This window comes from Bubalus bubalis, chromosome 5 (genome assembly GCF_019923935.1).
Source record: "Bubalus bubalis isolate 160015118507 breed Murrah chromosome 5, NDDB_SH_1, whole genome shotgun sequence".
Taxonomy (NCBI): domain Eukaryota; kingdom Metazoa; phylum Chordata; class Mammalia; order Artiodactyla; family Bovidae; genus Bubalus; species Bubalus bubalis.
In genome coordinates, this window is record NC_059161.1 from 79,305,175 (window position 1) to 79,413,992 (window position 108,818).

Here is a 108,818-nt window from a genome sequence, read left to right on the forward strand (position 1 = left end):
AACCCGGGGTCCTGCGCTTTCCCAGCCCTGTCCTGGTTCCCTAGCGGTGCTGTTTCTCATCGGCTTCGGTCTTCCCTGAGGGTCACAGGGCCAGGCCGAGACAGGGCTACTGGCGTCACTGGGCGCAGCCTTGCTTTCCCACAGCCATCCTTCTTCTAGCCCCCCTGCTCCATGTCAGAAACCTGGTCACCCTTCACCCACTTAGCTCAGTCCCATTGAGGGATTTATTACCGGCTGCCCCGCCATCTGCCCCGCGGTAATAAATCAGGGCAGAGCAGAATCGCAGCCATCCGAGTGTGCATGTATAAAAGGAGAGGGTGCTTCAGGGGACCCCAGAGCGAGCTGGGCACCCAGGCGAAGTGTGGACCAGTGCAGCAAGATGCCTCTCTGGGGACTTGTGCTGGTGCTCTGGGGCTCCTGCACCTTCAGTCTCCCTGCAGACACTGCCGCCTTCAGACGGTAACTGGGAGAAAGGGTGGGGGGAGGAGGGATCCTCACTTTCCTGACACAGGTTGGGGGGGTGGTTCAAACAAGTGATGTCACCCCGTCCTCACAAGCAACCGGGCAGGGAGAGTTTTGCCCTATTCAGAGAGGTCAGGTGACTTGCCCGATGTCACACAGCCAGCAGAGGCACTAGCTGGGCCTTTTTGATCCTAGCCCAGAGTTTTCAGTTCCTGCACAGATCACCATGCTAGGCGCTTTGAGAGGACTTGGAGATGACTGAGACATGTTCTCTGCCCCTCGGGAGCTCACAGACTAATTACTAAGAAGGGTGTGGTATTGTTAACTCTACCAGGGAAGCAGGGCAACGCAGTGGTTAAATGCTTCCAGAGCTGAATGGTCCTGGTTTAAATTCTGTTCCACTAGCAGTGCCAACTAACTCTGGAACCATGGGCAAGACCCTGAACCTGGCCAGGTCCAAGTTTGCCACTTTTATTTTTCAATATTCATTTATTTGGCTACACTGCCCGCTTGGATCTTCATGGCAGCAGGCAGGATCTTTTAGTTGTGGCGTGAGAACACTTAGTTGCAGCTTGTGGGATCTAGTTCCCTGACCGGGGATTGAACACAGGCCCCCCGGCACTGGGAGCATGGCGTCTTGGCCACTGGACCACCAGGGAAGTTCCAGTTTACCATTTTTAAAACAGGGATAATATTTTACAGAGACGAACCTATTTTACAGAGCTGCTTTGAAGAGTGAATGAGATATTGCCTGTAAATGCCTCAGCCTGGTGCAGGCATGCTGTAAAAACCCAGCTGTTACCATCTCCAGGGGGATTATCACGAACATTAAAAGAAAGGTTTAAGGCAGCCCAAAGGAGGAGGATAAAGACCCAACATCCATGTTTGGCGACAGGCCCTGAGGGAACCCTGACGGCTCAGCTCATAAAGAATCTGCCTGCAATGTGAGAGACCTGGGTTCGATCCCTGGGTTGGGAAGATCCCCTGGAGAAGGGAAAGGCCTGGAGAATTCCATGGACTGTATAGTCCGTGCACGCACAGAGAGTCGGACACGACTGAATGGCTTTCAGTTTCACTTTCTTCCCTGAGGGAACAAGCAGTTCTTCAAAGCTGCAGGAGCGGGGAGGCAGGTAGGAGAGGGCCTCCTAGAGAAAGGGTTTCACGCTGGGGAAGCAGATGGGGCCAGAAGACCTGAAGTTAAGGGGCAGGCTTTCATAACAGTGGGAGTTGCTAGGCCTGTAAAATGCTGAGGACTTCATAGGATTGTTTCCTGTGTCTCCACTCAAATCATCCTCCCAACAGTCCCATTTTATAGCTGGGGACACTGAGGTTCAGGGAGGTCAGCCTGGGCACACGCTGTGACGTGTGTTTCCAAAGCCTCTTTCCTCTGCTCCAGGGAGAGTAGCTGCTGGGCTGGGGGCGTGGTGTGCCCTCAGCCAGGGAGAGGCGCTTCCCAGTGGCAGCGTGTGCTTGAGGTTGGCCCCCTCCCCCAGGATAAGGGGAGGGAAAGGAAAAAAACATTCTCCCTCCTCTCTTCAGCATGAGAAGAAGAATGAAATTGGACCAGGGTGAGGAGGGAGTCAGGCTTTCCAAATGTACTTAGAGGAGTTTTGCTAACTGACATGAGCCTCAGTGTCCCCATGCAAGCTCTTTGGCGCCTGAACGGCAGATCCCATTCTCAAGGTGCTTTACACACAGACGCCTTTTACAACATGTACTGAGCGCTGGGCAGCTCAATCTGCAAAGTGCTTACTCTCGGTGGTAGGTACTACCATTAAGTCCATTGTTACAGAGACCCAGAGGAGGTCAGGTAAGTTGCTCAGACTCAGGCAGGTAGGAGGGGATTCAAGCACATCCCCACGACCACTACAGCCTCATCACAGATGGCATGAGGCTGTGCCGCGCTGGTTACGGACACCCGGGGAAAACAGGGCAGGTGCCCAGGCAAAGGGGAGGCCAGCATGGGGGCATGGGGCTTCCAGGAGGCGGGGTGCACGCTGGCCTTCGAGGGCTGGGAAGTGCTGGAAAGTGCTGGCGTGGGGGAGAGGGGGAAGGAAAGGGGAGAAGGAAGGGATTCTCTAAAAGGACAGGGTAAAAGGAGAGGTCCAGAGTAAACAGTGGGAAAGGAGCCCTCTCTGGGGTCCAGCCTCCTCTGTTCCTCATTTTCCCATCTGTAAAATGAGAATAGTAAAGTTACTCACCTCAGGGGATGGCTGCGAATCAAACAGATCATAGTCGTGAAAATACTTTGTGGAAGAACAGACCACGTTATGAATACGGCAAGTCATTTCTGTTAAAATATTAACACCAACAAGCATAAAAGTTGCATTCACGTTTGTGGGCAAAATGTATGGGGCCTGACAAGGAAAGGCTAGTGCAAGTACAGAAGAAGAAACAGGGACCCTCCAGACTTTGGGCTGCAAGCCTGGGACCCCCAACAACGGCTCAGGCGCCTTCACGTCGGAGTTCCGGGGACCCGTGTGGGAGACGGGCCAGTCAGGGCAGCTCGAACCTCATCCCTCACCCCAGAGTGAGGACCCCAGCCTGCAGGATGGGAACGAGGTCACGTGGTGGGGGTGGCCTGCACAGCGCTGGGCGCCCGCACGATGGCAGCTCAGGGTGACCTGAGTTTCCCAGATCTCTTTAACTCTGCCTCCTGAAGGTGAGAGGAAAGCGTCAGGACAAGAAGCGGAGGGCCTGGGACCTAGGCTCAGGAAGGCGCTTCTTCCCAAGGGCAGGCTGCACAGGCACTCTGGAGACGCCTGCCTTCCCCCACCCCACCAGTCAGCCCCAGGGCCCGGGCTGGGTGCTGCCTGGGGCTTCCTGGAGCCCCCGCCCCGGCCGTGTGGGCATGTGCTGCCACCTGCAGGCCCCGCCTGGCACTGCCTCACCCATCCGGCTGTGAGCGGCACGCCCAGCCTTCACCTCCTTAGGGGGGTCAGGGCTGTTTCCTCCTCCATCTTCCCACCCGCTGGAGCCCCTCAAAGGTGGTGATGATCTTTGCATCTCTAGCATCCAGCATGGTGCAGGCACAGAGTAGGTGTCCAACCTGTGATTGTGGAGTGAATGATCTTAAAATGATGAGCAAAATCAAACAACAGGAGCAAGTTAGTTGAGGATCATTTAATACCAGCACAGGTAACCATGGAGTCTCCTTCAGAGACTTAAGAGGTCAAGAGTGATCCCTAGGTGCCTGGGCTAAGGTTGGGGTAGTTTTATTAGAAGCTTCTAGAACTCTACCATTACTGTGGGAGGGGACAGAGCTCTTCTACTTTTTCTTACTCCATCATGGGCTAGGATCTTCCTCAAGAAGATGCCCTCAGTCCGGGAAAGCCTGAAGGAGCGAGGTGTGGACATGGCCCGGCTGGGTACTGAGTGGAGCCAGCTCACCAAGACTCTCTCCTTTGGCAACCGCACCTCCCCTGTGGTCCTCACCAACTACCTGGACGTGAGTGCCCAGCTCGGTCCCTTGTCTGCTTCACTCTCTCCTTCTTCTCTTGGGCCTAAGGCGTTTTTGCCCTGTCTGAGCACCTCACGAAATTCCCATTTCACAGCTGGAAAGACTGAGGCACAGAGGACCGGAAGGAGCCCAGAGGCGGGGTCAGGTTTGGAACTCAGGAATCCAGGCCCTGGGCCCCCACATACAGGTGTTGCAGGGGCAGGGGCTCAGCGAAGCATCAGGGTTTCTGTGGGGCATGGGGGCACCTCCCTGCTTCACTGGCAGTACGTTTAATTTGCCCTCTGGTCTTACTGAGCCTCCCACTTCCTGTCATGAGACACTGCTAAGCCTCCGACTCCATCCCTGCTGAAAATGGAAGCCCAGAGAGGCTACGTGGTCTGCCTCATCTCACCCCAAGTTCCAAAGAGCATATCAGGCAAGACCCCAAGACTCCCCAAGCCCCTCAGGCCACCTCTCTCCTTTGCCCTGCAGACCCAATACTACGGTGAGATCGGCATCGGCACCCCACCGCAGACCTTCAAAGTCGTCTTTGACACAGGCTCCGCCAACCTCTGGGTGCCGTCCACCAAGTGCAGCCCCCTCTACACGGCCTGTGGTGAGACCAGGGGCCTGGGTGCCTCCCCACGCCGCTCCCCTGTCGGGCCTCAGCCCCAGCTCAGTACCTCCTGATGCCCCCTGAGCTTCCTCCTGTCTGCCTCTGTGCCCCCTGCCCCTGAGAGGAGAGGAGAGAATGTCTCCCATTGTTCTACATGACCATCAAGTAAAAAGCAGGCTCCAGAAGGACTGAATTCTCAGACCCATTCAGAGCATGGGTTCTGTCCTCCTCAACCTCAGGGAACCACTGAGTGCTTCCAGGGACCAGAGTCCTCTCGCCATTCTAGGATCAGCAATTACTTTAAGACACTTCATCTGAGACAAAATTCTCAGAGACATGAGCACATTACAGGGGCCCAAGACATACAGACCTTGATTGATTAACCACATTTTTCAAGCCTCCCAGCTCAGGGCCGCCCCGTCTTTGCACTCAGGCCTCAACACACGGGCCCCACCCAGCACCTTCCTCCAACCCCTTCCCTGGGTTCCTCGGCCCTGAGCCTTTGTCTCCCTGCCAGAGATTCACAGCCTCTACGACTCCCTGGAATCCTCCAGCTATGTGGAGAATGGGACGGAGTTCACCATCCACTATGGATCCGGGAAGGTCAAAGGTTTCCTGAGCCAGGACCTGGTGACTGTAAGTGAGGCTGTCTCAGGTCATCTGCCCTCCTTGTCCCCAGACCTCCTCTGCCACCCGCGGTTGGGGATGGTGCAGCCCAGCCCACCTTGGAGGAGCACCCTCCTCTGCAACTGCTCCCTGGAGCTGCAAGCACCTGGGGCAGAGCAGAGCTGAATTCTGGGCACTGCCTGAGTGATCTGTGAGGGCCTCTGCAGCTACGGCATTCGTGGAGCTTGTCCTGAGCCCAGTCTCCAATCGAGGAACCTGCTTGGGGTCATCCGGCTCTGACTGAGCTCTTAACCAGACCCTAGACTGAAATCCAGAGTCAGGGTCAGGGTCAAGGGTACCATCAGCCTTATGGTCAGGATCATTTTGGAGTTAGGCACAGGTTCTAAGGTCACAGCTGAATTCAGAGTTTGGAATTAGGGTCAGTCCTGGTTCTCACTGTCACTTGGTCTGTGTCTGACCCGCCTCCATCTCTAGGCTTCTCCATTCCCTGCTCTGGCAGAGTTAGGGTAGGGGTACCCATGGAACTGGGAGGAAATCAGTGTGAGCCCATGAAATAGGGGAAAGGGGGCATGAAGGGCAGGTCCGACTGTGGTGCCCCTCCTAGTCCCTCTGGACCCCCAGCCCAGACGTGTGTTAGGAGGGCTGCTGTGCACGTGGGGTTGATGAAGTGGTCACACCCTGGCGCGGTGTGTCCCTGGGGCCCTTCGTGCGGAGGCCTGGACCGGACTCTGGCCAGGGGATGGGCCGCGGGCTTGGTCTCCCCTGGTGCTTCGTCCTTCCACAGGTGGGTGGGATCACAGTCACACAGACCTTTGGCGAGGTCACGGAGCTGCCCCTGCTGCCCTTCATGCTGGCCAAATTTGACGGCGTCCTGGGCATGGGCTTCCCCGCCCAGGCGGTTGGCGGTGTCACGCCGGTCTTTGACCACATCCTCGCCCAGCGGGTGCTGACTGAGGACGTCTTCTCTGTCTACTACAGCAGGTGGGCCGGCCGGGGCGGGGCCGGGGAAGAGGAGGCGGGTCTGAGCAGGACTGTGCTGTGTTCAGGATCAGGTGGTGTTCACTCCATATCCAGAGGGATACGATCCAACATGGAAGCCAGCGCTTAAATGAAAAGGAAATAAAGTCAGGCACTCAAATCCTCAGTCATACTGTACCTTTCAAGTACTCAGTGGCCACAGTGACTACCGGCTACCACATTGGACTATACAAGTACAACACATTTCCATCTTGGCAGACGAGTCTTTTACTTACAGTTTAGTTCAGCACTGCTCTAGAGCAAGAGAAGAATGCAGAGTGGGGTTGATGGGAAGTGAGGCATTGCCATGACCGCTGGGCCTCCCTGTGAGGGCCTGGCTCCTCTCATGTGGACTGCTGACTTCATTCATTAGTCCCTTCACTTATCTGCTCAGTCCCTGGCTCCACAAACACTGGGCACGGACATGACAAGCACTGTGCAAGGCTCTAGGGGTACAACCAGGAACGCAGTGTACAAGACAGAGCGCCAGCCCTCACAGAGCTTACAGTCCAGCAGGGAAGACAAACATTACAATATGATGAGCAAAACAGGGGACATGAGGTTGAAACCCTGTGCTTTCAACTCCAGGCCAAACTTGCGTGCAGCACAGCCAGGCCTGGGGAAGCTGCCACCAGCTGTGGCGTGGAGCTGCCATCTGCCCTGAGCTGCTGGGCACGAGCTGGAGACAGGGGGTCACAGGCGTGAGAACTGCAGGCCAGAAGCGATGAGGACAGAGGGGAAGGTCAGCGCCCAGAAACATCGCACAGATAAACGGAAAGGAGTGTCTGGTTTGGCGAGAGAAAGAGAGTGGCTGAGAAAAGGCCACCAACTGGCGGGCAGGGCAGTCTTGGGAGGAGCTGCTTCAGAAGCCAGGCAAGGGCTTACGTAGGCAGTGCAGAGGCAGGTGTGGGTGTCAGGGAGGGAAAGGCCCACCCTGAGAAGTCTGCCCGGGGAGGGACGCAGACACAGCTGCGCAGAGAAGCAGGGAGAGACGTGCAGGTGTCTGTAAATGCTGGAGGGTGCCCGAGTACGGGCAGGTGGGAGAAGCAGCCAGCAGAAGGTGAGCAACGGAGAAGGCGGGAAAAGAGGAGACAATTGAGGGCAGGAGCCGAGAGGCCATGGGATGGAGGGGAATCCCAGCAAAGAGGCCTTGTTGAGGAGAGACCTGCCTCTTCCTTTACTCTGGGATGAGAAGGAGGAAACGTCCAGAGAGATCGTGAAGTGTTGGGAGAGAGGTAAGGGGAACTTGTCTAGCATAGGTGCACATGTGCTGGATTTATAATGATGCAATTAATGCACTTGCACCAATAACATGTGTGGCCTACATGCTTCAACGTGCACACACACACACGCCTCCTACTAAGAGTGCTGGAAAACCCCATCTCTCTCTCTTAAACATACACACACATATCCACACACATAGGAAACCATCCCTAAGGTAGACCCTCACTTGTGGGAGGCATCATGCCATCTGGAGGAGAGGAAAGCAAGGGGCATCAGCTTCGTATGGGGCACCAGAGGTCCTGGCTCCAGTCCCCTACTCACTGCCAGGGTGACTTCACCGACTTACCTCCTGGTGATTCCACTGCCTGTAGGGTAAAAAGAGTGTGTAATACCACCCTGCCAAACAACGGGCTGGTGGGGCTCATCTGAAACAAAAGCTTCCTTTCTGCTGTCTCTTTCTCTGCAGAGATTCCAAGTAAGGAGATGGAAAGCCCCCACTTGGCCCTGACCCTCCAGAATGCCTGGCCCAGAATCACACATGCCATCTGCCCCAAACTCAATGCAGCGGGCGAGGCACCACTGATGCCCAAGCTCCCCACCCACCCCCGCCTTCCTCACGCCCCTGCCCACCACCCCAGCAGCTCCCCCAGGTCCATCCCAGGTCCCCCACTGCTCAGGCCCCAGTGAGGTGGGGGAAATCTGCATCTTGCACGCATTCTGCCCTGTCCTGCGTCTGCTCCTCTGTGACCTCTCTGGGGAGGCTTTACTGGGTGCTGCTGGGCCACCCTAGAACCCTCAGACTGAGCTTTGGGGATGGGCAGAGGTGGAGAATCAGCCTCCACGTCGTGCCCCAGCCTTGCCGCTGTCCCTGAGCCTGGGCCCAGCCTCCCTGGTGGCTGGGGTTACTGAGTCCTGGAGGCCGTGGGTGTCCACGCTACTCTAATCTTCCCTTTAGGAATTCCCACTTGCTAGGGGGCGAGATCGTGCTGGGAGGCAGTGACCCCCAGTATTACCAAGAGAATTTCCACTACGTGAGCATCAGCAAGCCTGGCTCCTGGCAGATCAGAATGAAAGGGTCAGGACCTTCAACCCTCTTCCCTCTGAAAGTGCTGCTGCTGCTGGGGGTGGGCCTGCAAGGGGGCCAGGCTGCCGTCCCGCCCTCTCTCCAAGTGCAGCCCTTGCTCTCTGCTTGCTTGGTCCGGGGAAGGGACACGGAGATGATGGGTCAGGGGGAGGGGGCAACAAGAAGAGGCAGAGGGTCACTAAGCCATGTGCTGGGGTAGGCAGCATTCTCTTCCAGCTCACGTGTCACGCATCCCTCACCTCATCACCGGACCTCCGGCATGGCCTCTTATCACCTGCCCGCACTCAGGAAAGCTGTGCAGCTTGGTGGTGCCCCTCAGCCTCTGTCCAGCTGTCTGTCTGACGCTGTGGCCTCCCCAGGGTGTCTGTGAGGTCGACTACCTTGCTCTGTGAGGAGGGCTGCATGGTCATAGTGGATACTGGTGCATCTTACATCTCGGGCCCCACCAGCTCCCTGAGACTGCTCATGGAGGCCTTGGGGGCCAAGGAGCTGAGCATAGATAAAGTAAGGAGCTGGGGGGCGGGCACCAGGGAGGAGGGCGCACCACCCGGCCCAGGCTCCCAGATCACCCCAGGATGCTTTGGTTCTGAAGGGGACCGTTTCTGGCCTTCCTCTCCTGCCTCTCACACTCTTCCACATGTGGCCTGGGCCCTGGGAGGGGGGGCTTGGGAAGCTGGGGGCTGTGCCCACCCCTCTCCGGCAGAGGGGCCAGGCCACAAGCACAGGGCTGCGTCTCCTGGGGTACCTCCCACACTCAAAGGGGCTCCTGTGACCCTACCCACTGCCAGTATGTCGTGAACTGTAACCAGATGCCCACACTCCCCGACATCTCCTTCCACCTTGGAGGCAAAGCCTACACACTCACCAGTGCGGACTATGTGTTACAGGTGAGGCTCCAGTCTGCTCCTCGGTGGCAGGGAGGAAGAGGGGGCAGGGGCCCTCAAAAGCAGACATGTCATTATGCACAGATTACCTGCTAGACCAGCGGTTCTCAAACTTGGCTGCACATTAGGGTTACCTGGGAGCTTTTAAAAATCCCAGTAACAAGCCACATCCCATACCAACTGATACCTCTGGGGGTAACTGGGCAACAGTGTTTACAAAATTCCCCAGGTAATTGCAGCGTGCAGCCAGATTTGGAAATCACTGTGCTCATCTCCTGATCTCCATTCTGATCAAATGTCCCCAGTAATGCTATCTGCTTTTTATACTCAGTATGTTTAGAGGTGTTAATAGTTTGTCTAGGACCAGAAGCTCTGCCAGACTGTGAGCTCCTGAAGGCAGAGCTGTGCCCGATGCATTGTTAGCAGCATCCGGCTTAGTGCCTGCCTCTGGGAGGGGTGTGACCCATGATGGCTGAAAGGGCCAAGATGTGATGGAGGCCCAGTGCGGATGGGGCACGGATGGGTAGATGCTGCTGAGTCTGGCAAGGTGGTTATGTGCCAGGCAGTGGAGGAACCCTTCTGCTTCCTGCCAGGACCCCTACAATAATGATGATCTGTGCACACTGGCCCTCCATGGTATGGACATCCCACCACCCACTGGACCAGTCTGGGTCCTGGGTGCCACCTTCATCCGAAAGTTCTACACGGAGTTTGATCGGCGTAACAATCGCATCGGCTTTGCCCTGGCCCGCTGAGGCCCTCTGCTGCCCTGCCCTGGCCCGGAACTAGAGCACTCTCTGGGACCACCCCCCAACCCCTGCCTGCGCCCTCACGCAGCGGGGTGGAAGTCCCCCCGGATGTGTGCCCTGCCCCCAGCACTGGCTCTTCCCTTCTTTGAGGACCACAGAATAAAGACTTCATGTTCCCAACCCCACTGCACCTGGGTTCTCAAGGATTTGAAACAGGGAAGTACAGTGTGTGATCTCGTGCAGACAGAACATGACACAATGACAAGCTCACAAGCACAGGTTCCTGCATGCAGGGCTGATACCACCCGTGCAACGTCGGCAGGGTTCAGATGGAGTTGTTCACACTACCCTGGGCGGGAAGTTTGCAGAGAGCCAGCCCCTGGAGAACCAAAGCTAACGTCGTGGCAGTGGACTGTAGACAGAAAGACGCTGCAAGCTCATGGAGGTCAGCCGCCAGCTCAGGCTCCGTGCTTCCCCACGGAGCCATTTAACATGCCATCGAAGGCACTAACATCTAAAAACATAGAACCACAGAGGTCTGCCTAATATTCCCTTTGTACATGAGGAGAAACTGAGCCTCAGAGAGTGAACGCATTTGGCCAGGGTTGCTCAGTGACGTGTGAAAAACCACAACTAGAAGGCTGCCCATCTGACTCAGACCTTGGGCGCTTCCCACCTTCCCACATACAGGTGAACTCCACAGGTTCAGAGCTTCAGCCACCCCCGTACGGGCCCAGGTGCACAAGCACTCAGATCTTCCATATCACGAGGCCTGGGGCTCAGGTCGAGGTCTGCTCCCACTCTGACGCCTTGGACTGTCTGTGGGAGACGTGTAGCTCGGGGAATAAGAGACCGTATCCGCCCGAATGAAGCCACCGACACTGTCCCTCTTCCTGACAGCTGCTCGCCCCTCTTTTGACTGAAAGCAGTGAGGCACGGAGGGCTCACCCAGGCCCCAGCAAACCTCATACCTCGAGAATTACCACCTGTTGGGATTGTACTGGAACCCCAGGACCTCTCCCTGGCAGCATTCCCACATCTGTGACATCCCTGTGCAGAGCCAGGAGCATGACTCTCTGAGTCTTCTTGCCTGCTTAGCTGTATTTCCTCGCTGCAGGAAGGCTTGGAGTCAGGGTCCTTTCCCAACATCCTGGGTTCCGTGACCTTAAGTAGCACACCCCCGCCCCCCCAACATCTTCTATTCCTATTCTATAAGACAGCCATATACGGCTGTTTACATTAGACATAAAATTAAATTAAATGTCACACTAGCCCCATTTCAGTCGCTGGACAATTACATGTGGCTGCTGGCCACAGCCCTGGACAAGACAGAAACAGAACACTCATCCGCCCAGAAGTTCTGCGGGGCAGAGCGGGATTCTGGGCAGCGATGAGGACAGGGGCCTTGCGGTTGGGAGGTTCCTGAAGAGGTGAAAGGGGCCACGTGGGGAAACAGGCACTTTCCTGGGTGGCGCCGCGAGCGCTCTCCCAAGCCGGCTGGTGACTGAGGTCCCCACGGGCACGGCCGCCCACAAAATGCATCTCCCCAGTCCCCTCGCCATCCCAAAAGGCCTACTCCAGCGGAGCCTCTTGCAGGAGTCCAGGGACTGGGGGCTCAGGTGGTGCCGCCCAAGCTGACCACCTGGGGGCGGCGGAACCTCCACACCTCCGGGCGGACTCGGGCGCGGGGGGCGCTTTCCCCGAGCCCCGTCCCGGTTATCCGGGGGCGCGGCCTCCGGCGGGGCTGGAGGGAGGAGGCCTCTCGCGGCCTCGGAGGTCGGGGAGCGAACCGGGGCTGCCCCATCGGCGGCCCGGTACCCGCCGCTCCCCGGCCCCGCATCCCGGCTCCCGGGGGCAGCCCCGCGCGCGGGCAGCCTCGGCTGCAGGAGGCGGTGCCGCCCCGGCCGGCGGCACGTGACGTCGCGGCCGCAGGCGCCCGGCCCCGCCCCCGCCGCGCCCGCGCCCCGGCCCGCGCCACGCTCCGGCCCCGCCCCCGCCGCACCCCGGCACCCCGGCCCCGCCCCCGCCGCGCCCCCGTCCGCGCGGCGCTCCGGGGGCGGGGCTGCAGGGGCCGGCCGTGGCCCGGCTGCCCGGCCCGCCCTCCTACCTGAGGGCCGGGGCCACCCCCGCGGCGCGCATGGGGCATGGAGGCGGCGGCCGGCGCCGGCCGCGGGGCGCCCCCGGGACCCCCGAGAGCCGCCGCCGTCCCATATTTCGGCATTTCGGTGGACCAGGACGACATCCTCCCGGGCGCCCTGCGCCTCATCCGGGAGCTGCGGCCGCGCTGGAAGCCCGAACGAGTCCGGACCAAGGTAAGCCGAGCAGGCGGGCCGCCGGGGACGCGGCCCCGCGGGGCTGCAGCTGGGCTGCCCGCGCGTCTGGCCGGGCATCCCTTCGGGTGTGGGTCTCAGGGGTGCGCGCCGCTGCTGCACGCGAGGGGGTGCGCCGGCGGCGTGCCTGGGTCCTTCTTTCTCTGTCTCGGTCCCTGAGCACAGCCAGGCTCCCCGCTCTCTCGGCCCTGCACACGCACCCCTCCTCTCGGGGCCCGGGCGCGCCGGAGGGCCACCTGCCCACTGTCAGAGCGCCGCGCGTGCGGGCCTCACCCCCGGGCGCTGTACGCGCGTGTCCCCCGCTGCCCAGAAGCCGGTGCCCACCCGGCTCTGAAAGCTGCGGAGGCAGGAACTTTTAAGGGCGCCCCCCACACTCTCACGTCTCACATCAGTGCCCCCGCTGCAGCCCAGAGTGGGAGCGAAGTCTGCGGGCTCTGAGCTGCTCCTGCTGGTCCCGGGAGCCACCCTGTGGAACTCGAGCTAGCCCCCAGCCCCGCGCCCGGTGGAAAGCCTCTCTACTGCCTTGAGCTCTGGCTCAGCACCCCCTACACAGGGCACATCCCTGCTCCGCTGGGCACAGGCGTAGGGACACAGACGCGGGCAGTCTGAGGGTCCTCAGCTGCCCCAGCCTCTCCGGGAGCTGCCTGTGGGGGCTGCTGCCTTGAGTGGGCACCTGCGGCTTGTACTAGAGCAGCAGGGGCTCCGCGCTGCTGGGGCTGCCGGTGGGGAGAGGGAGGTTCAGGACCTGGGGGGAGGGGTAACCTTTTCACAGTAAAAGACCACCTTGGTGTAAAATTGTCAGGCCATCAAGCAGGCCTGAGGTTAATTCCAGCACTGGCCTAACATGTTGCCTTCCAGTCCCTCCATTCTCTGCGCCTCAGCTTCCCCACCTTTTCTTGCTTCAGATGTCCCCTAAGGCCCCTTCCACCCCTCTCACTCTGTACCCCATAAACTCCGTGGTTCACTCCCCCTTGTCACCCTGCTCAGAGAACCTGCTCTCCCAGCCCAGGATCTTCTGTCTGTCTCTCCTGGCCATAAGGAGCTGTGACCACCTGGCCCTGGGGCGGGTGCCAATCTCAGTACCCTCCTGTACTGCTGCCGCTGGGTGGGGCAAGAGGGATGGCAAGGGGCCCTCGGTCTGGCAGGCAGAGAGATGAGAGGCGAGTCAGGTCAGGCTGCCCCCATCCTAGGCAACTCCTTGCCCCCTCTGTGGCACTCTGGCCCATGGAGGTTTCTTTTAGGGCCTGATGGGACCTGGGGGTAGGGAGTGGGGGGGGCAGGCTTCTACCCACTAAGTGGTGTGAAAATTCTTCAGCAGCCAAATCCCATTCACCAGAGGCAGACCCAGGAGAAGTGTGTCTGGGGTGAGCCCAAGCTCCTGTTTCTTTCTTGAACTCTCTGGTCTGTCTCAAACGTTGGGAAAGGGTGGAGGGTTAAGAGCAGTGCTGAGCTCTTCACTAAATGAGAGGGCTAAAGGATGTGGGTGCTGTGTGATTGCGCTCAGCATTCAAACCAGCAGCACGTGCTGGAGCTGGGGCAGCATGGGGCGCCTCACCTGCCCCACACGCCCCTGCACTGCCCTCTCCCCTGTGCCAGCGCTTCACTGACGGCATCACCAACAAGCTGGTGGCCTGCTACGTGGAGGAGGACATGCGGGACTGTGTGCTGGTCCGAGTCTACGGGGAGCGGACGGAGCTGCTGGTGGACCGCGAGAGCGAGGTCCGGAACTTCCAGCTGCTGCGGGCTCACGGCTGTGCCCCGAAACTCTACTGCACCTTCCAGAATGGTCTGTGCTATGAGTACATGAGGGGCGTGGCCCTGGGGCCAGAGCACATCCGTGAGCCCCGACTCTTCAGGTAAGGAGGGCACCCGGGGTACTGTTCATCTCCAGGATTCCACAGGCCTTGGGCCTTGAAGTCGTTGGCCAGCTTCCCTGGTGGAGCGGAGTCCGTGAAAGAGTCTTAAGATCCATGAACTCCTTGAAATCGCATGAAATGTGTGTGTGTGCTTATATGCCTTGCTCTGTGGAGAGCAGCGGTCGTCTTGTCTCAGTATTCAGTGAGGTCTGCTAAAAGGATGTGTTCTTGGGGAGGCAAGTGAGAATTTTGCTGAACGTGAAGCCAAAGGGGATCTGCTTCCTGGCCCATGCCTCAGTCCTCTGCCCACCCCACATCTGACCTGGAAACATTGCGTAGCCTTGGAAGTGAAACCTGAGCCAAATCCCCAGAGCACTCAAGGTTTCCTGCTTCCCCCCTCCTGCCAAGAGCCCAGGGACTCCTGGAGAACAGGCCTTACCCGGGCTGAGTGTGGCTGTCCCCGCCCAGAAGGTGCCAGCCCTCTCCCCATACGAGCTCTGTCCTTCCTGACAGGGTGGGAGCCCAGGTTCGGAGACTGCTGAGGCTTCCTTCCAGAGACTCCTAAGCACCTATACCCCTTAGGGATCACCTCCTATTCAATGCCTGGATGTGTAGGACCCAGGAACTAGACTTAACCTGTGGATGCCTCTGTTGGGGGTCTGGAAGGGGGAGAACAAAAGAAGAGCCCTCTGATGCTCTCCTCTTACCATGTTGGGCAGGGAGGTTGGGCAGGATTCTCTTTCTTGCCACGCCCACGGGCAGGGTGCTCAGACCACAGGGAGGCTTGAGGCAGGCTGAAATTCACCCCAGACACCCCCGATAGCAGCACAGGGGTCTGCTTGAGATCCGTGGGATCTGTCCTGTCTCACCTAAGGGGAAGAAGCTTTTCAGCTCTCGAGGGGAAACAGGAAAGCCCACTTAGGGAGTAGACCAAGAAGCATCTTTGCTCCATCATCTTGAGGCTACCCAGCTAACCCCAAGTTAGTTAGTGCCTCTGCCCCATTTGCAGCGAAGCCCTAGCAGGCCCTCTGGGGACTTGGAAGAAGGGACTCTGAGAGCACTGCCTTTCGGGCTGGTTGGGTCCCAGGATATTCACGTGCAGTTGTGTGTGTGGTGTGGGTAAGGATGGAATGTGCACCCCGTGAGAGGGTTTTCTCAGGCTGCAGGTGACAGGTCCATATGCACCCAGCTGGAGACATGAGGTCAGAGTGGGCTGCAGCAGGGCGGACCCCATCCTGACTCCTCCCATAGTCCCCCCAGCTCCCCCTCAGCCTTGTGCCAAGAAGCTCACAGATCCTCCCCACCCCCGTTCTCCCACGGATACTGCCCGGCATCCTCCCGTGGAAACAGTTACCCCTGTCAGTAATATTGCAGATGGATTTAGGTTTGATAAGAAGAAGAACTTTACACTTAGGGGAGAGTCAGAACTTGGGATAGAGGCAGGAAGCAGACGCTTCCTCCATGATTCCCAGGACGGACCATTGCCCTTTTGGTGAAGGTGGATCTCTGGGGGAAAGGCAGGAGGGAGGCGCAGGAGCTACTTCCCCGGGTGTCCCTGAACCTCACCTCCCAACCTCCGCGTGATGCTTTCATGCTCTGCAGCATAAAAATGCTGTGTTGAGGTTACTTTCTTTGCTATTCCAGACAACAACCCTGTTGATATTCAAGAAAACGCTCTGTTTAGGCTCTTTGCTTCAGAATCTTCCCTGGAGTAGGGGAGCCCCGGGTTTCAGGTCTACGTCCCCGCCTTGCCCAAGCTCTGGCGGGCTCACTCCTGCCCTAGGGCCTCTCTCTCACCCCTGAGAGGACAGGCTTCCTCTCTCACCCACTTGGCTGCTACCACGCCTCCTGCCCCTCCACCCTTTAAAGGTGAGAGCCTTGGGGGCTTCTCGGGGAGCCCCTAGTCTGTCCGGCTCTCCTGGTGGGTGATGGCTGTTCCTTGCCAGGACCTGGCAAGTGGAGGGGTTGTCCCTAGAACAACTTAGTAACAAGGTTTCAAACAGCCAATGCCCTTGTTGTCTTTCCCAGCGATTATTATTTGAGCAGCAGGCAGGGGCGAAGGAAGCTTGAATGTTGGAGGCTCGCAGCTGGGTGGGGGTGGGGCTGCAGGAGGGGGAGCTGGCAGGGGGCGGGGGAGCCCGCGGGGGCGAGGGCCTCAGACGCTGGGCTCCATATCAGGGCCTTCCCTCTCTGAGCGCCCCGTCCTCTGTCCACTCCTGCCCTCTCTCAGCAACCTCCCCAGCTCTGCTTTCTCCTCTCCCACCACCCCCTGCTTCCCTCCTGGGACCTTGGATAATGTCCACGGGAGAACTTGAAAATAGAACGCTGGTTTGTTTTGCGTCCTTGGCACCCAGCCGCCAGCATCGCCTCCTTGCTGCAAAGGAAGGGGCTGCCCAGGGCCAGCCTGCCTCCCTCCCCACCTTGGCCAGGCTGATAAGAGATGCGCATTGCTCCTCTGCCTGGCATCACCACCCTGATTCCTTGGGGCTGGGCATCTACCTCACTCTGACGGCATGGGTCTGAGTCTAGATGGGCGGGGTGGGGCGGTGGGAGGGGTTCTGCCCCCACGCCCAGGTGACCCCTCTGTCCTCGGGGTTTGCCGTGGTTACTCAACCTTGTGGTGGGGCAAGGTCCTTGACCTGTGGCAACAGCCCACTGCTTTGCCCTTTCGCTTCCTGATGCTGTCCCAGCTGCTGGGCTGAAGGCCTTATCTTTTTCACGTCCTGAAGGTCCCGAGACCTTCCTTCTGTAGGACCGAGAGCTCCTGACTTGTGATAGTCCCACACTGGCCCCACTCTCAGACTCTGCTCTCCCTCTTTTCTGCTGCAGGCTAATCGCTTTAGAAATGGCCAAGATCCACACCATCCATGCCAACGGCAGCCTGCCTAAGCCCACCCTCTGGCACAAGATACACAATTACTTCGCCCTCGTGAAGAACGAGATCAGCCCCAGGTAGGAGTATCTCAGAGAGCCCGAGGCTTCTGCTGTCGCTGCAGCCTTAGCACGGCCCCCGGCCCAGCCTGCCCGACAGAAGGTTTAGCTTCAGTCCCGATTCCTGGGCCTCTCTCTCCACGCAGAGTGCGGCCAGTCCGTGAAAGCTCAGGAACTTGTTCCCACAGTTTTGTCCTTATGAGCTTATTTCTCCTTCAGTTTTTGGTTATGGCAGGTACTAGGGTTGAGGACAACATTTCCCCATTTCACTTGAAGGATACCGAGCTCAGAGACGAGGCTTTTCCTGGGGTCCCAGGGCTAGTCCGAGGCAGGGCTCTTGTTTCTGCAGGACCCTTTCTCCCTGAGCTGGCTCCGAGCCCTGGGAAGGGATGGCCTGGCCCTCTTGAGAGAACAGTATGGGGCTCAGCTCACCAGCTGACAAGCCCTTGGGACGTCAAGATTCCTGCTACTTGCCCGGACACCTCTTGCCCCCACACGGCTCCAGGACCCCAGTCCCCCACCGTGTTCAAACCGACAGCTGCTGCTACCTCACTGCTCTTCCCAGGAAGGGTGTGCTCTGCCCCTCCTGACATTGCCTTTTCCCGGGTGAGATGCAGTTCCCTGGACCTTTCCTTATGCTCTCTGGCCAGCAACCTGAGATCCTTCTAGCCTTCAGATCCCTGATTCCCCAGCCTACCCTTGAATAGGTAGACTGAAGTCATCCCTGCCCCTGGAAAAGGCAATGGCACCCCACTCCAGTACTCTTGCCTGGAAAATCCCATGGATGGAGGAGCCTGGTGGGCTGCAGTCCATGGGGTCACTAGGAGTCGGACACGACTGAGCGACTTCACTTTCACTTTTCACTTTCCTGCATTGGAGAAGGAAATGGCAACCCACTCCAGTGTTCTTGCCTGGAGAATCCCAGGGACGGGGAAGCCTGGTGGGCTGCCGTCTATGGGGTTGCACAGGGTTGGACACGACTGAAGCGACTTAGCAGCAGCAGCATCCCTGCCCCCACAAAAGGCCATAGTGCATCTCTGATCTCTCCATGTTCCCCACTGAGGTTGAGCATCACTCTTTTCCAAATGTTCATAGGGGCAGGGTACAGAAGAGGTCTGATGGAAGGGTGTCTTGTCCCCTCTAAGATAAGATAGTAATTAACCATCCCGAGGATGCATCTCTGTCACACGCATGCACTCATGACTTTATCGGGATCTTCCCTCTCACTGATTATTAAGCACCACTTGGGGACTGTTTGTCTCGGATGGGCCGTGTTCACACCTTCCACGTCAGTGTCTCTGGGACAAGGACACCTTCCCTCTAGGAAGGGACTAGGACTTGTTCTAGGACTTGAGCAGCACACAGAGAGCAAGACCCTCTGATCGGCCAGCTTCCCACTTTCACTTGGCAGATGGAAAAACTGAGGCCCAGAGGAGAGATGGGCTTGCCCACCTGATCAATGGCCGTTCAAGGACTGGAGCCCAGGCTCGATGCTCAGGCACGACTCTTGTTCCTGCAGCTTCTTTTGACTGTACTGTCACTGTGTAATCTTAAGAGGGTGACCTTGTTGAAAGGGGCGTGCTTTTTGAAGAAGAGCTGGCCGAATTCCTTTTCTCTCATCACACCTTTGACCTTGGGCAAATCAAGCTGCTTAAATTGAGCCTCTTTAGGGGATGGATCCTGCCCTAAGCTGTCTAACCTGCCAGAAGCAGGACAGCGACGAACAATCACTTGGATGAGACTTGGAAGCACTTGAGTTCCCGTCGTTGCCTAATAACCCTGACTTAGGGTTCATCTCACAAACACTGATTGGACTTTAAAACAATAAAAATACTTGAGGGAGAAGTGGCCCTGCCCTCAAGGAGCTTAGAAATCATCCATGTAAATAGGACCCGCCTGTGCAGGGTATGTGAGCATGAGAGGGAGCACCAGGGAACGTCTACTCGGCAGAGGTAGATGGCAGCGATGAGAAGGGAGGCCTCCGGCTGGAGGAGAGGCTTGTTTATGGATGATGAGTGGATGAGGTGGCTGGAGCCAGTCTTAGGAGGGACTGGGGGCAGGTCGTGGGAGATGGGACTGCAGAGGGGAGTTGGAGCTAGATTGTGAGGGGCCTTCATGGCGGGTAAAGGAGCCCAGATTAATTTAGCAGGCAGTGGAGAGTCACTGTGAAGGTGTTAGACAGCTTCACCTTGTAAGGAGCTCATTGTAAAGGGCAGACTTGGGTGGGAGTTGGGGGCTTTGAGGCAGGGAGGCCAGTGGGGGGAGTGTTATAATCTGACGGGCAACATCTAAGCCTAGGGTCCCTAAGCTGGAGCATGACGTCCCCCTGGGTTCTTGCACGTGTAGATCCTAAGCCTAACCCTGGAGGTCGATTGGGAGGTCTTACATGAGACCCTGGGAATCTGCATGTTGACAGGCTCCCTGGGTGATCTGGGCGGGGGATCAGGGAGCTGCCTTCCAAGGAACATTGCCGTGGCAGCTTCCTGGGGAGACGGAGGACAGGGGGACGAGGCAGGCCCGGCGGGATGGGCATGGTGGTCTGGTGCTGGGTCGGGGCCTGGAGGGGCCCAGCGTGGCGGGGACAGGGGCTGATCACTGCTCAGGGGGCATCAGGAGGCAGTGTGCACGGCTTGATTGGTACATACGTGTGAACACTTAGAAAGTCCTTTCTCCAGAGAGACAGTACCCTGCTCCCCACACCAGTGCACCTGGATCTGAGAGCTAGGTGGACATCCCCAGGTTTCCCTGAGGGGGCCCCCAGCCCTGTCACCCCCTCCCACTGCCTCTGAGGGACAGAGGAGTTGGAGGAGCTATCTGCTTGGGGGGTGGGAGTTTCTGTGACGCGGCAGTGGTTACTGCTCTGCCATCCGCTCAGCCTTGAGAGACGTCAGGGCTGAAGGCAGCAAAGCTGGCGATGTTTCCGGAGCTCAGTGGAGGGAAGCAGGGCAGCTCATGGAGGAGGCAGAAGGTCTGGGTTGCTCCCACAGTATAACGAGCAGCATGGCCTTGGGGTGGCTAGTGGAGGGGTCAGACAGGGGCCAGGGCCTGGGCGGCAGGCATCTTGGATGGCAGAGACAGGTTTCTCAGGCTAAGACCTGGGCAAACCAAAGGAAGCCTCCTAATTCTTATCTTGGGATGGTCAGTTCAAGGGGGGAGGTGGGAAGGAATCTGGAAAGAAAGGGAGCTTCTAAGAGAAGCCAAGATTGAAATGCACTTTGTGCAGACCTGTCGACACAGAGACATTGCTGTGAGAGTGAGGGGCGGCCTCCCCAGCCCGGCCCCTAACGGACCTGCAGACTCAGAGTGGGCGGTGCAGAGCCTGAGGGGTGCTGACACCTTCTCAGGGCAGAGGCTCGGCTTGGGTTTGGATTCTTGCACACGCCAAGGACTGCTCTCCTTAGGTGAGGGAGTAGAGTGTCCAGGTGTGTAAGACTCTGGAGGTGGGAGGAAGCCTCTGCCCTGAGCCTCCGTTTCCCCCTGGTGTTGGACTGGAGGCCTCAGATGCTCTTTAGCTCTGACCATCTCAAAGCCTGGGGGGAGCCTCCTGCTCAGCCTTTTACAGGGCTGTGTGAAGGTGCCTCAGCCGCGGAATACTCTACCCTGCGTTCTGGCTTCTGGGCTAGGTGAGGGCCAGTGGGGCATCCTGTGGGAGAGTCAACGAGGACACGTCTCATTCTCAGCCTCCTGCACGTATCCCCGCTGCCCTGGACGAGAAAGCAAATAGGAGTCACATGAATGGAGATAAAACCCCAGAACCACCAGTGGGTGGAGGGGAGGAGGCTAGGTGTTTAAGGGCTCCGCTAACTATTTGGTTTTGCAGTGTACACAGACCTGAGTGCTTTGCAGGACCAAAGTTCAGGACACTGGTGCCAGAGCACCCACATCAGCCTCCCCATGGCCTCTGAGAGACTTGTTGACTGACCCGTTCATTCATTCATCAACGTGTGCCTTTAGAGAAGTGCTTCCCGTGGGCTGCAGGGTCGGGTGGGCTGAGGGACAGGTGGGCCGTGCATCCACAGGTACACATCTTCACTCCTGCTCTGGACTTCCCCTCACACACGCAGGGGGCCGGGGCAGGGTCACACACCGAGTTCAAGCGGGAGGAGGTGAGTTACTGAGGCGCAAGAGAAGTGTTTTTCTGTCGAGAGGCCCTCGTCTTCCCTTGGCCTTGTAGACGTGGGGCTAAGAAGCATTTTTTTTTTTTGGCTTTCTTGTGTGGACCCGAGTGGTCTCTCTGTGCAGTGGGAAGCTAGTCAAAATGGTCTCGGGTCCTTTCCAACCATGTCAGCAGCTGCCAGGGCAGGAGGGAGACACACCCGGATGTCCCTCTGCCTGCTCAAGAGGGCCCCAGTGCTCCAGCCACTTCCAGGGCTCCGTCCCTCGCCCACGGGAGGAGCTCTGGGCTCTTTTTTAAGAGAACTACATCTCCCCCTCGGAACTGTTCTGAGGAGGTCTATTGTATCTCTCCCCTGCCGCCCTTCTCCTTTCTGGGATAACTGAGTTTGGATGTCTGTTCTGTCCTCCCTGACGCCTCCTGAGCCTCTCGTATCTCCTGCTGCCTTTGAAGAAGCAGGACGCCGTTCACTCAGGGACTTGCATGCTTCGCAAAGTGCTTCCGTGCCCATGTGTTAAACAGCTTCTCAGAGTAACCACAGGAAGTCAGAAGGACAGGAAAGCCTTAGTGCCCTTTTACACGCGACTAAAGTGAGGGCTTGAAAGGCCGACCGCTTGTCCAGGGTCCCTGTGCAGTGAGAGGCGGGGCGGGGGCCGGCCCGGGGCGTCTGAGGCCGAGCCCTCCCGCTCTCAGCCCCTCACGGGCCGCCTTTCTTGCCGCTGCGCAGCCTGTCCGCGGACGTCCCTGAGGTCGGCGTGCTGGAGCGGGAGCTGGCCTGGCTGAAGGAGCACCTGCCTCAGCTGGACTCCCCGGTGGTGTTCTGTCACAACGACCTGCTCTGCAAAAACATCATCTACGACAGCAGCAAAGGTACTGTGTCCCGACCCGGGGCGGCAGGGCTCCGGCGGCCCCATCAGCAGCTTCGGGGCGTCCCTCCTCAGGCTGGCGCTGGGCAAGCAAAGGGAGACCGTCTGCTGTAGGTCTCAAGTCGATTAGTAGGAGAGAAGTGAAAAAGAAACAAATTCATGGTTAGAAAACTTTACCGCAAAAGAACTCAAAATTACAGTTTGTGGAGCCGTCCTCCCCGACAGTGAGGACGTCCCGGCTGCCCTGAGCCTCCACGGAGAGCGACCTCCCTGAGTTCCTGACCACAGCTTTGCCCCCACAGAGGCCTTAGCCTTATTTTCTGGTTCTCAGCTGAGGGCCCAGCTGGGTGAGAGGGGGAGCTGGAGCTGGGCAAATGGACAGATGGAAGGAAGCAGCTTAGAAGGTGGCCACTGAGACGCTGGGTTAGGCTGGGTTGCTGCAGAGCCCGTGAGCATCGGCGGGGGCACTCCTGAGGCTGTAAGAGCCTGACTAAGCCCTGTGTCCAGCTCTGGGGCCAACCCTCCCTGCCTCTCCTCTACCTCACAGGTCATGTACGGTTCATCGACTATGAATATGCTGCCTACAACTACCAAGCTTTTGACATTGGCAACCATTTCAATGAGTTTGCAGGTGAGAAGGGCGTTGCTTTTCGGCCTATGTCCAAGACAGCCTCCTTGAGATGGGGGGCCAGGTCTGGGGGAACTGGGGGAGGGGGTTCGGTTTATGGGGAAGGGAGGCTGGACACGCCTGTCCTCACGGTATCACAGCTCAGCGGAGGGGCGGGCACAGCCTGCTTGAGGAGGCCCCAGGTTTCAAGGTAGGGTGGGGAGTGGGCGGGTCTGTATAGACAGAGCAAGCCCCTGGTACACATTCAGAAAACATGCCCTCTGTGGGATCCCTGAGGACACGCAGCTTGACAGGTAAGATAGAAAGAGATCCCTTCTTTTGGGCAGACACAGCCCACCCGCTGCTCCAGTGAAGCTTGATGTCAGCTGCCACTCACCCCCGTGTGGGCTGCTTTGGGCTCAGTGCAGCCCATGTAAATGGGGGCCCTGCAGGCAGAGAGGGCAGAGGCAGCAAAGAGCTATTGGCCTGGTGGCCTGATGAGATTAATTGTGGTGGAACTGGTTCAAAGTGTGTACCCCAACATGACTCCCCCAGTTCACTTTTTGGCTTTGTTGCTGATTAGCTGTATGACCCTTGGGGCAAGTTCCTTACATTCTCTGTGCCTCTGTAAGATGGAGAAGATAGCGCCTGCTTCATGGTTTTGATGCGTGACACACACACCAGCGTGGCACACACTAAGCCCCAAGCCTGCTGGCATCAGTCAGGGGAGCGCTCAAGGGAGGCTGGAGCACCTTGGAAGGGGTTGGATGAGGGGTATGTCCTGGTGTAGGCTGTCCTTCCATAAAGGCAGGTGTGTACAATGGAATCGTTTGTGTAGAGGAAGCAGGGCAGGTTTTTCCAGCTTGAGGGCTTAATTGTTAAACAATTTGATGGGGCTAAAGAGGCGACTGGTGGTTGAAGGTGGGCACTGGGGTGGGAGGGACATCCCCAGGCTGGCAGTGTGGGGTGCTGGGGTGATGTGACCAGTCCCCGTGGCTTCGGAGAGGGAAGGCACCCGCTCCAGCCAACCGGGCCAATTCTTCCCCTTCTGGAATCCCAGGTGACCAGGGCTGTCAAGCTCTGTACCTGAGGGTGTGACTCCCCGGGGTGCCACCAGCAGCACCCAGAAACCCACGGGGTGGTGGGGCCTCAGCTGAGCAGAGCAGCTGAGCTGCGGGGTGTGCCCTGGAGCAGAGGCTGGCACCGCTGAGCACTGGGCCTGTGATTGCTCGGTTGCCAGACCCACCAGCCTTTCCAAAGCGGGTAACTGTCAAGCATCTTAAGTCCTTCTCACCCACCACACAGAGCAGAGTCCAGCTGGACTTTCTCCAAAGGGCCAAGATCGTATCCTGCTTCCAAGTTGAGAATGAAGGCCAGGAACCTAGGATGGGGGGATGGGGAAGGCAGTGGAGGAGAGGCACCTCCTGGGTTCTCAGGAGCAGGGAGACCCTGATAGGAAGGGGAGCTAAGAACCAGACTCTAACTGGCTTTGTGACCTTGAACAACTGTCTTCTCTCTGGGCCTTCGAGTGTAGCTCTGTGCCAGCAGCTTCTTTTCCAGCCGTACTCTTGGGGGCCCAGAAGACTGTGTGTTTCTCCAGGAACACAGGGAAGCTTGGGAAAGATAAGGAGAAAGGAGAGGGAGGAGGAGACAAGGGAAAGTAGCCCAGTCCTGGTCCCGTCTTTAACAAGCCACCTCTTCCTGTGCCGGCTCTGCGGCCAGGCCTCTGCCCCCGTGCCTGGGATGTGGCTGCTGTGTATTGGGTTGGCAGCTTGAGGACTCAAGAAAGGGCAGGACTAGAAGGCATTGAGGCCGCTTAGCTCAGGGCTCCCAAGCATGGCTGTGTGTCCAAATCATCTGGAGAGCGGGACAGGGTGGGGTGCCCGGCAGTCTGTATCTTTGCCAAGCACTCCAGGTGATGTTTTTAGGCAACCAGTTCAACTGGTTGCCTAAAAAGGAGGCAGGGCTTCAGATATTGATACATTGCATCCAGTTCCTTTGCTTTATAAATGAGATTCAGGCTGCTGAAAAGAAAGGGCTTGTTCAAAGTTAACTGGAGGTTAGCGTCAGATCTGGGAGAAGGCAATGGCACCCCACTCCAGTACTCTTGCCTGGAAAATCCCATGGACGGAGGAGCCTGGTAGGCTGCAGTCCATGGAGTCACGAAGAGTTGGACAGGACTGAGCGACTTCACTTTCACTTTTCCCTTTCATGCATTGGAGAAGGAAATGGCAACCCACTCCAGTGTTCTTGCCTGGAGAATCCCAGGGACGGGGGAGCCTGGTGGGCTGCCGTCTATGGGGTCTCACAGAGTCGGACACGACTGAAGCGACTTAGCAGCAGCAGCAGCAGCGTCGGATCTAAGACAAGGAGGCTCCTGACTGGGGGCTTTGGCCCAGCGCCTCCCGTGTGCTGTGGTTTTGTGTAGGGTTCAGGGGTGCAGTGGTGCTGTCTTAGGGGGACCCCCATTCACTTGCAGGAGAGTGCCTTGCCCCTCAACAAATCTGCCTCCCTCTGTCCTTTCCTCCGGCTCAGCTGAGAGCAGTGCCCTCAGCTGGGATGGGGGTCGGCTCTCCATACATTAGAGTTTTTTGGTGGTCAAAGAAGCAGGTTTCTTTGGCACAGCCCCCCAGGGCAAAGGAGATGGAGGTTTTGAGGGCATCGGGGAACACCTCCTGAGCTGGAGGAGACCCCCAGTGGGCCCGTCTCCCAGCAGCTTCTGAGCGGCCGCGTCCCCCTCAGGTGTGAACGAGGTCGATTACTCTCGGTACCCGGCGCGGGAGACCCAGCTTCAGTGGCTGCGGTACTACCTGCAGGCCCAGAAGGGGACGGCTGTGACCCCCAGAGAGGTGGAGAGGCTCTACGTGCAAGTCAACAAGTTTGCTCTGGTGAGTGCGGGGGCAGGGAGGGAGGAGCCGGGAGGAGGGCTCGCCTCAGCTCCTGTGCCCTAGCAGCCCTGTGATCGAGGAAGCAGAGCCCAGGGTCAGGGCTGAGGTCCAGGGCGTCCCAGCCTTGAGGCGGAGTCTGGGAAGAGCCATCTTGGACTTCTTAATACTAAGATGCCCTGTTCTCCGCTTTCCTCCCATTCCATCAAGTTCTCTCTCCTTCCTGGAGAACTATTTCCAAGGAAGATCCCCACTTCCTGTTTTAGCAGTTCTCTCATTTGGACAAGTTCTTTCTAGTGTCTAACCTTAGCCTTTCATGCTACAATTAAATGCATCCCATTTTTTTTTTTAGCCTTTGGAAAAAGTAGAGAATGTCAGTTCTAAAAAATCCTCCTTGTTGACTGTCCCCGCTGACTTACTCAGAACTCGGTCAGCCTTTCCCATCAGGCTTTTTCTTCTGAAATTACTTTGCTGTCAGCCCTGTTTTGAGCGCTGCTCACCCGAGGTACATGCTTCATCCGGTCTCCACGGATAGTGCCAAGGGGATTGCTAGCTAGCCTTTCTAATGTCAGTCATGCATAAGCAAGAAGACACATCAGCTGACCCGAGCTTCACAATGCATTATAGAGCTTAAATAAAATCTTTAATCTCATGTAATTTTGAATTGCCTATTCTATTTTCCTTATTGGTATAAAAGTGATTCTTGTCAGGTTCTTCCTCCTCTTTAAAAATATTTATTTTATTGAAGCATAGTTGATTTACAACGTTATGTTAATTTCTGCTGTACAACCAAGTGATTCTTTTTAAGGTTCTTCACCCATGCCTTCCTTTGGCTAAATTTTTAGTAACCATTCCTACTTGCTAATTGATCTAAGTCACGACAAGGGAGGTACTGCAGAGCCGACAGCAGAGTGGGCAGGACTCGGGGTGGAGAGGGAGATCCGTGGGAGTGGGTCCTGGCCTGGGTCACCCGGCAGCAGGGACCCCAGCGCTCTGGCTTCTGGTGCCTGGGGTGGCCTGGGTGGCAGATGGACCCCTGGTCGGTGGCCTGGCTCCTGTCTGTGTTTATTTTCTGAGCCCACCCACCTCATGATAGGAGAGAGGGCAGTGTAGAGGCCTTCCTGTGACTTGATCTCTGATGCCCTTGTGGCCAGGGCACTGTGGACGGGGTGCCAGCCCCCCACTAGTGAGCAGGCCTGAGCTCTGCCTTTGGGATTTCTCTTCCTAGGGGTTTTCCTGGGTAGGGGGGAGGCCAGGGCTGGAGTTCAGGTCCAGCTGAAGCTGGGGAACAAGCTGAAGGTCTGCGTAAGCCTGAGGGCAGGGAGAACCTACCCTGCTTGCCTTCTGCTAGCACGAGTGGAGGCCCCGAGTGCCATACAGTGACCCCGGACTCCCCCACCCGTGTGTCTCTGCCAGCATCCTGGCTCTGTGTGTCTTCCACCGTGACCATGTCCTTCCAGCTGTCAGGGTCCACAACAGGTTTGGGGGGCTCACCACACTGATCTTCTCCGACCTGTTTTCAGGCGTCTCACTTCCTCTGGGCACTCTGGGCCCTCATCCAGAACCAGTTCTCCACCATCGACTTTGATTTCCTCAGGTGAGTGCAGGGAGCAAGCTGGGAGTCATTGGGGGAGGCGGGTAGAGGGGAGGAAGAGCCTTGAGCCCAGGGTGTGGGGGTGAAGGACACCCCAAACAGACCGCCCAGGATGCATGCTTCTGCTCTGCTCACTGCCCCTGTTCCCGCCAGCACCCCCCCCTCCCCGCCCCGAGGAGGGCCTCTGCTGCCCGGACACCTGCGGAGTATGCGTGCCCAGGACCCCTCTCTAAGGGGTCAGAAGTCTCTCACCCCGCCTCCTGCCAAGCTGCTTCCTCCTCCTCTGTTGTAGCCTGCTGTCTGCTCCACTGGCTGGCTCTTCCCCACAAAGCCTGGCGCTGATGGAAATTGCTGGAAACTAGTCTAAGATCATGAGTGCAACCCTTGTTTGATAGCAGAAGGGACAGAGGTCCAGAGGGTGGATGGCTGGTGAGGTCGCTCAGTGGCTGGTGCTCCGTGCATGGGGTCCCGGACCCAAGTACTCCTTTAAGGGCCCTAGTGACCCATCGGGGGCTGTACCGAGAGTGTAGTGAGTACTGACCACTCAGGTGGCCCTGACGTGTGAGACGTGGCCCCGAAGGACCAGGAATCATTTTGCCTTCCATTCTGGTCCAGTCTCTGTCTTTATCGTCCCTACCCACCCTCAGCTGAAAAGGAATCACAATGCTGGCTTCAAAGTGTTCACAAAAATTAGAAAAATGCAAGTCGAACCCCCAGTCACCCCCGCCTCACACCCACTAGGATGGCTGCTTTTAAAATACACAGAAAATAACACGTGTTGGTGAGGATGCGGAGGCATGGGAACCCTGGGCTCTGCTGTTGGGAATGTGAAATGGTGTAACTTCTGTGCAGAAGAATACGGTCCTTCCTCCAAGAGTGAACGTAGAATTACTGTATGATCCAGCAGCCTTAACTGCTGGGTCTGTATACTCGAAGTGAAAGCGGGGTCTCAAACAGATATTTGCAGAACCGTGTTCATAGTAGCATTATTCACAATAACCAAGAGGTGAAAGCAACCCCAAGGGTCCATTGATGGGTGAAGGGATAAGCAAAATGTGGTCTATACACACAGAGAATGGTATTCAGCCTCTGAAGAGGAAGGAAATTATGTCACATAATACAATACAGATGAACCTTAGGAGCATTGTGCTAAGTGAAATAAGCCAGTCACAAGAAGACGAATGCTGTATGATCCCACTTAGATGAGCTAACTAAAGTAGTCACATCCGTAGGGACGGAAGTAGAATGGTGGGTGCTGGGGGCCGGGCACTTGCTATGTCGGGGAGAGTCCAGGTTTACGGAATGGAAAGTCCTGGAGCTCTGTTGCTCAACAAGGTGAACATACTGACCACACTGAGCTGTAAAGAATCAACAAACAAACATGTTTGGGGAGAAGTTGCTCCAGTCTGATCTAAGAAAAAAAAAAAAATTATAGTTGAAGTCAAAACAAAATGAACAAAAAACCCCAGCCTGGGCTGGGGTCCATTTGTCCAGACCTAGATGGGCTGAGCTGGTGAGAAATTGTCCCCATGGTGTGAGTGCCCCCAACAGGGCTCACCTGGCCTCCCTTCTCACGCCAGTTCCCTTTCCTGTGTTCTGGCAGGTATGCAGTGATCCGATTCAACCAGTATTTCAAGGTGAAGCCTCAAGTGTCGGCCCTGGAGATGCCAAAGTGACCACCCTTCCCAGTCCTCCCCCGTCTGCCTGGCCAGACCTGCTCTCCAGGGCCCGGCTCTGCTCTGGGGTCTACACCTTGGACAAGGTGGGCAAGGGGCCGGGGGGTGTCCCTGCCAAGAGCACTCTGCCCCTGTCCCCAGCCCTGAGAGATGCTTCTGGTGACCGATTTTGTTTGGATGGGCTGGTAGAACCCAGCCCTGAGGGTCCTCTCCACCTCGCCAGACTTGGTGACGGGGAGTGCCTGAAGCCAGGCAGGGCTGGGACTCAACCACCCTGGGAGGCCCAGCCTTCCCACCCCGGCTATTCTGAGTCTGGGCTCAGACCTCAACCACCCTGGGAAGCCCAGCCTTCCCATCCCGGCCATCCTGAGTCTGGGCTGGAACTCAACCACCCTGGGAAGCCCAGCCTTCCCATCCCAGCCATCCTGAGTCTGGGCTGCCCTGGGAAGCCCAACCTTCCCCTCCCCGCCATCCTGAGTCTGGGCTGGGACTCAACCACCCTGGGAAGCCCAGCCTTCCCATCCCGGCCATCCCGAGTCTGGGCTGCCTTCGTGTCTTTGACCTTCCTGGCCTGGGGAAGGGGGATGGTGGAAGGGCTCCTTTCTACCTCCAGGGCCCCGAGCCTCCAGCCTGTCTACCCCTGCGTGCCCCATGTGGGAGGTGCTGGGTCCAGACGAGTATCCTGCCAACTCTGACCGATGGATGTATAGATGCTGGGGGAGGCGTCTAGAGTCAGGTTTGATGGCTCCCCCAGCAGCCGCCTCCTCTGAGATCCCTCCCTTTCTCCAAAGCAGATCCAGCCAGATAAACCCTTCCCATCCTGAGGACATGTGCTTTTCCCCCAGTGCCCCTTCTGCCCCAGGCCTATGCTCGGTCCCTCTGCCACCTGCCGGGAGGAAAGGGAGGGGATGAGCCGAAGGCTGGCTAGGCTTCACGCTGCCTCAGCTGGAGGGGCCGCAGCCCAGAGCAGGCGGCTGCACGGCGGCCAGCATCCTGTCCCCTCCCTCCTTGCCCTCCAGACCCTCACATCCCAGGAACAGTCTTCTGTCCTGAGGTTGACCCATGGTCTTCCCCCTGGGGATTGCCTAGTGGGAGTCGGAGGGCGGGGGCCATGGATGGCCAGGGCTTGCCCGGCGTGCAGGGGCCTGGGTGGGATCATCTGTGAAGGTGCTTGGGAGCTGCTTCCCCAGCTCCCAGTGGCCTCCACCTCCTCCTTCACTGCCTTTTGGGTCCTCCTGGCTCTGGCCGATAAAATGGTTCATTTGTAAATGATCATCATTTCCTGCATTAAAAATGGTCACGTATGGACCAACCTGAGAGCCATTAGTGAGGATTTGACCTGGATCCCGTGATGCGCTCTGCGGTGGCGTGGAGGGGGTGTGGCCCCTCCTCTCTGGGGTCCTTCGGGGTGCACTCCTGGCACCACGTGCCTGGTTCACGAGGCTGGGGTCCCGGCTTGGGGCAGAATTGGTGGTCTCACAGCTCCGCTGCTTTTGAAGTTGACCCTGAGGGGGCGGAGCCTAGAGGGAACTAGGCTGTGGATGCCTGCCCGGGTGATGGGCCAGGAAGACCCCACACGCAAGTGCTCAGGACTTCCTTGGTGCTCGCTCGCTGCTAGCTGTTAGAGTTGAGCGGGGACTTGCTGAGAGCAGGCCAGGGTGATTTCTGGACCCACACTGTCGCCTCAGTAGGCCAGAGGGAGAGAGAACAGAAGCTCAGAGCTGGGTGGGCACCTCTGAGCAGCCCAGGCTGCACTCTGAGGGCCAGCCTTGAGGCCCCCAGAAGTGCCCGGTGCCCTTAGGAGTAGCACATGCAGAGGCAGCGGCTGCCTGCCAGGGGAACTCTCTTTGGCTTGTGCTTGCAGAGGTACCCGTGAGCCGTGGCAACCTCTGGAGTCAAGCTGGCGCTGGAAGCTGGGGTCTTGTTCAAGGTCCTGGTGACCCAGCGTGGCCAGGCCCCTGGTGGGCAGCAGTATCATGCCTAGGAGGGATGTTAGTGGAGGACGTGGGCGAAGCTCTGCCCCAGCAGAGGGCGGGTGCCAGGGCTGGGCACCTTGGACCCCTGGGGATCATCTCTGGGGGCAGGGGTCATGGGCACTGCCTTCCTGGGCACTGCATGGCAGTGCCCACCCTCTCTGTTCCCCTTAGATCATCCACCTCTGGAGCTGAGGGATCCACTATGAAGGCAGCTTTGTTCCCAGACTCCTGGGGCCTTGATGTCCACTTCCCAGGTGGCTCAGTGGTAAAGAATCCACCTGCCAATGCAGGAGATGCGGGAAATGTGGGTTTGATCCCTGGGTGGGGAAGATCTTCAGCAGGAAATGGCAACCCACTCCAGTGTTCTTGCCTGGGAAATCCCTTGGACAGAGGAGCCTGCAGTCCACCGGGTCACAAAGAGTTGGGCACAACTGAGTGACTGAGCACAGTGCACCCTGATGGACTGGAGTGGTGTGGTACAGTGGTGAGCAGGCAGTGGCTGGCACAGAGCCCCCGGTATCCTGTATCCCCCTGGCCTGGCCACCACCTGCACCAGAGTTCATCTGAGTCTCTATTCCACTACAGCCTTGAGAAATGATTCTCATCCCTCCAGTTCCCTAGGGGGTGGGCTGGGTGATGGGAGGTTTGGGCACACCGCTCCCAAACAAAACCTGGAGTCTCACCGTGTCTCCTTGCACTGCCTCTGGCACCGAGCAGCTCCCCTGTCCACAGGACTTAGCACCAGGCCTCTCAGACTCTGGGGTGGCCTGGGATGCTCCCTCAGGGCCCTTCCTGACACTGAGCAGGTGTTCTGGGCAAAGCACTCCTGGGCACACGTTCATCTCTGCCCTGCCCCTTACCCTCCAGAGAGGCACCCAGGGCGCAGAGAACAAGGCGTGCCCCAGCTTCCTAGGAGTGTCCAGGCACTTCCCATCCGTCTGACCCTGTGCCGCCTCTCCTGGGGCCAGCAGGCGGGGCTCCAGGGCCCCAACCACAGGTTCCCGGGCATGGTTTTCCTGCCCTTAGAGGATGCGGGCGTGCGACTGTCCGGAGTTGGGAGCCGGACAGGACAAGGGTTGCTGGCGTGGGAACTGGGTAGTATTGGCCTCAGGCTCCGGAGACCACTGGGGCCCTGGGAGTAGGGAAGTGAGGGGAGCTCAGGATTGGCTGCGGGTAAGTGTGAGCCTTGCTGGGCGTGTGCTGACCAGACTGTCCAGTTTGGGTTGGAACAGTGAGGGGCAGTTGGTGGGGGACGGACAGTGAGGTGGGAATGAGCGCCTCTCCCGTGTGGCCACTAGGGGGCGGGCGCCACAGTCGGCCTTCCCGAGGCCTGCCTGTCAGTGCCCTGCTGGTGACCTGGGGCGGGAGGGCAGGAGGAGGCACCAAGCTCTGGGAGGCTGGGCTGGGCAAAACCAGCGAAGGCTGGCAGCCAGGATGCTCCCTAGATCAAAAGCCCGGGGCCCTAATTCTTGGCTTTGTGGCCCTGGAATCAACCATACCTACCTTCTCTCACCACTAGCCATCTCTAACTTAGAAATCCGTTTTCCAGCATTCAAGAACTCTCCTGTTTGGGGAAGCTCACTACCACTTTTGGCCATCTTTGTCAACAAGTTTTTTATGTTAAGCCAAAAACGCTGGCCCTTGAACTTTCATCAAAAGGCCAGGCTAGTGCTCCCTTGGGAGCTGTGTCAAATACCTGTGTTGCCCAGCTGACAGCCTTAAAGAGAGCAATCTTGTTCTTTCCACCCTACCCTAACCTACTCTTTTCTGGACCAAACATCCCTGGCCCTCCCAACCATTCCTTGAAAGTCACGTCCATCCACCGGGCTCCCTCCAACCCTCTGAATAGGATGCCTGCCTCTGGGCCCCTCCAGTGTGAGAATGGCCTTTTCTGTTGAAGGGCCTCGGGCTGCCATGACGCACCTGAGATCAGGAATGCATGGTGCACACTGGCTCCTCACCTCCCTGGTCAGCACACACTTCTGTTAATCCAACCCAAGTCTAATTGACGTAGCACTGTTCCGCTTTGCTGCCCCAATTTCATATTAATGGGATTAATATTTCAGCTACAGGAGTTGGTCTTTTCATCAGCTCTTCTTGCACTTGGAGCATTTCAGTCATCCAGCTCTTTTAGGGACTATTACTTTCCTTACTGTGATACATAGATATTTGGAATCCTCATTTCAAAGTGTAAGGTCACAGAGCCCTAAAGTACATAAATAGAGACCCTGCTTCGTTAATCAGTATCCTGGGGGGCTCATGGTGTCTACGTGAGCCCTTTTGTGGAATGAGAGTCCATACTTTCATTAGGTTTTCAAAGGGCTCCTTCTCCAAGAGAGGAAAAGAGCCCTGGCTAAGGCACAGCATCCTTGTTTCTCAGATGAGGGTAACGAGGCATGCAGGGGAGACGACGTCCCCCCAGCACACGCACAGGACCACATGGCCAGTTCTGGGGAGAGCTTCCTGAGTTCCTGCCTCTTAGGGTGCTCCTAACACTGCGTTCTCTTCTTCGGACGTGAGGGGGCGCTGTGGTGAGGCTGGGCTCCCCTCCTTGAAGCAGAGGTGGCCGTCGCGTGTGGGCTCTGGGGGGTGTCTAGCCTGGCCTCCTTGGCCTGGGATGTCTCCTCATCGGCTCCACGGGGCTGCCACCAGGGGCAGTGGTGCCGGGCTGGGGCTAACCCTAACCCTAACCCATCCAGGCAAGGGCCAGATTCTGAGACGGTCTGTCTTTATTATATCAACAAAACACAAAAAATCCCCCCAAGTGTAAACAGGAGAAATGTGCTGGTTAAGTTACTAATCATTATCTTATTATTAACAAAATAAAGCACTATCTATGTTTACAGTCATAAAAAAAGAAACAGCGGGAGAAAAGCTGGGCGTGGGGCAGGAGAAGGGGGAAGATGGGGGAACAGACAGAAACTCCACATCTGTCCCTGTGGGGTATGGGTTCCCTTCCCACCCTGCCCAGGGCTGTTGCAGATCTTTGGAGTCAGGTGCCATCAGGATTTGATTTTCTTGGGGAAAGCCTCTGTGAAAGGGACCAGGACCCGGGCAAGCTCTTGGTGTGGCGTGGGGCAGGGGAGGGGAGCGGCAGGCAGGGGGCAGGGGAAGAGGACGAAGCCCCCCAGAACACGGAGCCCACCCACCTCCAGCTTCAGAGGGGCATGGAGCCCCGCGGCCTCGAGAGCCCTCCCAGGTTCCTGCCGCTTACAGAAGGGGCACCGCCAGGGCTCTGCCCCACTCCTGGCACTCAGGTTGGGACAGGGCTGAGGCAGCAAGACAGGGCCCTCTGGAGGCTAGTACATCCCCAGCCACGGGAGCTGGAAGTGGCTCCAGGGGAGTCAGGGAGGCAGTGACGGAGTGGGCAGGAGCAGGGGGGTGCCCGGGGACCCGGGGCAGACTGGGGACTGCAGAGACCCAGTGGGTGCCAGAGGGGCAAGGGTGGGCACTGGGGAAGGGCGAGACCCAAACAGGCCCTGCAAAGAGGCAAGGACAGAAATGCACTAAGGACGCACAGAGCCTGAGACGCCCAGACTGACGTGGAGAGGTAGCAATTTGGGGACAAAGAGAAGCACAGAGCCCCCCAGAGAAGCAAGAGCAGCACCAGGAGACACGCCCGCGGGAGCTCAGCGGCGGCCCCTGGCACTCAATAAATACCTCATGCGATGCAAGAACAGACGAAAACACACGCGCACACGCACACATGCGCACACACACGTGCACACGCAGCAGCCAGAGACACGAAAGGCTTGGCAGAAGGTAAAGACAGCAAGGACAGCCAGACCTTTGTGCACAAAGTGATCCTGGTGGTCCCAGGAGCCATCTGGGGTACTGTGGTGGTGATGCTGGGGTGTAGATTGGTCCCACGGTGGCTGCTCCAGCCAGAACAAGAATGGAAATGAAAGACTGGCCCTAGAGGAACAGGTCTGTAGCTGCCATACCCCTAGGACGGGCAGACCTGCAGGAGGGGAGGTCACACAGTGCCCCCTGGCCATGAGCCCCAAGCACCCCAGCAGAGCTCGGCGAGCCCAGCCCATCACCACCGAGGCCACCAGCACCTCAGTGTGCCCACAGGGGGTGTGCGGAGGGGTCATCACCCATCGCGCAAGCATCTGCACTTGCACAGCTGTGCCCATCTTCCGGCAGGCCCGAGTCCAAGTACCAGTGGGTGGGGTGGCTGTGCCCAGGTCTCCGCAGGGAGGAGGGCCAGGCCCGGGCCGCCGGGATCAGTCCGTGAGCACCACCAGCTCTCCGTCGCTCTTCTCCTCGCCCTCCGAGTCCTCGTCCTCGCTGTACCGGTACATCTCGCCGTCAGCCGCTGAGTGCCTGTCCTCTGTGCCCTCGCCCTCCTCCCTGAGGCTGCAGGTGTTGACGATGACCGGCATGTTCGGGTCCAGGCTGCGGGGCACACAGTGCTCCACCAGGGGCTGTGCCAGGGGCACGCCTGCCACTCGCGGGTACAGGACTTCTGAGGGGCTCATCTGCACCTGGCTGGTCTGCTGGCTGCGGGCGGAGGACAGGCGCGGTTACAGGTGTCCCTGACTTCGACCCCAGGCCCACTCTCCTCTGGGCCTCCTCAGGGCACGTCCTCCCACCCCCACCCTTCTGGCTCCAAGACACACACACCTGCTCCCTGGTGCTTTTCTGATGGCAAATTTACAGACCTGCCCCCGCCCACCCCGGCCCATGCAGCCCCAGGGCCACACGTTCAGATATTCCTAGAGGATCGTGTGTAAATTCAGTTTGGGAAAGCTATATATTTCGTGTGCCCCAGTGAGTTTCCTATTTAAAGGAATCCACTGGGATGCCTGCTTTGGTCAAGTCACGAATCCTCTGTATGATCTTTAGTACCCCTGAATTTTTCGAGTTTGTCAAAAATGGGATCCACAGGCACATTTCTCTAGACACCTGCTAGTCCCCAGTCACATATCTATATCCTGAGCCACCAGGGACTCACCAGTCACAGTCATCCCTGCAGCCACACGCACACACACAGCCAAAAGACAGCCCACACTAACCCCTGTCGCTCACACACACGTACACACACGCACAGCTCCCCTGGAAGCCCACACTAACCCCTGTCGCTCACACACACACACACACACACACACACACACGCACACAGATCCCCTGGAAGCCCACACTAACCCCTGTCGCTCACACACACACACACATGCACACAGATCCCCTGGAAGCCCACACTAACCCCTGTCGCTCACACACACACACACACACACGCACACAGATCCCCTGGAAGCCCACACTAACCCCTGTCGCTCACACACACACACACGCACACAGATCCCCTGGAAGCCCACACTAACCCCTGTCGCTCACACACACACACACACACACACACACGCACACAGATCCCCTGGAAGCCCACACTAACCCCTGTCGCTCACACACACACACACAAACGCACACAGATCCCCTGGAAGCCCACACTAACCCCTGTCGCTCACACTAACCCCTGTCACTCACACACACACACACAAACGCACACAGATCCCCTGGAAGCCCACACTAACCCCTGTCGCTCACACACACACACACACACACACACACACGCACACAGATCCCCTGGAAGCCCACACTAACTCCTGTCGCTCACACACACACACACACACACACACATGCACACAGATCCCCTGGAAGCCCACACTAACCCCTGTCGCTCACACACACACACACACACACGCACACAGATCCCCTGGAAGCCCACACTAACCCCTGTCGCTCACTCTCACACACACACACACGCACAGCTCCACTGGAAGCCCACACTAGGCACAGCTCCCCTGGAAGCCCACACTAACCCCTGTCGCTCACTCTCTCTCTCTCTCTCTCACACACACACACACACACACACACACACACACACACACACACACACACACGCATGCGCGCGCAGCCGCGGGCAGGCCACTCACGGGGTCGCGTAGCTCTGGCGGGCATCCTGGCGCCGCGTCCTCATCAGAGCCTTGTACTCGCCCACCCGCAGCCGCTTGCCCTCCACGATGCAGGTGCGCTTGGGCCGCGGCTTGTACTTGTAGTCGGGGTACTTCTCCAGGTGCTGCCTGCTCAGTCTGGCCTGCTCCTCGTAGTAAGGCTGTTTCTCCTGGTTGCTCATGGACTTCCAGCGGGAGCCTGGCCCAGACCCAGGGCAGGCGGTCAGCGCTGGGCTCTGCTGACACGGCCCGCCCCCTGCGGGCGCTGGAGGCCCCACAAAGGTTTCGAGTCCCAGATACATGTGCAATCATATATACACAGCAAGGGCCTGGCCCAGTGTGGGAGCTCCACGGATACTGAGCAAATGAATGAGGTTGGCAGGTGGAAGGATACCCAATTGCTAGCTTAAGACACAGCCCCCACCCACATATCAAACTACCCGGCACTCTGGGAAGCCTCTGGTCTGCATGATTTGCATAAGTAAAAGAGTAGCCCCCCAGGCCCTCAACAATAACCATAGGCCTAAACTGGAGGAGCTGAGGCTTGAAAACAGCTGCTTTTTTGAGCCCCACCTGCCCTGCCCTCCATTTCTCCTTGGCCCCCAAAAAGGATGTATACTTTCAAAACCCTTTCTACTGACAACCCAAGAATACGTCTCTCTTGCTTCCTGCCAGAGCCAGCTCCAAGGGTCTGGGCAAAGAGGAGGACAATGTTAGGGAGAGATAGGAGAGGGGGAGCTAGAGAATGTGCACACGTACACTCTCTCCCTCAAGTTCACGGGTGCAGAAGAGCCCCACCGTGGTACAAGACTCTAGGACCCCCCGGGCCCGCTTCCTGCCTGGTTCCCAAACACCAGCAGACTCCGGTGGAGTTCACCATGGCTTGGGCCCTCACCCAGTGAGGCCCGGTTAGACCCAGCTGACTCCTGCAGCCATCCTGCTGGACTACGGCTCTGAGAGGGCCCATACCCTGTCCCCCAACCCTCAGCTCTGAGACCCCACTGGCCCTCACCGAGAATCTTGCTGATGCTGGAGTTGTGCATGTCTGGGAAGGCTTGGAGGATCTTCCTTCTCTCGTCCTTGGCCCACACCATGAAGGCGTTCATGGGCCGCTTGATGTGACTGCTGTTCCGGGACTCAGGGAAGTGGCGGGAGCCTGGGGAGCAGGGGAGGAATCAGCCTGGATGGGGAGCCCGCCTGTGGTAAGGAGAGTCCTCCAGGGCAGCTAGTGTGGGTAAGGAGTGTCCTCCAGGGCAGTTAGTGTGGGGTAAGGAGTGTCCTCCAGGGCAGCCAGCGTGGGGGAAGGAGAGTCCCCCAGGGCAGCCAGCGTGGGGGAAGGAGAGTCCCCCAGGGCAGCCAGCGTGGGGTAAGGAGAGTCCTCCAGGGCAGCCAGCGTGGGGTAAGGAGAGTCCTCCAGGGCAGCTAGTGTGGGTAAGGAGTGTCCTCCAGGGCAGCCAGCGTGGGGTAAGGAGAGTCCTCCAGGGCAGCTAGTGTGGGTAAGGAGTGTCCTCCAGGGCAGCCAGCGTGGGGTAAGGAGAGTCCCCCAGGGCAGCTAGCGTGGGGTAAGGAGAGTCCCCCAGGGCAGCCAGCGTGGGGTAAGGAGAGTCCTCCAGGGCAGCTAGTGTGGGTAAGGAGTGTCCTCCAGGGCAGTTAGCGTGGGGTAAGGAGAGTCCTCCAGGGCTGGCAGAAGGACTTCCCTTCTGTCACCACCAGGGGTCACTAAAGCCTCCTGCAGCAGCCAGGGAAGACCGGCAGGGGCCTAGGGACAGGGGCCTAGGGACGAGACAGACAAGGGAGGGACCCGTAGGGGGACTCCACAGACCACCTAGGGGAGAAGCGGTTGCAGACAGACACCCCAGGTCTGCCCTGGCCCTGGCGGGGAGCAGGAATGGCTGCAGATCCTCACCGTCCATGTCACAGCCCAGCATGGCTTCTTCCAGTGGGTGCACACAGCTGTCCTCCAGCCGCTCCTTGGCTGGAGATGTGTCCACGCTAATGAGGTCCTGGGGAGACAGGGAACTCGTACATCAGCCCCCTCTGCACACCCCACTCCCTGCCCTGCTTTCCCTTCAGTAGCCTCAGCCTCTGTGTCCCCCCGGCCCCCCGGGTGCAGGGGAGGGGGCCCCTACCTTACGGAAGGGGGCACTGGGGGAAGTGTCTAAGGCTCCGCTGTGGCCGTGCAGCAGCTGTCGGGCATCCTGGATGGCTTTGGTGACAGCGTCCCCTTCACCGAGGAAGCCTGGGGAGAGGGCGGGGAGAGGAGCAGAGGGGTGACTGGGCGAGGTCATGTCTTACGACCCCTGGGGTGATGCACCGTCCTCCCCTCTGCTGCCCTGCACACCCTCAAGGGCACCATTGACGTGGAGTCCTGGTGCCCACAGACGGACGGGAGAAAGGCCTAGATCCCTGATGGTGGGGGGTGCTGCCCAGTCAGATCCGGTGGGGAGAGCAGGAAGGGTCTCTGGGATGCCGAGTGCTGAAACTCAAGGGGGCTGAGAGGAGCGAGTCTAACCCCTGGTCATAGAAACTGTCACGGACCTGTTCAGATCCCACCCTCTTCACTCTCCCTTAGCACGGAAAGGCGTGGGGGGCTTACCCAAAGGCAGGCTAGGGGGGTTGGCCTGCAGGTCCAGCGTGGGGGCCCCATGGCTTGGGGGACGCGGTCCGCAGTTGCTCAGCTTCAGGTTGGGGGAACTGGAGGAATTAGGCAGCTCCGAAGCCTTGGGCTTGGCCGTGAGGTTCAGCGGTTGGGAGGGTTCCTGAGGGAGGCGCCGAAGGTCAGCAACTCAAGAGGGGCCAGGGGCACGTGGGCCAGAGCGGGGCGGAGGACACAAGGAGGCGGGAAACAAGGGTAGAAGTAGGGGAACACGAAGGAGCCCCCATCCCCGAGGGAGCCGGGCCGGTGGGGGGCCGGTACCTGCAGGGGGTGGTGGGCTGGCAAGGCCCCGGGCCTCTTCACCACTGGGGTGGGGGGGCTGTGCAGCAGCTGCAGCGGATACTCCACTATGGAAAAGGCGGCAAGGAGAAAAGCCCTGTGTGAGCACAGACAGCAGACACCCTGCTTGACGAGGTCCCAGCAGCTCAAAGCGGGCGGAGGCTCGGAGAAGGCCCAGCTTGCTTCCAACCACTGCCTCCCAGCCCCCGAGTGCTGCCGAGGCCTCCTGTGCCCACTCCCAACCCCGTTTCTTCACCCTGTTCCTGCCCTTCCCAACTCACTGACTATGGAGTTCCCACCCAACAGCAAGATGAGCTCTACTCCTACGGATTTTGTACCTACTACAGGCTGGGGGGCTTTCCCAGGTGGTGCTAGTGGTAAAGAGCCTGCCTGCCAGTGCAGGAGACTTAAGAGACGCAGGTTTGATCTGTGGGTTGGGAAGATCCCCTGGAGGAGGGCATAGCAACCCACTCCAGTGTTCTTGCCTGGAATTCCATGGAGAGAGGAGCCTGGCGGGCAACGGTCCATAGGGTCGCAAGAGCTGGACATGACTGAAGTGATTTAGCACACATGCATGCACATGCAGGGTACAAAAGCAGCTACCTGGTTTGTAGTCTGTCTTATGTGCATTAGCAAGAGAATCCCTAGTGTGTGGCAAATTAATAGGTACTCAGTTTACATCATCCCATTTTACAGATAATGAAACTGAGACCAGGAGAAATGACACAGGTGCTCATACAGCTAATGAGTGGAGCACTGAGATCTGAACCCAGATCTTACCCCTCTACAGGCACTAGCTCTTTTCTACCTAGCTGGGCTCATTCTCCCTCAAGGAGGCCCAGCCTCACTGACATGACAATTGAGATGGAGAGATGAGCCATGGAGATAAGCCTCTGCCGACGTGATTGGTGGTGATACGGGCTGTGTGCATGGCGTGCCAGACAACTCTGTTCAGCTGGAGGGACCGGAGCAGGCCTCCCAGGGGGAGGGGAGGTGTCAGTGGGTGGGCAGGTGCAGCGGAGGCAGGCGGGTGCCAAAGCAGAAGATAGGAAGTGAGGGTGGCACGCGTGGACCAGCGGGGCTCGTGGCCTGTGAAGGCCGAGCCTGGGAATTTGGACCCTGTTCTATGGGCCATAGAACTAATGCTCACAAGCTGGCAGCGCAGCTGGTGGCCACAGGGCTCCCTGCCCACTAGGATCTGGGAGCAGATAAAGCAGGTGGTAGCCTGGCCAGTGCAGGTCTCCCAAAATGTATTTCCTCTCTCCCTTTTCCACGAGGCTGTGGTCCCATCCCGGCACAGGCTCTGCCCTCCCCAGCCCTGCAGCTCAGCCCGTGAACACCTGGAGGTGCTGTGGTTTTGTGCAACCCACCCTCCCCTTCACCCCGCTTCACCCCCAGTTCCCATGCCTTCACCCCAGGAAGCTGCCCTCAAAGCAGGGCCTGACTTTCCAGGCCTTTATGTTTTGCCTGCCTCCACCCTGAATCGGGGGGCTGACCCAGGAATTGTGCCCGCAGCCCAAAGGTCTTGGTGCTGGACCCATGCTGGATTTCCTCTGCTGTCTCTCAGGCGGAACAGGAACATCACCCAAAGGGAGCTGACTTAAAACCTGCTCCCCTCCTGGACCAGTGACAGGCATCACCTCCGCCTGCCCCCAGGGCTGCTCATAAGGACTCCGTGCTCACAGCTCCCTCGCCGCCTCCATCCCACGCTGCCTTCATTCGGGCTGTCACCCCCATCTCAAGAATCCCCCCAACAGCCCCTGACCTGGTCTCAACTCCACCTGGTACCCACCCTGTTCCCCACCACCCATAGCCAGTGACAACGCAGCCTCTACTGAAATGTCCGGGCGCATCCCACATCCTATAGATAAATTCCAGAGTTTATGCTCAGCCCTGCCGCCCTCCCCAGGCGTGTCCCACTCGCTGCCGTCCCACTCCGACACCCCACTGGGCTTCCGGCCCCAGGATCCAGGCCCTGGCCCTCCACCCTCCGTTCCCAGCTTCATGCTCATAAGTCTGCGCCCCCAGGACCCAAGTGAGCACTGCAAGAAGCCCTCCCAGGTACTCTGCTGTCTCCCTCCTGGGACCATAAATTCCTTGAGCTCAGAGTCCACATTTTATCACCTCATGGCTGCCCAGCAACTCGTCAGCGCCGGACGCATGGTTGGTGCTCTGTTCTGCGGTCACCGAGTCCCGTGACGGGGCAGAGCAGAGCAGGAGTGTGAATTCGGGAGATGTATAAGTGAGTTAATGTTCAAGTATTAATATTCTGGTACAGGAAGTGTCCCAGAACTGGGAGACTAGACCTAGACTGGCAACATCCTCAGTCTGGAAAGCACTTCGTGGTTATGTGCTATTTCTTTTCATTCTCCCAGTGACATTCAGAAAGAAGGGATTCTTTTTCGACCAGACAGATCCCAAACTGAGACCCAGAAAGGTGACATGGCAAACCGATGGACGACTGCGATCCCTGGGCTCCTTCCCTGACCTCAGGCCGGCCCTCCCCGCCCACACTCACCTGGCTTGCAGGGGATGGGCTGAATAGGCAGAGCCAGCTGGGAGTCGGGGGTAACGGGCAGAGGTTGGTGGCTTGGGGGGAAGGCTGGAATCATGACGTAAGGCATGTTGACCTGCTGAGGGCAAAGAAACACGGGTAAGTCCCTGGGGGTCCCAACCAGTTACCCAGGTGTGGTCAGGCCTGGAAACAGAGGGTGGACCAGGGGAAGAGAGACATGGGCTGAGGGCAGTTTTCAAAAGGATCCATCTGACCCCACACCCACTCCATGGGCCCCTGTCTGCTCCCTCAGATCCCTGCTGGGAGGAAGATATTCTGGGCCCTGCCCTTGAAACGGGGGACAAAAACAAGGGAAGGGGCTAGAGGAAACATGAGTCGCCATGCTTAGGGTCATGCTTGAGTGGTTCTGCTCAATCCACAGCCACTGTCTTTCCCTGTTCACAAAACCTGTGCACTCTGGTGTCAGCCCCTCAACCTCCAGCCCTCCCAGAGCCCAGCCCTCCCCACTTTACCTGGATCTGCTGCTGAAGGAGGTTGATTTTGTGCTGCTGCTGAATCAGCTGTTGCTGCTGCTTAGCGATCTAGCAGAAGGAAAGAGGAGGCAACAGGAGTGTGGACATTAGGCTCCAGGATCCCACTTCCCATAAGCCTTTGCAGCCCCATCCATAGCCTGCCTTCCACACCAGTGGACAGACAGGCAGGATAGCTGGACAGGATAAGAAGCCAGCCAGCCAGCCCTCAGGATTTACTCTCCCTTTGCAGGGCTCGCCCTTAGAGACCAGACAGGGAGGGTGGGCAGGAAGCAGCTGGTTGCTTTCGCTCAGAGCTCCCCCAGCACCCTCCACCCTGGTCCTCTTGCAAGGACTGATGCACCCCAGAGGCGGGAATCCCAGCCCCTTCCTGTGGCCCGCAGCCTCAGCCTGCACCAGCCAGGCCTGCCCCACGCTCCCTGCTGTGCCCTGAAGGTGCCCGCCCTGGGGAGCAGGGCCCACCATGCTCCCTGGTGTGCTCTGAGGGTGCCCGACCTGGGGAGCAGGGCCCACCTGCTCCTGCTGCTGCCGGGCCAGCTCCATCTGCTGCTGTTGCTTCTCCAGGAGCATCGCGGCCATGTTCTTCTGCTCCGAGTGCGCTGTCAGGAGCTGGTCCCGAAGGGCGGACAGCTGGTGGATCATGACCAGAAGCTGCAGCTCCTTCTCCGCCAGGCTCTCCTTGGTCCCTGCTCCACAGGGAAAGAGCCACTGTTGACAATTTTTGTCTGTTCATCTGTCCACCGGTTAATCTGTAGGACACTGAGCAATTGCTATCCCCCAGGGCCCTGCCAGGGAATGGACCACAGAGAAGACCAGAACATGATCTTGCCCTGGAGCAGGCTCCTCATCTAGTCAGCCGACCACTGGTCACTCTGGAAGTTCCCCACCATCAGCTGCTCTTCCAGGCCCTGGAAATGCTGATGGTGGGACGTCTCAGGCCTGGCCCACCCCTGGGGTGTCCTCAAGAGCCCAGTGCCACAGGGCCAGGTGGATAACTGTCCCGCAGGAGAGTCCAGAGGGACATGGGCAGGCTTTGGAGCCAGAGAAATCTGGGTTCAAATTCTCCTATTCTCCCCATTCCCCCTGGGAGCTGTTGGGCAAGCTACCAACTTCTCTGCACTTTATGGTTTTTTGAATCTATAAATAAGCACCGTGATCGTCACCTCACAGGGCTGCTGTGAGGGTAATGGGAACTGAATGTAAAGCTCAGTCGTGGACGCGGTACACGGCCCTCAACTAGCGATGTCTAACTTGTCTCCAGCGCGGCTCATATCAGATACAGCAGTTACTCCTAAGTGCCAGGATGCAGACCATTTGCATCAGAATTACTCAGGGAACCTTTGAAATATACAGATGCCTAGGTCCCTATCCTTTGTGAGTCTTGAATCTGGGCATCTGCATTATTTTAAAGTTTCCTCTTGGAAAATTAAACCACCACACTGGGAGTGAACCTAAGCAAACACACTTTATTGTACTGAGGGAGGTCCTGATGGCCTAGAATTAATTTCCAGCAGTGAGAGGGAACATTCCATTTCATAGCGAGATATGGGGACTGGCAATGGCATGCCCAAGGTCACAAGGTCCCAGGGGACTTGATTCCCGCCAGGCCTCTGCTGCACGGAAATAGGTCCAGCGCTTGGGTGGAGAATGGTGCTGACCCCTAGGGCCAGGCAGCAGCCAGAGGGGCACAGGTCATGTGTGAGGGAGCCAAGAACCCCAGAAATTGCCCTGCAGGCCTAGAGAAGGGAAGGGGGTTCAGATATCTCCCGCTTGCCCACCCACACGGGCCTTCACCTTTGACATCTTTGGTTTCCACAGAGCTCCTTCCCAGGAACTTCTCCTTCCAGTCACTGGACAGCAACTTCTCGATGGCCGGCACAACTGGAAGATACCAGAAGGCTGAGAAGCGCCATCCTAATACCGCCCCACCAGGCCCCCATCTCTAACTAGGGCAGACGTCTCACCTTCTTTTAAATTTCTGTTGAAGTCCAGCTTCTCCTGGCTTCCAGAAGCAGCCTCGGAACCTCCTGGTCTCCTGGGTTCTGGGGACTCACTGTTCTCCAGGGAGCTGCTGTCCTGCAAGACACACTGAATGTCCCTGTCACCCTAAGACAAGAGGGACAGGAGGGGGGTGGCGCTGAGCACTCCAGGGATGTGTGCCCTGGGGAACCCCAGAATCTACCCAGCTCCCAGCCTTCAGTAGGGCCCTCTCTCCCCACCTCCCGACCTTTGCTCTGACTCGGCTTAATCGATTTCGTGAAAAGAACAAAAGGTTTTAAGACAAGAGATCTGGGCTCACTGACTCACAATGTGCTTAATCCCATATGAGTTCCTGAACTTCTGTGAACCTGACCTCCCTCTTCTGAAAATGGAAATACGTATACCTCCTTTTGCCATAGGATTGTAGCTGGGATCAAAGGAGTTAAGGCATGTGAATGAGGTTTGCCATTGCAGAGGCAAAGGCCAAAAGTCAGCTATTAATTATTCCTCCCTTGCATGCACTACACTCCAGCCTGGCTGGTTACTTTCAGGGTCCCCATTCCCACCCTCTTTCAGACATTGCCCACTTTCTCCTCTTCTCATCTGAGTCTTCTCCATTCTTTAAGGCTCAGCTTAAAGTCTTATTCCTCCAGGAAGTCCTCCTTGATTCACTACCCCTCCTTTCAGCCCCCTTTCGCCTACTCCTGGCTGGATCCCTCCTCAGAGCCCTAAAACTCTCCTCATTTTCACTCATTTGCCTTTTTTTTTTAAATTTAAATTTATTTATTTTCTCATTTGCCTCTGATTACATATTTCCTTTTACATCTCTTAAATGGAATCATGGAATTTTTAAGAGCTAAAAGAATCATCACCACTCATATAGTTCAGCTCCTTCACTTTAAGGATAAGGAATCATATTGTCTTTAATAGTGATTTAAACTCTGGTTTGGGTAATAGGACTGATTTGCTCGAATCAGCAGTAGATTCGAAAGTAGTAGATGTTTACTACTAGACAAAGCTAGTAGATTATCTTTAAGCCAGACTGTAAATGCATGTATCTTATTTCTCAACTCGTCCTCAAGGGTAAGGACCGGTCACACAGAGGCAAGCAGTTAGTATCAGGTGACTGAGGACAGGAGTGAGTCCATGTCCTGCTTAGACAGGTAGCCTGACCCACCCACCCACCCGTCTGCCTGCCCCTTGCTAGGCTGGTGGTGCCTGGCCCATCCGCCGGGGGGATGGGTACACACACAGGAGCTGCAGGGGCAGACTGGGGACCCTGACCCAGGAGCCCCTGGTGGGTGCCTGTCCCATCCACCGGGGGGATGGGCACATGTACAGCAGCCGCAGAGGCAGGCTGGGAACCCTGACCTAGGGGACCCAAGAGAGTGCTGGGCACCTGGGCTGGAGCTTGCGGGTCAGCACCATTCTGGGGGATGCGGGCTGGGTCTCCAGGCTGCGATTCAGCCGCAGCGGCTGAGCCTTGGGGGTCCTCGTAACAGGGCTCCTTCTTCCCCTCTGCCTTGACAGTACAGTTCACCATGGTGCCAACTTCATCCAGGACCAGCTGGGCAGAGCCGGGGCTCCTCATAGACATCCTGAGGGAGGAGGGGCAGAGTCAGGGAGGAGGACCTGAGCCCCCGGGCAGTGATTGCTGTTCCAGCCCCAAACAGGTACACTCATACAAAAGACAAGCTCCACTTGGAACTCACTGTGACTGGAAAAGATTCTGGTCCGCCCCCAACCCCCGCCTCTTTTTTTTAATAGAAAGGCCTAGAGGAGACTGGGCCACCTTCTGTCGTACCCTGCTTGTTGCAGCGTTGGGACTAGCGGGCTGATGGGTTCCACCAAGAAGCCTAGAAACTTAACTGGCTGTTTCCAAGCCCAGTAAAACCAAGATCATATATACAGTATGTGTCTGTGTATGTTTAAGTACATATTTGTAATTAGTTATCAAAATTTAAAAATCAAGAGATAGCACATAAAAATCTGGGCTTGAACACTCTTGAATTTAGCCTTGGGCAATAACTGGGATTGAGTAGCAGTTACTCTTTATGAAGAGGCCAGATTGTTTCCCTCTCCACCACTCACCAGGGGCTTCCCTGGTGGCTCACACGGTAAAGAATCCATCTGCAATACGGGAGACATGGATTCAATCCCTGGGTTGGGAAGTTCCCCTGCAGAAGGGAATGGCAACCCACTCCAGTATTCTTGCCTGGAGAATCCCATGGACAGAGGAGCCTGGAGGGCTACGGTCCACCGAGTCACAGACAGTCGGACACGACTGAGCGACTTTCACTTTCACACTCCCTCCTACTCCGCTAAAGCGAAACCAAGTATTGACTAGCCTATACACTTGTTCTTTGTTTTCTTTATAGTAGAGGCAAGATAAAAGTGAACTATTTGCAACTATTCCTTGAACCCATCTATCTATTTACCAAAAGTGAGGTGAGTTGAAGTGACCTAAGAGATGAGTAGCTTTCCGAGAAATATTTTCTTGTATCGGGTTAGTCTCTCAATTAGAGTCTGGCCCCCTCTGGGCCTCTGCAATCCCCAGTGTAATGAAAGCAGAGACTGAATCTCCTACTTCTGTTGCTGACACCATGCCATGTGGGATCACCAAGTAGTTGAGCAGGATCCTGGGAGTCGTTTTCGGTGGTCACGCCAGGCTCAAGGCCAGAGCAGCAGATGCCCAGAGCTCACCTGCTCCCCCTCCAAAGTCACAGAGACAAGACCAGCTGAGACACACAGCAGGTTCCAAGAAGGCATGGGTCTTGCCTCAGCTACTCCAGGAGCTGCTGAGTAATCTTGGGCAAGTTACTTAACCTTTCCATACCTGTTTTCTCATCTGTAAAGTGGACAGTGTGAAGTGATGAATTGATATTTACAAGGTGTTCAGAAGAGTGCTTGGTGCCTTTGTTAAAGCACAGCCGGTTGGAATGCAGCAAAGGGAGGCAGGCGGCATAGCCTGAGGGCTAGTTTGAAAGGTGAAGTCATGGGTCAGGCACAAATCAGGATTTCTGTGGGTGAGGCCATGAATCTGTTTTAACAAGCCCTCCTGGTGATTCTGATACATAGTAGTTTGAAAAGCTGTGTTAAATAAAACTTAAAAAAAAAAAAAAAAACTGTTTACACGGGCATTACATTTTTAGGAGGGGAATGTAAGGCAAGAATTATATATAGTAAAACATCCCTCAAATTAAATTGCAGGTGCAGTATAATATTTGTATATTACATCACCATTATACAAAATGCTTCTTATAAGGAATGACGCGATGTGCTACATACGACAGATGTACACATGCACAGTATTTCACTTCAAATAACTGAAAGCATTCCAGTCGAATAAGATGTATCTGCTCGATTTGATGCCATCCTGCAGACCAGACCAGACTCTCTTGCCACTTTCAAAGGGCAAGGTGCCCTGGGGGCTTGGTGTGGGGTCCAGGAGGGGCAGGGTGAGGAGAGAGGAGAAGAGACCCCCGCGCGGCCCAGCAGGGCTCTGGGGTGCGCCTGGGTCCCGCCCCGCGCGGGCCCGGCCAGCAGCCAGGAAGCCGGCGCGCGGCCCACCCGGGCGGGGAGGGGTGCGGGGGAGGGGCGCGATCCTGAAGCCGAGGGCCGCAATTACATAACAAACAACCCGGGGCTCAAGCTGTGAATTAATCAAACCGCTGAAAATAAAACCTTCCTCTCAGGAACTTCAGACAAAAGAAATGAAAACAACCAGGCTGGCTGGAAAATAAAAGACAGCAGCGCTGAAAGGGGGACAAAAGGAAATCAGACAATAGGGTGTTGGACAAAGGCAATAAAGCCAAAGGAAGTGTGACAGGCGAACAATGCGGGGCCGCGGGCTTCTGATCCCCGGCCGGCTCCGCGCCCCCTGCGCCCCGCCCGGGCCGGGGTCCTGGGGGGTTCTCCTCCGGGCACCCTCAGGGTGCTGCCCCACGCGGCCCAGCTTCCCGGCGGCACCCGGGGGGCCCCCAGCGCCCGCCGCCCCCCAGAGCTCGGTCCCGCTGTGGACCACCCTCCCCCCGCCCCCGCCGCTGAAGGCCGAGGCAGAGGAGGTGATGCTCGGTCCTAAGGAACCCCAGGGCCGCGCGGGCCGGTACCCCGGCCACCCCCCTGCTGAGCACCTGAACCGCGGCCGGTCCCGGTGGAAACATGCAGAGTACAAACTACACCCTCGTTTTGGAAGGGCTAGGACGAAAACATAATGTAAAACAGCTCATTGGTTATTGATTACTCGTTCAAATATAACAGTTTGGACACTTTGGGGTTAAATGAAACACATCGTTAAAATTCGTTTCACCTGTTTCTTTTTGCACTTCTTATTGTAGCTAGGAAAAAACGTGTATAAGTGTGGCTCACATTATATTTCTGTTGGACCGTGCTGCACTAAGACAGCTCTTCCCTTTGACCTTGATGGCCTTTTCTACCCACTCTTAACTCCCAAGAGTACACCCAACTGGGTACTGGGATTATTTTTGTTTTGGGGGGGGGGGCTCCCAACAGTCCGTCCCAGCTTCTGACACAGAGCCTGGTAACAAAGAAAATGGCTCTTGGCGACCAGTCAAGCTAGCTTGGAGGTGTCAGTCTGTTCACCAGGGCATGGTACTCCCCCACCCCAACCCCCTATTACCTGCCAGATCCTGCTAGCAGCCCAGAAAAGGGCCCTTCATTCCCACAGGCGTCTGTCTCCACTGCAGGCACTGGCCCTGGCTCTCCATTGGTCCCCTCCATGGATTCATTGGTTTATGGAGAAGCAACAGCCCAGGGTTGATGCAGAGTGCAGCCTTTGGGGTTTAACAATCTGGATTCAAATCTCTGCCCTGCCACCAACTGACTTGTGTTACCTTTGGAAACTAACGAACTCTGAGCCTCCGCCTCCTAATCCATATAATGGGTATAATAATCCATCTCTCACAGGTGTCCATGGACATTAAATAATACAGGCTGAGCATCCATTAGGTGCCATATAGCCCAGGATGCTCCTAGAGCCAGGTGGTTGAGAGAGAAGGCTCTGGGTCAGACACACCTGAGTCCATTTGAATCCTAAATTTGCTTAATTGATTGCTGTGTAACCATGGGCAACCGACGTAACCTCTCTAAATCTCAATTTCCTCCTCAGTGAAATGGGAATAAAACTCCCAACATGAAGAGATTGAAGTGAAAGCCGCTCAGTTGTGTCCGACTTTGCAACCCTGGAAGGGAAGGCAGAGCAGGAATGCTTTTCCGTGTTGAAACCCCATGGACTGTAGTCCATGGAATTCTCCAGGCCAGAACTCTGGAGTGGGTAGCCTTTCCCTTTTTCAGGGGATCTTCCCAACTCGGAGATCGAACCCAGGTCTCCTGCATTGCAGGCAGATCCTTCACCAGCTGAGCCACAAGGAAAGACCAAAGATGAAGAGATTAGCCTTCCATTAACACTCCAGACCCTATAAGATATGCCTGTTTTACATTCTCTTGGCACCTTGAACTTGCGACTTCAAAGTACTTTTCACAATTGGGAATGATACCTTCACATGTTTTATTTCTGACTGGCCCAGTAGCCTGAGAACCCATCCAACCCCACACTGTGAAAATAAGCTCAGTTTTGCTCATCAGTATAGCCGCAGTCTAGCACAGTGCCTGGTACGTATAGGTGCTCAACAAACATTTGCACAACACTCAGAGTATAATACAGCTCAGCAGCATAAGACAAGGCAGATCTGAATGCCTAAGTGGCAACTACTATATCATCACCATCAGATGGATGCTGCTGTCTGTGGCTAATTTCCCACACCCCCACCTCCCACAGCCAGTTATCCTCAGCTGCATCTTTCTTACATCTAAGCTCTTCCTGTGAATGACCCCAATCCCCCAGTAGCAAGGCAACTCCACTTCCTTTTGTTCCTACCTTGGGACAGTAAGAAACATTTTCCAAACGTTATGAATTTAAAGACCCTGTGGAGTCTTCCCTTAAGTCTTTTCCAGAGACTTAAAAAAAAAAAATTCCCTTATTACCCCTTCCCTACAAAGCATGCTCCATGCTTCAATCATATATACATGATTTTTCAGGAGGTTTTAAGGTCAGCTGTCACAGCCTCCCCTCTCCCCAGACGCCCAGAAGTCAGACTCTTCTGGTGCTCAGGAGATGTGGATTACTGGCCTCCCCCAGTTCCCATCCAGGTCCTGGTCAGAGGCCACCCGGTGAGGTGGGGCTCTCACTCGGGTAGAAGCGCTTCTGTGTTCCCAATCTCTTCCCTCTCGCCCAGTCTTACTCATATTTTATAAATGGAGAAACTGAGGCCCAGAAACGTCAGGTTCACCTGGCTTGTTTGGGCATACTGATTTAGGAATACAGTCAGAGGACCTTCAACCAGCTGGGGCACGGAGCAGCATTCCTGCTCTGCCTTCCCTTCCCTTCCGGGGAACCTATCCCACAGGCCCTCCGCCACCTTCTCCTGGGTTTAACCTCACCTGAGCATCTTGAGAAGTGAAGGCCCCTAGGGGGAGAGGGCTCTGGCCAGCCCCACCCTGGATGCAGCAGAGTCTTGAGTCTCTGAGCTGACTTCAAATCCAGCGCCCAGGACAAGGCAGCGGAAGCCTGCCCCCCACAGAGGGACGAGGGCGCAGAGCCCAGTTCTGGAGTCTGCAACCAGGCAGACTCCAGGGGCTAAGCTCCTCTTTCTCCTGCCTACAGTCAACCCTCTCCCAGCCCCTCTGACCCCCTCCCACCCTAGGCACACAAAAACTAAGCCCCTTTCTACCCCTAAACAAATCACCAGCCACTTCCTCTCCCAATCAGACAACAACCAGCCCAGCCAGATTGGAATCAAAGGACTTTTTACTCTCAGACCTTCCTCCCTCCCTCCATAACAACAGCCCTCCCCTCCCCACATCTAGATACAGATAAAGATAGAGATAAATTCCAGTCATCGGAGCATGACGGGTGACTCAGACCCAGGGCCTCAGGAAGGCGGACCCTCCTAGGAGGGCCAGTGACGACACTTCCCCGCTGGGCACACACCTGACCCTCTACTGAGACCCCCGCCCCTGCGTGGGTGGTGCAGAGGGCACTGCCAGGGAGGAAGCATGTGGCCGGGAGTGGCAGGGCCAGGGGAACGGGTCCCAGAGGAACATCACTTCCTTTCAGGGCCCCTGAGAGTTGAGAGCCCCGGGCAGCCCTGAACAATGGCTCGAGGCGTGGGTGCCCAGCACGGTGCCCAGTGCCACATCCTGCCATTCTTCTCCCAGGCCGCACCCTGCCACCCTTCCTGGCTACGCCCGATCCTATCTCTGCTGTTTACTCAGAGCTGGGGGCTGGGCTGGCCACAGGCTTGAAACAAAGCTTTCCTGAGAGGCTCTCTCCCTCTCTTCGGCCTCTGTGGGCCCTGGGGGTCAACAGGTCCATGGTGTGGCCCCGTCTAGCCCAGACCAGGTGGAGACAATGGCCAATACCCCCCGTCCCTGGGCTGTTTCCAGGCTGATCAAGGTAATACATTACCTAGCAGAGCAGCCAAGACTAGCTAGACTGAGGCGCGCCGAGCTCCCGGGAGCCCCTGTCCTAGCCTGTAAGAGGAGGCAGCCCCCTGCATCGCCAGCACAGAAATCCTGCTCCAGACGGAGCTTTGGCAGCTGCCAAGATTCAGCTGACCCCCAAAGGACTTAAAAAGCTGGGAGAAACGGGCGGTGCTGTTCCCACCCAGAGCCTCCTCTTCCTGAAGAATCCAGCAGAGACAGAAGAGGCAGCGTGGAAGGGCCGCTGAGATTCCTAGGAGGAAGGGGCTGCCCCACCAGCCTGGGTAAAGCCAAGGAAGTAGACAGTGTTTCCTGGAGGCCCTCCTCTGGGGCCCTCCTGCTTCGGGACCTGAGGCTGTCTCCAGCCCCTCCCGAGCCCCGTCAGCAGCTGGGCCACAGGGCTGGGGCAGCTGCAGCGCTGACCTCCCTTCCCAGCGCCAGGTCCAGGCCCCCAGCCTGGATGAGGGCATGCACGTCTGCTCCTTCGCACAAGCAGGTCCCTTCCAGGGCCCGCGCGCGGCCCGGGCCAACCGGCCTCGGCAGAGACCTGCCTTGTGGGGTAGCCCCAAGTGTTAACCACAGGGACAGGAGGAAAAAGAGCAAGCTGTGCCAGAACACCACCCGGCTGAGGGCACTGGGCAAGGCCTCGTCTCTCCTTCTCCTGACCCACCCAAGGCCCAGCGGAGGCATCTGAACTCAGCCATTACTAATGCCCAGATCCATGTCTTCCCATCTGCTGGCTGTGCCCTGGCTCCCTCTAACCCAGGTAACAGGATCCGGTCCAGCAAAGATCAAGCCGCCACTGTCTTTGCCGCTTACAGGATTCCAGTCGTTTCTTGAGTCATGGCCAAGGAAGAATTAATCAAAAAAACCCAAAGTCACTTTGGAAACTTGGGGGGAAGATTCAGTCTTTAGAATAGTTTCTTTACACGTAAAACAGAGATTCCAATACCTACTTTGTAATTAGAAGGTAATCATAAGCTTCGAGAATCTGGTACAGAATATATGTCCAGGGAAGTGTTGACAGGATACCGTCTTGACCCAGAAAGTTGGCATGCAAATAATCAGAAAATACACGTGGCCTCATCCTCTCCTCCCTGGGATGTACCTCCCTATAAAAAACTGAAAGTTGCTCAGTTTCTCCTTGCGACCCCGTGGACAATATAACCCAACAGGCTCCTCTGTCCATGGGATTCTCCAGGCAAGAGTACTGAAGCAGGTTGCCATTTCCTTCTCCAGGGGATCTTCCCGACCCAGGGATCGAACCGGAGTCTCCTGCATTGCAGGCTGATTCTTTACCATTTGCGCCACCATGGAAGCCCCTCTACCTCCCTAAGGCTCCATAAAAAGATATACTTTGAGAAAAGGTTCGGGGGCTTCCAGAGGGATTTGCACACCCCGCTCCTCGGCTTGGGCAGACAACGGAGGGACAGAGTGGCTGGCGGCGCTGCAGTCAGCGGCCAGGGCCCATGAGCTGCACTGGGATGCACTGGCCTCACCTTTGGGCACCCTGCTCAGGTCTGTGGCTTCCCCCACCCCAGGGTTTCTGGGTGGGACCCCACCTGCGCCTTGAGAAAACCTAATCGCCATCATCTCCCCAAAGACAAGCTCATCATCGGAAACCCCGACTGAGCGGCTCTTACTCAACCAGCGTTCATTCTTCCAGTGAACAAAGTGTTCCGTTCTATTTCTCTGCAAAGGCCATGTTTCCTCTCCCATTATCTACCCCATCGGCCCACCGGCAGCCAAGACTGCTGCGGAAGATTTCTCCTGTCTGTCACGTTCATGGTCCCCTTTATATTTGTGAATCGTTGCTTTTTCTTGGCTTTGGCTCCTTCTCAAAAGGGCAGGGGAGCAAGGGGAGGAGAACAGCTTCAAGTCTCCAATTTCATTTAAAATGCTCATCAAGCAATCCCCAAAGCAGCCAGCCTGTACCCCAGTCTGCCTGGGACCCCAACTTCCAGCACCAGCACCCTTTGGAAACTGAGCAGGACCATTTCAACTAAGAAAAGAGAAATCTGGCAAAGCGGTGGGATGAGATAGGAATCTTGACATCTGGAGCCTGAGTTGGTAATAATAGTGCGGGCATTCAAAGTATTTAACAACTGAATGATGGGCACTAACCTGTGAGATGGGACTCCTGGGACAATCAGATGAGTTGGCGGGTGCCCCCCACACATAACTGGTTTCCACTCCAGTGTGTGTCCCTCTGATCATAGTTAACATTTCCTAAGTATTTACTATGTATTATTTCAGTCACTTTTATTTATAGTAATTTATTTCATTTTCACAATAACCATCTGAGATAGTTGGTATTATGATCTCCATTTTACAGATGGAGAAACTGGGGCACAGAGGTGGTTTGGGTCCAGGAGGTCTAGCATCAGAATCTTCCTCTCAACCAGACAACAGGAATCAGGCACACAATAAGCTAGGGGCCATCAGTAGGCATTAATTAGCTCTTTTAATACTTTCCTGAGCCCTGTGAAATAGTTACTGTTATCATCTCTGTTTTAACTACTGAGGACACAAAGCCTTAAGGAGGCTGCCAAAGGTCATGGCCAATGAGTGGTGAGCAAAACACTGGCCCAGAGACTGGCTGTCGAGCACTTTCTTTAAAGCGCTGGATTATGCTGGTTTCTCTCCCACATGCTTGAGGTCCTAAGAGCCATGGGAAATCACCCACCGGAAGCTGAGTCGCCTGCCCCTCGACCCTAACCTCTGCAGGGCCACCGCTGCTCTCATGACGGGGGTCAAGGGGTCCAGGCAGGTCCCAGCTCAGCTGAAGTGAGAAAAGTCAAAGGCAAATGCCACATGCAGACATCAAATGATTCAAAACCAGGGTCCTAATGTCGGGAGTTCAGGGCGGCATCGGAGGGCGCAGAGATACGCCCGTCCCTGACCTCCCCCAGCGATCACCTCGCCGGGTCCTGACCTTCCTTCCTTGCCCTCTGTCCCCACACCTCCACACCTTAGCGTCCCACCGTCAGCCTGAGCAGAGCTGTATACTTCACAGACCACTCAACACATGTGCCAAACGAAGAGCGGCCATCATCTTATTATCAATCTTTTTTCTGACTATAAAAGGAATATGTACTCATTGTACAATAGATAATCTGAAAAATTTAGACTAACATAAAGACAAAAAAATTAAAGTCACCCACTTCACATTAATCCAGAGGTGGCAGCAGCTGATAACGCTTTGGCATATTTCCATTAAATCTTTTTCCTGTGTCTAGTTTTCTTTTTCATCATTAAGCTCATAAAGAAGTTTTACACTATTCCCCTCCATATACACGTAATACCAGAGGAAGCTTTCATGTTACTAAAAACTGGAAATTATTTAAAATTCTTCAGGGAATTCCATGGTAGTCCAGTGGTTAGGACTCTGCGCTTTCACTGTGAGGGCCTGCCTTGGACCCCTGGTTGGGGAACTAAAATCCCACAGGCCATGCAGTGTAGCAAAATAGAAAGAAAATTAGTTATGAAGTCATTTGTAATTGTTGCACATCTCTGCAGTGGCTGTACCGTAATCTACCCAATGCTGTTGCTGCTGCTAAGTCGCGTCAGTCGTGTCCGACTCTGTGCGACCCCAGAGACGGCAGCCCACCAGGCTCCGCCCTCCCTGGGATTCTCCAGGCAAGAACACTGGAGTGTGCCCAGGGTTAAAACAATCCAACTCTTTAAATCTCAATATCACTGAAAGCCCCTTCTCCCCCTGAAGGTCATTCACCCTCCAGACACTTCTGATGGGCCAGGGCCGTTCTGCTCCTATGACAGAAGGCAGGGAAAGGGCCCTGACAATCGGCAGGAAGAGCAAGGTAGGAGAAGGGCCTCACCTGCTTCCTCTTTTTCTTTACTTTTCTTTTTTTCCTGAAGTCTAGTTGGTTTGCGATGTTGTGTTAGCTCCGGGTGTTCAGCAGCGTGATTCAGTTACACATACACATATACATTCTTTTTCAGATTCTTTTCCCTTATAGGTTATTACAAAATACTGAGCAGAGTTCTCTGTGGTACACAGTAGGTTCTTACTGGCTTTATTTTATATACAGTTGAGTGTATCCGTTAATCCCAACCTCCTAATCTATAAACCCTCCCCTCGTCTGCCTCCTCTTGCGTAGCAGAAGTACAGGATGGAACCTGTGACACAGACCCAGAAACGTGGGCCCGGGCCTAGCTGCTCTGCAATGCGGAGGACATGTCTTAGTGCTTCCTGGGGCCTGACTTCCCCTTCAAAAGATGGAGAATCAAAGTGAGATGCCACGTCACACCCATTATGATGGCTACTATTTTTAAAAAAATTAAAAAAAGTGTTGGCAAGGATGCAGACAATTGCTGGTGGGAATGTAAAATTTTACAGCTGCTACGGAAAACAGTACGGTGGTTTCTTAAGAGCTGAAGCATAGAATAAACCTACGATCCAGCAATTCTCCTTCTGGGTGTATAACCAAAGGATGTGAGGCAGGGCCGCGAAGGGACGGTGCTCACCCGTGCTTTTACACTATTCACAACAGCCAAAAGGTGGAAACAACCCAAGTGTCTGTGGAAGAGTGAATGGATACAATAGAACGTGGTATAGATAAGAACAGAATATCATCATCCTTAAAAAGGAGATCTGACACATGCTACAATGTGGAGGAAACTTGAAAATGTTAAATGTAATAAGCCTAAGTGAAATACAAAACGACTAATATTTCTTGATTCTGCTTGTATGAGGTACTTACAATAGTAAATTTATAGAGACAGAAAGTAAAATAGAGGTTATTAGGGGCTGGGGAGAGGGGCTAAGGGGGAGTTATTATTTAACAAGTACAGAGTTTTAGTTTGGGGGAGGCAAACTTCTGGAGATAGACAGCAGGGGCAGTTGCACAATGCAAATGTACTTAACGCTTCCAAACTATGCAATTAAAAATTATTAAAACAGTCAATTTCATTAATATGTATGTTACCACACACACACACACACACACAAAAGATGGAGAACATGAAACTGCTAATAATTTACAGTTTCATGGCACCTTTAATCTTGCAGACAGGCATAAAACAGACTCACGGACTGGGGACTCAGGTCTGGCCAGGTATCGAGGCTGTGCAGCCGGGAGACCAGCTGCCTTGGAGAGCCCCTTGCGCGCAAAGCCATCATTAACATCATTAATTGAAGTGTCCAAAAGGGCCAGAGCCAGACAGATTGGGACCTGCCCCACCAGTGAGCAGGCTTTCCCTTCAGTGCCTCCCTCGCCTCTGGGTACAATTAAAGGCTTTTCCCTGTCACTCAGAGACAGGTGTATTAAGAATTCCCCAGTGGGCTGCCGTCTATGGGATCACACAGAGTCGGACACGACTGAAGTGACTTAGCAGCAGCAGCAGTGGGGAGGGGAAGGGTCTGGGGGCAGGAAGGCGGGGATGGAGGAAGAGATTTTGCTCACTTCCTTTAAGTCAGCTCCTTGCTTTCCTGGAAATCCTTTCCTCAATTGGCCTTCTTGGGGTGGCAGTCTCAAGGAAAGTGCTGGGTGACGCCTGGCTTCCAGAACAGCTCTCCCCATCCCCGACTTGCTGAGCAGCCCTGGGCAGTCTACTCTACAGCTCTCGACCTCCTTGAGGTCCATCTAGGGAGGACACAGGGACAATAATTCAAACACATGCTTTCAAGTAGGTCTGAGCTAACAGAGGGGGTGACTGGGGTGGGGCCACCTGGGGAGAGGAGGGAATGGAGAAGCCTTCCCAGGGTTCAGAGTTACCACTTATGTCAGAGACGCTGGCTTCTGTGGGCCACCCAGATCTTCCTTCTCCTCTTTAGTGAATGACAGGCGGGGACCAAAGTCCCATCCAGCCAGAAGGGTCATTTGATAGTTTCATTCTCTATTACTGGTGCCTTTACAGGTAAAAAAACTAGCCCAGCTCCCACTTACCCAAGAACACATCACATGGCTTCCAATGTCTCTAAGCGCTGCCGGGGCCCCAGGGCCTGAGTGAGAGGGTAGGCCCTGCTGATGGCCGTGCACCACAGGGGAACCTTAGGGACTGTCTATGGAGACTGGGAAGAGCCACTGGCACGTGTCTGTCTTTGTCCAGAGAAGAAGGGAGATGAGCGTCCCCACCCAGCCCTTAGAGCTGCTTTCCTTCCCTTCCCCCACAGCCCGCGCCCTGACCCGGGGTGAGGGTCAGTGACGGGGTCACTAGAGGTGCCCAGCTCAAAACCTGCCCTCGCTTAGGAAGGAATTTAACCCTCTCCCTGCTGGCTCATGACTAGTCACCCTAACAGATCTACCTGCGCGGAGGGGAAAAGTCACTGCAGAGAGGATCACACAGACCCATGTGATAACTCTGAGTGCACGGTGGTGAACCCTGGATTTGGAGGCCGGAGGTCTGAGTTGGAGCCCCGGCTCTGCCACAAAAATCAAGGTTCAATCCTAGGTAAGTCCTAATTTTCTGAGCCTCAGTTTTCCTATCTATAAATTGGAAGTCAACATACACATTGTGTGGCTTGGAGCCTCAGCACAGTGATTTTCTAAATGTCAAAATGCTTCACACACTTGATGGTTTAGAAACCTCCCTACAACTGCTAGGGGTTTGGACACCTGGAACTCACTGTGGGGCCTGGCACACACCACCCAAACTTGCAAGGTCTCAGTTTTTCCATTTGCTCATGGGATAAATGATTATTTCTTCTCTCAGAGATAAAACTTTAAGTCGGGGAGGGCTCCAGGGTCTTTGATGCTGCAGAAATACAAGTGCTGCTAAGGCCCTGGTTCCCACCTTCAGGCCACAGCCCGCATCAGCAGAAAGACAGTGGCAGAAAGACAGCCTGCCACGTTTTTGAATGAGCACCAGCTAAGCACCTCACAGGTATTTTTGGTAGCAACAAAACCCATTTTATAATTGAGGCACCTGAAGCTAAAGGGTGGAAGCAAAATCGCACAGAAGGTCCACCTGCCTCCTATCCAAAACCACAGCACAAGGGCTCTGGAGAAAAGGCAGCTTCCCCGCAGGTGCACCCAAACCAATCAGCCCTGTCTGCTGCAGGGTGCTGGGGGACAGCCTCCACTTCCTGCTGGGTTCCTGCAGGAGCTCTGGAGTGCCCAGAGTCCAAAGGTTAGTTAAAGGCGGTCTGTTACTATGAATTATAAAAATTCACCAGCAGTTGGGTCTGGTGAATGCAGTGGTTTCATGCTTTCAAGCGATTCAGACTTACAAGCGAATTTCACCAGTTTTGCAAAAGTCCATTCTACTTGGTGTGGAACTGTCGCCCTTAGTGACCCGATTAAGGGACAACACCGGGTAAAGGACAAGAGGCAGTACACGCTGAGCCAAACTGTCATTTATGCTCCACCTGGCGACACCCTGCCTGCAGCTGGTGGGTGAGAAGGTTCATCGTCTCTTCTGGGCTGCCCTCCAGCGCCGGCACAGTGAGGGCCACACACGGGGGTCCACACTCGAGCCCACCTCCACCCCACACCCTACCCCTGCTCCAAGGTCCAGGTTGAGTGTATGGGCCACTCCTGTAGCAGAATAATCACAGCAATAGTAACAGCAGCAAATGCCTGGATAAGAACTCCACCCCCACCGCCCCCCATGGCAGACAGTGTCTGAATTTTCCAGGTAACCCTTTTTATTCAATCTTGTAAGTACCAGGTATGATTGCCAGCAGCAATTTATAATTCCTGAAGCTGAAGCACAGAGTGGCTGAGTAACGTGGCCAGGGTCACGCAGCACTCTGTACACGTCTGAAGGAAGAATTTGATGGGGGGCCGAGACAGGTGTCACAGCTCACGGAGTCCGCTCACCACACTCTCCCTTCCCCAAATCGCATGTAAGCCATGCTCATGACCCAAGGGAGGAGCTGCCCCCACATCCAGACAGGCTCCAGGAGAGCTGCACCACCGTCCCAACACCACCACCATGATGGCCATGATACTAACATCAGCTCCCACTAACTGGAATCGAGTATACTCCAGACCCTGTAATATATAACATCACTTCATTGAATCCTTTTAAACTTGGGAGGTAGGTATTATTCTTTTCCCACTTTGTAGGTGAAAAAACTAAACTCAAAGAAAGTTCTAGTATTTGCCAGAAATCTTCCACCTCAGAAGAAGCAGAGATAGGATGCAAAGAGGGATCTGTCTAACTCCACCTTGCACCCAGCCTCTGAAACCAAGCCCATGGAGACAAAAATGTCTTCAAGAGTCCTGACATGGGACTTCTCTGGTCGTCTGGTGGCTAAGACTCCGAGCTCCCAATGCAGGGGGCCCAAGTTCAATTCCTGGTCAGGAAGCTAGATCCCACATGCCACAACTAAGACCCAGAGTAGCCACATAAATAAATAAAAATTTAAAACAAATATTAAAAAAAAAAGAGTTCTGGGGCCCTGGCCCACTCAGCTAAAAGCTCTGTTCTCACAACGCAGCTGGTTCCAGTGATCCTGTCTCACCTCCTCAGACAGATTACTGCTTCCTTGTGGGCAGGGTTTGGTCTCCTCCCGACCCCACCCAGTGGCTTCACATGATGAGATATGGGGTAAAGCTTATGCAGGTCAAGAAGCAACGGTTAGAACTGGACAAGGAACAACAGACTGGTTCCAAATTGGGAAAGGAGTACGTCAAGGCTGTATATTGTCATCCTGCTTTATTAACTTATATGCAGAGTACATCATGCAAAATGCCAGACTGATGAAGCACAAACTGGAATCAAGATTGCCGGGAGGAATATCAATAACCTCTGATACGCAGATAACACCACCATTATGGCAGAAAGTGAAGAAGAACTAAAGAGCCTCTTGATGAAAGTGAAAGAGGAGAGTGAAAAAGCTGGCTTAAAACTCAACATTCAGAAAACTAAGATCATGGCATCCAGTCCCATCACTTCAAGGCAAATAGATGGGGAAACAATGGAAACAGTGATAGACTTTATTTTCTTGGGCTCCAAAATCACTGCAGATGGTGACTGCAGCCATGAAATTAAAGGACGCTTGATTCTTGGAAGGAAAGCTATGGGCAACCTAGAGAACATATTAAAAAGCAGAGACATTACTTTGCCAACAAAGGTCTAGTCAAAGCTATGGTTTCTCCAGTAGTCATGTATGGATGTGAGAGTTGGACCATAAAGAAAGCTAAGAGCTGAAGAATTGATGCTTTTGAATTGTGGTGTTGGAGAAGACTCTTGAGAGTCCCTTGGACTGCAAGGAGATCAAACCAGTCAATCCTAAAGGAAATCAGTCCTGAATATTCATTGGAAGGACTGATGCTGAAGCTGAAGCTCCAATACTTTGGCCACCTGATGGGAAGAACTGACTCATTTGAAAAGACCCTGATGCTGGGAAAGGTTGAAGGTGAGAGGAGAAGGGGACAACAGAGGATGAGATGGTTGGATGGCATCAGTGACTCAATGGACATGAGTTTGAGCAAGCTCTGAGAGTTGGTGATGGACAGGGAAGCCACAAGACTGAGCGACTGAACTGAATTGAAAACTTATCCATCCTCTGAATATCTTAGTTGTTAAAAAATATATCAAACCATTGCCTTTAAAAAAGACATCTAGAGATTAACGTTCATCAAGCCTGAACAAAATGAGTTTGCTCATTTATGGAGAAATGGCACATCTCAGAAAGTTGGCTGCACTCACTCCCTCGGGCCCCCGTGGGAGCGAAGCCCGGTTGAGTGTGGTCATGAGACCAGGAGAAGGAACATACCCTCCGCAGGCTGCCAGGCTTGGTCCCGATCCTGGGAGCCCAGAGCCCTGCGGGGGAAGGAAAGTTGTCTCTATTACCAGGTGGTTCAGCACAATTTGAAAGCAGCAAAAATGTCTTTGAATGGAAAGAAAAAGCACAGGGTTCTGCTGGAATTTTGTTGCAGAACAGAGAGAAGTTTTGGCTTCAATGAATGAGCCACCCATTCTGAAAGTTCTCTGAGACGTTCTTTGGTTCCTCACTGTCAAGCAAGTCTTGGCTCCTTGGCCTCCATTCAAGACTCCCTCTGACCTTGAAGATCTCTTCCTAACTGCTCTCTAAGCTCACCCCCTCCATCACCCTGTTTCTACCCCAGCAGGGTTCCTCAGCCTCTTGGCTGGTAGCTTAGTCACCGTTGTTCCACGGCACTCGGCACAGAGGCGCCCTACTAACATCTGTCTTAGCAGGGGACAGGGATGCTTAGTGGAGCCCCGAGTCTCGTGCTGGGCCCAGAGCGTGTGTTCCACATCTAACAAACCTAACCATGCTGGATCAGACCTGAGTTCACCCTTTCATGGACTCCTGGCAAGAGCCTTGAGCTAGCAGGAGAAAAGGATGTCAACCCACAGAAGAGAAGACAGGGAATCTGCCTCGGGACTGAGTGGCCGTCAGCTGTGTGAGGATAATAATAAGATAACAGTGAATCCTCACAGCTGGAAACCAGGCCAGTTCTCTCACTGCCCAGCATCTCTCTCCCCCACTACCCAACGCATTACGTTCTCACCCTTGGCTCTTTCCGGAGTCCCACAAAAGCTTCTTATCCTTCCAATGAGTCTGCCTTTCAACAACCGTCTGACGGCAGCAAGCTTGGAGACACGCTTGGGATGCAAGAAATGGCTACTTGAGAGATTCGCTCTTCCGGAAGCAGACGAGGCTCCTCCCAGGCATGAAGCAGAGGCCGGGGATCAGGCAGCACTGTACTTGACCCTGAGAAGCCCCCCGCCAACCAAAGCTCTCTGCCCTTTGGCACTTTGGCCACCTGGGGGATGCGGACCCCTTGAAGAATGGCTAATGTGGCTGCTTCTAGTCAAAGCCAAACAGTTGGGAACAGAATGAAGGGAAATCACAGAAAGAATGAAAGCGACTTACATGAGGAGTGGATGGAGAAAGGGGGCTTGCTTCCAGGAACGGGGACTGGTGAGGAATCCAGGGACGCGCGGAGGCCAGCCTGGAGGAGGGGGCGCTGCAGCTGCTGCTCTTGGCCTCTCCATGGTCTTCCGGGACGCCACACAACAACCTGCACACACACGGGCCCGGCGCCCGCAGAGCTCTATCTACTGCCCTGATCTTGCGGCCGCTGAGCTAAATTCCACCAGCTCAGCTCTTTTGCAGAAAGGGGGTTGCTTTGCTTGTGCACCATTCTTTCCACAAGGGTGGTCATCTCGCCCGCTGCCCCTCTTCCGGGGTCTTCTCTCACACAGCCGCTCTTCTTTCTCTGTAGGAGTGTTCCCAGGCCCTGCCGTCTCAAGAAACTACAGTGACTCTGCTCTCATCACTGTCCTAACCCCGTTTCACAGAAAGCAATCAGCAACCCAAGACCCAGTGGGCCGACGTGGGAGGGGGCTCCTTCCACTTACAGGAGCCATTTGCGGTCCCTTGGGGAGGCCGTGCCACCCAGAAGGGCATCTCCCCACGCGGGGCTGGGCTCAAACTGGCCCTGCGCTGAAGCTGCCGCCAGCACAGGCCGAGGCCCTGCATGGTCGGTCCTGAAATTAGCGACCCGGGTGTTTTTCCTGTTGAGCCTCTTGCTAAGGCCCTGCAAGTCTCCCCTCAACACTGGAGAACAGAATGTGCTTGGTTGCAGACCTGGCCGTCATAAATTGCTAATAACAGACTCTCAATCTGAAAAACAACATCATAGAAGGCCTGGCCCTTCTTTTCTGCTCCTCTCATCCGCACCACAGAGGAGGCAATGGCACCCCACTCCAGAACTCTTGCCTGGAAAATCCCATGGACGGAGGAGCCTGGTAGGCTGCAGTCCATGGGGTCGCTGAGGGTTGGGCACAACCGAGCGGCTTCACTTTCACTTTTCCCTTTTATGCATCGGAGACGGAAATGGCAACCCACTCCAGTGTTCTTGCCTGGAGAATCCCTGGGACGGGGGAGCCTGGTGGGCTGCCGTCTATGGGGTCGCACAGAGTCGGACATGACTGAAGCAACTTAGCAGCAGCAGCAGCAGCATCCGCACCACTATTTCCGCAAGACCAAGAAGAGAAAGATATGCCTCCTCTGGCCACAGGGGAGAAAGCTGCTCCCCAGAGGCTCACTTCCACCTGTCTTCAGGGACAAAAGCTGGGCCCCGAGGAGTCTGAACAGGAAACGTCTGTTTTCCAAGGTCCCTCCTCGTCGCTAACCTCGATTTATCCTTGGATTTATTGAGCACCTGCTAAGTGCTGAGCTCTGTGCACCTAACACGAAGGTGTAGAGTCCCACTCACAGGTGGGGGTCACTGGGGACCACCTCCTGTGCTCACCCCGGGGAGGGCAATCGACAGCAGGCCGCCGTGAAGCCGGCTCTCTGTCCCTCCCCGCAAGTGTTCCCTGCCCTCTGCGAAGGGGCTGGGAGAACAGAGCAGGAATGAGGCTGGACAAGAGCAAAGAGCCAGGAGCGGACATCTTTGAAAAGAGCAACAGTAAAAGGCAAATGTGAGTGTGGCTAGGTATACATTATAGAAATCGTGTTCAGTGTACTGGTTATATGCAAATTATATGTAAATATGTACACAGCCCTGAGAAGAATCCAAGTGTCGCCTCTACTTTTTCTGCCTGTCTCTTGCTCAAGCTGTTTCCAGGGTTACCTAGGAAGCTACTATCTGACCACCTGGCCAGGGTACTGCAGAGTACCTTCCCAGTCCATCTTCCCACCTTCCCCTTCGTATCAACGTCTCTCCTTGACCTCACCTCTCCAGGAAGGCTACCTGAGAAAGGTTGAGTACAGAGGAGGGAGACAAAACGGGGCTATGCCCATGCGGAGCATGGCCAAGGTAGCAAATGAAGGAGGGGAGGAGGATGGTGGCCTCTGCCAAGGCAACTATCCTTCCAGATCTGGGCCCAGGATGGGCTCTCTGCAGCTGTCAAGAGGCCCTCAGACCCCAGGCATTCCCTGATGCCCTTAGCCCTTTCCCATCACCAGTTCTCCCAAACCAGGGGCAGCAGGCCAGGGGCTCTTGCAAAGACCCCACCATGCTTCCCATGGGTGCTGCCACGTGGCCGCACCGGCCCCGTGGACCAGCCTCATCTCTTCAGACCCACAGTCAGTGTCGAACTAAGAGGCCCCACCACCCTGCCTGTAAGTCTCAGTCTCCCAACCCATAAAGCCAGGGATGAGGTACTCTCTGCCCTTCCTAACTGACAAGGTTTCACGAGGCATCCCTGAGATGAGCCACGTGGCAGGACCTGTGCGTGGAAGGCACCACCAAGAACAGATGCAGAATTGTGACTAAGTGTCTGACTTCACAACCGGATTTTGAAACTTCAACAAAAATCACCAGGGTAGCTGTCTTCATCCTCATCTGACTCTACTGCTCCAGCAACACAGCATTCACAGTTTTTCCCAGGAGGGGTACAAGTGGTCCTTCCCGAGTTGCTGATGGGAAAAGCGAGGTTCCTAGCGGTGGCGCGACAGGCCCGAGGACAGTCTAGAGCAGGCCTTGGTCTCCTCTGGGGTCCACGGGCCTTCAGCGCCCACTGGCCCCACAAGCACTCGCAGAGCGACGGCTAGAGGAACCTGGAGGGCCTGTGGGAGCTGCGAGAAAGGCAGGACGAGGAACCCACTGCTGCCTAGGGGGCAGCACCTGGGCTGGACTATGGGAGGTCGGCCCCTGCACTTGGTCCAGCAGGCCCAGCTAGCGCTCTGGGAAGGCTGCGGCTGATCCTTCTGGCCCTGGGTGTTGGGTCTGACCCAGAAAGTGGGCAGCCTGGCCCATTACCAGCTGGAAAATCAAGGAAGGAAGTAAACGAGCACCGTTTCCCCCTTACAGATATAGAAACCTAGGCACAGGAAGGGTGATGGCACTGGCAAGAGCAAGCAGAGAGCAGCCCCAACAGCCCCCATGAGGCAAATCCCGGGCAACTGCTGCGTCTCAGCACTTCCCACCAATGGCTACAATAACTCTGCCAGAAAGGACAACCCACTGCCTCAGTTTATGGATAAGGAAAATGCAGCTCAGAGAATTTGGGTAAATGGCCCAACCTCAAGATTCAAAATCCAAAAGCTTCCAGTCCAGAACTTTCTGACTCTAAGAGTCCACGGTGTTTTTACCAAACCATCCTGCTTCTCTGTAAGTTGAAGAGCATTCCAGAGTGAGACTGAGTGGTTCATAAGGTATTGGCGTGGGAGGAGAAAGAAAGATACCGGACCGTGGAGCAGGCTATGGATGAGTTCAAACCCCTTCACCCACGGCCAGGGCCCTCTGGAGCCTGGCCTGGCCTCCAGCGTTGAGGCTCACAGACCCTAATGCAGGTGCGAAGAGGCGCCTTCACACCTCAGGGCTGCAGCTCACAGGGTGCCCATGCCTGAAAAGCTTACATTCTTGAGCAGAAAACACCCAGACCTCACTCCAAGCCCAGTTCAAATGTTGCCCCTCCTTGGACTTCCCTGGTGGCACAGTGGCTAAGAATCCACCTGCCAGTGCAGGGAACACAGGTCCGACCCCTGCTCTGCAAAGATTCCACATGCCGAGAGGCCACTGAGCCGGTGCCGCGCAGCCACCAAGCCGGAGCTACAGCGCCTGTGCTCTGCTCTGCAGCAAGAGAAGCACCCTCAGCAAGAAGCCCGCGCACCACAGGAAAAAGAGCAGCCCTGCTCGCTGCAGCTAGAGAAAGTCTGCGCAGACAACGAAGCCCCAGCGCAGTCAAAACGGAAGAAATTAATGAGTTAAACGAGGCTGCTCCTCCTTTATGAATCACTCCCTAAAGATCCTAGAAGAGCCGATTGCTCCTCCAGGGCATTCCAGAGCCCTTGGACACCCCTGGCCTCTAGTACTTGACTGGACTGCAATTATTCATTTACCTGTCTGCAGTGGTTCCTGTCACCCTATGTTACAGATGAGGAAACTGAGACTCTGAGAGCTTTTGTTACTTGCCCAAGGCCACACAAGCCGTCTGGCTCCAGAATCCTCCTGTCCGCGAGGGCGCTGCTATTCTTCCTTGCCTCCCCCATCCTAAGTGCAGTGCCTGGCCCCTGGCATTGTCCAGTAAAGGTTTGCTTCATTAAAGATATGGAGGGACGGGGTGTTGCTGCTTCCAGCCACCTCCACTCCGAAGCCCACCTGCAGCCCTGGTCCCAGGACGCCCTACTTGTCACTCCACCTTCCACCACTCCTGACCGGCTGCCCTTCTCCCGAAAAGCTCCAGGGCCTTTGCCTCGCTCCCGTCCACTCCTTCCTGCAGTGCCCCAGCCGCTGCAAGGGTCTTTCTGTCTTTCCAACGAGAAACTGAGACTCACAGAGGCCTCACGGACAGTGGATCTGTTCAGAGTCAGGTGTCCTGCCCCCAAGGTAGCGCCCAATAGGGACTGGTTTTACCTCTGCCTCAAGCGAAAAATTTTAAAAAAGCAAGCCCCAGGATAGGGGAGTCTGGAGGTCAGCAGCGGCCCTCCCCTCAGCCCAGCACCCTCTGGCTGACCTGGCCACTGGTCTGGGGCGGGCCTGCGGGGAGCGGCTGCTCCCTGGGCCAGGGCGGAGGAGACAAGCGGCCTTTGTGTCTGCAGCCTCCTGAGACACCTGTTCCCCCTCCTGCCCGGCTGCGGGTGCCCTCCCTCAAGACCGGCCTGTGCGCGGCCTTGTTTACCCCACGGCCCTGGCAGCCAGAGCGGCCTGCTCCCAGCATGGGGCTGGGCGGCCCTGCCAGCACCTGCCCGGCCCTGCCGCCGGCCAAGCACAATCGCCCTGCTGTTGACACAGTTGCTGATTTTCGGGAGGGACGGGAGGGCAGAAGCAGCAAAGGCATTTAGCGCCCGCCTGGCTAATTTGCAGTTGGCCCGAGCAATCCTGCACCCCACCCCTCGTCCAGCTCCCCCCACTCCTGGCCACCCGGCTGCCTAGGAGAGATTTGGGCTTCCCGTCCCTGGGTCACTTGGGTTTCCCACCACAGGCAGCCCCACACATCTCATGCATATCAGTGCACCCCAAAACCCACCCTCCCCATGCTGCCACACACAATCCATAGCCAAACAAGGCTGCCAGGAGCCCCCAGCTACCCAATCTTTGAGCGCTCACCAATCGCCCTCCCCTGCAAAGTCACGATGCTCCAGGTCTTTGGTGAGGGACAGGATATCTGAAATGCCCTTGGAGACCCCAGTGGGGCCCTGGGAGATGTGTGGAGACCTGCCCTTACAACCTTCTCCCTGACTTGCTCTCGACAAGCTGTCTCCTCACCTTCCAGGTCACTATGCTTCCCCTTAAAAGAAAGAAAGAAAGAAAGTGAAGATGCTCAGTCATGTCCAACTCTTTGCGACGCCATGGACTGTAGCCCACCAGGCTTCTCCATCCATGGGATTATCCAGGCAAGAATACTGGAGTGGGTTGCCATTTCCTTCTCCAGGGGTCTTCCCGACCTAGGGATCGAACCTGGGTCTCCCTCATTGCAGGCAGATGCTTTACCCTCTGAGCCACCAGGGGGCCTTCCCTGACTGCCCAGATCTGGCTGTGGTGCCCTCCCAGATGCTTGGACGCTCTGCAGCCCTCCCCCCGCACCTCCCAACCTTCACTTCATCAGTCAGTACCTAGCCTTTACCTTCCTCAAAACTGTGAGGGCCTCACTGGTCTCTCAGCCCGTATGCAGGGCACAGCTTTGAGGCCGCTCCCCTCCCGCCTGCTGGATGGATGCATGATGGAGCAGTGCCCTTAGGCCAACCCCACGTCCACCCCAGATTCCCACTTGGACAGTCACCTCTTGGATTGATAGGGCCTGGTGGCCAGTTAAAAGGTCAGTTGAAAGAGCTTCAGGAATTACCTGTTGACTTGCCACCAGCACATGAATTTAGATGGGTAAATCCGATTAGCCAGTCATCTCCTAAGAGATCTAAAAGCAGGATCTTGAAGGACAAGGGATGAATGAGTCTGATGATGGGAGAGGGAGTGGGGAAGGCAGGGACACAAACACTCAGTGGGCCAAAGGCCAGGGAAGGTGCCTGGGGAGAGCTTACTGTTGGGGGCAGGGACTGTCCCTCTGCCCACTTCCTGCCCTATCTGAGGGCCTTGACTCAGGACTCGGGAAATTCGCTTCACCCTTTGGTGAACTGTCGGAATAGGATGCTGACCCCACAGGAGGGTGGCCGGAGTCAGACTCTCCAGACCCCCTAAAACTGCCGGGTACACACACACCCATGCTCTCGTACAGCACTTTCCTCAATTCTGGTTCCCCAAACTCCAAGTCAATCAACACCTAGAGAGAGGAAACAAATACCTAAATATCATCTCCAAATTGCCAGTCTCAAGTTGAGGAGTATGGATCTCAGGGCAGGGAGATCTGGTAGCAGAGAAAGGAGCTTACCTTGTGAAAACCACAGGTGCCTGATGCTCTACATGCATCAGTTCCAAAAGGGCCAGCATGCATAGCTGTGCAGGGTGTGCGCTGCACAACTCCAAGAGCCCCGCTCACCCAGACGCGAGAGTCAGGTTCATCCCCGACTTCCTCAGACACCAAAGAGAAAAATCTCCCCTGCCACCTACCTCTACCGCAAGCAAGATGCCCTTTCTCTGTTCTCTGCCCTGTTTCTTGGCTTGGGGACCTGGGACAGCTGAGCCCTTCACCCCCACTAAGGGGAGAAGCCTTGATCTCCTGGCCTCACCAGCCCAAACGAGGGGACCCCACTGATCTCCCCAACCCTAGTCTTCTGGTGGGGAGGTGGGGCTACACTCCCCGCCCCCCCTCCAAAAATGACACAGGAGGAGACTGCGTCCCTGCAGAGAGGAGAGTGGTGGGTGATCGCCTCCCTGGTAGGCTAGAACTGAGCCCCCAGTGTTGGGGTGGGGGGAGGGGAGGCCTCACTCTGGCTCCTGAGCACTGGCCCTGCTGGAGTCTCTCTCCCCATGCCTCCCTGACACCGGTCTAATGTCCCCACTGCCTTCCAGGGGCTGTTAGAGGTACTGCCTGGTTCCGCAGGGCTAGCAGGCACGGGCTTACACGCGTTTACACGCTCTTTCACACACCCTCCCTCTCCACCAGCTACGGACAGGGGAGCCAAGCAAGTCAGAGAAATGGCAGGTGCTGGAGGGCCCCTCCCTTTTGCTTTCAGCGGCTCCCCACTCACTCCCCACTGGCCCCAGACCGCCTGGTTGTACCTGGAAACAAGCGTCCTTCTAGCCCCTCCCCACTAGCCTTTTATTCGTGCTTCCTTCCCCACCCCACCCCACCCTACCTTTCAAGGGATGGGCCTGGAACCAGAGCCTCGCAGGAATGGGTGAATGACTTCAGGCTCCTTACTTGGGCTGGGGTGAGGGTGCTGAAGCAAGGCTGGGTCAGAGCGGCACACCCGGGGTTGCACGGGCCAGCCTGTGTGGCCAGGTAGGACTTGATTCTTTTGAGTCAGCAGGAGGGCAGCTTTAGCCAGAGCTCACTCCCTTTCCTGCCTCCTCCCAGGTGCCAGAAGTAGGAGGCCTACGGGCCAGCCACTGGGCAGCCCACCCCAGCCCACAGCCCACCGGGGAGGGGAGGGGCGCGTGGGGCGGGGCCTGCTCAGCGGTCATCCCGAAAGGGTATCAGCCCAGTGTTACAGGCCTCTTATATTTCCAACTATTGCTCCTCCTACCATTCTCTTTCAGCAGACTATTCTACTGTTGGTCAAGCCTTGATTTCCAGTCTTCCAGAGAAGAAACACGGACCACTTTTTCTGTTTCACCGTCTGGCAATTCCACATATATTTTAAATCCTTTCCGTTCTGATTATAACACCTATTGTTGTACTACCTTTGGAAACTACAGAAATATAGGAATAAGAAAATACAAGCCACAATTAAAACAGAAGTCAAAAAAACAAAAACAAAACAGAAGTCAAAAAAGGATGGAGGTCTGGGGTGGGCTACTCCCAGCTACTGGCGCTTGGCTCGCTGTGCGCTTTGACTCTGACTGGTCACTGACCCTCCTCTTGGCTTTACAAGGAAATCCCCCCACCCTGGCTGCTCCTTCAAAAGGCTGCACCTGGATCCCCAGGGCACGCACCTTGTGCCCACTCAGCGCAGGCCCTGAGGCTGGAGTGGGGCACCTTCAGCCCTGCCAAGGAGCAAGTAGGACCCAACCCTGAGGCCCCTGCCCCTCCGTGGGAGAGGACGGGACCAGGCCCTCTGGCTCCCACCCCTTCCTGTTGCACAGGCGGCACATTCCATTCCGAGCCAAGCGAGGGGCGGGCCTAGCAGAGGTGAGGCCGGGGAGATCAGTCTGGCCTCCTCTGGGGTGGGGCCCCCAGAGAGCTCCGGGTCTGGCAGGGATTACAGACCCAAGCCACCAGAGAAGGAAGCCTGAGTGGGCGTGCCCTATCTGTGGCTCCTTCGCATTCCCCTCTCTTCAAGCCAAAGCACTGACTCTCTACCTCTGACATGTCCCCAGAAGACACAGGGGGACAAGACGGGGAGTAACGCTAAACCATCCCCCCTCAACCAGGCCGCGATCGCCTGGGCTGCTCATGTATGGGGCTTCATGCCAAGGCCATTTAAATGCTAAGGCCACTGATGATGGGACGGGAGTCTGCTGCGTGTATCAAGAGAACTGAATTAAGATTTGATGGCATGTGTCAGGCTTCCCAGAGGGACCAAGCGGGCCTAGGCAGTGATGCTATTTAAGAAAAAAACGTGGCAGCTAGAGATACTGTCTTCACTTCTTCCTTCCTCTCCTCTACAGCCCCAACATCCCTCCCCCATAAAAACACTCCTGGCTAGTATCGTCAGCCTTTGGATGAGATCCCAGCCCCTGCTGCTCCTCTAGCTGGTCCTCCTGTGCACACCTGAGATGCTAGGCCCCACACGGCGTATCCTGGGCTGTGCCCAGGCCTTGGATTCACCCCCTGATGACCCTGAGAGAAGGCAGGGGATACTCTGGCCACTTCACTCTGGATAGAGATGTGTTCCTAGGGTAACCACAAGGGTCTTCACCATCACAAGGCCTGAGCAGGGTCGGTCTTAGGGCTCTCTGGCTAGGCCTGTGGATGCAACAGGTCCTAGAGCTGAACCGAATGTCCCATCCACCCCATTCTACCCCTCTTAGGAGGGAACTACCATATCACTGCTGCTTAGAGGAAGTATTTGAATTTTTAGAAGGAAGAGTCACTCCTGATCAGAGAAGCTGGCAGAGGTAAATATGGTGCTACTCAGCTGGTTTATAACAAATCTCCTACCTGAATCATCCCAAGGAGCTGGAAGGCAGGCCAAGGAAAGGGCAGTCAAAACAGGGGTAACCCAGGGCATGCTTTCCTGCTGGGAAGTGGGGAGACAGGCAGATGACAGGGTATGTGAAAGCAATCTTCCATGTGTCCTGGTCCCCGAGTGGTGACAAGCACCGTGACAGCCTTCCTGGCTAACATACCTGAGTTCCAGGAAGAGGACTAGCAGAGGGTGAGGATCGCAGCGAGTTCAGGCAGGAGTGAGCCCTCTTAAGCAAACACAGAACACAAAAATAATTCCCATTCAAAGCACAATTTACTGTGGGCCTGGCCAGGCCTTCCCAGCACAGAGCCCTTTACAAACACTCAGCTTCACCCCTGAATGAGGCTGAGGAAGGGGGTGTATGGGCACAGTTGCATTTGAATTCCCCTTTTTCCAGTTGCCTCAGCTTCCTAGTGACCTACTCAGGGAGCTGCCCAATAAGGGCCAGACTCAAAGCAGCCCCAGAGAGCAGAAAACCCGCATAGAATCAGGTGTTAGCCCTCAAGGACGGGACACCTAGATCCTCTGGAGGAGCAGGCCTTGCTCAAACGAACACTTGTCTGACAACAGCAAACCCAGATCCTTACCATTCATGGACCACCTACAGACTCAAACAGATGTGAGCCTCCCAAATTCTAACAGGGAAATATTGCTGTCATGCAACTTCATAGATGGGGAAATGGAGGTTCAGAGATGTTATGTGATGAACAGCTCTCCTGGCTCTAAATCCTTCTTACCGTATATATCATGTTGCCCTGAGGCTGCTAAGTATCACAGCAAAATGTTCAAATGTTCAGGATGGGGCCCTCCCTACTAGGAGGAAAGATGGGAATAAGGATGTAGATGAAACCCAAGATATTTCCACAGCCAAGGCAGCACTGGAAATTGTCAGCATTACGGATCCCAGCATTCGTGATTACCAAATCTGAGCTGGAGGTGGAATGCCCTCTCAAAGCAAGAGCAGAGCATTGTGTTAGGCAATGGTCTGCTAATGAGACTCACTGGCTTTGCCTCCAGAATGACCGCCACCAGGCCGCCTTATCCAAGTCACCTCGACTCAGAAATAGTCTGCTAGACAGCCTCTCTTCTTCAGTTCCTGCTCCCCTTCAAACTACTCCTTACTTAGTAACCGAAGTGATACCTTTTCCCCACATTTTCCCCCACTTGTAAAAGTAATTTGTGACCATTGTAGAAGGCTGGAAAAATTAACAGAAGCTAAAGGAGAAAATAAAATTCACCCATATGTCTGGTGTCCAGAATTAACCTCTGCAAACATTAAGGTAGTCATCTAGTCTTCTATGTATGTGTGTGATGTACATACCATTATCTTTACAAAATTGGAACTAAAATATACGGTTTTAGATTTTTTTTTTTATTATATACCTTTTCCAGGCTTACACTATACTTTTTTTAACTATGCTCTCTGGTTTTGGGTATTTTTTTGGCATAGTGGACACATACAGATGGTACTATTGATACACTCAGAAAGGACAAAAGAGTCTACAGAGAAAACACCATCTTTCCTTCATCCCACCCCTCAGCCACCATTTCCCTCTCCTGGGGCAACTCTGACTACCAAGTAACCTTTTTTTATGTTCCAAATAATCTGTTAAAATCATAAATCAGAATGTCACTCCTCTCCTGAAAACTCTTCAGTGGCTTCAACGATGAGGCCATTTCAGACCTGGTCCTGAATGCAGGCTCCTCACCAGGCCCAGGACCAGCCCCGGCCCTCCTGGCTTCTCTGGGCTCCTCTCCAGCTGCAGTGCTGCTGAAAACCCTGTTCTGGCTGCAGGGGTCCTTCTGTTGCTGCTCCCTCTGCCTGAGTCCCCTTCCTTCAGGTCTTTGTGCAGCGAGCTCCTTCTCATCCTTTAGGCCTGGACTGAGCTAGTCTTTCCCCAGGTCAGCTTTCACTGGCCTCCCCACCCAGGACCTCCGCTGACGGTCCCCACACATACACTGTCTATCACACCACCGTGTTGTATTTCTGAACATCACACAGGATCTAATACTGCTTTGGCTACTTATTTCAAGAGATTTATTGCCTCCCTCCAGAAAGAAGGCTCTCAGAAGGCAGGCACACTACCTGTCTTGTTCAACCCTGAAGCCCTGATGCCTAGCACAGGCCTGGCATACAACAGGAGCTCAACACATTTCTTTTAAAGGGATGAATGAGGAGACTAAAATGCTGGTTCTCATCATTGAGAGCCCACTTGCAGGATCTCCAAGGACCAACTTCCTGGCCATCTTCTCCCAGGACTGGGGAGGGGGTTAGGGGGTCAGAGAAATAAGAGAGAGGAACCTATTGTCCAAGGTAGGGTGGGCGGACAGCAGCTGCCTTCCTCTTCCTGTTGCCCAGGTCCCCCTTACTTGTGCGGTGCATTTGCAGGGTCCAGAATCAGACAAGGAGCTTATGACAAACCCAGATTCCTAGTAACCACTCCAACTGCAAGTGGAAAATTGAAGGTGGAATCTTTGCCCCTTATTTATCCCAAACCCTACATCCAGTCTGCCCAGGCAGCTGGGATATTCCAAGTTCCCAAGTGAGCCCCAGCAGCAGGCAACACAGATGGCACCTTGGGAGCAGAGCTCCCCCAGGAACAGCCTCAGCCCATCCCACTTGACTCTTCCCTGGGGCCTCAGACACCTGGGCTCCGCTCTCCAGAAATTCACCCGGCCCCAGAGACAGAAATGGGCATCCAATCCTGAGCCAGGAGCCCAGGCCAGAGCACTCTTGGGGATGCTCCCTTCCTGGGGCCTGATTTCCACTGAGAGAACACTGCCTCGAGCCAAGATTGATTTTTAAGAATGAGGAAAAGGAGGGAATAAAATGCCTTTCACAAAAATTGTGAAGGGACGGAGGAGGGGAAGAAGAGAGGAAGGAGAAAAAGAAAGAAAAAGGCAAAAAGACTTCACAAGATACAACGAGTGTTGTTGTTCAATCACTATGTTGTGTCCGACTCTTTGTGACCCCATGGACTGTAGCCCTTCAGGCTCCTCTGTCCATGGGATTTCCCAGGCAAGAATACTGGAGTGGGTTGCCATTTCCTTCTCCAGGGGATCTTTCCAGGGACTGATCCTGCATCTCCTGTGCTGGCAGGCAACTTCTTTATCACCCAGCCGCTAGGGAAGCTCACACAAGGAGTAGGGAGGTGCTAAAATCAGAAAAGGGTGGGAAGAAGTGTGAGGTTTTTTCCTTCCCAGAAATGGACAATAATTATAATTGATTAAATGAGCACAATCCCAGAATGCTCTTCTGAGCTATGTACAAAGTCCGCGGCTGCTACCGCTGCTAAGTCGCTTCAGTCGTGTCCGATTCTGTGGGACCCCATAGACGGCAGTCCACCAGGCTCCCCCGTCCCTGGGATTCTCCAGGCAAGAACACTGGAGTGGGTTGCCATTTCCTTCTCCAATGCATGAAAGTGAAAAGTGAAAGTGAAGTCGCTCAGTCATGTCCAACCCTCAGCGACCCCATGGACTGCAGCCTACCAGGCTCCTCTATCCATGGGATTTTCCAGGCAGGAGTACTGGAGTGGGGTGCCATTGCCTTCTCCATGTACAAAGTCAGTTGAGTAATAATGGCAATAATAATAAGTCACATTTCTCCAGCACTTACCATGTGCCAGGTACTATTGTATAAGCTTCACTAAGACAGCCCCAAGAAGTAGGTGCTGTCCATATTAAACCTATTTTACAGATGAGCAAACAGATACAGGTTTAACTTCTCAAGATCATGTCTCCAGTAGCAGTATCTGGGATCCAACTCTACAGCCCTGTCTCTTAATCACTAAGCTAGGCTTTCAATGCTCCAACTACCCTCTTGGAGTTCATACCTTCCAAACCTGTATTCTTTACCTGATCATTAGACCCCAGTTTCAAAGATGTGTGCATAACTCTGCCCATTTTGCATGGGGGGAAATCTGGAAACGTTAAGGGACTTGACCAAGCACAGGCTATCCATAGGTGGGGAATTATACCCCAGCATCTCCAGCCCCACTTCCCAAGGGAGCACAGTAGAAAGCAGGGTCTCTGGAAACTCCGCCCAGAGCAGCAGCATCTTCTCTGGCTGTCTTTCGCCAGATCCTTTCACCAGCGCCAAGGCGCCCTGCCCGGAAATTCCCACAGAGTCAAAGCAAACTTCCCAGGAAAACTCTTGGGCTTCCTCCTAGCCCCTGTCACGGAGGAGGCTGCCAAGAGCGCCGTTGGAGTCCTTGCAGCTGCCGTCGGCCCTCCAGGGCGGGAAGCCGCGGCTTGTGCGCTCGGGGTCCTCCTAGAAAGGTCTAGGGCTGAAGTTCAAAATTCACTTCCCGCCCTGGGCCCGCTCTCGGCTCTGACCTGGACTCTCCGGCAACCCCCACGTGTCTTGCCCTCCCCAGCTCCGGTTAAGTAATGGGGCACCTCCAGCCCGAAGACCAGGCGGGCAGATGGGAGAGTCCCGCGGGCGATCCCCGCGCGTCTGGGGACTCGGGCAGCCGGCGCGCACACGTGCGTGTGTGAGTGTGTGTGCATGTGTGTGACTCGAAGCAGCCGGCGCGCACACGTGTGTGTGTGTGTGTGTGTGTTTACGTACAGAACGCGCGGGGTGGGAAAACAATGGCGAGCCGCTGGGAACAGAGCGTCTAGACCCCCTTCCCACCCCCCGCCCCCAGGCACGATTTGCTTTTGCAGAGAAATGGGGATGAAAAGATTCTCCTTCCACATGCAGAGGCGGGAGGTTGGGGGTGGCAAGAAGGCTAGGGTGGGAGGGGAAAGGGGGGTGAAACTGGAGCAGCCGGAGCAGAAAACAAACAGGATGCAGAGCCCAGCTGGTCCGCTGGGAAACAAACCTGGACGGGTGAGAGAGGCTGCGTGGCCGGCCCCCCGCACCCAACATAAGCAGGACAGGGGCAGATCTGCGCTGCGGGGCGGGCACCGGAGCCCAAAGCCGGGCGCTCACTGGTAGCCCCGGCTTCTCGCTAGGAAATCCTCGAACTGGACGTACAAGTGAGAAAAACCCAGTGCCCCTGAGCAGTGAGTGAGAAGCGGGGGGCGGTGCACCCCAAGCCCGGCTCGTGTGGTGCGCACAGACAGACACACAGCCACCCACGGCCTTCCCAGGCTTCCAGCCCTCTCCACACCAGCCCAAGTCTGCCCGCGGGTATCCGCCAGTGCCCGCGTAGTGCGGGGGAAGTGGGGACCCGTTCCTTTGTGAAAAACTTTGCCGAGGATGGAAACTCGCAGAGAAAAGACCCAGCGTGTGCTCAGAAACGTCGGGTCGCGAGTGTCAAAACTTCGGAGGGCGGGCGAGAGAGACGCGACGGCGCGCTCCGGGCACGGAGGGGCGCACTTACGACTCAGCCGGGCGCCGGGCTCGCGGCTCGGCGCTCCCGCTCCTCCTCCGTCCGGGTCCTCGAGGCCGGCAGCCCGGGCTTCCCGTTCACATGCCCCCGCGGCGCGGCGGCCGGGAGCGCCGGGCCGGGGCGGCCGCGCTGGGAGGAGGCACGCCCCCCGCCGTCGGCCGGGCAGTCGGCCGGGACTCGCGGCCACCCCGGGTCCGCGCCCTGCCGCGCGCCGCCGTTGCGGGCGGAGAGCTCGGTTCCGGCCGGGCGGCGCCCTCGGCCGGGCCAGGCCGCTCCCTGCACTCTGCCCTCTGGCCCCGGCGCGCGGCCGGCTCCCGGCCTTCCGCGGTCCTGCGCTCGGACTCGCGGGCTTCGGCGCCGGCCCGCCCGGCTCTCCCGCTCCGCGATCCGCGCCTCGGCTCGGTCCCCAGTCACGGCCTCGGAGGCTGATCGCGGCGCCCCAGGCTCAGACCCGGGCTCACCGCTCCCGGGCCGGGCTTCCAAGACCCGCACTTAACACAGTTCAGTTCCAAGCCGGGACTGGGAGCGGGGCGCTCGCTGCCGGTTGCTTGCTGCTGCGAGCCGACTCCACAGCCTCAGAGGAGAAAGAGGGAGGGAGACCGAGAGCGGGCTGGGGTTGGAGGAGGAGGAAGGGTGGGGAGATGGAGGAGGAGGGAGGGACAGAGAGTTCCCTCCTCCTCCCTGCGGCCAGGTCCCTCCAGGCAGCAACAGCTGGAAACCTCTGCTGCCCAGGGAAGAGCGAGGGTTCCTGGGCGGCGCACGCGGGTGGAGGTGGGTGAAGGGATGGAGAGAATGGAAGAGGTGGATTCCTCTCACTCTCACTGCCCAGGTATGAGGTCATTCCAGGGGATCTTCGCTCCTTAGAGCAAGACCCAAGAAGTTGTCGATCCAACTCCCAGCCTCCCAACCCCTCCAGACAGATAATCTGGACTTCAAAACCCTGTTTCAGAACCTCCCTTAGGAACATGATCCCACCTGCAGCTGGACGGCTTCCTAACGTGGCAGACCACTCCCCAGCCCTGTCATTTTGCACTCTCTCAAGTCCTTTTATTTTTTCCCTGACCTGTTTGATACTGTGGGGGAGGGGAGGATGGATTCATTTGAATCAGTGTACTTATTAAATGCCTATGCCTGACCCAACTGAGTGCAAGGGACACCAGGATGAATGAGAAAGTGCCCTGTCCTTTCTGGAGGAGACAGAGGAGTGAGCATATGATTACAGTGCTGTGGAAAGGTGCTCAGCCAGGCACGTGGAGCATGGGGGCCACCAAGAGTGCTAGGGCCTGGGACAGACCAGGCTTCCTGGGGGAGGTGCCATCTGAACTGCATCTTGGAAAACAGAGCAGATTAAAGGTGTGGCCATCTTGGATCTGCAAATAACACTCACAGTGCAGGTGGCCGGGATCTCAGCTGATGGTCAGCCGGGCTCTAAGACTTTCTGAGGTTTTGGATTTCATCATTCCTCACCACCTTCCTTGGCTAACTTCTCTTATTCATCTTTTATGTCTCAGCCCAGATATCTACTTTCCCAGAGCCTCTCTTGGTGGCCAATCTGGCTCAGAAAGCGCCCCCTGCCCCCAGTCACAGATAGTATGGTGACTGTTCATTTGTCTGACTCCTCTGTAAGCGCTGCAGGGGCAGGAATGTGTCTCTCGGGCTCACTGTTAGACTCCTTGTGTTTAGCCAGGTCTTGGCAAAGAGCAGCCCCATGATAAATATTCATTGATCAGTTGGTTGATTAAAAGGAAATAGGAGGTCAGTGAGGAATTCTAAGCAGGCCTCTACTGAGATCAGTCCAACTGAAGGCAGGGAGGCCAGTGACCAGTGGTGGTAACCAGGTAAAAATAATGTGGGCCTGAGCTAGGTATGCGTGAGGAGAGTGGAAAGGAAGAAATGGGTGGGGTTGAGGAGGTGAGAAAAGTCAAAATTCATTCTTCAGGGACTGGCGTTTGGATGAAGCCAACTGTGGGTGAAGCCATTTCAGAGATGATGGAAGCCTCTTAGGTGCCACCAAGCTTTTCCTCCTCCCAGCCAACATGCCAGGGTTTCCCACGTATCAGGCTGTCTTCTCTGGCCGCTGATCAGCTTCAGTGGGTAACCTCATTATGGATCCCTCCTTGTAGGGATCCTTAGTTTTGGCAAATGAGATGGGAAGAAAGGAGAGCTTAGGAAGCAGACTTTCCTCTCTCCAGTACCCCCACCCACGATATCTCACATCACTGGTGTCCACTCTTCCCAATCACCGACACTTGAATTAGGATCTTCATCGTATCTGCCTACTGTGTCTTAGGCATGGTACTATTTTCACGTACACTATCTGTTTGTACCTCATGCCAGTTCCATGAGGGTGGTATCACTATCCCCATTTAGGTAAGAAAAAATGAAGCTCAAGGTCATAGCTAGAAAGTGATGGGAGGAAGTAATCTGACTTTGAAGATTCTAGGACTTTCTATGCCTACTGCACTATTTCCTGGCAATACCAGACTTACAGGTTTAACCCCATGTGACCACTCCCTCCTTAAAACACTCACTCCAAGATCCCACACTCTTCTGAGCTCGCAGGTCGCCCTTTCTCAGCCTCCTCTGTTTACATTTCTCCCGCCACTGTTGTCTCCAGGTGGGAGTGTCTAAGGGCTCGCCTGCATCCTGCATCCCGTTTTTCTTTCTCTCTACTTTCTCTCCCTAGATGAAATTTTAACTGTTTCCATGACTTTAAGTACCAATGAAGCACTGATGATTCTTCCAATTTTTTATTTAAATCTCTAGGACTGCCTAATGTACTCTGGATTCATGTATTCAACCACATGCTTGTCATTTCTACCCAAGAACTGACAGACAGCCTAAACTTAACATGTTCAAAATTGAGCCTTTAACCACTCCCCTAAGACTGTTTATACCCTGTACCACCTTTCCTATCTCAGTAAATGGTACCCAGCACTTACTCAGTGGCTTGAGCCTAAAACTTAGGAGTCATCTTTGATTCCCTCTGTCTGATCTAATCTGATTACTGGGTACTGTTGATCTGTCTCCAAAAGTATATCCCAATCCATCTACTTCTCTATCTCCACTGTCCCCACCCTAGCCCAGGCCACTGTGGTAGTCTCTCAGCTAGACTACCACAAACTCACTGCTTCTGAGACTGAGAAACCGAGAATTCTTATAGGCCACAGAACTTAAATAAGGCTGCTTACAATGACATGACTTTAATATTTGTTCCAGAAATTTCTTGCCTGGGAAGATAAGACTGCAAACCAGTAAATAACTTCATTATTTGCTTCAGGAGCTTGCTAAAAATCAATTTATCTGAACAATAGACTGCTCAGACAGCCCCCTTCTCAGGACAATAGTTTGTTTAACCTGGCAAACCACTAGCTTATCAAACAATTGTTTATTTTTAAAGACTCTCCCCTTGCTGTGTGCTCCAATCCTGAACTGTTATCTTGCAAAATTTGCCCAATCCCAGTCAGATCTCCTTATTAAAGGATCAGTCTTAAACCAGACCTCAAACTCTATAAATATCTCTTTACCTGGAAAGTGCCTCCCCAAACTCTGTCCTTCCCAGAGTGGCTCCTTTTCATTCTCTGGTCTCAACACAAATGTCCCTTCCTCCATCTTTCCTCCTCCCCCACCTACAATCATCTCCCACCTTTATTCCTTTAGACCCCATTTGCCTCCTTCATATCACAACAAGTGATACTTATTTTATTAGTTTTCTGTTTTCTTGCACTCTTCTGTCTACCCTTAGACTGTAGGATCTGTGAGAAAAGAAACTTGTCTGCTGTACTTTCCATTTAATTTCCAGAGCCTATAGGAGATGCTTAAAAAATATTTGCTGAAGGAATATAAATATTCCCTATTTATGGAGAAGTCATAAAAGGATTAGATTCACAGATTGGTGTGAATTACTCTCTTCACTGTTGTAGGAGCAGGGCCTGGAGAGAAGCTCCAGGAGAGGAAGTGAGTTGAGAGCAGGAAAAGCCCTGGCTCACTGCTTTGCCTGAAGCCCCTCCTGCTTCCGGCAGACCACCGAGACCTCCCGAGCACCACTTTCTCTGTGAAGCCTTGAGGAGGGAGCTTGTGTCTTGGGCCAGGTCAGGTAGGCCCAGGGTAGCAGGGCTAGTTTGGGCACCAGCTCTTCCTCCCGCTGACCAAGGAAGTGCTTGTCTCGATCCCTATAGTCAGACACTGGAGTCAGGAGTAAGTCAGGAGTGCCCCCGTGGTGCGTGGGTGGGCCTCAGCTTTCATAGAGGCACTCCCTTCTGGCTGATGCTGGTGGGCCTCTACTTGGTTCTGAGTTCTTCCAGAGAGTCATCCTCAGTCTTAATTACTATGGAAGCTAATCAAGAAGATAACAAATGGATTCATAGAATGTTTCATTTGCCTATCAGAATCTGAGAATATAAGGTCTGGAAGGAATCAGCCTTCTAGAACCATCTCCTCCAGCTCCTCTTTTTGTGCAGAGAAAGGAGAGGTATCTTGCCCAACTCTGGTACCTTATACGCATAATCTCCTTTAATCTCTCAACAGCTCTGTGAAGATAGGAACAGTTGCATTTTACAGATGAGGAAAATGATACTCAGAGATGGGAAGGGAAGCTTCCGAGACCACATAGTGAAGGGGCAAGAGGTGACATTTGAATCCAGGTTTATGGCCCTCAAATCCATGCTTTTTCTTCTGTAACCACCCTGCTCCACTTCTCATGGGGTCCTTAGACTCCAAACCATATAAACTAACACTTGAGTAGTATTTAACAGCCTAGATTCTAGCTTAGACCCCAGAAGTAGAAACAACTCTGCTTCTTATGTGAAAGTCAACCTCCTGTCACCCAACAGGAGGACTTTCTCCCATGTAAGGATAGACCCATATCACTCTCAACCCGTCACTGTCACTCGGCACACGAGCATATGCCTGCAAAGACAGGGAGCCCACTCAGTTGCATGTGCTCTGGAGTGTGCTAATGCTGACTTGGGTCCTTTTTATACACAAACACACGCACACATACACTCCTGCATGCTTCTAAATCTTCTTTGCTCCATTCTTCATAGTAGTGTAGCTACTATGGGGACTCACGCAGGGGGAAGAGAGCTGACGTAGTCATTCTCACCTCCCGAGCTAGCACGCATTCTCTCTGTAAGTCTAATCACTGGTAATCCTAAAAGTTGGGGATAAAACCAAGTCGCACGTCTCACTGGTCGACTGGAATGGGTGCACTGCCAAGACAGCCATCTCCCTCTGAGAGGGCACCTGCCAGACACACAGACATGAACATGCACACGCAGCACATATGCACAACGGCTGCTTTTTTTCTTTTCTCTTTCTGTTCTTTCCTACCCCTTCCCATAGAGAGGGGTCACTGGGTCCCACCTCAAAAGGCACTTGATTGAGGGACAGAGGGACAGAGGTGAAGAGGGTGTTCGTTTCCTAGAAGCCGGGATGATTCAGAAAAGCCCGCGGCAGCCTCCTCCCTGCATCCCCACCCCCACCACCTGGCTTGCCCTGCCCCACCCCCACCACCTAACTTTTTTCCGCTCTTTCCTGTCTTGAGGAGACCTAGATCCTCATCCTGGGAGGGACTGGCAACAATTAACAAAGGCACCATGGAGTAAAGACAATTAACAATCCAGAAAAGAGGGGAAAGAGAGGCTTTGTTCTGGTCTCCATGGCAACGGCAGGGGGGCAGGGGGAGGGGGGAGGAGGAGAAGGGCCATCCAGAGAGGCTGAGACTTTCACTTTCCTTTCATCCCTCCCCTCTCCCGCCCCCTTGGGTTTCTGCCAGGGAGACTGAGGGGCTTTGGAAAGGAACAGGGCTGGGACGGGCCATCTTGGCAGGCCAGAGATCTGATGGGAGTGACTGAGGCTCATGCCCCAGCTGAGGACTCACTGAGGAGCCGAGGCCAGAGCCACAGCCTTGGGCCTGAAGCAAAGGCATCCTCCCTTCCTCCGCCTTCTCTGAAGGGCTTATCTTGTGCTAAGAACAGTACCCAAAGTCTCTGCCCCAGCTCGTGGCCAAGAAGAGCTTGGATGGCCTGTGCTTCCTTCTTCATCAGAACGCAGTGGGAAGTGGGGGTGAGGGGCAGGACCCGCTGCCACAACTTGCAGGGCCCACTGCAAAATGACACGTGGTGCCTTTGTTTCAAATGATTAAGAATTCAAGATGGTGGCAGCAGAGCGTTCAGTCAAGCCCAGGGCCCTTCTGAGCGCAAGGCCCCGCACAGCCATGCAAGCCGAAGGCCCAGGAAGCTGTCCCTGTCAGAAGGCTGCCTGGGGCCTGGGTGCCGGCCTGCAGGGTGCCTGTGTGCGCCTGCGTGTGGGAGACGGAGAGAGCACTTGGGAGCAAGTCTTTCCTTCCTGAATTTCTATTTGCTCAACTATTAACAAGGAAATTGCATTAGGTGATCTGTGGGTCAGGGCTTCCTCCTCTCCAGGAGGAGGATGTTCTAGTCTTTTCTCACTGCACGCAGTCCTGAGCTCTACCTCAGAGAGAAACCAAGAACAGAACACTCATTCCTAAGAGTGAGGTGCTCCAGTGCCCAGCTCTCCCTGGCTTTCCTGCTTGGAAAAGGCAGAAGAAAATGACTTACAAGCGCCAAAACCTGGCTGGCGATCATGCTGTGGGTTTGCAGAGAATTAGAAGGCACCGTTGATCTCACAAGGTGTTTGTAGCCAGAGCAGAAGTGTCTTGGCAGGAGAAGCCAGGCGCACCAGCCCAGCCTCGTGTGTGGGCCTCTCTGTTGGCCACCGGACAGTGACTGCCAGGACGATACTTGCTCCCAGCTGCCCTAAAGTCATGAGAGAAAATGGGTCAGACTGCAGAGGCTTATCCTTCTGGGACTCAGCTTTGCTGCCTTGTGGATCCAAGAGAAATGAAGAATATTAATCAGAAATCCAAAAGAAAAAAAAAATCAGCTCCATCAAGGGCCCCAAACTAGGCAAAAGGTTGAAGAATCTGCTCTCTGCTTGTATCTCTCTGCCTAGAGGGTATCCTCCCAGGAACAACTTGTAGGGATGCTGTTTTGGGCCCTTCCCCCAAATTCATATATCCTAACCCCTAATACTTCAGAATGTGACTATATTTGGAGACATGGTCTTTACAGAGGCAATTAAATGAAAATGAAGTAATTAGGGTGAGCTCGAATCCAACAGAACTGTAGTCTTGATCAGAAGGGAACATTTGCCTGCAGACACACATGGAGGAAAGACACCAGGAGAAGACGGGCATCCCCAGCCAGGGAGAGCGGGCCAAGGTGGATTCTCCCTTTGGGCCCTCACAAGGAGCCCACCCTGCCAACACTGTGATCGCGGACCTCTAGGCTCTGCTGTTTAAGCCACCCAGTTTGTGGCACTTGGTTAGAGCAGCTCTAGCAAGTTACTCCAGATGCTATGTAGTGCTGTGAATGCTAATTACTATGTTGGGAGGTCTGCACAGCCTTGAGATGCCTGGACTCAGAAGAATGAGTCTGCATGAGGGGAAGGGTTTTGCCCTTGCAGTACAGCCTTATTTTAACTTGAAACAAAATTGATCTATTGTTCTCTTCCCTCAGAGCCTAGTCTTTTAAATTTTTTATTTCTTTTGGTATTGGTTTAACACGTTTTATTGTTTTAATCCCTTTAGTCTTTTCTTTTGGTGAGTTTAATGATTTTACTTATCTCAGTCATTTTTTAATCCCGTTTTTTCTTTCTTCTAGCTATTTTATACTATGTCTTTTATCTCATCTTATCTTCTAGATTTTTTGTTATTATATTTTTATTTTCCATCTGTTATTTCTAACCCTTTGCCTTATCGTGCCTTTGTTCCATCTTTTAATTTCTTTTTAGCTCATTTTTTTTTATTTTTAGTTCATATTGTCATTTTGCCTGCTGCCTTTTTTTTTAAACGACTCTTACTATCTTTTTATTTCTTCTTAGTTTATCTTTCTATTGACTGTTGTATTATCTTCCATATTTTACTGTTTTTTATTTTCTCAGCTTATTAAATGCTGGATCTGAAAACATAGGCCCCAGGGGAGAGCTGGGAGGCTAACCCAGCCCCCAAGCTGAGGCTGGATCACCTCCTTGAGCTGATCCCTCCCAGCAACTCCCAGAAGATGTCCCATTTGCTCCAAGGCTGGCCCCTCCCATCTACAAGAATTAATCTGTGTAATATAGAAGAACTTGGGATAAAATCCTCCCAGGAACACATCAAGTTTGCTTATAGTAACAGCACATTAAAACTGCTGGAAGAGCCTAATTTTCTCCTATCACATGCCGTCAGCCTGCTCCGTGTGCACCATGTCAGCCAACACTTGACATCACTAGATGTTAGACCAGAGTTATAAAAAAACCACATTATTTATAAAGATGGCTATGCTGGGTGGGAAATTTTGCTTTGTGAAGGAATTCTAGCATACTTTCTCATGTTTAAATTTGACAAGAAATCAAGTATTCTGGATCCTTGCAACAACGGTCTTTGGGAAGAGGCATAGTGGAAGTTCTTCTGAATACTTACCTCCTAGCTGCCTCTCATTCATTCATGTATTTGATAAATATTGAGAACCTACTGTGTGCATGAATTGTGCTAGGCAATGATGACAAAGTGAAGAGCAAAAAGAGCTAGGCTCCTTGTTGTCATAAGTTTATAATCTAATAAAAGGATCTTTATCTATGACTAATCTGATTTGCCCTCCTTCCATGCAGGGTTACAGAAGATTTTTGTGACAGGGACTGCTAGTTGTTCCACAACATCTGTTCTTCTCTTCAAGAGTAATACAAGTTTTAGCTGAAAAACTGACCACCAATCAAACAACTGCCATTTCCTAGCCTCTCTTGCAGCTAAACACAGCCACGTGCCTAGGTTCTACCCTATAGGACGTAAGCAGAAGTGATAATACAACTTCCTGGTTCTGCCCTATAAGACTTACACAAAGTGTTAATAATACATGCAACTCCCTGGTCACGTTTTTAACAAGAAAGGATGTATTCTGTCCATTCTTTCTCCCTTTTCCTAGCTAGAATGTGCGTATGGTGGCAGGAACTGTATTAAGTATTTCAGGCCATGACTTGGGGCATTAAAAAAGGATACTCTGATACTACAGAGCCCCCATAAAGCTCTATGCAACTTAGGTTTGAACAATTACAGGAGACACTAATAAACTGATATGTCGGGTAAGCCACTGTGACATTGGCCTTTGTTATAGCAGCTGAATCAGTTCTCTTTAGTATGTACATCTCCCCCCAAACTTTCCCTTCTTTTGAGGTGAGCCCAGAATGATGTTCTTCTGAGCAGTTTCAGAGAAGAGTTAGATATATCCCTGCTGGGTTGCTCCTGTAGGTAAGAAAGAGAACCCTTCCTTGTCACCAGGTGCATGAAGGTGGATGAGCTGCTGCATTTCATGACTATACAAGCCTCCTGGCTGCATCTTCTTCTCTTGAATCTGGAAAAGTAAGCTAGGTCTTAGCGCTTGTTCCCACTTTAAAAATCTTTTTCATGACAAAATGATTTATGCAAACAGAAGAACCTATTCTGTTAAAAACAATCTTTGATCAGAGGAATCCACACCAATGACTATACTGATCCCACCCCTCCAACCAGCAATGTGATTTCTCTCCAGATTTTCTACTGTTGGCATAGAAGTCCAAGTTGGCCCTTAAAATGTTTACTTTTGTGCTCCCTAGTCACATTTTCAGTTACTTCCTCAGCTGTTGGAACTCCCTGCCATCAGCCCAGCCCCTCTGCAGACAGAGGCTGCTGTGAAAACCTGCAGATTCTTCCAGCACTGGAAGTTCAGTAGAATCCTAACACTGTGAATTTAGTCTTGCTTCTACTCAATCAGACGACAGTAACCCCTTATAATTGTTTGCTTGGGCTACTGTACCAAGATGCCATAGACTGGGTGGCCTGAACAACAGAAATTCACTTCTCACAGTTTGGGAAACTGGAAGTCCAAGATCTAGGTGCCAGATGATTGAATTCCTGATGAAAACGCTCTCCCTGGCTTGAAAGCTGTTGAATTCTTCCTCTATCTGAACTTGGTGAAGAGAGAGCACCCTCATTTCCCCTTATAAGAACACTAATTCCCATCATGGGGGCCCTACCCTCATGAGCTCATCTATTCTAGACCTAATTTCCTTCCAAAGGTCTCCTATCAAGATGCCATCACACTGAGCAGTTAGGGCTTCACCTTGGATTGGGGGAAGACACAAACATTCAGTCCATAATACCCCTCATGCCCATTCCCGTCTATCTTCAGCCCTTACAATAAACAAATTGAGTCATAATCCTGCATAATTCTAAACCAACAAAGGATAATAGTTACATCCTTCCAAAACATTCCTTGAAGTTGCCTCCTGATAGGTCGTTCTCTATAGATAAGTATCTAAGGTAGCTCTCCCAACACAGAGCTGGACAGGGTTCTCAGTAAAAACTCCTACTACTTTTTTTTCCCCTTCCAGTATTATTGAGATACAATTGACTTACAGCCCTTGTAAGTTTAAGATGTACAGCATGATGATTTGGCTTACATATGACATGAAATGATTGCCACAAAGTTCAGTGAACATCCAACATCTCATTTAGGTACAAAATTAAAGAAACAGAAAAAAATATATATTTTTTCTTGTGATGAGAAGTTTTAGGATTTACTCTTAATAATTTCATATGTAACATACAGCAATGCCGGATGCCTTTATCATGCTGTACATTACATCCATCATATTTATTGATCTTACAAGTGAAAGTTCATACCTTTTGACTGCTTTCATTCAATTCTCCCTCCAGCCTTTGTGTGTGTGTGTGAGCTTAGTCGCTTAGTTGTGTCTGACTCTTGAGACCCCCTGTAGACTGTAGCCCACCAGGCTCCTCTGCCCATGGGAGTCTCCAGGCAAGAACTCTGGAGTGGGTTGCCATTTCCTTCTCCAGGGGATCTTCCCGACCCAGAGACTGAACCCAGGTCTCCTGCATTGCAGGGCAGACTCTACCAACAAGCTACAAGGGAAGCCTTGGTAACCACAAATCTGACCTCTTTTCTTATGAATGTGCTTACTTAAAAAAATTTTTTTATTGGAATATAGTTGATTTACAATGTTGTCTTGGTTTCAGATGTACAGCAAAGTACTCATATACATGTATTCACTGTATTTTTAGATTCTTTTCTCATATAGGTTGTTAAAGAATATTTGGTCAACTTCCCTGTGCTATGATACCTCCGTCCATGGGATTTTTTCAGGCAAGAATACTGGAGTGGGTTGCCATTTTCTCCTCCAGGGGATCTTTCTGACCCAGGGATGGAACATGTAGATTCTGGATCCCCTGCACTGCAGGCAGATCCTTTACTACTGAGCCATCGAGGAAGTTCCTGTACAGTGGGTTCTTATTAGTTTCCTATTTTATATATAGTAGTGCGCATATGTGGAGAAGGCAATGGCAACCCACTCCAGTGCCCTTGCCTGGAAAATCCCATGGATGGAGGAGCCTGGTAGGCCGCAATCCATGGGGTTGCGAAGAGTCGGACACGACTGAACGACTTCACTTTCACCTTTCACTTTCACGCATTGGAAAAGGAAATGGCAACCCACTCCAGTGTTCTTGCCTGGAGAATCCCAGGGACGGTGGAGACTTATGGGGTTTCACAGAATCAGACACAACTGAAGCGACTTAGCAGCAGCAGCAGTGTGCATATGTGCGTGCATGCTAAGTCACTTCAGTCGTATCCAACTCTGCGACCCTATGGACTATAGCCCATCCGGCTCCTCTGTCCATGAGATTCTCCAGGCAAGAATACTGGAGTGGGTTGCCATGCCTTCCTCCAGGGGATTTTCCCTACCCAAGGATCAAACCTATATCTCCCAAATCTCCTGCATTGGCAGGTGGGCTCTTTTTGGGAAGCCCAGTAATGTACATATGTCAATCTCCCAGTTTATCCTCTACCCCTGCATTTTTTTTTAAGTTTAATTGACTTTCAGTACTACGTTAGTTCCTGTGACATAACATAGTGATTTAGCATTTCTATACATTTCAAAATGATCACCACAATAAGTCTAGTTATGACACGTCACCATACAAAGATAGGGTATAGTTATGCAACATAGTCCCCACAACATACATGGCAGTCTATATATATGCATGTGTGTGTGTTGTTAAGTCGCTAATCTCTTAAATTCAAATGCATTTCAACAAATCTGCATTTTTACTCCTCCCACACTCATCACATTTAATGTTTTTGACATCATTTTTTATATCTTTTTGTTCTGTGTATCCCTTAACTACTTATTGCTGATTTGACTGCTTTTGTCTTTTAACCTTCCTACTAGCTTTATACATGGCTGATTTACTCCATTTACTGTATATTAGCCTTTACCAATGAGATGTTCCATTTGTGATTTTCATGTTTCTTGACCACTCCCTTCTGGCCTGCAGAATTTCTGCTAAAAAGTCAGCTGGTAGTCACCCTTGTATGTAACTTGTTGCTTTTCTCTTGCCACATTTAATATTCTCTTTTATCTTTTTTTTTTCATTTAAATTATGGTGTGTCTTGGTGTGGTCCTCTGATCCTATTTGAGACACTGTGTGTCTTCCTGGACCTGGATATCTGTTTCTTTTCCCGAATTAGGGAAGTTTTCAGCTACTATGTCTTCAAATATGCTCTCTGAGCCTTTCTCTCTCTCTTCTCTTTCTGGGATCCCTGTAATGTGAATGTTAGTTTGCATGATGTTGTTCCAGAGGTGTCTTAAACTCTCCTCGTTTCTTTTTATTCTTTTTTCTTTTTTGTCTTCAACTTCAATGATTTCCACTGCTGTGTCTTCCAGCTTGTTGATCTGTTCCTCTGTATCATTTAATCTACTGTTGATTCCTTCTAGTGTATTTTTAAAAAATATTTGTTTGTTTATTTACTTGGTTGCATCGGGTCTTAGCTGTGGCGTGCAGGATGAGCTCAGTAGTTGAGGTGCTGGCTTAGATGCCCTCTGGTATGTGGGATTTTAGTTCCCAGACCAGGGATGGAACCTATGTCCCTTGCATTAGAAGGCAGACTCTGAACCATGGGACCACCAGGGAAGTCTTGTATTTTTAATTTCAGTTGTTGTATTCTTCATCTCTGTTTGGTTCTTTTTATATTTTCTGTTAAAAACTTCTAACTTCTCGCTCTGTTCATCTTCATCCATTCTCTCCCAAGTTCTTTGAACATCTTTGTGATATCATTACCTCAAACTCTCTATTGAGTAGATTGCTATTTCCACAACACTTAGTTCTTCTGGGGTTTTATCTTGTTCTTTCATTTGGAAAATATTCCTCGGTCACCTCTAATTCACTATTTTTATTTCTATGTATCTGGTAGGTTGGTTACACTCCTCAGCCTTGGAGAAATGGCCTTTGAAGATCCATATGTCCCAGCAGTGCTTCTTCCCTTACGCTCACCAGAGCTGTATGTCCTACGGGTACCCCCTGTTTGTGCTGCATAGGTCTTCCTGTGGTGTCTGGCTGACTACTATGGGCCGTTTGATAAGCATGGCTGGACCCTGGTCTTGTTGGTTGCCAGGCCCTTTTTGTGCAGAGCCTGCAGGCCACTGTTTGGCAGGGCCAGGTCACGGGGCTGTTAGCTGCAGGGCCTGGAAGGACCCTGGGGCTGGTGCTGGACCACTGGTGCATAGAGCTGGGCTCTGCGGTGGAAGGTTGCAAGTGCTGAGGGTCCCGGATCTAATGTCAATCTGCTGGTAGGCAGGGCCAATTGCTGACCTGGCTGACTGCAGGGTCTGGGGTGTTGGCCTGCTGGTGACGGTGAGTGGGGCTGGACCCTGGGGCAGCTGGCTGAGGTCCAAGGTGTCTGGCCTGCTGATGAGAGGGGCTGGAGTCTAGGGGGTCCTGGAGTTGGTGCTGGCCTGCTTATGGGTGGGCTGCATCCTGGACCCTGGGGCAGCTGGCTGAGGTCCAAGGTGTCTGGCCTGCTGGTGAGTGGGGCTGGAGTCTGGGGGTCCTGGAGTTGGTGCTGGCCTGCTTATGGGTGGGCTGCATCCTGGACCCTGGGGCAGCTGGCTGAGGTTCAAGGTGTCTGGCCTGCTGGTGAGGAGAGCCAGGGTCCATGGGATCCCAGGGCTGGTGGCTTTCCACTGAAGAGTGAGGCTGGGTCCTGGGGTCTCTGACTATAGGACTGTAGTGATCCCAGGACTAGTGCCAGTGAACTGGTATTTGGGGCTGGGCCCTGGGCCCTCTGGGGCCCTCTCAGTGCTGCTACAGGCTCAGGGGGTCTTAAGGCATTAGGTCTGTTGGTAGGTGGGGCTGTGAGTCTGCCCAGGTATTTGCATGGCCTAAAACATCCCAGTACTAGGGCCCATAGGGTGGTGGGCAGCGCTGAGTCCCAGCCCTAGTAGGCTAGAGGGAGGATTCCAAAGTGGCGCCTATAAGAGCCAGTGTCCTCATGGTGGAATGAACTCCCCAAATGGCTATTGCCAGTGTCTTTGTCCTCAGCTTGAGCTCCTCTTCATAGATATTATACTATTACATCCTAAAATAAAACATAATAGTTTAGGGCCAAGATGGTGGCATAGAAAGACCTTGAGCTCACCTCCTGCCATGAGGCACACCAAAATTACCACCATTTTCAGAGAAACTATTGTTGAGAAGAACTGGAAGACTAGCAGAAAACAGTTTCTGCAACTAAAGAGATAAAGAAAAACTACAACATGATGGGTAAGAGAGCAGCGATGTGGTATCATCAAGACCCACACCCACACAGTTTCCTCCTGCGTCTCCAGGAGGCTTTGCAAGATCAGCAGGTGGTTCTGATCAGTTCCTTTCAATCACTGCTCCTGCCCTGGGTCCCGGAGCAGGTGAGATTTTGTGTGTGCCTTTTAAGAGTGAAGTTTTCATTTTCCACAGTCCCCTGGCTATCCCCCTAAAATGAGTCCCATTCGCTTTCAATGCCAAACAGTCTGGGGGCCCATCCTCCTGGTGCAGGAAACCCCAAGACTGGGGAGCCTGATGTGGGGCTCAGATCACTCACTCCTCAGGGAGAACCTCTGCAATTGTGATCATCCTCCTGCATGTAACCCTGGGGTGTGGGTCTTGATGATACCACATCTCTGCTCTCCTGCCCATCATGTTGTAGTTTTTCTTTATCTCTTTAGTTGCAGAAACTGTTTTCTGCTAGTTTTCCAGTTCTTCTCAACAATAGTTTCTCTGAAAATGGTGGTAATTTTGGTGTGCCCCGTGGCAGGAGGTGAGCTCAAGGTCTTTCTATGCCACCATCTTGGCTCTAAACTCCTATTATGTTTTATTTTAGGATGTAATAGTATAATATCTATAAAGAGGAGATTTATAAAATAATTTCATTTCTAAGAGTTAGGCTCTATGTGGAAAATAAGACAAAAGTGAATTGGCCATTTCATCCTCAATGTCACTAAGCTTCCAAACCCTTAAAATTGTAGTCAGTCTGTGAGGGTATCTGTGGGAGTAAGTCTCCAAGATGGATTTCCAATGATCCCCATCTCTGGGCCTGCATGCCCTTGTCTTATTGTAATCCCTTTCCACCGAGTGTGAGCTGAGCCGGACTTAGTGACTCATTTCTGATGGACAGATTAAGGAGGAAGTGACAACATATAATTTGGAGATCATGTCATAACAGATTGGCATTTGGGTCATTCACTCTGGGAGAAGTCACTTGCCACGTCAAGCAGCATTTTGGAAAGGCCCATGTGGTGAGGAACCACGCCTCTTGCCGGCAGGCATGTGAAGGGACTTAGAAGCCAACCCTTCAGCCCAGTCAAGTCTTCAGAGACTACAGCTCCAGCTGATAACTACTGAAGAGATCTCCTAAGAGAATCTGAGCCAGAATCACTCAGCTAAGCCACCTGGATTCCTAAAATTCAGAAACTGTGTGAGGTAACACTGTTCGTTATTTTGAGATGCAAAGTTTGGGGGTGATTTTTTATGCAGCAATAGGTAAGGAGATAAGAGATAAGATGTCAGTACTAGTAAGATACTGCCACAGCTTCTACATATATTTACCTTCTCTGGAGGGGATCAGCCACCTGCAAAAAAGGAAGTCAGAATGTAAATGAGAATCTGAGAGAATATTTATCCTCTGGAAAGCATAATTGAATCATCTGATTCAATCATGATTGAATACATAATTTTTATTCTCCCAAACCTCCTGTCATGACTAGACAGAAAATTAGCTAATTAATTGATGACTGCTTATTGAGATTTGCATTGCTTTCTATTTGCCTTATTTAAAACAAACATTTAGTAGATTCACAAAACTTCTTCTGAAGCAAAGAAGAGTTATTTTGCCTGGTGAATCCATTTAGTCTCGTCTGGGCTTCCAGTTGGCTGGGCACTAAGGGGTCCCGTAGACTAGAGACTTAACTCCAAGGGTCATAGCAAAACATCTGAAGTCCATTCAGGACTATGATGGCACAGGAAGGGAATGTGGAAGATGCACACAGGACCCTAAACAGAATCTGTACCGTGGATGGGCTCATTGAGGATATAAATCAATGGCGGTATTAGGAGAAGCCTTGCGATAAGAGATAGAGAGAGAGCTATGAAACTTGACAGTGAATCTACAACATGGGAATGGCTCACAAGAACAACTTATTGATGTGAAAGAATCAGACAGATCCATGGCAGAGCGCCTGAGGCCTTTGGATAGGAGGCCCATGATGGAAACCCTTATTCATTTGACTTCACCTCTTTTCTTTCTCTAACCCCCTTTTATACCTTTCTTAAAATAAACTCAATTACATATATTTGTTCAGTTGCTCAGTCATGTCCACCTCTTTGTGACCCCATGGACTGCAGCAGACCAGGCTTCCCTGTTCTTTACCATCTCCAGGAGCTTGATCAAACTCATGTCCATTGAGTTGGTGATGCCATCCAACCATCTCGTCCTCCATTATCCCCTTTTCCTCCTGCCTTCATGTCTTGTCTGAAGTCTTTACTGACCAGCCTCCACCCTTATCTTCATATAAGCCATCCATAGCACCCTGAGAACACCTCTGTTACAGCATTTGGGACTGTTTTATAATTGTCTAATTACTTGTTATCTCCATCATTAGGCTGGGAGATTTTTGAACCTAGAGACGGACTTATTCAACTTTGTTCTTAGAACAGTCTCTGACTCATAGTACAAGATCAACAAATATATTTTACATGAATAAGATATTTGATTTTTACTTACAAGGAGTGATATGCTTATTTTTAAAATTTATTTCTTGATTTATGGCTGCACTGGGCCTTTGGTGCTGCGTGTGGGCTTTCTCTAGTTGTGCAAAGCAAGGGCTACTCTCTAGGTGCAGTGCAGAGGCGTCTCATTACAGTGGCGTCTACTGTTGCAGAGCGTGGGTTCTAGGCACACCGGCTCAGTAGTTGTGGTGCGTGGGCTTAGTTGCCCCTCAGCATGTGGAATCTTCCAGGACCAGAGATCAAACCTGTGTCCTTTGCTTTGGGAGGCAGATTCTTAACCACTGGACCACCAGGGAAGTCCTGAATAAGAATATAGTAATGGGGATTTCCCTGGTGGGCCAGCGGTTAAGACTTCACCTTCCAATGCAGGAGGCACAGGTTCAATCCTTGGTTGAAGAACTAGGATCCCACATGCTTTGCAGCCAAAAACTAAAGCAATATTACAATAAATTCAATAAAGGCTTAAAAAATTTTTAAAAGAATATGTTAATGAAGGAATGAATAAGCAAATGAATAAATGAGTTGGCCTTGGAAGAAAACTAAGTGGCCTGAGGAAAATTACTGCCCCTTCAGATTTCTGTTCACCAATAAAACTGAAGGGGCTGGACAAGTTTATGACTAAAATCCCTTTCCATTCAGACATCTTATGACAGAAGATGAGAGTGGGAACTTATGCCCTTCTATGACCTTCAAAAAGCAATGTTGGAAAGAAAATAATAAAGATAAGAGTTGAAATTAGTGAAATAAGAAACAGACCAACAGTAAAGAAAATCAATGAAAGCAAAGCCTGATTCTTTGAAAAGATCAATATAATTGATAAACTCCTAGCTAGATTGATTGAAAAAAAAAAGAGGAAAGACACAACACTTAAAAGGAAGTGAAGACACACAAATATCAACATCAGGATGAAAGGGAGGGCTCATCACTTCAAGCTCTGTAGATATTAAAAGGATAAAAGGGAGTATTATTAACAACTTTTTAGAATAAATTTGGCAAGTTACATAAAATGAACAAATTACTTGAAATACACATTAGGAAAACTGGCCCAAGAAGATATAGAAAATCCGAGTAGCCCTCTATTAAAGACTTGAGTTCATAATTTTTTAAGAAACTGACAAAATTCTATCAATTATTTAAGGGTGAAATAATACTAATACTACATTAATTGTTTCAGAAAACAGAGGGAAAAGAAACATTTCCCAACTCATTTTATGAGTCCAGAATTACCCTGATGCCACAATAAAAGATATTACAAGGAAAGAAAACTGCAGAGTAATATCCCTTGAACATAGACACAAAGCCTTAACAACGTTTTTGCAAATAGAACCCAGCAATATAAATAAGGATAACACACAGGACCAAGTGGGATAGTCCAGGTGTCCAGGGCATAAAAGATGTAAAAGAAGAAATAAAACTGACTTTATTCACAATTAAAATGATATGTGTGTAGAAAACTAACGGATTTACCAAAAATTGTTAGAACTAATAAGCCAATTGATCAGAGTTGCAGAATACAAGATCAGAATACAAAAGTAAGTCATATTTCTATATACTTGTAACAAACTATCGGAATATAAAATGAAAAGATACCACTTACAGTAGTATCAACAAATACGTAATACCTAGAGATCAGTTTAATGAAAGTTGTCTAAGACATTTACATGGAAAACTGCAAAACATTGCTGAGAGAAGTTAAAGATCTAAATGAAGAGATACACAATTGTCATGGATGGGGAGACTCAATATTGTAAAAACATTAATGCTCCCCAGATCAACCTAGAGATTCTACACAATCCCAATCAAATCACTGCTACGGACTGAATGTGTCCCCCCCTCTCCAAATTCATGCATTGAAACCCTAAACCCAGTGTGATTGCATTAGGAGGTGAGGCCTTTGGGAGGTGATTAGGTCATGAGGGCAAAGCCTTCACAAAAGGGTTTAGTGCCCTTATAAGAAATTCCCAGAGAGAACCCTTGCCCCTTCTGCTATGTCAGGACACAATGAGAAGATGGCATCTATGAACCAGGAAGCAGGCTCTCACAGACCCTGAATCTGCTAGTCTGCTGATCTTGGACTGCCCAGCTTTCAGAACTGAGAAATAAATTTCTGTTGTTTAAGCCTATGGTATTCTGTTATAGCAGGCCAAGGGACTAAGATAACCATCCAGTAATTTTTGCAGAAATTGACAAGCTTACCCTAAAATTTACATGGAGGGACTGCCCTGGTGGTCCAGGGGTTAAGAATCGCCTGCCAGTGTGGCGGACACAAGTTCAATCCCTACTCTGGGAAGATTCCACATGTTGTGCGGCAACTAAGACCATGCACCACAACTACTGAAGGCCGGGTGCCCTAGAGTCCACAGGAGAAGCCACCAATTAGATGCCCGCACTGCAACGAAGAGTGGCCTCTGCTTGCCACAACCAGCGAAAGCCTGAGGGCAGCAACGGAGACCCATCAGAGCCAAAAACAAGGAAACAAAAATTTTACAAAACAATGAGAACCTGACTTTAAAATTCACATGGAAATTCAAAAGACCTGGAATATTCAAAACTATCTTGAAAAAGAAGAGCAAAGTAGGATGTATTACTTGACTTCAAGACATACTCTAAAGCCATAGTAATGAAGTCAATGTGGTATTGGTGTAAAGATGGACATATAGATAGTCCATAAATAGATCTACACATATTTCCTCAATTGATTTTGACAAAAGGGCCACAGTAATTTAAAGAGGAAAGGGTATCTTTTCAACAAATGAAACTAGACCAACTTTCTGTTGTTGTGTTAGTCACTCAGTCATATCCAACTCTTTACAACCCCATGTATGGACTGTAGCCCACCAGGCTCCTCTGTCCATGGAATTCTCCAGGTGCCATTTCCTGCTTGGGGGAACTTCCCGAACCAGGAATCAAACTCTGGTCTCCTGCATCACAGGCAAATGGCTTACTGTCTGAGTCACCAGGGAAACCCAGAACAACTGTATGCTGCTGCTGCTGCTAAGTTGCTTCAGTCGTGTCCGACTCTGTGTGACCCCGTAGACGGCAGCCCACCAGGCTCCCCCATCACTGGGATTCTCCAGGCAAGAACACTGGAGTGGGTTGCCATTTCCTTCTCCAATGCATGAAAGTGAAAAGTGAAAGTGAAGTCGCTCAGTCATGTCCGACCCTCAGCGACCCCATGGACTGCAGCCTACCAGGCTCCTCTGTCCATGGGATTTTCCAGGAAAGAGTACTGGAGTGGGGTGCCATTGCCTTCTCCGGAACAACTGTATAGTCTCATGGAAAAAAAATATACCTTGACCACAACCTGATAACACATACAAAAATAAACTAGAAACATAAAAGGGACAATAATAAAAATTCTAAAATAAAACATAAAAGAAAATCTTTGTGACCTTAGAGTTATTAAAGATTTCTAAGAACATAATAAAAAAAAAAGAGTAAATTTGACTCCACTGAAATTAGAAACCTCTGCTTTTCCAAGGACACTTGTGGAAAACAAACAAGGAAGTCACAGGCCAAAAAAGAAAGTAAATGCTATTGAAAAAAGTATTTACAATACATATATCTGACAAAGGTCTTGTATTCAGAGTATGTAAAGGATTCATACGTTTCAATAAGAAGGCAAACAATCCAATTAAAAAAAAAATGAACAAAATATTTGAACAATCACTTCACTGAGGAAAATCTGTGAATGGCCAATAAGGCGTATTCAACATCATTGGTCGTCAAGGAAATGAAAATGAAAAATGCAATGAGATTTTATTATACTCCTATTGGAATGACTAAGAGAAAAAAGATGAACAATGCAATGTGAGCAAGGATGCAGAGCAACTGGAACATTCATATTGTTGATGGGCACATAAAATGCTATCATGACTTTGGAAAAGATTTTGACAATTTCTCATAAAATTAACATACACTCACCATATGACCCTACCGGATATATACCCAATTCACTACTAGATAAATACCCAAGAGAAATGAAAATATATACCCACAAAGACTTTTATACTAATGTTGAAGGAAATTTTATTTATAACAGCCCCAAAGTGGAAATAACTCAGATGTCCATGAACAAGCATAAATAAATAAACTGTGGTAAAGTCACACAGTGAAATACTACTCAGCAACAAAAAGAGAAAGTACAGGTTTGTGCAACAACTGAGAGAGGCCAGGCACAAGAGTCATGCTCCATAGTTCTGTTTATATGAAAATCTTGAATTTGCAAAGCTAGTCTATGGTGACAGAAAACAAGTCAGTTGTTCCCTGGGGCCAGTGGTTGGAGGGAACCTTTTGGGGACAACGGAAGTGTTCTATATCTTAATTGTGGTGGTGGTCACATAGGTTTGAAAATTTGTCAAAACACTTAAAAATGGTATGTTTTACTTTCAGTAAATTATACCTCAATAAAATTAATTTAAAAAGAAAAAAAAAGAAATGCTGGCCAAATCCTACATTGAAGGAGTGGAGTTTGAGGCTGATCTCAGTCTCCATCTTCGCATTCCCTTCATCGTATTGCCAACATCTTTACCCCAAGCCATCTCACAACGGTGACTCCTTTCTTTGGGAAAGATCTCTTTCCCAGCAGGTCCTCCCCACCTGTCACCTCCAGCCAAGCCTTTGCTCATCCGCCTCCACAATCCAGAACCTCCTGCACCCCCGACCAGCTGGCTTTAAGGATAAGTGGTGTGTTTCTTCCCAGGTAAGGGCTTGGGGCCAAAGCTGAGCAGTCTTAGCAAATTATGTTCAGCTGAGGCAGAGTTGGCCCTTGACTAAACACATCAGCCTCACCAGCTCTTCCGGGTCTTGGCAAGGGTAAGACATTGCACACAGAGTCTCTGGCACCTCTGCCTCCAGACCTCAACACTTCTTATCCTGTGGACTGTAAGGGCCAGGCTCTCTGGCCTCTGTATGAAGTTCCTTGCCTAGGCTTCTCGGTCTCTTCCCCACCTGAGTCTCATCCTCTTTTCAGATCCTAGCTCCCTCTGTCCCAGGTCCTCTCCTGTTCCTGAGACATCATTCTACCTAGGAAATCCCAAATAGAAGTGTTTAAAACAATCCAGGTTGGCAGTGATTGTGTCTTAGGGCACCACTGGTGATCTGTTGGAATCACTTGCGAAAGAACAGCCTGAGCTGTTCCTCCCCACCAGGCGAAGGACTCTCTGGAAGACTGGATAAGCTTGCTGCTCACAATATTCATGGACCCTGCCCTCCCCTGGGGAGATATATATACAAATCATTTGGGGACAGAGGAAACAATCCTAGCTAAACGTGTAGAAAGGTGCCAGGAGGGTTGGGAAGCTTGGCTAGGGCTTCTGCCCTGCATTTGTTTCTAGAGTCTTCTTTACACCCCTGTTCCAGGGAAAGGCTAAAGCATGGAATTCAGGTAGGCAGTGGGGACCACAGACCTCCTGGCCAGAGACTGTGGGGATCTGGGCAATAGCATTCTTAAGGGAGTTATGGCTCTCTGCCCCCAGCCCCGTATTTCCCCCTACTTTTGGACGGCAAAGAGCATACAATTACCCTGGTCATGGGAATGGCTGGACCTGTCCGACTTGAAGACAATGACTTGGCCAGAGCACGTGGGCGAGCCCAGGAGACTGGCTCGGGTCTGCGGCTTCCTGGGAGGAAGTGAGCCATTGTTTCGGGGGCTGTGTGGGCCCGCTGGAACTCTGCACAATGCAGGGATCAGTGGGTGCCAGGTTCAGCCCACCAACAATCGGGAACTTGTTTATTGCTTTAATGACCCCACAGTGGATCCACCTGGAAACAGACCTGCTAATGAGCGGAGACAGAGCTGGCACAGCCCCAAGGGAAGCCTGTCGGGCCAGCTCCCCTGGAGGCACGGAGGGTGTGTGGTCTGAGACTGGGAGAGCTGGGAAGTAGAGACCTGGGTTCTGTCTGGGAAAACCACAGGGAGAGGTCATGCTTTTCCTCCCCATCTGCCTCCTGCTGTGGGGTCATGAGAAGGCAGGGTGGGGGGAGGGCTGCGGCGTTGAGACTGGGAGGCCTAATTGGGCTTCCCACTCTAACCTCTGATCCAAGGCTGGTGGCCTTGACCAAGCTAAGCTCTCTGGACCTCAGTGTCCCATCTTTCAGGAAGGGATACCAGAATTCTTCCTGCTGTGTCTCTACTTTCCCAGAGTTTTTGGGAGGTTAATGTCAGATCCAACACAGCAACTGCTTTGAACTCCTTGGAAGAAAAAACCCTTTTAGACATCAAGGCTTTATACTGTTTGCTTCTTTCCCCTGTGGTCTGGGACCCAGTTTTCCTAGGTTATTTGTCAGACACCTGTCAGAGACTGAGACAAAATTAAACTGTCCCTGCATCAAGGACATCTGGGAGCCATGGGTGAGCAGCATAAGAAGGGGTAATGGTGTGCTGGGACAGCCCATGGCAACTCACCAAGACAGCCAAGTGTTCAAAGTTCAGGAGTATTAAATCCATTCAGTTCAGTTCAGTAGCTCAGTCGTGTCTGACTCTTTGAGGCCCCATGGACTGCAGCATGCCAGGCTTCCCTGTCCATCACCAACACCCGGAGTTTACTCAAACTCATGTTCATCGAGTTGGTGATGCCATCCAACCATCTCATCCTCTGTCATCCCCTTCTCCTCCTGCCTTCAATCTTTCCCAGCATCAGGGTCTTTTCAGATGAGTCAGTTCTTCACATCAGGTGACCAAAGTATTGGAGCTTCAGCTTCAGTCCTTCCAATGAATATTCAGGACTGATTTCCTTTAGGATGGACTGCTTTGATTTCCTTGCACTCCAAGGAACTCTCAAGAGTCTTCCCCAACACCGCAGTTCAAAAGCATCAATTCTTTGCTCTCAGCTTTCTTTATAGTCCAACTCTCATATCCATACATGACTACTGGAAAAACCATAGCTTTGACTAGACGGACCTTTGTTGGCCGAGTACTGTCTCTGCTTTTTAATATGCTGTCTAGGTTGGTCATAGCTTTTATTCCAAGTAGCAAGTGCCTTTTAATTTCATGGCTGCAGTCACCAGCTGCAGTGATTTTGGAGCCCCCTAAAATAAAGTCTGTCACTGTTTCCATTGTTTCTCCATTTATTTGCCATGAAGTGATGGGACTGGATGCCATGATCTTAGTTTCTGAATATTGTTTTAAGCCAACGTTTTTACTCTCCTTTTTCACTTTCATCAAGAGGTTCTTTAGTTCTTCACTTTCTGCCATAAGGGTCTGCGTATCTGAGTTTATTGATATTTCTCCAGGCAATCTTGATTTCAGCTTGTGCTTCATCCAGCCCAGCATTTCTCATGATGTACTCTGGATATAAGTTAAATGAACAGGGTGACAATATACAGCCTTGACATATTCCTTTCCCGGTTTGGAACCAGTCCTTTGTTCCATGTCCAATTCTAACTTTTGCTTCTTGACCTGCATACAGATTTCTCAGGAGAATAAATCAATTGGTACCTTGCAATTAGCTGCTGTAGTGGTTTTTGTACTGCAGAAATCTCTACAGATCAGGGTTTTTTTTTTCTTTTTTCTTTTTTAGAACTGGTTTCTCAAGACAGGGTCTGTGGAAGGCTCAGTCAGTGCTATTCTGACCCCACTGCACTCCCCATCCAGGTCTCACCAAGCAGATATGGCCCGTTTGCCTTCTGGACAGAGGCCCCTGGAGACTGGAATCCTGAGCAGTTAATGTGCCCCTTCCAGGCAGTGGTGGGGCAGGAGTGGCCACTGAGGTGTAGGTTATTGGACTCACTGCTGGAACTAGGAGAAGAGTTGTCTCTTCTGTACCATACTGAGCTCTGAGGGTCTGGGAGCCAAACCAAAACTCCAGCTGGGTGCTAAGGACAACTTCTGCTCCAGGTGTTTCTTTGGCCTATTCAAACACATAAGGATTAGGGATGAGGTTGGGAGACCACATGAGTTGAACATATCCGGCATCTACAAGAAGACTTATACAAGGATAACTCAGAGATCTCATTAATTGTTTGAGGAAGACTTCCCTGGTGGTACAGTGGATAAAAATCCAGCTGGTAACGTAGGGGACAAGAGTTTGATCCCGGGTGCAGGAAGATTACATGTGCTGCAGGGTAACTGAGCCCGTGTGGCACGGTTGCTGAGCTGGAGCTCTAACGCGGCTGTGAGCCACGGATGCTGAACTGGTGCTGCGCCCTGCTGCGGTCTGCAGCACAGGAGCCTGTGTGCCTTGGGACCATGCTCCACGACAGGAGGAGCCACCACGATGAGAAGCCCGTGCACTGCAGTTAGAGAAAGCCTGCACATCGAAACGAAGACCCATCCAAAAAAATTATTGGAGGAATTGTTTGCTTGACTTTGGGATTTTTTAAAAATTTACTTTTAATCAGAGTGTAATTGCTTTCAATACTGTTGGCTTCTGCCATGCAACCACGTGAATCAGCCATAAGTATACAAATGTCCCCTCCCACTTGAAGCCTTCCCAACCCCCCTTGACCCATCCCACCCCTCTAGGTTATCACAGGGTACCGAGTTGAACTTCCTGTGTTATACAGCAACTTTCCGTAAGCGCTCTGTTTTACATATGGTAACGTATATGTTTCAACGCTCCTTTCTCAGTTGGTCCCACCCTCTCCTTCCCCAACTGTGTCCAAAGTCTGCTCTCTATGTCTGTGTCTCTATTCCTGCCCTGCAAATAGGTTCATCCATACCATTTTTCCATATTCCATATATAGGCATTAATATATGAAATTTGCTTTCTCTTTCTGACTTTCTTCACCATGTATAACAGGCTCTAGGTTCATCCACCTCACTAGAACTGACTCAAATGCGTTTCTTTTTATGGCTGAGTAATGTTCCTTTGTGTATATGTACCATAACTTCTTTATCCACTCGTCTGTTGATGGAATCCAGGTTTCTTCCGTATTCTGTCTACTGTGAACAGTGCTTCCATGAACAGTGGGTTACACCTGCTTTTTCAATTGTGGCTTTCTCAGGCTATATGCCTGCTGGTGGGATTGATGGGTGATATGGTAGCTTTATTCCTAGTTTTTTATGGAATCTCCATACGCCTCCAGAGTAGCCATATCAGTTTACATTCCCACCACCAGTACAGTGGAGTTCTCTTTTCTCCACACCCTCTCCAGCATTTATTGTTTGTAGGTTTTGATGATGGCCATTCTGATTGGTGAGCAGTGACACCTCATTGTAGTTTTGATTTGCATTTCTCTAGTAAGGAGTGATGTTGAGCATCTTTTCATGTGTTTGTTGGCCATCTGTATGTCTTTTTTGGAGAAATGTCTGTTTAGATCTTCCTCCCACTTTTTGATTGAGTTTGTTGTTTTCCTGGTACTGAGCTGAATGACCTGCTCGGTATATTTTGGACATTAATCCTTTGTCAGTTGCTTCATTTCCAATTATTTTTTCCCATTCTGAGGGTTGTCTTTTCATCTTGTTTATAGTTTCCTTTGCTGAGCAAAAACCTTTAAGTTTGATTAAGTCTCACTTATTGATTTTGTTTTTATTTCCATTACTCTAGGAGGTGGATCAAAGAGGATATCACTGTGGTTTATGTCAAAGAGTGTTTTGCCTCTGTTTTTCTCTAAGAGTTTTATAATTTCTGGCCTTACATTTAGGTCTTTAATTTATTTTGAGCTCATTTTTGTGTGTGGTGTTAGGAAGAATTCTAAGTTGATTCTTTTACACGTAGCTGTCCAGTTTTCCCCACACCACTTACTGAAGCGTCTGTCTTTTCTCCATTGTATATTCTTGCCTCCTTTGTCAAAGATAAGGTCCCCGTAAGTGCGTGGGTTTATCTCTGGGTTTTCTATCTTTCTATCTTGTTCCATCGATCTATATTTCTATTTTTGTGCCGCTGTTACAGTGTCTTGATTACTGTAGCTTTGTAGGATAGTCTGAAGTCAGGAAGGTTGATTCCTCCAGTTCCGTTTTTCTTCCTCAAGATTGCCTTGGCTACTTGGGATCTTTTTTGTTTCCATACAAATTGTGAAATTTTTGTTCTAGTTCTGTGAAAAATGCCACTAGTAATTTGATAGGGATTGCACTGAATCTGTAGATTGTTTTGGGTAGTATAGTCATTTTCATAATATTGATTCTTCAAGTCAAAAAACATGACATATCTCTCCATCTGTGCCAGCTTTCTTTCTCTCGTTTGTGTCTGACAGTTTTCTGTACACAGGTCCTTTTTCTCCTTAGGTAGGTTGATTCCTAGGTATTTTATTCTTTTTATTGCAATGGTGAATGGGACTGTTTCCCTAATTTCTCTGTCTTATTTTTCATTGTTAGTGTATAGGAATGCCAGGGATTTCAGTGTATTAATTTTATATCCTGAAACTTTACTAAATTCATTGATTAGCTCTGATAATTTTCTGGTGGTATCTTAGGGTTTTTTATGTATTGTATCAAACAGTGAGAGAGACACCTCTTTTCCAATCTGAATTCCTTTCTTTTTCTTCTCTGACTGCTGTGGCTAGGACTTCCAAAGCTACATTGAATAATAGTGGTGAAAGAGGTCACCCTTGTCTCGATCCTGGTCTGAGAGGAAATGCTTTCAGTTTTTCATCACTGAGAATAATGTTTGCTGTGGGTTTGTCATATATGGCCTTTATTATGTTGAGATAGGTTCCTTCTATGTCCATTTTCTGGAGAGTTCCTATCGTAATTCAGTGTTGAATTTTGTCAAAAGCTTTTCCTGCAGGTATTGAAATTATCGTATTATTTTTATCTTTCAATTTGTTTATATGGTGTATCACATTGATTGATTTGCATATATTGAAGAATCCTTGCATCCCTGGGATAAACCCCACTTGATCATGGTGTATGATCCTTTTAATGTGTTTTTGAGTTCTGTTTGCTAGTATTTTGTTCAGAATTTTTACATCTATGTTCATCAGTAATACTGGCCCATAATTTTATTTTTTGTGGCATCTTTGTTTGGTTTGGGTCACAGGGTGATGGTGGCTTTGTAGAATGAGTTTGGGAGTAGTCTTACTGCTGCAATTTCTGAAAGAGTTTGAGAAGGATAGGTGTTAGTTCATTGCTAAACCTTTGATAGAATTCACCTGGGAAGTTATCTGGCCCTGGGCTTTTGTTTGTTGGAAAATATTTGATTGCGTTTTCGATTTGGGTGGTTATGATTGGTCATGATTTCTGTTTCTTCCTGGTTCAGTCTTGGAAGGTTGTACTTTTCTAAGAACTTGTCCATTAGTCCAGGTTCCATTTTATTGGCTCTAGTTTCTCGTGGTAGTCTCCTGTGAGCCTTTGTATCTCTGTGTTGTCTCTTGTAACTTCTTTTTCATTTCTAATTTTATTAATTTGAGTCTTCTTTTTTTTTCTTGATGAGTCTGGCTAGTGGTTTGTTAATTTTGTTTATTTTCTCAAATGTTCAGCTTTTCATTTTATTGGTCTTTGCTATTATTTCCTTCATTTCTTTTTCATTCTGATCTTTATGATTTCCTTCTACTAAATTTGAGGATTTTTTATTATTTTTTTTTCAATTTGCTTTAGGTGTAAGGTTAGTTTTTTTAATATAATGTTTTCCTTGTTTCTTGCAGTAGGCTTGTATTGCTATAAACTTCCATCTTAGAACTGCTTTTGCAGCATCCCATAGATTTTGGGTCATTGTGTTTTTGTTGTCATTTATTTCTAGGTATTTTTTAATTTTCATTTTGATGTCTTCAGTGACATCTTGTTTATTTAGAAGCTTATTGCTTAGTCTCTGTGTTTGTGCTTTTTACATTTTTTTCCCCTGTAGTTCATGTCTAGTCTCATAGCATTGTGGTCAGGAAAGATATGATTTCAATTTTCTTAAATTTACTGAGGCTTGATTTGTGACACAAGATGTGATCTATCCTGGAGACTGTTCCATATGGAGTTGAGAAAGTTTATTCTGCTGTTTTGAGGTGGAATGTCCTGAAGATATCAATTAGGTCCACCTGGTCTGATATGTGATTTAAGGCTTGTGTCTCCTTATTAATTTTCTGTGTGGATGATCTGTCCATTGGTGTAAATGGGATGTTAAAGTCCCTACTACTATTGTGTCGCTGTCGATTTCCCTTTTATGGTTGTTAGCGTTTTCCTTCTGCATTGAGGTGGGCTTCTTAGGTGGCACTAGTCGTAAAGAACCCTCCTGCCAATGCAGGAGACACAAGAGATGCAGGTTTGATTCCTGGGTTAGGAAGATATCCTGAAGGAGGGCATGGCAACCCACTCCGGTATTCTTGGCTGGAGAATCCCACAGATAGAGGAAGCTGGAGGGCTGCAGTCCACAGGGTCACAGAGAGTCAGACACGAATGAAGCAACTAGCAGGCACACAAGCATGTTGGGTGCATAAATGTTTAGAATTGTTATATCTTCTTCTTGGATTGAGCCCTTGATCATTAAGTAGTGTCTTTCTTTATCCCTTGTAACAGTTTTTATCTTAAAGTCTATTTTATCTGATATGAGTATTGCTATTCCCACTTTCTTTTGATTCCTGTTTGATGGAATATCTTTTTCCATCCCCTGATGCTCAGTGTGTATATATTCTAAGGTCTGAAATTAGTCTATTTTCAATATTTTGAAACTTTACTATCATTACTCTAAATTTTTTTTTCAGATAGGTTGCTTTTTACTCTTCATTTATTTAGTCTTGTAGCTTTTTATTTGCTCCTTAATCTGTAACATATTTTTCTGTTGTTTCATATTTTATTTTTGGATGGTTGGGACTGTGTTCCTGTCTTACTAGTTGTTTGGCCTGAGGTTTCCAGCAGTGGAGTTTGCAGGCAGTTGGGTAGAGCTGAGTCTTGGCGTTGAGATGTGGACATCTGTGATACTTCACTCTGATTAATATTCCCTGGGGCCTGGTGTTTTTTGTTATTCCAGCATTTTGGACCCAGTGATCTGGCCACAGGGACTCTCAGGCCTGATCTCTGGTCTGTGAACTAGGATTCAAGCTATGAGGTGACAGAAAACAAATTTTTTTAAGGAAAAAAGGAGAGAAAAGAAAAAAAATACAGAATAATAAAAAAGAATAAAAAAGATAATAAATTTAGAATAGGTACAGATATATTAGAAAAAATAAGAGTATATTTGAAACAACTGCTGGAGAGTAAAAATGGACTCCAATTGCAAAGAGAGAGAAGAAAAAAATGTATATTTATGTAGATTACTAGAAATGAAAAAATAAAAGAGGGAGCAGAATAATAACAAAAGTAAAAAATAAAATAAATTTAGAAAACTAACAGAAATGGTAGAAAAAATAATAGGTATGAAACAATCACTGGGGGGCAAAACCAAACTTCATTGGCAAACAGTAAACAAAACAAAACAAATTACACCCTCCCACCCCCTCCAAAAGCCCAAAACAACCAACAACAAAAAAGGCAGAAAAAAACATTGACTGTGAAGGACAGGGTTTAGGTGGTGTCTGTGTATGGAGAAAGTTGTGATTTAGGCAGGGGTGGGGTATTGAGTCAAGACACATGTCTCTAGAAAAGGCCTTAGGTGGGGGTAGGGGGTGGCCCAGGCTCCACCCCACCAAGGGGGCCTCTGCAGTGCCTCTTGCTTCAGGGTGCAGAGGATCATGCCAGGGTCCCCAGGAGACTCCCTGGGACCAGAAAGTTTCCCTGCTCCTCCACACCCAGAGTGACCCTCCCCTGTCAGCCCTGCTCGGTCTCACCCCCATCCTCACCCGCAGGACACAGCTGGGCAGAGGGTGCCCTGGGAGGGGGCCCTGGAGGACAGAGGGGGTCCCAGAGAGCAGAGATGGGTCCCTGAAGGGTGGAGGGCTTCCCTTAGAGAGCAGAGGTGGCCCCTGGAAGGAGGAGGGAACTGGAGGGCAGAGGAACGTCCTGGAGGTTGGAGGGCCCAGTCCAGTGGGCAGAAGGGCCCCCGGGAGGGGTGAAGGTGGCCCCAAAGGACAGGGTTCTGGAGGGAGGAGCAAAGC

General features: G+C 52.6%; 3 protein-coding genes and 1 pseudogene across 10 annotated transcripts; 3 read left to right on the forward strand and 1 right to left on the reverse strand.

Annotated features, from left to right (window-relative positions):
* Nucleotides 1–273: 273 nt before the first annotated feature.
* On the forward strand, nt 274–10,282 carry REN (renin). The gene is made up of 9 exons (XM_006062326.3): nt 274–459; nt 3,760–3,910; nt 4,394–4,517; nt 5,035–5,153; nt 5,929–6,125; nt 8,341–8,460; nt 8,829–8,973; nt 9,258–9,356; nt 9,947–10,282. The coding sequence occupies exons 1-9, from the start codon at nt 380–382 to the stop codon at nt 10,106–10,108; spliced, it is 1,197 nt and encodes a 398-aa protein (XP_006062388.1). The 5' UTR covers nt 274–379; the 3' UTR covers nt 10,109–10,282.
* Nucleotides 10,283–12,183: 1,901 nt separating this feature from the next.
* ETNK2 (ethanolamine kinase 2) lies at nt 12,184–29,658 on the forward strand. 2 transcript variants are annotated; one of them, XR_003107137.2, is made up of 9 exons: nt 12,184–12,414; nt 14,029–14,288; nt 17,118–17,240; nt 22,061–22,203; nt 22,747–22,830; nt 25,549–25,694; nt 27,215–27,288; nt 28,889–29,047; nt 29,575–29,658. XR_003107137.2 is itself a non-coding variant. In XM_006062333.3 (8 exons), the coding sequence occupies exons 1-8, from the start codon at nt 12,247–12,249 to the stop codon at nt 28,959–28,961; spliced, it is 1,071 nt and encodes a 356-aa protein (XP_006062395.2). In that variant the 5' UTR covers nt 12,184–12,246; the 3' UTR covers nt 28,962–29,658. The 2 variants fall into 2 exon arrangements, 1 of the variants encoding a protein (XP_006062395.2); XM_006062333.3 differs by having other exon boundaries at nt 28,889–29,658.
* Nucleotides 29,659–33,648: 3,990 nt separating this feature from the next.
* Nucleotides 33,649–77,895, reverse strand: SOX13 (SRY-box transcription factor 13). 7 transcript variants are annotated; one of them, XM_025277745.2, is made up of 14 exons: nt 77,762–77,895; nt 46,251–46,449; nt 44,836–44,977; nt 44,666–44,752; nt 43,385–43,557; nt 42,854–42,922; nt 42,345–42,459; nt 39,809–39,894; nt 39,488–39,650; nt 39,021–39,130; nt 38,798–38,894; nt 37,904–38,047; nt 36,874–37,090; nt 33,649–35,443 (listed from the first exon to the last, which is right to left on the reverse strand). In XM_025277745.2, the coding sequence occupies exons 2-14, from the start codon at nt 46,446–46,448 to the stop codon at nt 35,167–35,169; spliced, it is 1,878 nt and encodes a 625-aa protein (XP_025133530.2). In that variant the 5' UTR covers nt 46,449; nt 77,762–77,895; the 3' UTR covers nt 33,649–35,166. The 7 variants fall into 7 exon arrangements, with proteins under 7 accessions (XP_025133530.2, XP_025133528.2, XP_025133526.2 ...); XM_025277743.2 differs by lacking the exon at nt 77,762–77,895 and adding an exon at nt 63,165–64,079 and having other exon boundaries at nt 44,836–44,959; XM_025277741.2 differs by lacking the exon at nt 77,762–77,895 and adding an exon at nt 63,165–64,079.
* A 14,524-nt stretch (nt 77,896–92,419) lies between these two features.
* On the forward strand, nt 92,420–94,376 carry LOC102403951 (annotated as a pseudogene).
* Nucleotides 94,377–108,818: the final 14,442 nt, after the last annotated feature.

Bases quoted from the DNA above. Each gene is read 5' to 3' on its own strand.
- SOX13 (XM_025277741.2), bottom strand. From the start codon at position 63,286: ATGGAGAGGCCAAGAGCAGCAGCTGCAGCGCCCCCTCCTCCAGGCTGG. The intron at 39,895-42,344 runs GTGAGTGTGGGC...CCTTTTCCATAG, and splicing joins GCCCATCCCCTGCAAGCCAG to TGGAGTATCCGCTGCAGCTG. The intron at 35,444-36,873 runs GTGAGTGGCCTG...CTCCGCCCGCAG, and splicing joins CGCCAGAGCTACGCGACCCC to CCAGCAGACCAGCCAGGTGC.
- ETNK2 (XM_006062333.3), top strand. From the start codon at position 12,247: ATGGAGGCGGCGGCCGGCGCCGGCCGCGGGGCGCCCCCGGGACCCCCG. The intron at 12,415-14,028 runs GTAAGCCGAGCA...CCCCTGTGCCAG, and splicing joins CCGAACGAGTCCGGACCAAG to CGCTTCACTGACGGCATCAC. The intron at 14,289-17,117 runs GTAAGGAGGGCA...TTTCTGCTGCAG, and splicing joins CGTGAGCCCCGACTCTTCAG to GCTAATCGCTTTAGAAATGG.
- REN (XM_006062326.3), top strand. From the start codon at position 380: ATGCCTCTCTGGGGACTTGTGCTGGTGCTCTGGGGCTCCTGCACCTTC. The intron at 8,461-8,828 runs GTCAGGACCTTC...TGGCCTCCCCAG, and splicing joins TGGCAGATCAGAATGAAAGG to GGTGTCTGTGAGGTCGACTA. The intron at 8,974-9,257 runs GTAAGGAGCTGG...ACCCACTGCCAG, and splicing joins AGGAGCTGAGCATAGATAAA to TATGTCGTGAACTGTAACCA.